General features: G+C 37.8%; 11 protein-coding genes across 17 annotated transcripts; 9 read left to right on the forward strand and 2 right to left on the reverse strand.

Annotated features, from left to right (window-relative positions):
• The first annotated feature begins 6,264 nt into the window (after window positions 1-6,264).
• Window positions 6,265-6,789, forward strand: LOC112193512 (60S ribosomal protein L37a). The gene has a single exon (XM_024333686.2). The coding sequence runs from the start codon at window positions 6,338-6,340 to the stop codon at window positions 6,614-6,616; it is 279 nt and encodes a 92-aa protein (XP_024189454.1). The 5' UTR covers window positions 6,265-6,337; the 3' UTR covers window positions 6,617-6,789.
• A 12,863-nt stretch (window positions 6,790-19,652) lies between these two features.
• On the forward strand, window positions 19,653-21,121 carry LOC112191643. The gene is made up of 4 exons (XM_040516903.1): window positions 19,653-20,320; window positions 20,433-20,574; window positions 20,675-20,791; window positions 20,897-21,121. The coding sequence occupies exons 1-4, from the start codon at window positions 20,188-20,190 to the stop codon at window positions 20,940-20,942; spliced, it is 438 nt and encodes a 145-aa protein (XP_040372837.1). The 5' UTR covers window positions 19,653-20,187; the 3' UTR covers window positions 20,943-21,121.
• Window positions 21,122-24,585: 3,464 nt separating this feature from the next.
• On the forward strand, window positions 24,586-34,154 carry LOC112191904 (protein NRT1/ PTR FAMILY 8.3). Of its 2 annotated transcripts, XM_024331385.2 has the most exons (4): window positions 24,586-24,947; window positions 25,126-25,286; window positions 25,457-25,677; window positions 32,632-34,154. In XM_024331385.2, exons 2-4 carry the CDS (start codon window positions 25,208-25,210, stop codon window positions 33,913-33,915), a joined length of 1,584 nt encoding a protein of 527 aa, XP_024187153.1. In that variant the 5' UTR covers window positions 24,586-24,947; window positions 25,126-25,207; the 3' UTR covers window positions 33,916-34,154. The 2 variants fall into 2 exon arrangements, with proteins under 2 accessions (XP_024187153.1, XP_040371959.1); XM_040516025.1 differs by lacking the exon at window positions 24,586-24,947 and having other exon boundaries at window positions 24,954-25,286.
• A 7,655-nt stretch (window positions 34,155-41,809) lies between these two features.
• LOC112193151 (fra a 1-associated protein) lies at window positions 41,810-44,127 on the forward strand. The gene is made up of 2 exons (XM_024333202.2): window positions 41,810-42,124; window positions 43,533-44,127. The coding sequence occupies exons 1-2, from the start codon at window positions 41,922-41,924 to the stop codon at window positions 43,909-43,911; spliced, it is 582 nt and encodes a 193-aa protein (XP_024188970.1). The 5' UTR covers window positions 41,810-41,921; the 3' UTR covers window positions 43,912-44,127.
• Window positions 44,128-46,599: 2,472 nt separating this feature from the next.
• On the forward strand, window positions 46,600-51,908 carry LOC112194309 (probably inactive leucine-rich repeat receptor-like protein kinase At5g06940). 5 transcript variants are annotated; one of them, XR_005808009.1, is made up of 12 exons: window positions 46,601-47,181; window positions 47,408-47,486; window positions 47,579-47,658; window positions 47,749-47,834; window positions 48,327-48,398; window positions 49,317-49,398; window positions 49,476-49,529; window positions 49,660-49,872; window positions 49,954-50,024; window positions 50,124-50,575; window positions 50,664-50,907; window positions 51,364-51,908. XR_005808009.1 is itself a non-coding variant. In XM_024334560.2 (2 exons), exons 1-2 carry the CDS (start codon window positions 50,868-50,870, stop codon window positions 51,729-51,731), a joined length of 408 nt encoding a protein of 135 aa, XP_024190328.2. In that variant the 5' UTR covers window positions 50,032-50,867; the 3' UTR covers window positions 51,732-51,908. The 5 variants fall into 5 exon arrangements, 1 of the variants encoding a protein (XP_024190328.2); XR_005808008.1 differs by having other exon boundaries at window positions 50,124-50,907; XR_005808010.1 differs by having other exon boundaries at window positions 49,490-49,529; window positions 50,124-50,907.
• A 13,002-nt stretch (window positions 51,909-64,910) lies between these two features.
• On the forward strand, window positions 64,911-92,109 carry LOC112194745 (protein NRT1/ PTR FAMILY 5.13). Its single transcript, XM_024334967.2, has 4 exons — window positions 64,911-64,997; window positions 65,176-65,328; window positions 65,483-65,703; window positions 90,630-92,109. Exons 2-4 carry the CDS (start codon window positions 65,250-65,252, stop codon window positions 91,905-91,907), a joined length of 1,578 nt encoding a protein of 525 aa, XP_024190735.2. The 5' UTR covers window positions 64,911-64,997; window positions 65,176-65,249; the 3' UTR covers window positions 91,908-92,109.
• A 210-nt stretch (window positions 92,110-92,319) lies between these two features.
• LOC112194310 lies at window positions 92,320-92,706 on the reverse strand. The gene has a single exon (XM_024334561.1). It carries the CDS (start codon window positions 92,704-92,706, stop codon window positions 92,320-92,322), a length of 387 nt encoding a protein of 128 aa, XP_024190329.1.
• A 5,962-nt stretch (window positions 92,707-98,668) lies between these two features.
• On the forward strand, window positions 98,669-101,029 carry LOC112192480 (fra a 1-associated protein). Its single transcript, XM_024332234.2, has 2 exons — window positions 98,669-98,969; window positions 100,390-101,029. The coding sequence occupies exons 1-2, from the start codon at window positions 98,782-98,784 to the stop codon at window positions 100,751-100,753; spliced, it is 552 nt and encodes a 183-aa protein (XP_024188002.1). The 5' UTR covers window positions 98,669-98,781; the 3' UTR covers window positions 100,754-101,029.
• Window positions 101,030-103,714: 2,685 nt separating this feature from the next.
• Window positions 103,715-107,849, forward strand: LOC112192479 (calcium-dependent protein kinase 26). Its single transcript, XM_024332233.2, has 7 exons — window positions 103,715-105,392; window positions 105,699-105,842; window positions 105,969-106,121; window positions 106,424-106,539; window positions 106,670-106,837; window positions 107,143-107,367; window positions 107,457-107,849. Exons 1-7 carry the CDS (start codon window positions 104,411-104,413, stop codon window positions 107,580-107,582), a joined length of 1,914 nt encoding a protein of 637 aa, XP_024188001.1. The 5' UTR covers window positions 103,715-104,410; the 3' UTR covers window positions 107,583-107,849.
• A 7,279-nt stretch (window positions 107,850-115,128) lies between these two features.
• LOC112194867 (protein WVD2-like 4) lies at window positions 115,129-118,911 on the forward strand. Of its 2 annotated transcripts, none has more exons than XM_040517128.1 (9): window positions 115,129-115,476; window positions 116,357-116,606; window positions 116,702-117,067; window positions 117,158-117,213; window positions 117,385-117,462; window positions 117,558-117,639; window positions 117,722-117,793; window positions 117,902-118,000; window positions 118,195-118,911. In XM_040517128.1, exons 2-9 carry the CDS (start codon window positions 116,367-116,369, stop codon window positions 118,702-118,704), a joined length of 1,503 nt encoding a protein of 500 aa, XP_040373062.1. In that variant the 5' UTR covers window positions 115,129-115,476; window positions 116,357-116,366; the 3' UTR covers window positions 118,705-118,911. The 2 variants fall into 2 exon arrangements, with proteins under 2 accessions (XP_040373062.1, XP_024190880.1); XM_024335112.2 differs by having other exon boundaries at window positions 115,131-115,476; window positions 117,893-118,000.
• An 8,635-nt stretch (window positions 118,912-127,546) lies between these two features.
• On the reverse strand, window positions 127,547-130,909 carry LOC112192161 (fasciclin-like arabinogalactan protein 15). Its single transcript, XM_024331744.2, has 2 exons — window positions 129,392-130,909; window positions 127,547-128,031 (listed from the first exon to the last, which is right to left on the reverse strand). The coding sequence occupies exons 1-2, from the start codon at window positions 130,713-130,715 to the stop codon at window positions 127,967-127,969; spliced, it is 1,389 nt and encodes a 462-aa protein (XP_024187512.1). The 5' UTR covers window positions 130,716-130,909; the 3' UTR covers window positions 127,547-127,966.
• Window positions 130,910-143,665: the final 12,756 nt, after the last annotated feature.

Below are 143,665 nucleotides of genomic sequence, written 5' to 3' on the forward strand. Positions count from 1 at the left end.
CCACGATAGAAAAACAATTCAACTAAGACCAGAAAAAGAACCCACCTTTTGATCCAATCTCTTGGCGTTGATCCTTATCCTGAATTGCAATCTTAATACAACACTTTCATAATTGACCCACTTCCAAAATCTCCAGATCTGACTCATTTATTTTGCAGTATACCAAACCTTAGATCACAAGTTGGAGTTCAAATCTGGGGAGTGAAAAACGGTAGTTGAACATGAGGCTCTTCAACATTTATGTGCGTTTTTCTTAGAAAAACCAAACCAGATATGAAGAACAAAAATTCTATTTTAATTCTATTTTCTATTTCAAATTTTTCATCAGAATTGGACTGAGATTTAGGGTGTTTTCTGAAACAAAAGAAAAACAAACAAATCCTGGGTGCCAGCACTCCCCTAACAATATAATCCTACCTAACCCTATGATATTGAATATAACCTATGCATGATGATTCGGTAGGTGCACAAAATATCATTTTCCATTTTTTTGTGTAACAAAAGGAAACTTCCACCAGTTCACTCTGGGTATTACACTTCAATATTGGTAGGACACGATAGATACATTAGATGTCTTCCAGCAAGTCCTGGGTTTGAAATAGAGTATTTGGCTTGTACTGGCCTATAGGACCCAGTAAATTGTCTAACTTGATTTCATTCCACAGTTCAACTCCTTTCATTAAATAATCTGCACCAGTTGGTAATATATCTACGGTAAATGAACCATGTTTTTCATATTCATGCTTCCAAAATTTCAGGGTTGTCATCTTCTCCTTATAGGTACTGGGCCAAATCTTAACGAGTGCACGTTGATCTGCTCCACAAAGCTAATAAGAAGAAAACGTAGAAGATAATTGGATATAATTTATTAGACATGGAGTAGGTAAAATTGAATGAAATTGCATTTTGAATGCAATTCCCTCAAAAAAGAAACACAACATAAAAACAAGAAAGTAAATGAGTTCCATCTCTATCTTTATATCAAAAGGAGATTGAAAAAGAACAAGTACATTGCTGGTTGGCTAGCTAATGCATGCATTTATACAATAACCTGACTGTGTAGTTCACTCCTGAATCGCATGATCAACCTTTCTCTTCCAATTTTGGTGAGCCTTGCCTTCGGCGTGGAAACTTTCCATCTCAACTCAACTTATCTAAATCTGCTGAGTGCTGACAGTGCCATCCATGGATCCTCACACATGGAAAAATCTCTGAACTGCCAAATATGAACTCAATGGACTAGTGTTGTTCATCAGTGTTTTCAAAGGCGACGCCAAGGTGAGCCTGATGCGCACTCCGGTGTGAGGCGGCATGAAATCGCCTCGCCGATCTGAAATGACATACGCTGTTGGAAAAGCGCTGCCCTGGTGTTGGGGTCACTTGTTTGGGCGGAGGCAGCGCTCTAATGCATCTAGAGCGAGAGGAATAAGATGACCTGCGAGTTTTTTTTTTCTTTTTTTTTTTGCTTTTTCTTTCATCAAAACGACGTCGTTTTGATTAATTCATTTTCTCAAAACGGTGTCGTTTCAGCAGTAACATATGACATATGTTCCTTTAGTTGTACTAATACGGCGCCATTTGATCTATTTTTCCTTAAACGCTGTGTTTTTTCAGCCTAGGTCCTGTTTAATTGATACCCAATCCCAATTTGATAGAAACATAGAAGAACTAAGCTCTCAAGTAAATATCTAGTGATTAAATGTAATGACCTGAATTTCCAAGTTAATTTCGTGTATTTTACGGGAAATTAATAAAAATTTCATTTGTTACAATGACGTTTCGTTGACGTGTTTTATGATTAATAGAGAAATAGGTATTACTTTTGGATGGATTGTTATTCAAAACACAACATTTTAAGGGGGTCACAAATGTTGACTTTTTATACGTTGAGATTCTGCAAAAACTTCCCTCACAAAAGTCGTAGAGCGCTTTGATACGAGTTCGCGCATATGCTGAACGCAAAAATCAGAGTTTGTATGAAGAAGTTATGACTTTCGGAAAAAGTTTTTATTTTAGTATAAAGGACTGATTTTTCTGGAATTTGCAAAGAATGACAGAATTTCTAAAAATAGAAACCGAGCCCTCCTTCTCTCTCCCTGACCGGAAATCGCCTCAAACATTTCCCCGTCCATATCTTCGCCGCCCGGCCTCCATTGGACGTGCCACCACTTGCAGTCGATTCGTCTCTTCCTCCTCCACCGTTCTGTGGTGGGTTTGTAGCCTATCTCGGCGTGTACATGGCGTAGAAAGGAGGAGCCGATCCTAACCAGTTTTAGGTCAACGCCGATATCTTCGTCGTCTGACCACCATAGGTCGAGCCACGGTCATTTTTGGATCCCTCTGAAGATGCTGATCATGCTCACCAAGTGGAATTAGCATAATAGAAGCGTGGAAGGAGAACCAAGGCAAATCAGAAAACTGGGCAAATTTTCCGATCTAACCATTGTTGAGGTAATTTCCGGCTATTCCACTTTGATTTAGACTTGGTGCTAGTTGTGAAAGTTGTTGTACATGTTGAGAGCAAGATTTTGGCATAGGTTCCGTCGCCCAACTCGAAGGTTGACGGCGGCGATGCTACTGTCTGTGGCAGCGCTTGGGGACGACTTACAGCCATGCTAGGGATAGTTTCTATATCTGAATACGATATACTCGTCGATACGAGCATTTTAATATACAACATGTAATTTTTGGAGATTGTATGATTATGTTAGGATTTTTACGTTTCGATCGTCTCGGTTTTTAATCCGTGAGGATCAGGTCGTCCGATCCATTTGTAGTTTTGTTGTATTGATCGTAGAAGTGTTCCGATGACTTTGTCTGGTCTCATATGAGGATTCGACCATTGGATCTTCATATAATTGTGAAAACACTACTCAAAAGGCGATCCGTGAGGATCCGACTGCTGGATTGTCGTAATTTTGAGAGGATGATCCTAAGGGCGATCAGTGAGGATCCAACCGTTGGATCGCCGTATAATTTTGAGAGACTGATCGTGAAGGCGTTTCGTGAGGATCTAACCGTTGGATCGTCGTATAAATTGGTAAAGATAATCCTCAAGGTGATCCGTGAGGATCCGACCGTTGGTTCATTGTATAATTGTGTTTTGTGAATTGTGTTCTAAGTTGATGCCATATGTGATTAGGTGCTTGACGAAATTGTATTGAGCGAACATTTTGTGATTGTGTGATCTTGGCTGTTAGAGAAGACGTAGCTGGAATTAGAGATGAGTAAATCTCACATGGTTCGTTTATGAACATAAATTTATTATTGTCGGTTTAATCGTTGATTTGTGAAATTATTTCTTAAAAGAATATTTGTTTTAAAATCATATAGACTTGATCGACTACTGTCCATAGGTAAGTAAAAACAGGATTTTAATTATTAAAATGAATTCCTTGGTTTTTGGTGCATGTGAACTATAGTTGGTATTAGTAGGCATTCCTGAGTAGATGACTACATGTGTGTGTGTGTATTTACATGAAATATATATCTGGATGGTGAGGTATTGTGATATGTAGATTTTTGGTGATTTTATTCAGATTATTGAATTGAACATTTACTTATGTCAAAAATATATTTCATGATTTATACTATTGAAAGAGTATTTGGAGTTGTGGTGTGACATTTGTGAGTCATGTGGCATTTCTTTAAATATCTTGTTCTGAGGGCCGAAAGGTCCAATGTTCGAAGGTTACAGTGATAACTTGAGTGCAAATAAATCGGGACACCAAGCCTTTGGCCGGGTGAATGGTGACCATTCAATTAGAGCTCTAGTCTGTTGCAAAAGTACCGTCATAGTGGTGACCGCGTGTTAGTGCATCATGAGTACATAGTTTTCGGAGAATGTCTCTAGTATCCCTTCTTTTGGTTTCCATGAGGGATTGGGATTTTTTAATTAATAGTGGTATTGTTGTGGATGCTTTGATTTAACCTTGAGTTGAAAAATTATTAATCATATGGTTTGTGTCAATTGATTTAGGTTTACTCATACGAGCATGCAAAAGCTTACCGAATTTGTTGTTTCAAGCCGATGCACTATTTCATGATGTAGGGGTTATTGTGGAGGTTAGAATATCGAGTGATAGTCGTTGAAGCGAAGGTATACGTTTGGTAACGCGGACGTCAGGGGGTATACTCTTAATTTTAATCTTCCACTGTGTAGTGAGAGTGGTGCATGGGTGTGTTCACTGATTAAATTGTTGTTCAGTTTGATTTGTAAACTCTTTGTAATGTAATATGTGACTCTAAAGAACGAGTCGGTATTGACATTAGTGAGCTTGGGTTCTTTTATTGCTTAGTTTAAATGAAAAATTTTCTAAGTGTTTTCTTGTACTTATTATGTTATCGCTTTTCGGATTTGAATTTCTTTATTCGAAATTCGGGGCGTGACATTAAATTATGCTATTTAGTTGTTTACTATATATATATATATATATATATATATATATATATATATTTAATGCCAAATTTAATGTCTAGGTAAGGTAAGATATCCAAGAAGAAAAATGAGAAAACTAGCTGCATTACTTACGGATGAAGACGATGACATAGAAGACCTTACTTTGCCTCCCTGCACTAATGCATTTAACATTGATGATTGTGACGATATTCATGTGGGTGTGGGTGGATATGAGGATGATGATTTGGAAGAATGAAGTGTAATGTATTATTATAATATTTACAGGAAAAACGGTCGCCTCAACGCCTTGATGCACTCACCTCGAGAGGCACTAACAAGTCGCCTTCGCCTTCACTTTCGCCTTTGAAAATATTGTTGTTCATAACAACTGGGCTCGTGTGTGTGTGTGTGTAAATGCTGCACTTATCTCTTGTCCAAAATATGTTGTTTTGTTTGCTGATCTAACAATATCTCTTGTTCGATCATTATATTATGAAGAATTCATGACGTAATTTGCAGGTTATACATGTTATCAGCGTTGTCATAAACAAATATAATACATATAGCTCTAATCTGTATTGGTTGGCTAAGTTTGTAACTACCAACTGAAAACTATTCACACTTGAAATATTTCAACAATTTAGGCATAGTTCAGCTTTAGCTTATTCAACTTCAATGCCTTGCCCCCTAGAAGACACCACAAAGTTTTTTGCAAGCGCCGCTTCCTGTAATTGAAACAGGAGTCAATCTTCGAGCCAAAAATTGAATCGCCCATAACAAGAGAAAGCTAGGTTTTTGCTTTTCTCCGAATATTTGAAAGAACACCAGATATAGACAGGGAGCAAGAGAGCTAAGAGGCAACAATTCAAAGTATCTTTAAACGAAATTAATAGTATAGTAAAACTCTATTGCAGCAGTCAATGTTGGAGGGCCGAAGGGGAAGGACAGAAACTGACAGATTAGGCACACCGCTTGCCCCATTATATACGAGGGTAACTTTTTATCTGACCACTCAAGAACATGTCCAGAAAGAACTCACCTGCTTTGGCCAGGAAGAAAATAACGAGTTGTGCAGCTCCATACGTTTGGTAGCTAAGCCCTTTAAACCCTCTTTCAACTTCACTTCGTGAGGCTTCTTTTCTTCCAATGAACTCACTAGCCTGTCTAGAAATCTGAATTAAGGTTGAAGAAAGTTCAAGTATTCCACTTCATGACAAGAAACAAATACAAAAATGAATAGTAATGTAAATCATTTAGTTAAAGGATAGAACTAGGTTTACTTAAATATACATGAGCACGCTATACAGCTTGAATAGAGTCAATAGACACAAATTTAACATAACCTATTCATTGAACTGCAGTTCTATCAGCCCTGCACAGTCCATTCACCAATTAAAGTCTCAAAATACTCGGGGAGAAGCATAGTACCTCTTTATTCTTGAGGTCACGAATATATTCCAAAGCTTCTCTGATTTTGCCAGAGATGCAGAAAGACTTCAGGACACACCCATAAACCACGTGTTCAGGAATCTGTGAGACTCTCATCATGTCATCTAAAACCGAGCCCACAGCAGCAGTATCTCCATAGCTAGCTATGCCGTTCAATAACAGCTTATACATATTGATATCAAGTCCAATGTCCTTCTGTACCATTTCCTTGTCAAATTCCATTGCCACATCGGCTTTTCCAGCAGCACAAAGTGCACATATCATCATTCTGAAACGTGTTTTACAGCAACCTCCGGTTTTCCTTATTCAAAAGCCTGTTTTAGCTTCTAAGCACTGTTTCATGATGGCAATGATCAACCCAAACATTAAACATGAAATATGCTATTTGTGGGAAATCAAGAAAACTCTGATGTCCTCCTATTGCTCAGAGAAGTCAGTAGCAGCCGCTTCTCCACTTTCAGAGCCAGCGACCTTCTCCTATCCCCAACCATGACTAAGAGAACGAAGAAGGCTGGAATCGTTGGGAAATATGGTACCCGTTATGGTGCCAGTCTGCGTAAGCAGATTAAGAAGATGGAAGTCAGTCAGCACAGCAAGTATTTCTGTGAATTCTGCGGCAAGTACGCTGTGAAGAGGAAGGCTGTTGGCATTTGGGGATGCAAGGACTGTGGCAAAGTGAAGGCTGGTGGTGCCTATACTTTGAACACTGCTGCAGCCGTTACAGTTAGAAGCACCATCAGGAGGCTGAGGGAGCAAACTGAGAGTTAAGCTGCTGTTGGTGTACTCTTCTGTGTGTCGGGCAATTTCAGCTTTTTGTAGGCTTTCAAACAGTTTTGAGAAATTCTTCTCATATTACTTGCTATTTTATTTTCAAGAACTATGGATGTCATTGTTGACTTGTGGTAGCATCTTTAATCAGAGATTATTATTATTTCGCTGTCGTGGAAGTTATTCGGTTGCTAGTGCAATGGAATTATTAATCAATGACTCAATTTCTGTTTTACTGCCTTTGAAAGAAAAAAAAAAAAAAAACTCTGATGCAATTTGGTCAAAACACTTTCTAAAGAGAATCCAGCTTCTTTCTTTCTTTCTTTCTTTTTGCAAGCAAACAAAATTGAAGAACTCTAAGATGAGTTTTATGTCCTCAATATATATGTAAATTGGTATGTTCATGTGATTTGCAGTCTGGTGAAGAATGAATAGCAAGTTATTTTTAGGTTCGCTAGATTTCCCTTGAATGACACCTCCTAAGACTTCTTGTTTGATTACTCTGCATTGAGTTAGTATGAGGCTTTTGATATCTTAAATTAGATGAACATGCCCAAAGGTACTTTTATGGTGATGTAAAATAGGTTGTTGCTGCCCTTGTTGGAACCAATGTAACCAAACTATCAATATAATTGAACATCAGTTTCTGCAAGTTGTGATGCAATTCATTTCTGGATAACTGATTCTTGTGGTTTAAAATGGCTCATTTGTAGTTTAAACGGCATCCTAAACCCATTTTATGGCTGATTAATGGTAGGATGAAAAAGTGTTCGACTATACATACCAATCTTTTTTTCCTCTCTCCCCTTGTCGAGCATGGTTGGTGTTGGTTCATACTGGCTTGTTTACTAAACAATCTGTTCTGCACTTTACTTCTTATCAGGCCCGTTCAAGTGGTACAATACAACAAAGAGTACACCGAGACCAGGTGATGAAAGGGTCTAGCTGTGTCCTTTGGGTCATCAGAAAATGGAGCATTAAAATGAGCAGTGACACACATAACTCAAAAATCTTGACCAAATAATTGAATGGGGAGGATCGATAAGAAAGACCAAGTTAATGAGCAAATAAGAGAGCTTCTGCTGACCACCCGAGGTGGGTATCCAACTGGGGGATTATCAGCGCGTGCATAGCACGTGGCGTTTGTCTAACGCTTGACTCAAAAAAGTCAGCTCCAGTAAAACTCCTTTTACTGCAGCTGCAGGCTGTAGCACATGCCAAGCACGAGGGATGTTTAGAAGACCCAAACGTCGACCTGATCTTGAATCTTCATCTATTTTTTCTTTTTTGCTTCGCCGCTTGAGCGCGGATCATCTGAATCCATTTTGGAGTTCTGACTCTTGGGTTTTGAAGATTGTTGATTATCGAAATGCTCTGTAGAGGTTTTAGGGACGTGTGGGTTTTGTTTACTTGGAGAATATGATGCTGCATTTTCGAGACCCAGCAAACCTGAAGACCAAGAATGTGGTTTCTGGGGTGCCTTTTATAATTTGATGGCTTTTTGTACTCATTAAGCTTCTTTGGTCTTCTTGGTTTTTTTATTTCATGAAATTACTGTATACACTAAATCAAAATCTCTATTCTTTTGCATAGACCCAGTTGGGTTTGCTTTATTTTCTTGTAGTGTTCATCACCATGCTCTTCACCGTCAGTATAACCAATTAACCATTATCTCTCCATTCTTCCATACTCATTTTCACCGTCAGCTGCAGAATTGAGCCCGGATTTGACCGACTCGATCACTCTGATCTTGAATTTTCACACCAAATTCAATTTCCTATTCAATATTTGACCCGCAATCGAATTTGAAACACGTAAAGAGAAAGAGATACAGAAGGGAGGGGGAGAGAGAGAGAGAGAGAGAGAGAAACATTGATCGATGCTCGGCAAAACCTCAGATTGTACTTTTGGAGGTCAATGAAGATTCAAAGAAGCCAGAACACCAAAAACACGATTAATCAACACTTGATCGAATTCAAAAACTAAATACACAAACGTGCAGATGATTGATTTTCATACAACATGCAGGTCAATCTGTCGCCGGAACCGCCAGAATTTACCCAGAAACCGTCGGAGCAGCAGGAGTTTCCAGCCTTCTATTATCTCTCTGCAGTCGACGAATGATTAAAAAAGGAACAGTGGCGTGATGGCGACGGCAAGACGAAGAAAATGGAACCAATGTGACGTCGTGCGGTGGCCGGACGGCGAATATAAGGGCCGAGTCATGTTCTCGTCTCAGGTTGGAAGCCTGGAAACTTCTAGGCTCGACAGATCCGCCCTTGGCCTTTTATAACCAAAATTTTAAGTGTAATCCAACGGTCAAGATCAAGCCGTGTAGAATTTAAACTGCCCAGATTGCACCGCTTCCCTTTTCTTTTTCCATTAAATAATTTTCAAAATTCAAAACTTCAGAAAATCATCATAAATAGCTCCAGCGTCTAAAAAATTCTCAAAAATTCTTACAAACTTGTTGTGTCGTGTACTTTATTATCAAACCCTTCAAATTAAAGATTCTACCTTGTAAAAAATTTCAAAAAATAATTCCTAGGACCATTTAATTACCGAGATCGTAATATAACGTCCAAATGATCTCACATTGGTTCGATATAATTTCTAGGGCTCATAACTCGAGTGTCCAAAAAAATCTCTGAAAAATTCCACGAACTTGTCCTATAGCATACTTTATTACACAATATTATAAACCCCAAACTCCAATTTTTTTTACACAATATTTATTAATACACTACAAATACATGGGTTGTCTCAGTCTTTTCGATTTCCAATTTCGATTATATTAATTGCACATAATTTTTTATTCATATTAATGTGATCTAACTTGTTTATTGATTATATCGAAAAATGTATCTTCCATGAGCAAAAAAGTGGGGAAAATAAAATTTATTAAAATTGACCGTTGGATGTTTTCATGATAAGAAGAAATAGTTATGGTCAAAATTTCAACCATTTTTCTTGTCATTTGGTTCTAGGTCAACCCTAAACCCTAAGTACCACATAAAACTAATATGCTCATAACCGGTCATTTGCATCTTCCTTTTTCGATCTGTCACATCTACATTCTCATGATTATGATCTATATCAACCAATGCAAAAATTTCGGGAAGTTTATCTCCTAGTGATTGAGCTCTCCATAAGAAAGTATAAGTGTATAAAGGGTTGAACGCTTTTTTTTATGTCAAAGTGGCGGCGGACCAAGTTGATTTTTTAACACTGTACCTATTAATATGCTACATATAGATAGGTAATGTCAAATTTATCGATTTTCAATTTTAATTTTTTGAATCACATAAAATCCTTATATGCCTACTAATATGGATTAACTTATTTATTAGTTATATGAAAGTATACCTTTCATGAGCACCAAGGTGGAGGAAATAGAATTTATCAAGATCGACCGTTGGCTGTTATCATGATAAGAAGAAATGGTTATGGTCAAAATTTCAACCATTTTTCTCGACGTTTGGGTCTTGATCTACTAGGTCAACCCTAAACCCTAAGTACTACATAAAACTAATATGCTCATAACCGATCATTCGCATCTTCCTTTTTCAATCTGTTAGTTCTACATTCTCATGAGTATGAGCTATATCAACTAGTGTAAAAATTTTGGGAAGTTTATCTCCTAGTGATTGAGCTCTCCTTAGGAAAGTATAAGTGTACAAAGGGTTGAACGTTTTTTTTATGTCAAAGTGGTGGCGGATGGAGTTAATTTTTTCACACTGTACCTATTAACATGTTACATATAGATAGGTAATGTCAAATTTATCGATTTTCAATTTTAATTTTTTGAATCGCATAAAATCTTTATATGCCTACTAATATGGACTAACTTTTTTATTAGTTATATGAAAAGGTATACCTTCCACGAGCACCAAGGTGAAGGAAGTAAAATTTATCAAAATTGACCGTTTGATGTTATCATGATAAAAAGAAATGTTTATAGTCAAAATTTCAACCATTTTCCTCATCGTTTGGGTCTTGATCTACTAGGTCAACCATAAACCCTAAGTACCACATAAAACTAATATACTCATAACCGATCATTCTCATCTTCTTTTTTCAATTCGTTAGTTCTACACTCTCGTGAGTATGAGCTATATCAACTAGTGTAAAAATTTTGGGAAGTTTATCTCCTAGTGATTGAACTCCCCTTAGGAAACTACAAATGTACAAAGGGTTGACCTCCTTTTTTTTTATGTCAAAATGACGGCGAATCGGGTTAATTTTTTTTACACTGTACCTATTAACATGCTACATATAGATAGGTAATGTCAAATTTATCGATTTTCAATTTTAATTTTTTGAATCGTATAAATTCCTTATATGACTACTAATATGGTCTAACTTGTTTATTAGTTATATGAAAAAGTATACCTTCCACGAGCATCAAGGTGGAGGAAATATAATTTATCAAAATCGACCGTTGGATGTTATCATGATAAGAAGAAATGGTAATGGTCAAAATTTCAACCATTTTCCTCGTCGTTTGGGTCTTGATCTATTAGGTCAACCCTAAACCCTAAGTACCACATAAAACTAATATGCTCATAACCGATCATTCGCATCTTCTTTTTTCAATTTGTTAGTTCTACACTCTCGTGAGTATAAGCTATATCAACCAGTGTAAAAATTTATCGATTCCCAATTTCGATTGTTTAGATCGAAGGAAATCCTTATATGCTATTAATGCTGTTTAACTTGTTTATTAGTTGTATTGAAAAATATACATTCCATGAGGAACAATGTGGAGGAAATAGAGTTTATCAAAATCGACCGTTGGATGTCATCATGATAACGAGATATAATTATGGTCAAAATTTCAGCTATTTTCGAAGTTGTTTGGGTCTTGATCTACTAGGTCAATCATAAACCCTAAATACCATATAAGACTAATATGCTCATAACCGCTCACTCGCAACTTCTTTTTTCGATATGTCAGCTCTCACACTCTCGTGGCTATGACCTATATCAACTAATATACAAATTTCAGAAAGTTTATATACTCGTGGTTAAGCTCCCCTTAGGGAGTTATAAGTGCATAAGTGGTTGACCGCTTTATTTGACATCTAAATGATGGTGGATCAGGTTAATTTTTTTACACAATACCTACTAATACGCTATAAATAGATGGTTAATGTCAAATTTATCGATTTTCAGTTTCGATTGTTTAGATCGCACGAAATCCTTATATGCCTACTAATGTTGTTTAACTTATTTGTTAGTTATATTGAAAAATATACCTTCCATAAGCAACAAGGTGGAGGAAATAAAATTTATCAAAATTGACTGTTGGATGTTATCATGATAAAAATAAATGATTATGGTAAAAAATTCAGCTATTTTCGTCATCGTTTAGGTCTCGATCTATTTAGTCAACCCTAAACCCTAAATACCACAAAAAACTAATATGCTCATAACCGCTCATTCACAACTTATTTTTTCGATATGTTAGCTCTCACACTCCCGTGGGTATGAGCTATATCAACTAATGTAAAAATTTCGAGAAGTTTATGTTCTCGTGGTTCAGCTCCCCTTAGGGAAGTAGAAGCTTTTAAAGAGCTGACCGGTTTATTTCATGTCGAAATAACGGCGGATCAAGTTAATTTTTTTTATACAATACTGCAATTTATTTATAATAAATTTTCAGAAAAAAAAGAAAGAAAAAGAATGCAATGTTCAGGTTCGTACTTAAATTTTATTTATAATGAACACTAGATTTGTAATTTTCTTAGGGGAAAAATCAGGAATGGTCACTGAGTTATGACATATTCGACTCTTAACTCACTGTGTTTTCAACAATATCACTTAACTCACTCAATTTTGAAACCGTCTGTCACATAACTCACTACCGTGTAACGATGTTTATTATGCCGTTAAATATTTGAACTGGAAGGGTCATTTTCGTCCAATTGAAGGTGCAAATATCATTTAGTTGAGTTTGAGTTAAACCTCGACTTTCTGTGATTGAAATCACAAACAAAAAGGGGAAGAACTAGAGAGAGACGAGAGTAGGAGTGAGAGGAAGAGAAGACAATCTGAAAACTTTGATCGAGCAACTATGTCAGATTCGCCAAAAATGTCGAGATATTTTAGACTGGATGGGGAGCCACCAACAAGGCATGGTAAGTGAATCATCTGGAGTTAGGGTTTTAAAATTATTGAAATTGAAATTGGGATCGGGGTTAGTGTCTTAAGAGGATGGAATTTGGGATTGGGGTTAGGGGTTCCTCTCTAGGTGAGGTCGTCAACACCTCTGTGAGGTTCTTTTGTGATTACTGTTGCTGCACCAGTAAAAAGTAAAAACAGAGAATCAATTGTCTTTACTTTATTCTTTTCTCTGTCTCTATCTTTGTTGGAAAAGCAGAGTTATCTGAATATCTGATTGCTTTATTGCTTAAGAGTCAAAGAAACAAGAGGACAAAGGTGAGAAAGGAGTCGGTGGAAGAAAGAAAAAGGGAAAGAAGGAGAAGATTTAGTCTTCTTATGAACTACTTTATTGATTTCTTTAAGATTCAGTTTTGTAGTTTTGTTTTTGTCCCTTAATCCAACTCTGCCTTCTCTCTACAAAACCCAACCGACTAGTTTTCCTTCTCCTCCCCCCTCTCTTGCCAGATCTAGATCGTTTTCCGATCTGGATCTCTGGTTTGAGAGTTGGGGGAGTGACTAATCTTCTAGAGGGTTTTTGTATCTCTTTTTCGGTTTGTTTTTTTTCCGTTTTCTTTCCGTCTACCGTCTTGGGTAGTTTTGCTAGGATCTCGTCTCCGTTTCTTGGCAGATTTGGTTCGATGTGGTGAAGGTGATGTTTGCATTAACCTCTGGAAATCTGATGGTTGGAAAATCGAATTAGATATGGGTCCTTCCTTTGCACTTTCAATTTTGTCGGATTTGGTTGATCGGCTACTCTGCAGTGGTGCGGAGGTCTCATTCTTCTTGTCGGCTATTGCAAATCATACTGTTCTCAAGTTGTTTTGCTTTGTTTGTTTGGTGCTTTTTAGTCCTTCTTGTTGGTTTTCTTGGCGAAAAAAAAAAAAAAAAAAGATGATGAACATCGATTTTCAAAGTCACAGTGAGTGGGAAATCATGACCACAAACACATATTCCAGTATTAGTCATTGATTTTATTTGGTAGAACTCAATTTAGTGCTTGCTTATGCAAATCAACCAACTGGCTTTTAATTATATCTGTAGTTTCTTTTTGGTATTTTATTGCCTGATTAGTTTATTGCTGGGATTTCATTTAGGTTTGAGTGATGTCAATCAATTTTTAGGTGTGGTTTTCTTAACAAATAGCAATCTGGTTAGTCTCTATTTCTTTGAGATCGTGTATCTTAACAAAAGTTTTGTTATTTCTTTGCAGATCCAGATTGGTTCTCAATGAAGATTCATCATGGAGGCAGGTTCTATAGGTTGGGTAGTGGTAGTAGGCAGTACAAGGGAGGTGAGGTAGTGTATGTTGATAGATTAGATCCTGATAAGATTTCCTGGCCAAATTTGAATATCTATGCTGAAGACTTGGGTTATGGAGAACCCCAATTATGTATTGGTTTTTGTTACCTGGAAGTATTCAGGGAGAAGGTTGGTTACCAATATGTGAAGACAAAGATGTGTTAGATATGTTGAAGTTTATGCCAAGTAATCGGATATTGCAGATTTACATTGTTGGGGGAGGTGTAAGAAAAAAAAAGGAAGTTGAGTTAGAGGATGAGGGTGGGGGTTCTCCTAAAGAAGTTGATCACCAAAAGTATATTGGCAATGTGGTAGAAGACTTGGAAGAAGTGATTGATGGTGATCTTGCTGTGACAACTTTACATGGGGCAAAGGTTTCAAGTAAGGCAAGTGGAAAGAGAAACAAGGGAGGTAGGCCAAAGAATAAGAAGGATGTGGTTACTCACTTGACAGACTAGTTTATAAATGTCAAGGCTAGTGAGACAATTGCAGGTGATAATCTAGTGGCTGAAAATAGAAAGAGACTTTTTTTTTTAAACTAGCAAGGATTAGGTGATATTAGCTCCTCTGAAGCAGTCTGAAAGGGGAGACTAGCACCCACACAACCCCGAAGGAGACCGCAACAACCGGGAGCCCACCGCCCGTCCCTTGCCAGAAATTTATTAAAATGAAAAAAGATACAAACATGGGAGGGGGACTAGACCAAAACCTCCCTGGATGGATAGACAGACCCCACGCAGTGCAAAATAAGAACATAACAATTAAGAAACCAAGACCTAATAGTGTAACAGAACAAATAAATAAGAACAAGCCTGCACTAAGAGAAGCGAAAAGTAACTCTAGAAGCCAAGTCTCTAGCATTCTCTAAGAGAAAGGATGTAGGGAGTTGCCTCCACCAAACTGCCCCCATATTCAAAGCACCATAGCGAGCAAATTTATCTGCCAATGCATTTCCTTCTCTGAATATATGCGATATCCGAAAGGTAAAATGGCTGATCTTGTATAAACAGTTCATCCAAGGGATACGCCATCTCCAAGGAATCAGATCAGGTTTATTGAAGTAACGCACCACCAAAGCAAAATCAGTTTCCAACCAAACATGAGTCCAACGTCTAACCATTGCCACCTCAACTGCTTCAATAACTGCCAGAACCTCAACATCAATAGCACTTGGGACAGCAACATTATAAGAAAATCCTCCCAGGAAGAGACCATCTGAATCCCTAAATACTCCGCCAAAGCCAGCTCTAGCAGGATCTGAAAAAGACCCATCTGTGTTCGCCTTGATCCAACCCGGAGGCGGAGACTCCCAAACCACAGGGGTAAACTTTGGGGCCCGCGCTCTAAGTGGAGAAACTCCCAGCAAAGAATAAACCGGGGCTACAGTACCAATACGACCACAAGGAGCAAAGTAGCACATCGCCGATTCCTTAAAAGAACTAATGAAGAACTGTTTAAATCTCCGGAATTCAAAAACCCTGCCATCAAACCTTATTTTGTTCCGTTCAGTCCAAATGCACCAAAATATATTGCAAACTGCTAGCCTCCATAATAATTTAGAAGCCACCGGTAATTGGTTCATCATATTCGAATCAAAAATTTCCCTGTAAGGTAGAATGAAGCAAAAAGTATGCAAGATGAAGAAGAAATCCAGACCATATGAAACCAGATTTATGGGGGGAAAAAGTTTTGCTTAAGCAGAAGGCATTCAAGAAGAACCTGAAACATCTGATAGTGATGATCCGAATTTTGAAGATTTAGTAGATAGTGACTACGACCTTGATGATAATGATGATGAGTTTCTGTTTAAGGCCAATGTCGATGGTGACCCTGATGCTAGTCATGAGTTCAATGAAATTGGATTTGCGGGTGACATTTCGGATGGAGAAGGTGAAGATTCTGAGAAGTTTGATAGTGGAACTGATTCAACAGCAACTGAGGATGAAGAAGAAAGAATTCAAAGTGGGCAAAGGAAAAAGAAGAAAAGGTGGTCCAAATGGAGAGAGAGTTCCAAAAAGAAGACATGAAGAATCCTCAATTTGAGCTTGGCATGTCATTTCCAAATTCAGATGTGTTCAAGGATGTTGTTAGGGTGTTCTCAGTACAGACAAAAAAATTGCTCACATTTAAAACCAATGATAGGAAAAGGGTGGAGGTGGTGTGCATAACAAGTGAAGGCTGTCCATTTAGGATTTGGGCTTCTGTTAATGGTAAAGTTTCACCTACATTCTACATAAAGACAATAAACATGGAGCACAAATGCAGTGAGTTGACCGGAAAGAACTATCATTGCAATGCTCCATTTATTGCTAAAGGTTACATCTATTCTTTCATGGTAGATAAGAATTGGTCAAGGGAGGGCATACAAGCTGCTGTGCAAAGAGATTATGGTATGACACCCGGTTACTAGATGTGTTACAGGGCTAAAAAAAGGGCAGCAAGAATTGCAGAAGGTACAGTTGAGGATCAATACAATCTGTTAGAGTCCTATGCAGCAGTTCTAAAGAAGACAAACCCTAACACTTCAGTGTGGATTGAAGGAGATGTAGAGGGTGAAAATGTTAGAAGGTTCAAAAGAATATACATATGCTTTGGTGCTATGAAGAAGGGATGGACAGAAGGCTGCAGACCAATAATTGGTATTGATGGATGCCATTTGAAGACCGTGCACAAAGGGCAATTACTGACAGCTGTTGGCATAGACGGGAACAATGGCATGTACCCTATAGCATGGGCTGTCGTTAAGAAAGAAACAAGGGAAGCATGGACATGGTTCTTCAAGTTTCTCAAAGATGATTTGTGCCTCGTAAATGACTACTCCTATGTGTTTATGAGTGACAAGCAAAAAGGGATATTGGAGGCTGTGAATGTCACACCCCGAATTTTCAAACCCGGAACATGACTAATAACAATACAAATAACGTTCTGAATTTTTCTCTCAGAAACAACCACTCCATACACCTCTTAATATTACATAAACCAAATCCTCAAGCTACTTATTACAACACACTCTCACCAAATCAAATTGTAAAACTCAAATGAGTATAATTCTCCTCACAAAACAAATGCTATAAATCCAATACTAATACTCTAAACCGCACGATCACTGCCCTGATTCTCCTGACCTGTGAGATTACCCGCTACACAATTTGAATAGTGTACCGGGAATTGCAACAACACAAAACCCGGTAAGCTTTTGACAGCTCGTGAGTAAACAAGAAAGAACTGTTGATTTATTATGTTACAATTCTTATAACTCAAGTAAACAATCAACAAATATTGCAGCATTAATATGTGAAATAACATTTGAGCAACACATGCTTGATCACAACCAACAAATATTGCAACATTAATATGTGAAATAACATTAAAGCAACACATGCTTGATTTTCTTTTCACAAACACCTTCACATATTCAAAATATATCATAGATAGATATTTGATCAAAATAACACAAGTACACTTCTCTTTTTAGTGAATTTTCAGATTAACTGGTAATAAATCATAAATCCACGTGTTAGGGTCCATAATACCAAAACACGGGAAAACCAGGTTGACTAGTATCAAATCATAAATCCACGTGCTAGGGTCCATAATACCAAAGCACGGGAAAACCACGAAGCACAACCACGAAGCATAACCACGAAGCACAACCACGAAGCATCACGAAGCACCAAAACACATTTACCAGTAATTCACTTAAGCACGGGGTTGTTGTAATCACCCGGCTTCACAATTTTACTTTTCAGACATAATCAAATCCACAGCATACAATCCTTATAAATTATAGATCGTAATATATGTATGTGTACACACACATATAGATACATATACTTGGGAATAATCTCATATGAAACATGTATAATATCATTGTATATCACAAATAAATAAATTCACTAGCAAACAACATAATTAAAAAGAAGTTTGTACATAATTGAAATCAAGTAAAATAGGTAATAATAAAGCACAAGCATTAAATAAGTAACTATAAACAATTTAACAAAATTAAATTATAGTTAGTATAAACATTAAAAAGAAGCTTATACATAATTGAAATCAAGTAAAATAGGTAATAATAAAGCACAAGCATTAAATAAGTAACTATAAACAATTTAACAAAATTATATTATAGTTAGTATTTCAGTCCTTATGTCCAAATCCATTGAAGTTCATCAACCATGTTCATGTTTCTCCGATTAGAGTCACCAAACTTCAAGATGTGTTATATTGTCCATCACAAGTCCGAATTAGTCAATTGAGTACACTATTTCAAAGAGTTTTTCACAAGGAATCCAATGGAATAAGTCATGTAGTCCAGATCAGAGTGATATGGTCCAGAAATGGTGAAGAACCATAACAGTGCAGAAACCGATATTTTTGATACTGTCCTTTGATGTCTAAGTAATTACGTACTGTATATTTTACCATTACTTCTCAAACTCTCCAGATCAGAAGTAGAGGTCCTAACCTTCAAATTGATATAAAGTTTGTAGAAAATGGATAAGAAATGAGGGAGATATGAATTTTTGAAGTTGTGATGGCTGTATGAGATTTCCAGCAAGTTTAAAAGTTGAAAACTTTGATTAGCCATAACTTCTTCATTTCTTAACCTTTTTTAGTGATTCAAAAGCCTAAATTGAAGAACTTTTGATGAGGAATTTAATACTGTAATTAGTTTTGACAAAAAAGATTTTGTTATATACGAAAATACTGGTTTGCAGTAAAGCAGATCCTTTTCCATCTTATCATTGATTATGTAGTTTGATAAATCTTAAAGACAAAAGAACATAAAAATGTATTCATGTACTTACTTAAGAAACTCAGGGGTGAGGTGAAGATTTTGGTCTTGAATTCAAGCTTGGACTTCTTTAAGAAAAACAAAGGGAGCTTCTAAAGAGAAAAAGGATGAAGGATTTGTGTGGGAATCTTGAGTTTTCTCTACAACTAAGGAGGCTTCAAATCAGTTTTGCACTTGATTTTTAAGCTTGTAGGAAATATGATAGAGATCATGTGTTTATATAGGCTAGAATTAAGCATAAAATAAGTAAGTGACTAATTACTATTTAAGTTAAATGATTAAAATAATAAGATAAAATTAAAAAAAGTAATAAAAGAAAGAAAGCATAAATCCACTTGCTAAATATATATATATATACATATATTTATATGTGTGTGTGTGTATATATATATATATGTATGTATGTAACACACACATATCCATATGCACATTTACCCAAAGTAATAAGTAAAGAACTTTAGTGCTTTCTTAAGGTAAAAAAAATTACAATAATTAATACTAAAATGACATGCATAATAAAAAATATAACATAGATGAGAGTCTTGAGCTCAATAACAAAGATTTTTCGAATATAGTTAATAATATAGTGTTCTATAGTTGACACTAATTTTCGGGTTATTACAGTGAAGGAGTTGTTCCCTAATGCTAGTCACAGACATTGTGCGAGGCATTTATATAATAACTTTAAAGGAGATGGAAATGTTGGTTAGGAGCTTAAGGACTTGTTTTGGTCGCCTGCAAGATCAACCACAAAGAACCATTGGATTAAGAATCTTGATTCCATTCATTCGAAGTGCACAAAAGCCTGGAATTTCTTGAAAGACAAGCCCGCTGAGCATTGGAGCAGATCACACTTCAAGGTTGAGCCCAAGTGCGATATTCTACTTAACAACCATTATGAGAGCTATAACTCTAAGATTCTCCCAGCTAGGAAGATGCCAATTTTGGGATTGTTGGAGGATATGAGAATAAACTCAATGATAAGACATGCAAATCGGAGGTGTGCAGGTCCTAGATGGAAGAGTAAAGTTGGGCCTAGAATTGAAAAAAATCTGAAAAAAATGCAGATAGAAGCCATGAGTACACCCCACTAGAGTCTTTGCATTTGAGGTTTCAAGTTCAAGGAAAAGGGGTGGCTTGCCAATCAGGAGTTAATAGTTTGCATGATGTTGATCTCCAAGCAAGGTCATGTACCTGCAGGAGGTGGGAACTCAGTGGACTTCTATGTCCACATGCAATCGCTGCAATATTCTCCAAGGGTTATAGACTAGATGACTTTGCGGATGAGTCTTTTTCGCTAAAGAACTACATGCTTGCATATGAACCTGCAATAAACCCAATCCTTGGTGTTGATGAATGGGAGGTTGTTGAGAGGCCCATTTTACCTCCAAGGTACACTAGAGGACCTGGAAGGCCTAAGCTATCAAGAAACAAGGAACCAGGTAATGCATCTAATTCTAGTGCTTTATTTTTCAAGTGTTTTAGTCAGTTTATATTTAATTTTAGGCATTTGTTTTAATTAAATTCTATTTTCATTTGTACACATATAATTAGGTGAGCAAGCACCAACTCCTGGAACAACCAAGTTGTCAAGAAGTTACCATCAGTCCTTACTTGTTAAGTTTGTAAAAAAGATGGCCATAATAAGAGGACTTGTTCAAGGAGACAGCAACAAGGCAATGATTCCCAAGCTGGGGTAAGACTTTTATGTTAACGTTGATGATAGAGGCTGCAATTTATATTTTATTTGTAATAGGGCATCTTATTAATGTCAATTAGGGCATCAAACAATTTAGGTTCAACCATCAGAAACTGATGATCAGAGTGTCCATGTGGAGCAAGCTGAAAATGTTCAAAGTGATGTGCAAGTTGAAAGTGATATGCATTATGGATCATTGCAGCAAACTGCAAATGTTAATAATCAATTAACTTATGTATGATGTTCAATATCCAAAGTTTTATCTCAGATAATTAATGTTGCTAATTTCTACTTAATAATGGTGGTATGGTATGTGTAGGTACCAACACCCTCAATTGTTGCAAGTGCTTCATCTCAACCGATGATCTCATCACCACCTCTACCTCAGTCTTCTTTGCAGCCCACTGTTATCGGATCATCTCATACGTTTAGGACGTTTGTATGTCCTAAGACAGGGATGCCATTCAAGACCAAGTCAATAGCACATAAGCCTAAGCCTAAACTTGTGATAGGAACAAGCACTAAAGCAAGAGCCCAACAAGGACCAAAGAGGGTTCCAACAAGAAAATTTGGAAGCCGTGAACTTAATTTCTATTTTGGACTTGTCTTGTAGTTTTGTTGTCAGTTGAAGCTGGTCTTACCAACAATGCAGCTAGAATTATGATTTTGTAACCCAGACTGTTAGCATGTACTGAATGTCATTTTGATACAGCTTCAAAAATTAGACTGAAATTGCCAAGTTCAATCCATGTTAGTTTTAATAGTGCAGCTGCAATTTGATTTTGTTTTTACTTTTATGGTTCAAGGATAAACAGGTCAGGGCCTATAGATCGGGTTTCTTTTGATTTTTATGATTTTAGGAGAAACATGTGAGAAACTATAGTTTGAGGGGAAAAGAAAGAAAGATTGGAGGGAAGGAGGAATAAAATTTGGAGGGAAGATTATTCCTTTTTACATGAAATTTGGAGGGATTCAGCAAAATGGTGGGAATAGCTTCATTGGATGAAATTATCCCTCAATATATTGCACTTGATCAATTATTTAATGATTAAATAGACGGTAGTGAGTTATGTGACAGATGGTTTCAAAATTGAGTGAGTTAAGTGATATTGTTTAAAACACAGTGAGTTAAGTGTCGAATATGTCATAACTCAGTGACCATTCCTGATTTTTTCCCATTTTCTTATGGTAAGAAAAAATAAATATGTATATTAATTACAATAGTGAGAAAATTAGTCCCGTTTGTCGCGCTATACGCTATAAATACATGGGATGTTCATTTTATCGATTCCAATTTCGATTATATGAATTCTTATATGCATACTAATGTGGTATAACTTGTTTATTAGTTATATGTAAAAATATACGTTCCATGACCAACAAAAAGGAGGAAATATAATTTATCAAATTTGACCGTTGGATGTCATCATGACAACAAGAAATGGTTAGGATAAAAATTTCAACTATTTTTGTCGTCATTTGTGTCTCGATCTACATGATTAACCCTAAACCCTAAAACTAATATGCACATAACCACTCATTTGCAACTTCTATTTTTTAGCTGTCAACTCTCACACTCTAGTGGGTATGTGCTTTATCAACTAATATAAAAATTTTAGGAATTTTATTTTCTCATGGTTCGGTTCCCCTTGGGGAAGTACAAGTATATCAAGGGTTGACCTCTTTATTCGATGTCGAAATGATGGCAAATCGGGTTGTGTTTTTTTACACAATACCTATTAATATGATATAAACACATGGGTAGTCTCAAATTTATCTATTTTCAATTTTGATTATATGGATTACACCAAATCCTTATATGTCTACTGATGTGATATAACTTGTTTATTGGTTATGAGGAAAAATATACCTTCCATAACCAACAAGGTAGAGGAAATAGAATCTATCAAATTCGACCGTTGGATGTCATCATGACAACAAGAAATGGTTATGGTCAAAATTTCAACTATTTTCGTCGTCATGTGGGTATCGATGTACGTGGTCAACGCTAAACCCTAAAACTAATATATGCACATAACTACTCATTCACAACTTCTATTTTCGAGCTGTCAACTCTCACACTCTCGTGGGTATGTGATATATCAACTAATATAAAAATTTCGGAAAGTTTATCTCCTCATGGTTTAGCTCCGCTTAGGGAAGTAGAAGAGTTTAAAGGGTTGACCGGTTTATTTAATGTCGAAATGATGGTGGATCGGGTTAATTTTTTTACACAATATCTATTAATACACTATAAATAGATGGGTAATGTCAAATTTATCGATTTTCAGTTTCGATTGTTTAGATCGAACGAAATCCTTATATGTCTACTAATGTTTAGCTTGTTTATTAGTTGTATTGAAAAATATACTTTTCATAAGCAACAAGGTGGACGAAATAGAATTTATAAAAATTGACCGTTGGATGTTATCATGATAAAAAGAAATGACTATGGTTAAAATTTCAGCTATTTTCGTCCTCATTTTGGTCTTGATCAACTTGGTCTACTCTATCCCTCCTAAATACCGTTGTATAAAAAATATATCAAATAAAAGAATTACATTATTTTAGGCTTCCAGTCCAAAATTGATAAAGTCTACGTTTCGACCCCGATCCCCTAGATCAACCGAATAAAATAGCAGAAATGCAAAAATAATTCTTATTTTTTTCAATTAACTTTTGTGGTAACAAATGAAATTTATTAAAAATTGGGAACTCCAACCCAGAACAGGCCCATCTACTATATCCAAGCCCAAGAGGCCCAGGCCGCAAGGGGCTCGTATCCCTCCCTCTCAGCCCAAAGGCCGCATCTGCATCCACACCGACGCCCAACCACCATTTCCGCCGCCCCACTCTCGTCGTCGTTCCGCCACCACCAACGCGCCTCCTTAGGAGTCAAACCAGCGACCGATCGTCCCTTTCCCCACCTCACACCAACTGGTAGATCTGCATCAGGATTCGATGCAGTCGTCCCCCAGCACCGCTGACAACCGTCCATTGAATCCGGTCCACCAATAGCCACGACGACGCCACGACTCTGATCCCAGCCTAATCCAACTCCGAACCCAACCCACAGCCACGGTGCAGTCACTCCATGCAGCCAAGAAGGGCGAACAAATATCCCCCAAACCCAGCCTATATCGGATCCTGATACGATTTTTACCTCTAAGGGGGACCCTCTCTCTCTCTTTTTTTTTTTTCCCAGTCAGCACAAGAAACTGACGTTAACGATGTTTTGCAGGGTAACAGAAAATGGACGGCTTGATATGCTCCACATCTTCAAAGCCACAGATGAACGGTAATCAGGGCCACGTGGATAACCACCTCAGGTGGTTTCCAGAATTTTCCAGCAAATAATATCTCAGAAGTCCTAGCAGGGTGATTGATTGAGTCATTGAGTGATTCAGACCAAAAGGAGAGTATTGAGGGAGGAAGACTATCAAAATAGAATAGAGGAGAGAGGGTAGGGTTAAAAATTTGAATAGGTATTATTCTAAAATCAGAAACACAAAGAATATGGACCATTGGATGGTTACGTCAGGAGAGGATCTGGGGCTACAAAGTACAAACAACTTTCAAATAATAATTATGCATAGAAAGCCCATATAATAATGATACACTATTCTATAATAAAAAAGGCTCAAGTGCTTGCCTATATCACGGAAGATCTGAAAATGTAGACCACAGATCTTTGTGATATATCATTTTTTCCATTTTCCAACGTGAAAGCTCCAGAAAGTCCTTCATTTCCCACAATTATAATCCCCCAAAAACGTCGATTGATAGGTGACCGGTCCTTTGTCGGCCATTCTGTTTTTGAACCGGGGGCTGCGATGAGTCACCACCCACCAGACATGCATGACATGATCAGAAGAAGAGGACGACTTAGAAAGTCTCCTCTCGAGTCAATATTCAATAACCAAGGTCAGTTTTAATATTTTAGAGAAGTGGTGCAAAAATTTGAATGAAACTTTTCGAGTTAACTTTCCATTAACACTAACAAAAAGCTGGTCCCTTCTTGGCCTGGTGGCCTTTGCTTTATTTGTGAAGACTACTAGGTCCAAGGATCGACTGGCATCACCAAACAACAAGAACCAAAAAAAAAGCATGATGTTGTACCAAAAAAAAATTCATATACTCGGGCAAGATTGATAGAACCCCGGGCCGCCCCTGTCAATAGCAGTAACAAAACCAAATTCTCTGTCGTACGTCTTAGTCCCACTACCCAGACACCTACTTTCCTCTCTACTTTGTTTTAATTTGTAAAGATCCAATAATGCATGTCCGGCCAGCTCTCCTTCACGGCTTCCCCTCTCTATTTAGCCAGCCTCTGCCATATGTTCTTGCCTCGCTCTTTTATATTTTGGGAGGTAGGCATCAAGGCATGCACACAGTCTTTTCGAAATTTCTTATATAGTCTTTGTATATTTGTTTAATTGCAACAAAATATACTTCCTTTTCATGTGCTTCATACTTATATTACTATGATATTCAAGGTTTTCTGGCTATTCATTTTGGTATGTAACTGACCAATATGATATATTGCAGGTTCGTGCTTCGAAAAGCAGGCTCGATTGGGCGCTTCACTGGGCGCTTCACTTCCCCTACATCCGTTCGAGACTTTCACACAATGCCCAGAATACTTGCAATAGTGAGAGACTGGTTTCAAAATTACCGCTACTTTTCCAAGGCTACAATATGCATCCAGGGTATTAACTAATCTGATGATTTGTTATTCCTTCCTTTTTCATATAATAATATTGTTCAGAAAAGCAATTTTGAATTATTACTTTACTTCCCTGAAGCATTTTTGGTGTTCAAAATTTCCAGTAGCTTCTGTAATTTCTTCTGTTTCCTTGTGATGCCCTAAAACGTACAGGTTTGGTTTTCAGCCATAGCTTCGCAACCCATGCCATAGTATCTATATTGATAACGTACCTTACGACTATGTGGAAGTATCCACATGCTCAGACAGCTGTTGTAGTGATGAATATGCAAGATGGGGTATTAGACATTATGGTCATTATCCTCGCGCATATTCCTCGCACGTACATCGGTTTGTTTAGGGTAATTGCCACCACCAATGCTTCATATATTATTGTAAGTATCTTTTGGCTCATATCACACGCACGTACAGGCCTTTTTTATTCTAATTTCTTTGAATTTTTGTTTTTGCTTTGGTCATTCCTTTTTGCTATTCTGTTTTAAAGACTGCTTTCCTTGAGCGGGAAATAAGCAACCCGCCCACTCATACTAATGATAACACTTTCTTTTAAAGGAAAAGAACATTTATTCAACCAACTTGAAAGTTACAATTGTTGGGATGAAAGAAATTAGTATCAACATATCTAGACCCATTCATGCAAAATTAACCTCGTTTCTTTCTATTTTCCAGCTAACCCACAAAAATATGATAAGGAGTAAACTCCGAATCTTTAGACAAAGACTTCATAGCTACTTCAAAAGAATTCACAAAAGAAGTGAACGTATCGGATGCCAACTTCGGGTAAAATGACGCCCTCTCTAAGTCTCTAACATCACAACACAATTAACACACTACCATGCTGCATGCAAAGGCGTTTCAATGGAACTATGGCATCAAAAACAATATTCATCGTCTTCAATAATTCTCCTCTTACTCAGAGCCCTGCACGGCATAAACCCCTCAGTAAAATGTACCATTTTTGACAGTACGTACCTTGTGCTTCCATAGATGCCTAAACAAAGCTGTCACCCTCAGGCCAGCCAATATCCACTCTTGACTGTGTGCTGACGACCATTCTAATTAAAATTGCCAAACAACAACATCAGGTGTAGGCAGTGGCGAATCCAGGATATGAAAGTCGTCTAGGCTAATTAGAAGTTCATTTTTTTTTTCCACCCAGTAGGAGACTCATCCTCAGACCTTTATTATTTTCAATCAAAACATACAATGGAGGGGACATAAAATCAAACTCCGTAAATTATAACTACAAGCATACGTACATTTATTGTAAAACAATAATAAACTAACTAAATCGTACCCTCTGAGGCCCACTCACTTCAAACCCAGCAATCACATAATCATTATTAATGCTATCAGCATGCCTGCAATTGCCAGCAAGTCAGCCACTGACCTCCATCGAAATGCACAAATCGGAATTTAGAATAGATTCATGAGATTTTCCCAAATCGAAACTTAGAGTAGGTTCATGGGATTTTTCCAAATCAGCACACCAAGTCAGGATCTTCTAAAATACTAACCGATTCATCTCCCTCCAACTTATACTAACTGCCCTGAAGCATAGGAGTAGTTTTGAAATCTAAAACGCGCAGGGACAGGGGAGAGGGCTACTGTGGCAATCAGCAATTGGTGGATAAAATTCTGATGTTAGTCCCCACTTCCCATTGATATTAATATATATATATATATATATATATATATATATCCATCACTCCATCTTACAATTTTCTAAGACAAACTGCTACTCGCCCACTCCTACTCCTGCTGCTTCTGCTATAGCTCTTTCTTCCTCGTCCTCTTCTATCTCAGAAATTGCTTCTCCCCCACTTTCTTCTTTTAGCTAGGTTTTTCTCCTCCTCCACTACTACTATCACTACTATATAATATACTCTAGCAATTTCATAAGCTTTGACAAAAGCTAGATTGGTACTGAGCTAATATATACAGCAAGAATAGATATTTTGATCGGTCATGTCTAGCAGAAGGTCAAGGCAGTCATCGGGGAGTCCATCGATCAAAGATGACCAGATCATCGAGCTCATCTCCAACTAGTGCCACACTACCGTCAAGGAGACGAGGACCCGAGGACTCGAGGGCTCGAGTTAGTCGAGTAGCTGCATATAATTTTTCTTCTTGGGGGCTAGTATGGATTGAAGGGAAATATACATATACTTAGAGTTTTTTGACCAAAATTATGTCTAGGCTGCAGCCTAGACAGCCTACCATGTGGTTCCGCCCCTGGGTGTAGGTGATCTTACCAATGGGATTTTCAAGATAGCCTCCCTCTGGCCACTCTGGCAAAGTATTGTTCCAAAAGTCGATCATCACGCTCCTGATGCAGTGATAAGTGCTTCAATCTTCATCTCCAGCTCATGCTTGCCCGAGGCAGACAGGCAGTAGCTTGAATTAGTCCAATTCTGGAACCCACGGGTCCTCAACAACCCTAACTTTGCTACCATTACTGACTCTCCACCTTACTCCTTTCAACAAGAGTTCGTTCCCCCCACATGAACGACCACCACAAGGATGGGTTCTTCCCCGGCCCATTTTCACCTGCAAAAGCTCACACCGAGGGGCGAGGTTGATATTTAGCTTAAACATCATAGCAACCAAAGACCTTGGATTAGTGATTAATCTCCACCCTTTTCGCAACCAAGGGTTTGTTGAATCTCGTCAACTCCTTAACGCCCAATAACCCTCCACTCTTTGGATAACAAAGCTTCTCCCACTTCCTATAGTGAATCCGGTCACCGGCTAGAGGTTGCTAAAGAGGTTGTCGGAGACTTTTATTAAAAATTTATTGGGGCGCAATAAATTTTACTGGGGGGCAATAAAATGTTTATTAGGTATTATTTGGGGGGGGGGGGGAATAAAACAGAACCCTGGAATTCTGTCACCAATTCAGAGGTTGCCGAAAGTTCACAAAGAGGTCATCGTAGACTTTTACCATCTTCCAATAATTTTTTTATTGGGGGACAATAAAGTTTATTGGGGGCAATAAAAAGTTTATTAGGTATTATTGGGGAGCAATAAAACAGGACGCCGGACTCAGGTGGTCGGATTCCAGGGCCGGTAACGGGAGTCCCGTGAAGTCTCTCTCTCTAAGTGACAAAAGGAGAGAGGGCAAAATTATTCTTAAAATAAACAAAAAACAATAAAAAAAAATAACTTGATTGGGTATTAGGGCAAAAAATATGTAATTTATTGGGTAAGTGAGAAATCCTATAAGATGTTTGGATAAATGAGGTTAATGTAGCTCAAATTTGGGTAAAATGACATTTTCCCTGTTTATTTCGTGTAAGTACAACTTTAAAGTCATGCAATCCACTACTGTCTGTTGCACCACAAAATAAAAAGCTATAGTCAGCAAAGAAAAGACGTGAAATAGATAGAGCACCCTTTGCAATAGAAATTCCATGAATCCACTAATCTCGTTTCGCTTGCCGAAATAAAGAAGAAACCTTTGGTGACAAACAAAAATAAATATGGAGAGATGAGATCCCTCTACCTTAATCTTAATCCATCTCAAGGTATAATTCTGTCAAAAGGCCTCCCTAGCTTGAATAAGAAATGAACAAGTTACGATATGCACATAATTTAAAAGGAAAAAAGATAAATCTGCCGAAAAAATCAATCACCTCCATCATTTTTTTTTTTCAAAAAAAATAACAAATTACATATAAGTTATTGACAAAAGATGACTTAACAAATGTATCATTTAAAGATTGAATTAAACATATAAGGACTAAATCTTACAAATAAGGATAATTCGCTATCCGCTTGCCACATTTCATGAGTTAATTTACTTTTTTACCCTTAACTACTTCTTTTGACTTCTATTAAATCTGACAAACAAAGACAATCTGCTCTCAACTTGCCACATATCATGAGTTAATTTACTTTTTTACCCTTAACTACTTCTTTTAATTTCTAATCCTTTTATTTTCTTTAATCCAAGGTCTTTTTTGTTCAAATCCTGCTACTGCACTTACTGCACTCATACTCGTCCAGTTCTGCTTCTGCACTCATCATCATCTAATCCTGCTACTGTACTCGCTGCACTCATACTCGTCTAGTTCTGCTACTGCACTTGTCATCGCCTAATACTCCTACTGCACTCGTCCAATTGTGCTACTGTACATGCTGCACTCATACTCGTCTAGTTCTACTATTTGTGTTCTTTCTCACTTCAGTCTTTTCTTTTTAATTTCTTTTATTCTTTTTTTTTCCCTTCCTACCTTCTTCTTCTTCACACCCTTAACCCCCATAACTACCACCGAGCTCTCTCTCTCTCCAAGCTCAACCATCAATTCAATCCACTCTGGCCACGGGTAGACCACCTCCACCTCCTTGACCACAGCGGACTGCTCCAATTCCATATTGCCGATGGTGGGATAAATCAAATCAATCCTTCATTTTCACTCATTGACCCGTACCACTCACTCATATCTTTCAGGCGACCGTTCATCCTCTGCAAATACTAACAATCACCTAATTCATATACGTAGAAAAATAAAAGAAAAAAGCTTAAAATTTCATCAACCTGAGAACCTGAAATAGGCATTTTCACAAACACATAGAGTACATAAAAATCAAACCTTGGAATTGGGAGTATAAGTGTTAATTTCGACAGACATCTCGCTGGGCCAGAGAGGGGTTGAGATCGGAGACGGAGCGGCGAAGGGTTGGAGGGTCCGCGGCTACAACAATCTCAAGCACAACATTGAGCAAGAAAAGCTCGAATTTTCTGTCCTCTCTATCTGGCTATTCTCACAGTGACAATCACCACACTCCATCACTGCAACACTCGATCTTCCTGTCCTCCGCAGGTGGTGGTGGTTTGATAAAGTAGCCTTTGGTCTTCAACCCGTCGACGAAGGCCACCCACTCTAGCCATGGGTGGTGCACAGGGGCTTCGGTGCTACTGGCGATGACGGTGTCGATGGAGGAGACTACAGCGGCGGTAGAAGAGGAGAGACTGTAAGGCAACGAAGAGTTTGAGAGAGAGGAAGGAAGGAGGAGGAGGAAGTAAGGAGAGAGTTAGTCTGGGGAAATGGAAGAGTGCGATGCCGAAGCGAATGAACTTGGAAGTAGAGGACATGGTGCAGTGTGGGGTGTGGATAATGGAGTGTTTTGGGGTGTTTGTATTGGGTCAGTGGCATATACATAAATATTTCATCAAATTGAGCATTTTAGTCAAAGTTTTTTTAAAATTGAGAGTCAAGTTTGCATTATTTGGCTTTTGGGCCTGGACTCATGTCCTTATTTGCATAAATATTTTTTAAAGTGGGTTTTCTGTGTTTACATCTTTAGTCATGTGCTACTATGTAATTTTCTAATAAAAAAAACTCCACCACCCAATCATACACTTCAGCCATATCCAACTTTATTACCACCCTTTGTCTACTCTTTCAACCTCTTCGCTTAAGACAATGAATCGTCTCAAAAGCTACAATAATTCGTAAGTAAATTAGTAATAAGTGGCTCCTGATGTATTATTGAAATTGTTCTAACTTAACCACCTATGAGGTGTTAAGTTTTATTCGAAAGATTTCATACAATTGGAAATGATTTACTCACTTATAAATTATATTTTCTTTTGTCTATTTCCTAACGTAGAATTTTCTCCATTCTCCAACAATAACATTGTCATGCATTAACCTCCAGGGAAGAAACGAACTTTGAATTTCTGACACCACATCCGGCAGAACTCTTTCAACCAATTAGATAAAACTTTTGGAATCAGTTTATATTCATTGTTACAAAGGCTAATTGGCCTGTACTCCATCGCCGTCTTCAGACTTGTGATGAATGAGGGAAATAATATAATGATAAATTGATGCCCCCATACCATTACCATTTAGAACGTCACAGCACAATATAACATTGTAGAAAAATTCTTGCGTGGGGGCTGCCACGTGGTGGGGCCGTGCGGCCCTCTTATCAAAAATCTCAAACTTTTCCCTCTTTTTCGAAATTGCCCCTGATTTTTAATATGCAATATCCAAAATACTCCTGCTTAGGCATTGATTGACCCGCCCCACTGCCACGTGATGCGGGTGCCGTACATAAGACTCCCTCTAATATTATAACCACATCACTCTCCAAAATCTCTAATAAAATAATGTTGACTTACAATCTGGCCCAAGTGATCTCGTTTCCTTCATAAGTTTTGCCGCAACCTCCACCTCCCCTCAAGTGAAATCATTACACAAAAAATCTGCTGGTTGTGAGATACATGAGATTTACTACACCAAAAACTTCAGCCCACAACTCCCCTCCTCCTGTTCAAAATAAATTGCGAAAATTATATGTGAACTCAAGGGCGTAGGCACATTAGGGCCAGAAGGGTCAAATGACCCTTCTCAGCTTTTGGAAATAGTTTCTGATTGGTTGAAATTTTATATGTTTCCATGTAAATATTATATTTTAATATGTGATTTGACCCTTCTGACAGCCAAAAAAATTTACTTTAACAGTTTTAACCCATCACCAAGTAGTACCCAAGTGCAACTTGGACTTGCAAGACTCCAACATTCTTTTAAATTTCTACTATATTTTATTAATTGATCAATTAATCAATGATTACCCCATATTTATTTAGTTTTTTTTTTTTTAATTTCCTTTCTCCTAGTCATATTTCTATGCTGTTAACTATATTTCCCAAAGAATTCGTCTTTTGTCTTTCTCAATTTTCTCTCCCACGAACGGCAAGACATGAAATCAACTAGAGGGTAAGATTTGTTACCTTGTTAATAAATCACTTCAATTAAAGAAATTTCTTTAAATCATTACAAAGTTTAAATTTTTTTAGAGATTAGTTAATTTAATTTATGCTACCATGAAGATCATAAATAGTGATTTCTGAAACCAAATGGAAGATATGTGGATGAGTGGCAGTATCATTACATACATTGGGAAAGATATATTTGCTTGTATTGATGATGAAACCACCATGTATAGAGTTCAAAATAATTAAGAGCAATCATCACAAACAATTATATTTGGTTTGAAGATATCTGTTATGTTTGAGTATATTAGTCTATGATTTTCTTTTATCAAAAGAATGATATATAAACTAGTATATTTAAATTATTTTTTTTAACAATAAACATATGCGATTTTATGTTATTTCATAAAATTATATTTTTGTTTAATATAATCATTATGATTTGAAAAATGACCCTCCTAATTCATATTTCTGGCTACGCCATTGCGTGAACTCCATTACAATCTATTCCGGAATAAGACGTCATTGTCCCTGTCTCTATATTTAGCAAATTGATGGAAATATCGGGTATGTTTTTTGTGATAAGTTATTCTTGTTGCAGGGGCTTCTTCTGTTATGGCTTTCTGCTGGGTATATGAGTGACGGTACTGCATCTAGGGTATTCTATGGAGCTATGGTACTCGTAACATTAGGCGAAGCTGGGCGGTGGGCTGCTTTGCGAGAATTTCTGGATGAACAATATTCAAGAGAACAAAATCATGCGGAACGCACATATGATGAAAATAAGGATAAGAAAGAAGCTTTGTGGATGCTTCCTTGGTTTTTAGGTGCAGTGATTCCTCTTTTCCTTTTAAAAACAACTTGGCCACAAAGATTCATGATATCAACAATTGCAATGACGGTTTCTTATTTAGGATTCTTGTTGGGCTTTCCCTATTATTTCACTTACAATATGACTAATACTGAACAAGGCCAAGATGCTCGCCCAGAAGAAGTCAATTATCTAGAACAAGCACCAAGAGTCCCTGAACCAACAAGGTCAGGAAATGTACGGAGACTGATCAATATATTAAGGAAAGATGAACGTTTTCTCATAGAGGCATTAGCTATATGGTTAGCCTTCCTCCTTGCATACAGTGTTGTAAAGGCAGCAGGAAGCACGTTCTTTTTTCAACGAATGGATTACTTGGATAACCCTTTCGATAACTATGATCCTGCAGTCTATCTCAATGTGTTTGCCTCATTTTCAAAGTGGTTGATCTCATTTCTATGGAACTTAATTCCAAGGAATTGGAAACCATCGCGGCTGAGGATTTCGTACGGAATGGCTTGTATTGTGCTTTGTTGTCTTGTTGCTTGGCAAGTTGAGAGCTACAGGTTAAACACTACAAATATGAGCATCTTTTGGTTGGTTCCTCAGTTCTTCTATTTAGGAGTCATGGAAGGCCTAGCCATGTTTGGAATGATCGATTTTCTTGTTGATCGAGTGTCTGCAGGTGATAAAGTAATGGTCGCATATTATGGATCCCACACCACTGTGTTGATCATAGGTATTGGAAAAATACTTGTTGGTCTTAGTGTTTTGGCGCTCAGAGGAAGCTGGTTTGATGACAACAGCTTAGATGCCAGTCATCTTCATAAATATTACAGAGCATTAACAACCTTAACTTCTGTTGTCTTCTTCTTCCACTGTTGTATCGCCTTTTACTATTACACTAGGGAAGAATTACAAGATGAGACGCCTTCATCGGTGACAATTGAGATGGTGAATCAGAATCAGCCACAGATAGACCCGTCGCCACATAACCCTGATAATGCATTTACTGAGACGCTTGATGACAGAGTTGGGTTATCTTATTTATTGGGACAGTTTGTGGGTCAATGATTTAGCATTAAGAGAATTAGATTAATATTCGCTGAGTTTGGTATTCATCTTGGGTTGTGGTCGGAATTGTTTTCATTCTGCTGCGAGAATATGTAGTAAATTGTAGAACCATTTACATTAATGAATCATGCTTGTATAGGGAAAAGGAGTTTTGTTGTATGTAGTTAAAACTTCTTCACACATATAATCCGATCTATATGTTTAATAAAAAGAGTTTCTATTAAGACCTCTAAATTTTCTATCAAGACAGCTCCCATGCTATTTACACCTCTTCTTTTCTTTTTTTATACACCAAATTTTCTCATTAAACCTCCCATTAAATTACTAACATAGCCTTATTCATATATTTTATATACAATATATGGAAACTTTGTAATATATGGAAAATAGATGTTGCCATTATATTTCTTCTTCTCTTTTCTTGGCCGATCCTCCATTTTTGTTGAACCTCCATGACTTTTGATTTTTGATGCAAAAATATTAATTGCCTGCATACCCAGTTCAAGGTGTTCCTAGCTAATGCAAAATTCTTGAGATGGATTTTTGTTTTTGACACACGCAAACTTCTTCATAGAGGTTTTTTTTTCTTTTCTTATGTGCCTAGAGCGTTCATGCAAATAAATTTTAGTAACTTAGTACAGTTTTGCTTGGGTTGATTGCATCCCTAACTAATCATTGTTCTATATTAAGAACGGTGAAGTTGAGTATTCTCTTCAATAAATACTACTTTTTCTATATTATTTTTATAAATAAACTTTCAAATATTTATGTCTGTCACATGTTTAGCATCTTGAATTTAAAAGATGATTGTCGCATTAATTAGATGAAGATTTTTTTGTTTTTTTGTTTTGGTCCTTAACCCAAAAACACTAAAATTGACTAAAACTATCTCACTTACGCTATAAAAATATCCCACTAACCAAATTTAAACAGAAATGACAACTTTGCCCATAACCTAATTAAGAAATTGCATCAAGCCCCTCCCTCACCTCCCTCTGTTAAGAATATCTTGTAATTAATGTTGTATATTACTTGTGTATCTAGGAGATTCTCTGTATCTTACGTATACCCCTAGTTTGTTTAGAATTTGCTTGTTGTACAAGTACCAATCTGTATATAATCCGATTCTATCAATGAGAATATTATTCAGTCCAAAACTTCTTTTTACATGGTATCAGAGCAGGCTTGAAAACCTAGCTCTTGTCCTTTTACGCCGCACTGCTGCAGTGTTATCATCTTTTGGTTTTACCATCTTTCCATGGCTGGTGAAGACAAAGTCATCTCCTCTGTTTCCGGTGGAAACAGCTCATCTACTGATGAATCTGCCAATCCCTTGTTCCTCCACCATTCAGATCATCCTGGTCTGCTCCTTGTCTCAAAGAAATTGACTGGTGACAATTACAACTCTTGGTGTCGTGCTATGAGAATCTCCTTAAGCGCCAAAAATAAGACCGGTTTTATCACCGAAAAAATCGTGGAACCCTCTGCAACTTTGAAGCCAGATGAGCATGCCCTTTGGCAACGTTGTAATGATATGGTCCTCTCTTGGATTCTCAATTCACTTGAACCGGATCTTGCCGATTCGGTTCTTTCATGCACCACTCCTCATGCCGTTTGGGAAGATCTTCGGGAAAGATTTACCTTAGGTAACGCTCCACGCATATTTCAAGTTCAGAGAGATATATATAGGATTGAGCAAGGGCAGATGTCTATCGCTGCCTATTACACAAAGCTGAAGGCTCTTTGGGACGAACTTGCTTCCTACAATACTTCAGTGACTTGCACTTGTGGAGCTCAGAATGATCGCACCAAACTCATGCAATTTCTCATGGGGTTGAATGAATCCTATGCAGGTACGCGTGGTCAAATTTTATTAATGAACCCATTGCCTTCTGTATGACAGGCTTATGCTTCTGTCAGTCAAGAGGAAAAGCAGCGTGAGCTTGGATCCTCTGTCCTTGCATCATCCGACACAGCAGCAATGGCTGTGCGCAACAACAATACTTTCAGGCCACAACAACAGAACCAAGATACTCAAGGCAACAACTACCGCAATCGGGTTCTAGTTAAGCAATGCACTTATTGTGGTTTGAACTATCACACAGAAGACACATGTCACAAGAAACATGGTTATCCACCTGGTCACCGACTTTACAAGCCCCGCAATCAACGTCCAGGAAATTCTGCCATGTCACGCAACAATATTTCTGCAAATCATGTTGACTCAACCCCATCTTTTAAAGAGCTTCAAGCCACACTTCCCAACCTTACTGAAGACCAATATGCTCAAGTCATTGCTACTCTAAATCCCAAGCCAACATCTCCTCAAGCAAATGCCGCTTCTGCATCTGAGTTCGCCTCAGGTTTGTCACCGGTTGATCCCTATCGATGGATTATCGATAGTGGAGCAACCAACCATATCATTAATTCACCACAATTATTTACAAGTTGTTGCAAGAAGTCTTCATTGCCACCAGTTTCTTTGCCTAGTGGTGCCAAGGCTAATATATCCATGAAGGGATCCATTAAAATCAATAATGCTATTTTGCGAGATGTTTTATGTGTGCCCTCATTTGATGTGAATCTTTTATCTGTTGGACGAACTACGGATGATTTACATTGTTCGGTAACATTCTTTCCATCTTGGTGTATTTTGCAGGACTTGGCTTCGAGGACGATGATTGGTGTGGGTAAGCGACGAGGAGACCTATACTACCTTGTGGCGTTGGCTTCTATCACTCCTTCAAAACACCCTTTTGCCTGTCATCTTACCATCTCTTCTGACCTTTGGCATCGCCGCTTGGGACATCCCTCTTCTGCTCGTTTGCAATATCTAGCGAATAAATCGCTTCTTTTTTCTTTTGATTCTAGTCATAAGTGTGAGATTTGTCCTTTGGCCAAACAAACTCGCCAACCTTTTTCTTCTAGTTCAATATCCACTTCTCGATGTTTTTCTCTTATACATTGTGACATTTGGGGACCACACAAGTCTCCCTCGCTTAATGGAAGTCATTATTTTTTAACTATTGTGGATGATTTTTCTCGTTTTACATGGCTATTTTTGATGCGTCACAAAAGTCAAACACAACCTTTGCTTCGAAATTTTTTTGCCTATGTCAAAACTCAATTTCAGACTCATGTTCAACAAATTCGATCTGACAATGGAGCCAAATTTCTTTCTTTAAATGATTTTTTTCTTGAACACGGCATACTTTTTCAACACTCTTGCGTGTACACACCACAACAAAATGGTGTTGTTGAACGCAAACATAGGCATCTCCTTGAAACTGCTCACGCTCTCCGTTTTCAATCCAACTTGCCCATCCATTTTTGGGGTGAATGTGTTCTTACTGCTGCATACACAATTAATCGACTCCCTACGCCACTCTTATAAAACAAAACCCCATTTGACATCCTTTACCATAAATCTCCTGACTATTCTCACATGCGTGTTTTTGGGTGCCTCGCTTTTGCAACCTCTGTTCATCCATCCTCAAAATTTGCTCCCCGGGCTCACAAATGCATCTTTATTGGATATCCAGTTGGTCAAAAAGCTTATAAGCTTTATAATCTGGAAACAAAAAAATCTTCACTAACCGAGACGTTATTTTTCTCGAATACACCTTTTATTTTTCTTCTTCCTCCTCTCGGCCCACCTCTCTTCCCGTGCTGCCCAACCCAGACGCACTTACGTCCGTCTCCGACTCCATTGCTTCGGTCTCAGAGACGTTCGCGTCCCCTCCCACCGAGCAGGCGTTCGCCCCAGCCGCGTCCCTTGAGGTCGCACCCGCGTCCGCCCCAGCCGCGTCCCTTGAGGTCGCACCCGCGTCCGCTTCAGACGCTCTCCCGTCTGCTCTTGACGCGTCGCCTTCTTCTGTCTCTCCACCAGCCCACGACGCCCACAGTACAGTTCCCCTTCCCAACCCCACCGTTCTGTTCCCCAGCCCGGACCCCATCCCTCCCCCAGCCCCTGTCGACCCGGACCACTCCATTCTTCTGCCCTCCTCAGAGCAACCTGTCCCCGACCCTCAACCTACTCCACTTCCCATCCCTGACCCCATCCTTCACCGGTCTCAACGCTCTCGTGAGCCCAATGTTCGTCTCCGTGATTACGTCTGCTCGCAGGTGATTCTGCCACCACACCATCTATCATCTCCTCCATCAAGTCCTCCACCAGGTACGCGTTACCCGCTTTGTAAATTTATTTCTTATCAGCGGTACTCACCGTCCCATCTTTCCTATGTTGCTTCCATCAGCAGGGCTGAGGAGCCATCCTCTTATGCCGATGCGGCTTCTGATCCTCACTGGCAACAGGCAATGGCCGATGAACTTGCTGCTCTCACTGCCAACAACACCTGGACCCTCGTCCCCCTCCCCTTGGCAAGCGTCCTATTGCTTGCAAATGGGTCTATCGCATCAAATATAACGCTGATGGGTCCATTGAGCGCCATAAAGCTCGCCTTATCGCCAAGGGCTTCACTCAAACTGCTGGGATTGATTACCATGATACTTTCTCTCCCACAGCTAAGATGATTACTGTTCGTTGCCTCCTTGCCATTGCTGCCTGTCAAGGGTGGTCTCTTCACCAACTTGACGTTAATAATGCTTTCCTTAATGGAGATTTGAATGAAGAATTATATATGTCTCCTCCTCCAGGTCTTCGGCGACAGGGGGAGAATTATGTGTGTCGCCTTAACAAATCCTTATATGGTTTGAAGCAAGCTTCTGGTCAATGGTTTGCCAAGTTTACGGAAGCCATTCTTGTTGCCGGATTCACTCAATCCAAGGCTGATTATTCTCTCTTTGTTCAAAAGGTTGGTAATTCTCTCACCATATTATTAATTTATGTTGATGACATCCTCATCACTGGGAACAACTTGGACTCCATCAATGCTCTCAAACAATTCCTTCATAATCGTTTTCGTATCAAAGATTTGGGTGACCTTAAATACTTCCTTGGAATTGAGATTGCTGGTTCAAAGAAGGGCATTTATATATCCCAACGCAAATATGCTCTAGAGATTGTCAAAGGCACTGGTTTCCTAGGTGCAAAGCCAGTTGATTTTCCCATGGAAGAAACCAAGTTGTCAAATAAAGGCGAACTGCTTAAGGATCCGGCTCCATATAGACGTTTGGTTGGACGGCTTATATATCTTACAATTACCAGGCCTGACATCACCTATTCTGTACATGTTCTTAGTAGATTCATGCATGAACCACGTCAACCTCATATGGCCGCTGCACTTCGAGTTGTCAGATACTTGAAATCCTCTCCTGGTCAAGGTTTGCTTTTACGTTCCAACAATAATTTAAATTTGAGAGCATTTTGTGACTCTGATTGGGCGGGTTGTCCCATTACTTGCCGTTCTACCACTGGTTATTGTGTCTTTTTAGGAGATTCTTTGATCTCATGGCGTACCAAAAGACAAAAGACAATATCATTATCTAGCTCTGAGGCTGAGTATAGAGCTATGGCTGGCACTTGCTGTGAACTCACTTATATTTGTTTGCTGATTTACATATACCTGTATCTAGACCTGCTGTTTTGCACTGTGATAATCAAGCAGCTCTACACATAGCTGCAAACCCAGTCTTTCATGAGAGAACACGTCACATTGAAATGGATTGTCATTTTATTCGAGATAAGATATTGGATGGCTCAGTTAGCACTCGATATGTTGGTTCTTTGCAGCAATTAGCAGATATATTCACGAAGGCATTAGGCAAAGACAAATTCAAGGCCTTGTTATGCAAGTTGGGAATGCTTGACATTCACTCTCCAACTTGAGGGGGAGTGTTAAGAATATCTTGTAATTAATGCTGTATATTACTTGTGTATCTAGGAGATTCTCTGTATCTTACGTATACCCCTAGTTTGTTTAGAATTTGCTTGTTGTACAAGTACCAATCTGAATATAATCCGATTCTATCAATGAGAATATTATTCAGTCCAAAACTTCTTTTTACACCCTCCTCCCTTAGAGTGTTCTCTCTCTCTCTCTCTCTCTCTCTCTCTCTCTCTCTCTCTCTCTCTCTCTCTCTCTCTCTCTCTCTCTCTCTCTCTCTCTCTCTCTCTCTCTCTCTCTCTCTCCCCCCCCCCCCCCGAATGTAGTCTCTCTCTTTCTCTCTCTCTTCTTTGTAATTCTTATCAAATCAGTCACACCGATCAGACTGTGAGGCCAATATTTGGTCTGAATTGAGGTCCGCCGATGCTGGAGGGTACCAGACTGTAGCAACGATTTTCGCCTTCGGTCTCGGCTTTGTTGATGACACTAAGTCTTCGTTGCTGCTCTGGGAGAGAGGTCACTTCAGTCCGACTCGCTACTTCGTCAAGGAGGTCATCATCAGCTTCGATAAGACCAATCTCCGCCGCTCGACCCGAGGACCCGATCCGATAAGGACCTCAGCCCCCCAGCGCTCGACCTAAGCCGGTGGCAGAGGAGAACAATGATCCTGTGAGTCGACTTCAGGTCGGGTAGAGCACTGGTTCTTGCTGGAGTTCATTCTTTTGCATTTCTCTGAATTTAAGCGACTCCAGTCTATAGTTTTCTCAAGACACCAAGCCATACAAATATTTATTTGACATGATAATTGAAAGTGTAGTTTTGGACGCCACTTCTTTCAAGAAGACGAAGGCAATTGTGCCTTTGATTTAAAAGTTTTTTATTTATTATTATTATTTTTTAATTTGGATGGAGTTTCTTCGTTGCAAATCAAAATGGTGCTACTTTTGTTTTGCAACAGAATGCTCGAAAGAAAGAAAGGAAAAAAAAAGTTTTATTAGAGGGCAATAGACGTTTTTAAATTGATATAATCTTTTCATTTTTTTCTTTAAACAAAGTTTTATTGTCTAAATTTTGGGAGATTAGTTTATATTCTGGCAACCGAAAATTCTATTGGAGGATAATAGACGTCTATTGCCCCCCAATAGACGTCTATTAGAGAGTAATAAACTATTGGGGTAATAGACGTCTATTGAGAGACAATAGATGTTTAGTGGAGGGCAATAGAGGTCTATTGCCCCCCAATAGTCTATTGCCCCTCTATTGAGGGGCAATATATGTCTATTAGGGTAGTAAACCTTTCCGGTGAGGTTTTCTGAAAAGTTAGGTGGGCGGTGGCCCGTGATAGGAATCTGGCGATCGGTGACCGGATTCTGGTGAAAGTTGGTCGGTGCTCCGGCGAAGTCTCCTATTATTTCTCTCTCTCTCTCTCTCTCAGTAATAAAGGGGTGAGGGTAAAATGGTATTAAAAAAAAATAAAAAACAAATCTTAATGAAGTAATAGGGAAGATCTCCTTAGAGTGTTTTGGGTGAGACAGAATTAAAATAACTTAATGGGGTAAGTGGGAAAAGAATCTCTAAAAATGGGGTGAATGGACAAAAACTTTTTTTTTTCTTTTAACAAAAGAAAACCCTTAACCCATTCCACCATTACATCTACTAGTGAGAATCGAATCCATGACCTTTACAATGTTGGAATTGTAACTTACCAACATGTCATAGTTCACCGACAATTAGATGAAGATATGAAAATAGGGTTTGTCATTTATATATTAAAAGGTGTAGAGAAATAATTTTTGCATATGATTTGTTGTCCATATAGTAATTTTATATTAAAATAAATAAGTAATTTGATAACTAAAAACAAAGTGAGGTTACATGAGTGTCTTCAATTTACAGAAAAGTGTACGGAAAAAGAAAAAAAAACAAAAACAAAAACAAAACAAAACAAAAAAGCAAAGCTAAACGCACGCTCTCAACAAAGATGACTGTCCTTAGGCTCGATTAGATTTAGCGAGCCCAACATCCATTGGAGGCCAGCCCAGAAAGGGCCCAATTGTAGTCCAAACGTGTCGCCCAAGTAAATTCTCATTTCTTAAACCCAAACACCGAGTTCCAAAACTCGCAGAGAGAGAAAGAGAGAGAGAGAGAGTTCCCGAATATACAGGAAGCCATAAAACAGAGAAGAAAGCCAAGTTCAATCCAAGCGAACCAAACCAAGAAATGGGTTGGGTATGGAGGGACGACGACGACCAAGCAGGCGACGTTAATCCGTCTGCGGCTGACATCATCCCCCGATCGGACGGCGACCGATGCTCCACGAGAAAGATGGTGAGGACGCAGTGCAAGACGGAGGAGGTGGAGCCTGGAAAGTTCATCAGAAAGTGCGAGAAGACCGAGGAGCTTCTCCGCGACTGCGTTGGCCGGTAACTTCATCTCTCTCTCTCTCTCTCTCTCTATTTCTCCATTTTCCTTAAATTCGATAGATATCAGAGCTGTCACCGTGAATTGTTTGAAATTTCTCAGCGTGAGGATTTTAATTTTGTAAAATTGGCTTCTTTTGTGGCTTATTTTATGATTCTGTGATAGTTGATGCTTTAATTCTTAGCAGTACTGATATTTGAAGTTGGGGTTTTAGTATACAAACAAAGGAATACTAAGATTTGAAGGTTATAATTTGCGAAAGGTATTGATAATGCTATCTTGGATTAGGCACTGAATTTATGGTGTAGACTTATTTGGGTTCGAATGGGCCAAGGCTTGATTAGTAAAGTTGATTGTTTGTAATGCTGTAGGACTGTTTAACCTTTTTAGAAAAGACTGAAATTGTGTTGTTGGGACGTCTTTCCGTAGTTAAGATCAGGAAAGGGTTAGAAAACGGAATTCTGACAATACAGTTCTTAAAGAGAATCGAACGACTCTTTTCTTTCTTTTTGCAAGAAAACAAAGTTGAAGACATGTAAGGTGAATCTTGATGCCTTCAATATGCAAATTTTTTAAGTGTGTTTGATGGACAGTCTTGTGAAGAAGGCTAGCGTGTTGTTTATAGGATTTCTGGTCTTCCTTGTTCAAATAGGATTACAACTCATAAGCTTGTTTTAGCTTCTGAGCGCTGTTTCATGATGGCAATGATCAATGCAAACATTAAACATGAAATATGCTATTTGTGGGAAATCAAGAAAGAAAATATTGGTTCCGCTGTAATTTGGTCAAAACACTTTCTAAAGTGAATCAAGATTCTTTCTTTCTTTCTTTCGATTTGCAAGCAAACAAAATTGAAGAACTCTAAGATGAGTTTTATGTCCTCAATATGCAACTTGGTATGTTCATATGATTTGCATTTTAGTGAAGAATGAATAGCATGTTATTTTTAGGTTTGCTAAATCTCCCTTGGATGACAACTCCTAAGACTTCTTGTATGATTACTCCGCATAGAGGTAGTATTAGGCTTTTGATTATCGTAAATTAGATGAACAAGCTCATAAGTACTTTTATGGTGATGTAAAATAGGTTGTTGCTGCCCTTATTAGAACCAATGTAACCAAAGTATCAATATGATTGAACATCAGTTCTGCAAGTTTTGATGCAATTCATTTCTGGATAACTGATTCTTGTGGTTTTAAATGGCTCATTTGTAGTTTAAAGGGCATCCTAAACTCATTTTATGGCTGATTAATGGTAGGATGAGCTATCTTTGCAGCAAAAACTGTTCAACTAAACATACCAATCTTTTTTCTCTCTTTCCTCTTGTTGAGCATTGTTGGTTCCTATTGGCTTGTTTACTATAACATTGACCAACGTATAAAATCTGTTCTGCACTTTACTTTTTATTAGGCCCGTTGAAGTGGTACAATCCAACAAAGAGTACACCGAAGATGATGTCACGGACCAGGTGATGAAAGGGTCTGTGCCCTTTGGATCATCAGACAATGGAGCATTTAACTTCCCTGGACTACAGAGTGATATTGATGAAATTGAACGCAACTTCTTAGGTGGGCTCAGCCGATTCTTTGAAGCTGCTGAGGATATGAAGAATGGATTCTTCAGTTCATTTGGCATTCCACACATCTTCGATGAGGGACCCTCTACTACACTACCATCTCTGAGGAGAGAGATACCTATTGACAGCCATCGTCAGCAGGAAGCTTTTCCCAAACAAAATGGCACAAAATCTGGGGAGGTTGATCTTTCTGGGTTGGCAAGAGATGTTTGAAAAAGCCTCGTCTAGATCACTTTGAAGTTGCCAGGTGGTTTGTTGAGAGAATGACTATGTTCAGTTCTGCTGTTCTCATCCTACCTTTCCTTTCTACTTAGTATAGGGTACATGTTTATAGGAGTGGACACTCTATGAGTGCTTGACTACAAGCCCATTGCAGTAATATTGTCACACGTTTAAGCAATTTCATGGTTTTGGTTTTAGCATGAATCATTTCATTGCCTTAATATGTGAATGTGGATATTCAAAGAGTACAGAATTGCTTGGTTTGAATGGACTGCAATTGATCAGGGGAATTATTAGTTCAGATAAAAGAAAGGCATTCTCACTAGAGGATATAATTAAGGGTGGTTGTATCTGAAATTCCGAAGTTGCTCAGTGGTCGTTATACTTTTGTTAATATAATCTTCTGCCATGTTTCGTTTCATCATTTTCTGAACTATACTGAGAGACGGTCTTGACGATGGCAGCATGAAGATCGATTCGATCCTGGGACCAAATCCTGTTTGAGAGACATATCTTATACTTTCGGGAAGGGATTAGGAAATTCCTTTTTTTTTTTAATCAAATATGTCAAATTTGATTAATAATTCCGACAAGCAATACAAAATTGATTCACCTCTAAAGGATCATCAGAAAGTGCTTATTCTCAGAGTACAAAAACCTATTTTAAAGAATAAACTCTCAATACCCCTAAAATAAGGGTTTGAAACTTTAAATGGTATGAGTCCTCCGTCATGTCATTCCAAAATTAAAGGAGCAATCTCATAATTCTCAGTGTTTAGGTGCGTCACTTTATTTTTTCATTGTAGTCGAACTTAAACATGTGTTTAAGAGATAACCATATACTAACAAGAGGTATACATATTCTCAAGAAGAAAGGAGCTGTATGCGTGGTGGTTCAGGTTAGATCCCATGAGCGAACAAAAATTAGATCTGTATTGGATATCACTTGAATTACCTCATCTATAAATCCTCCGGTTTCCCTGTTTGGACAGCAGGAGTACTCCATGGTAATATGCCTTGGATGATCCACATCTAAAGATCAGGCTCGAATGAGCACTCTAAATCTAAAATTTTGCGGTGTTCGAATCCTCACGAGTTACGAATTGGTGTATATGACATTTCCCTAAATTAAAAGTGACCAAGTAAAAAAATTGAGGTTTAAAGTTGATCCTCATGTGATCCTAGCCCCTAATTTTTTTATATCATGCCTTTCTTGCATTGGAACATCACATGTTTCTCGTACATTGACCGAATCCTCAAAGTATCTTGAAGAATCCGTCAAGAGTTAGTGGAGCACCTCAAAGTCTTGCTGGAAATTTTGGTCAGCATTCTCTATATTATCACGAAGTTTCCAAAACAAGCACCCACCAATCGAATGCAGATAATGCTACACAACTACAATGCCATTGTTGACCAAACAAAGAAGCCAACCTCGTGGAGAGTCTGCAACTTTCTACGACCTTAATTATCTCCACTGTAATCCGTGTTAGTATCATCATAATCTTGATTAGCTGTGACTGCTACATTTCACCGACATATCCAGTGTAATGTGTGCTTGCCATGTCGATCACATTGTCAAATATCGGAAATTCTGATCTGAAACGAGGGGTAGACAAACTCTTTAGTCTCTTCATTACTTCTGGGTTCCTGTGCAGCAAACTTATTGCAGCTAGTATCTTGACTCCTGCATGCATCAACCCACAGCGAATCACACAAAAGGGACAAAATAATGAAAAATGTGGATTCATAACTTTTGAACTAGAATACTAGATATAAATATAAGAGTTAATTAGTTTTAAGTCCAAAAATCATGACCTATTTTGAATGTAATCCAGGCAAATTTTTTTGTTAATTGCGGTCCAGTGACTAAGCATCCACATCAGCTTACTTTCCTATATTAGCATGATGAGTCAACTTCTACTTTTTCACATACCGAATTTACCCATAACAATATTACTCAAAACAATCAATAATTTATGAGTCAATTAATTGAGAGTTAATGTTGTTTTTCAATTAATTTGGTATTCATAAAAACCATACCAATTATATTATGTCATCAGCCAACAAAGCCCTTAATTGATGCATCGTCATTAAAAAAAAATTATGACTTAAATAAAATGATCATATCTTACCATCATTTTTCTGCACCCTATATATATCTTGTCATTTGAAAATGAGATTTCTGATTTACACTTGGAGGATTATTGTTTCTCTAATAAAATAAGACTATTCCATACGCAAAACAGTGAAAATTTATATGAAATTTAAACAAACAGCACAGCAGTTGTGCACATTCTAGAGAGCGCAACCCACATGATAAAAGTAAAAAATTCGATGGTGTCACCTCAAGAATACACTTCCTATACCAGTTACCATACTACAGTTCAACGGTCCTCAAAATGATAGGCATGAAAGAACAATAGTAGTTCAAAATTCAAACCTTGATCTTTATACTTTTCATATAGTTGATTCAGCTCCGTGTAGTTTGAGTTTGTTAGTCCACTGCAGCAAATCTGGGGAAAAAGAAGTGAAAAGATCGATAATAACTTTTTCCATTTGGAGGCAACTTTGACAATGAGCAGAACTTTTCCCTTGTAAACGTTATGATCCACATCATTCTCCTTAGCATCCTGCACTAACATTCAAATGAATATATATCCCAGAACTACAAAATTGAGATAAAAGAACATTAGTTTCTCGACTCAACCTAATTAACTTCCTACATAGATTCAACAGAAACCAAACGTTCTTTCACATTCTTATCCCGATTCTCTGAATATTTCCAATTTCAGGAACTCAATGGATCAAACACAGTTGTCTATCATCTAATTGTTTCCACATCCACTCCTAATCACCATCTGAGTTCTTAGGCATCCAACAGTAAAATTGAGCAACAAGCTTCAATCTTGTGCATAATTGATTGGTTACAATATTTGCAGAATCTAAAAATTGATGAGAAATTACCTTGGTTCGTAGAGAATAGAGAAAGTTTGAGGTCAGTCCGTCTCCTTGGTTCGTAGAGCATTGGTTCACTGTTTATTTTAAATTATTTTGCAACTCTGTCATTCACTGTCTCTCTTTCTTCCTTTTGCCTACCTCTGCCTTTTCGTTTCTCTCTTCCTCTCTCTCTCCTTGGAGCGAAACAGCGGCAGCAGCCTCTGTTTTGTTCCGTTTCTTCTCTTCCACCGACCACCACCGCTTCTGAAGAATAAATATGATCCCCTCAGAGAAGATATATCCGCTGGATACGACAATGTCAAGGTTGGTTTTTGATAGCTTAACTTTTCGGTTTGAGCAGTCTTTCTATGTGTTTGATTTCGAAATGACATTGGGTTTTAGGTGATTGACTTGAACTTTTGTCCTTGAATTGCACTCTTGTGCTTTCTCATGCATCAAATGGTGCTTTCCTCGATGCCGTTCGTGCCGCTTCGCTTGATAGTGTTTATGCCTTGATGGATTAATGTTTGGTGTCGACTTTGTTGGACAGGATCTTCGCCATCTTGAGGATTGGAAAATCTCTGGAGTTGACTATGGCAAGTTTTAAGCTTTGGAATGAGTTAGATAAGGTAATGAGTTTCTCCTCTGAACCGTTGATTTCCGATTCATTGTAATTTGATGGTGTAGAGGTTTCTCACAAAGGAATGGCCTTCTCTTTTAGTGTTTCCCTCGGGTGCATTTGTCTGTTGTTGATGAAATGAAATCGTCCAGTAAAGGCATATGTTAATCGTGGAGAATGAGGTACTAGAGGTTTTTCTGGTTCATTTCTGCCATATGTGTTTAGCTGACTCATGTGCTGTCCTAATTGGTTCCAATCTTTGTTCTTGTTAGGCTTGTCGCCATTTGTTTTCAGCTTTGAAAGTACTAGTAGCGAGAGGGAAGCTGCTAATAACCCTGGGGGATCAGTTGACTCCGCTGTAAGTTAGATTCGATTTGGACCTGTACTTTATCTTATTTTGAAGTTCATGGACCTGTAGTTTGCTCTCTATAGCATTCTCTATTTCTTCGCAAATCTTTGTACTCACGGGTACTCATATGTATGTGCAGAATTTGCTTGGCTTGTTTACTTTGATGATAACTCTTCCATCTGTATTTTGTTAAACATCTGTACTTTGTTAAGTAGTTTGAAACTGTCTTTTTGAAAAGCCTTTTTGCTTATGGAATAATTCATATTCAGTTATGGTTGCAAATGTATACCACGTTTTCTCATTAGTGAGCATCTGGCATTAGTATCAATGTAATCCAAAAAGTGATTCGGTTTAAAATTAATTTTTGGCATTAGATTAATCGGTTTGCTTAATTTTTTTTTCCTATCTGTTTTCATTGGGAGCTCTAATATCTTATAATTGATTCTGGTAGCTTACCTATTGCCATTCCACCTTCATTGAAGTGTCTCTTGCCAACTGCAGGGTTTCCAACGTTTGATAGAAGACCTTGCTGATGCAACTGCTGAACCAAACTTCCAGGCCTCAGAAACAAAGGTTAGTTCAATTGCACTGGGCTTGATCTTTTAGTTAGGAGAGATAGCATAGGTATAGGGGAAGAGAAGAGAAGATAAGGGCAGGGAAATTTTGAAGTTACCTATCTCTTGTTTGGATTGTTAAATTGAAAGAGCAGGTATTTAATTGCAGACACTTTTGGAATAATAAACAGTCAAACACCGAGATATCAATATCTTGTTCTGTCCACATATTTCTATTTTGGAAGAAAATAAAAGTGGGCAAGAAGAGAAAATAAGGCTCTCACTTCTCTTTTCTCTATTTCTCCTTACATAGTAATCCAAACAAGACAATTTTAATATTTTCTCCTGTGTTCCATGTTTGTCAACCCAAGCTGCTGTTAGTTTCTATATGCTTTGTTTATCACAAACTATTTTGAAACTAAATTATTTGGAAACTAGTTTATGGATTGCCATGACATGATTATTTTGGGTTGTACCGGCATTTTTGCATAAAGTTGCAAATGGATCTGCTCCCAATGATAGGATAATTGTAGAATATCGTTGTAGGTAGAAGTAGTAATAGAAATGATCTACTTCTATTTTCCAAAAGTAGGATAATGTTGTAGGCAGAAATAAACCTTGTTGTAGCGAAACTAATTACAGTGATACAATTAAATGTACTTTTACCAATAAATGAATCCTGTCTCTGCATTATGTTGTAGACAAAAATATCAGTCAATGATTTAATCAGGTTCAATTCATGCCAGCACTTTAAATGTAGTTATGGTCTGAACATTTCTTTCATAACTCTGATTTTTCTATATGTTATTGTCCTTTCAAAGGAGCATGTGCGACGGTTGAAGGTTTGTTAGGTTTATTCACTGCAAAAGATTTCCATTCACTGTCTAAGAAAAGTTTCCTCATCCTTTTTGTCTTTCTTGACCTTGTTTCATTACAGTCCTTAGAGAATATGTTGCTGTTTCAATACCTAGTTAACTCTCTTGAAGTAGGTTTTCAACCTCGCAACTGTATCTATGCAGGTAAATTCATTTTAAATTTTATCTTTTAATTATGTCTAGATTTGTTGAAGGGTTAAGTTGCTCATTATTGGATGCAGAAACTGCAAACTAGGTCCTTCTGAGAGAGTCTTTGCTCAACATGCATGCTTTTGGTATGTATTTCTCTCTTGACCCATGAATACCGATGAATAATGAAGAATCTGTATTCTATCATTGATACAGTAGTTGTTAATAGAATATTTATAACATGATGCTTACTCAAACTTAAATTATCTTTTGAAGGTATCAAGAAAGATAAACTACAAAAACTTGATGAAGGATTGCTTGGCCATTATGTGTAAGCTGTATCAAACCAATGCTGGATTCACTGATGATCTGATAAGTTCAGAGAAGTCTATGGCACAACCAGCTGAAAATTTTGATACCGCTGCTACAATTGCTTTTCTTGAGATAGGAAAGAATACCTGTATAGCCATGCAGAAGTTTCTGATAATGGTAAGCTCCTCAGCAATGTCTTGATGGATAGCTCATAGTTGTGAATCCGTTTCACTGTCCGCACTAATTTGGGATGTTCAGATTATGGAGCTTGACTTGTCGAAGAAGACAGCAGAAATGCAAGGGTCTACTACAAGAGCAGATGGTGTCAGGTACTTGTTTCTTTTTCTTGATATAATGAATTTTTCTGTTGCATTTCTATGATTGTCATTCATTTGTTGAAAACCAATGCGCTATTGGGTTTGGTGCAGAACTCCTCTGCTGGAGATAGTTCTGGACGAGCTAACTTACGATAAGGATATTCTTGACTCATTTCTTCAAGTTCAAATCTCTTTCCATTTTCCATTCATGGTTCGTTCTGTTTCTGTATTTGTATATAGTCTGAAGCATATGTTACAGTCAGTGTGTTTGACTACAAACGGAACATGTTTGATATCTCCCTTAAACTTTAATGGTGAGAATTACAGATTTTATCACCTTAAATTTTGACTATTTATGATAAGTTGGACACGATATCTCCGGTTCTGAGGGAGGTGGCGAGCTCGTCAGCGACAGTCAAACAAGAGGAGACCCGGCCGTTGAGAGTCAACCAGACCATCTCGGCCATCCAGAGAGTCATGTTCCATGGCATTGCCATCTCTCTCTCTCTCTCTCTCTGCTCTTTGGTCTCGAGATTTCCTTTCCTCTCTAAAGTCCAATTTGCGTGAGTTCTTGTTGGGTTACGCATCCTAATTTATTGAATAGAAACAAATAAAATACCAACCAAGTTTGGATTTTTTTGGCTCTTGAAGCAAGGAAGCTCGTGGCCTAGTGGATAAGGTGTCTTGCTTCTAATCACGCGATTGTGGGTTCGAATCCCCTCCCGGCGTGCTTTATTATTCCTGTTTGGTTTTTAATATCATGAGTCAGAAATTTGGATTTGCTTCAAGAAGCTTTCAACACCAATAAAATGGCCTAAATTAGCAATTCTGGGAGATGCTGCCTTTCAGTCAACAATGGCTTCAGAATCTGCTTCCTCCTGTTACAATGCACCAGGTATGAGAAGTAGGAACTTGGTAAATCTAATTTCACAGAAATGTTGTTCCTAAATATACTCATAGCGATATTCTTTGTTGGCATTATTACAATTCGTGTGCATCTGATATAGTTCAAAGCAATCACTGCATTCATTCGGTTTGTTATATCAACTTAACCCATGAGCCTTCAATATTGAACTTTGGAATATTTCTCATTCGAGGATTATCAAAGGACAACTTAAGTGCAGAGCTAAATTGCACATTACATTGCCTTTTTACTTGAACTTATTAGCTGTGCAGCTGGTTTATTTTGCTAGACCTTAGTGCTCTGCCTTGTATTGGAATCTTGACCAAACCTTCCCCAACAGTCTCTTGTTGCTGATATGCTGCCTTTCCTTAAAAATATATTGCGTATTGATAGATTTGTTAACTCAATTCTCTTATGAGTCGTGACATTTATTTATGTTGATTGCAGAAACCAAGTACAGTAAGAAAGCAACTGAACAGATGGATGTGTACAGCTTTGGTGTGGTACTATTGGAGCTAGTGAGGGGTCGGCAAGCGGAGCAAGCATTACAATCTGAGTCTCTCGATATAGTGAAGTGGGTACGACGAAAGGTCAACATTACAAATGGAGCGGTCCAAGTTCTTCATCCCAAGATAACAAGTTCAGCCCAGCAAGAGATGCTAATAGCTCTAGAAATTACTCTGCATTGCACTTCTGTGATGCCGGAAAAGAGACCATCAATGTCTGAAGTTGTGAAATCACTTCAGTCCCTCGACTCGATGACTCACACTGCTGTTGTAGACTTTTCTGCCTTTGAGGAGCATTCGGTTGTCTGAGCAATGAGTTACAAGTAACTGGGATTTTATTTGCATTCCATATAAATTGAACTTCATTCTATGTAGCGACTCTTGATGAGTAAAAGAAGACGGTTGGGAATGGTTTTTTCGTCTGTTGTTTCAGAGAATCAAGAGATTTGGTTAACTACAATGTAATGCCATTATGTATTCAAGCTTTTTCACACGTATCTACTTGTTCTTAGTCCTTGTCTATTCTGTTCAGCCTTTGTGTAGATAGAAATTGGATCTGATCTCATGGAAGCTCATTTATATGCATTCAAGAGGTTTTACCCTTTTTCTTTTTCTCAACAGAAGGTATATGGAATTTCCTGATAAGATCAACTAGTTGGGTGGATCCCAAAGGATTAAAGACCTTTCTTTCGAGAGGAAGAAAGATAACAAGTCTATGCCAGATGGTAAGAATCACGAGTATTGACTGAAAGAGAGAACAAGTATCAAGGCAATGACCTTTCATTATTCCCATATTCTTCGGGAAGGAAATACGGTGGCTGATAGAATGACAAACATGGGCTTACTTTCTCCATCCTTGGTTTGGCATGTTTCTCCTCCGCCTAATATATCTTCTTATCTTCGTATGGATGATCTGGGATTCCCTTACCTTCGCCATGTTTAACTCTCTTTCTTGCATGCGTTGGTGTTGGGCTTGTTTTAACAGTTGGCAGTTGGGAAAATTTGAGGTTCTGCTTCAATTTTTTCACTTCCTTTTGTCTTTCTTTCTAGCTTTTGGGGTAAGGTTTATGTCCCCCCCCTTCATTAGGTTGTATTTTCTTTTTATGTTATTAATAAAATAAAAATAGGGGGACGGGCGGTGGGTTCCCAGAGTGTGGCAAACCCCTCTCCTTCGGGATAGAGGGTGGGACTTGTTCCCTACATCGTTTGCCTCCGAGGAGCTAATATCGCCTAATCCCTTATTCAAAACTAAAAAAAAAAAAAATGTTAAGAATCAAATGCAGTAGTATTCAAAAGAGAGGAGCACATATCCTGGGTTCGAAATTGAGTATTTGGCTCATACTGGCTTATAGGACCCAGCAAATTGTGTAACTTGATTTCATTCCACAATTCAACTCCTTTTATTAAATAACTGTAGAACTTGGTAATATGTACCGCAGATATATTACCAACGTCTACAGATTATTTAATGAACTGAGTGTTTTAGAGAAACAGAAATTGAGAGAAAATCGTTGTGTATTCTCATTGATAATAGGGGCCTCTTTATATAGAGGATTACAATGCATAGAATCTGAATCATACAAGGAAAGGTAATCATACATTGAATAGGAATCTCTATATTCTTCTAATTAAACCCTATTATCACTAGGTTAAGTAACCTAGAGTTTGGGCCAGACACATATTCTGGATTTACTTGAACACTGAGTTTATTATATTGATATTTCCAAAAATGCAGGGTTGACATCTTCTTATCGTTGTCCAGAAAGGAACTTCGCTACCATAGATAGCAGAATTTTGTAAGACTAACAGCTGACCCTCATAGTCTTTCATTTGACCCCCTACAGTTGAGGGGATAGAAAAAATAAGAGAAAGGAATAATTTCCACCTCTTTGTATTTGTTCTAAAGAAGATTGAAAAAGAACAGGTATGTTGCTGGTTAGCTAGCTAATGCATTTATATAATAACCTCGTTGTGTAGTTCACTCCTGAATCGCATGATCAACTTGTCTCTTCCAATTTTGGTGAGGCATGCCTTCGACGTGGAAGCTTTCCATCTCAACCAACTCAACTCATCTAAATCTGCTCTTCCATCTCAACCAACTCAACTCATCTAAATATGCTGAGTGCTGACAGTGCTACCCATGCTGGCGATATTACCCCTATTTTTAATTATTTTACAACTCAGCAGCCATTCACTCTTTTGCCTCCCAGATTCTTCCTCCTTGGAGCGAAAGAGCGGCAGCCTCTGTTTTGTTCCGCTTCTTCTCATCCACCGACTACCACCGCTTCAGTTTGCCCTACATGCAGAGAAAGAAGAAGAGGGGAATTCACATCGAGAGAGAGAGTGATCAGATTCCCTGAAGAATAAATTTGATCCCCTCAGAGAGAGAGAGAGAGAGAGAGAGAGAGAGAGCGAAGGGAAGATATATCCGCTGGATACGACAATGTCAAGGTTGGTTTTTGATAGCTTAACTTTTCGGTTTGAGTCTTTCTATGTGTTGATTTCGAAATGACATTGTTTAAGCCGCTTCCTGTAATTGAAACAGGAGTCAGTCTTTGTGCCAAAAATAAAATCCCCCATATCAAGAGAAAGCTAGTTTTTTCCTTTTCTCCGAATATTTGAATTTGAAACACAAAGAACACCAAATATAGACAGGGAGCAAGAGAGATAAGAGCCAACAATTCAAAGTTTCTTTAAACAAAATTAATAGTATAGTAAAGCTCTATTGCAGCAGTCAATGTTGGAGGGTCGGAGGGGGAAAGACAGAAACTGACATATTAGGCAACACCGCTTGCCCCATTTATACGAGGGTAACTTTTTATCTGACCACTCAAGAACATATCCAGAAAGAACTCACCTGCTTTGGCCAGGAAGAAGATAAGGAGTTGTGCAGCTTCATGCGTTTGGTAGCTAAGCCCTTCAAACCCTCTTTCAACTTCACTTTGTGATGCTTCTTTTCTTCCAATGAACTCACTAGCTTGTCTAGAAATCTGAATTAAAGTTGAAGTAAGTTCAAGTATTCCACTTCATGACAAGAAAAAAAATACAAAAATGAATAGTACTAATGCAAATCATTTAGTTCAAGGATAGAACTAAGTTTACTTAAATATACATGAGCACGCTATACAGCTTGAATAGACACAAATTTAACATAACCTATTCATTGAACTGCAGTTCTATCAGGCCTGCACAGTCCTTTCACCAATCAAAGTCTATAAACAATACTCGGGGAGAAGCATAACCTCTTTATTCCTGAGCTCACAAATATATTCCAAAGCTTCTCTGATTTTGGCATGTTAGAATCATTATGGACTTGTCACACATTAACATATAGTAAATTGATAATTAGCTTAATGTCAAAACTAGTTTAACATGGACATAAGCTATAAACCAATACTTGTAGCTTAATGAAAGGGTGTATCAATTCATTAAGGTTAGTGATCCAATTCTTAGTTTGCAAGAAAGACTATAATGAAATGTTACAGTAAGAATCTAACTAGGAGACCTAATCCGATATGAACTGCTTTGATGGAAAGCTTCTTGAGGTTTAAGTCACCTATATAAATAGATGAACTTGGTCCCTGTTACCACCACGTTTTTACATTAGTTCTGTCCATTGAGAAGCAAGGTTGGTAAGTAACAGAAGGCCATATTCAGTGATCGTGTTTGCAGCTGCAAAAGATGAAATCCATGCTGGTAATTGCTGAAGGTAAGCCTTGATCCTTGTATGAGTGTTGTAGAGTTTATGTGCATATGATTGTAAGCATGGTTGTATGGTTTTACAATTGGTATCAGAGCATAGGCTCACAAATATGATTTTAGTTTTGCTTGACATGAAAATCGTTTTAAGGTTTTATCAAAAAAATAATAATTCTTTTGCTTTACGGGTTAACAGGCTATCAGCCTGTTAACAGCTTTAGGCCTAGTCACAGCAAGTGGATGCTCCAGGCCCAAACTTGACCAAAACCTCAAGAACAGGTGACCGTTGTATCACAATGGTTAGTTTTGATCAAGAACAAGGTTTAGGACTGGATGCGGAAACGCGCGAGATGTTTTCATCTCGAGAAGGGATTCAAAACCCTAATTGCTGTGAATCAAGAAGCCGATAGAGTTAGTTGCTGCATCTAAATATCAAATTCATGCTTCTGCTGAGATTTTTAGTAGAAAATTGGAGAAAAAGAAAAATCAGGTTTTTCTGTGAAATTGGTTTCGATTCATAGCAGGATTATTAAGTTTTTTGATTGTGCTCAAGAACCCTAATTGTATTCCCGGCGTACGTTAGGCTAGAGTAGATAGTGACCGGTTGAAACTTACAATTTCTTGATTGTTCTGTGGTTTTTTGGAATCGAAACAATTTGCCTGTGCTTCAATATGCATGATGAATTGATTGCTTATATGGTATTGGATCTGTGTTCTTGTGACAATGTATTAAGAATTAGAATCTCACAAAAGTTTTACACATTGTTGAAATTGATAGATGCAAGAGCTTATTTTCTTATAAAGATAATTTGATCCGGATAGAATATAAAGTTAAAAGCTCATGAGTTTTGTGATTTTCTGTTGGCATTAGTGAACATGGTGCATAAAGCATCCTTCATTGATGTTGGCAGAAATCATACAATATAACAAAACTAAAATTGTGTCTTGTGTTTTAAAACTATGCTTTTGTTTATCTTCCAAAGAAGTGGTCAAGTGTAGTTCTAGAATGCAAGACAGCAATATGCATGCTTAATGGAAATATATTTGGATACTTAGAAATTTTTCTTCTGTCTAAAGATGTGGATAAATTTCTTTGGATGACTTATTTTTGTTAAACATGGCATATTGATCAAGAACTCCAGAATATTATGCTTCTGCTCAAAAGTGATGCTTAATATTGTTTTATGTGTGGACTGACATGAATGCAAGTATGGATTGATTAAGTTTTCTGTATGATTTTTGTTCTTGGACTGTTCTTGTTTTGGTTGCTTAAGTTCATAAAGACACAGAAAACTTAAAGTAATTTCTTTACAAATTGAGAACTCACTCGGGTTTTTTATTTTGCTCCTTAGGTAACTCCTACATGAATTTGAATAGTATCTTGATGCTAACTGGAACCAACTATAGAGCTTGGCTAGACTCTATAGAAAACTATATGGGAATGCATGAGAATATAGACTATTGCTTTACTGAGGATAAGTCTGCAGAGTTGACTGATAAGAGCACCAAGAAAGAAACTGATCTTCACAAGACGTGGCATAGATCCAATAGAATGGCTAAGAACCTCATCTGTACCTCTATGTCTAAGACTGTCAAGGGAAGCATAGAAGGGCCTGAGCTAGCATCATATTTTTTGGAACTTATAGCTGCTAAATTTAAAGAAAGTGAGAAAGCAGAAGCAGCTAGGCTAACTAAAGAATTTCATGATTTAAAGTACACGAGTTCAGGGGGAGTTAGAGAGCATATCATGAAGATGATCAACATAAATAGCAGGCTCAAAGAGCTATTGATGGGGGTTAGGGACGAGCAGGTAGTGCATTATGCACTGCATTCCGTGCCTAACAGTTTTAGCCACCTTAGAACCAGTTATAATACTCAAAAGGGAAACTGGACTCTAGATGAGCTAATATCCATTTGTGTGGATGAGGAAGACAGGATCAATAAAAAGAAAGAGCCTGCCACAACCATTAATCTCATTGAGAAGCCCAAGAAGAAAAATCCCCATAACAAGCTGAAGCTTACCAAAGCCATAACTAAGGGTTCAACAATTGCAGTGGCTAAAGAAAATAGGCCATTTAGGTTTGAGTGCTACTTTTGTAAAAAAGTAGGTCACATGAAAAAGGACTGCACTGGCTACAAGAATTGGTTAGCCAAAAAAGGTAAGATATTTTCTAATTTAGTAGAAAAAATCTTATAAATATTGAACCACAGTCTTAGTGGATAGATTCAGCCTCACCTATTCATATTACTAATTCTTTGCAGGGATTCATAAGGAGGAGAATCCCAAAAAGTGATGAAGTGAACCTGTGTGTGGGCAATGGCATGAGAGTGGTAGTCAAGGCTATTGGCACTTTAAAGCTTGATCTAGGATCAGGAAAATTGTTAGTTTTGGACAATGTTTTTTATGTACCTTCCATGAGAAGGAATTTGATTTCAGTTTCTCTTTTAGTCAAATCCAGTTGTAGACTTGTTATTGATAGTAATGGAATTCTTATTTCTAAAAATTCTGTCCAAATTGGTTCTGGTGTTATTATGAATGATTATTTATAGCTCAATTATTCAATGGCTAAACAAGAAGTTTTACTCGTTGAAAATAATACAAACAATACTAGCACTTTAACAGGTGTTAAAAGAACCAAACTAAATGAAAAGTCTGCATTTTTATGGCATAGGAGACTTGGCCATGTATCAAAAGAGAGACTGAAAATTTTGGTGAAAAACAAAATCCTAAATGAACTTGATTTTTTTAATCTAACAGACTGTGTGGAATGCTTTAAGGGAAAAATAACCAATACAAGAAAGAAGACTGCATATAGAAGCCAAAATTTACTAGAACTCATACATACTGATATATGTGGGCCATTTAGGCATCAAACTATATGTGGGAATGTGTATTTTATCACATTCATTAATGACTTTTCTAGATACATTTATGTTTATCTACTTTCAGAAAAGGCACAAGCATTGAAAGCCTTTCAAATCTTTAAGTCTGAGGTAGAAAATCAACTAGAAAAGAAAATCAAAACAGTGAGATCAGATAGAGGTGGTGAGTTCTATGGCAAGTACACTGAATCCGGCAAATAAAAGGGTCCATTTGCCTTGTTTTTGCAAGACAATGGAACTAAAGCTCAATACACAACACCCTATAATCTACAACAAAATGGTGTTGCAAAGAGAAAGAATAGGACCCTTTTGAACAAGGTTAGATGCATGATGTGTACAACTGGTTTGCCAAAATTTATGTGGGGTAAGGCTTTAAAAACTGTAAATTATATTTGCAACAGGACACTTAGTAAGGCCATAGAAAAGACTGCTTTTGAGCTTTGGTGTGGCAAGAAACCTAGTCTTCATCACTGCCAAGTTTGGGGATGTCATGTAGACCCTAGGGTTTATAATCCAAGCTTGAATAAACTTGATCCCAAAACTGTTAGTTGCTATTTTATAGGTTATCCAAATAAATCTAAAGGCTATAAGTTATATTCTGCTCACCTTTCACCTAGAATTTTTTTAACTCATCAAGTAAAATTTCTAAGTGAAAAAGTTCACAATACAAACTTTAAGGACTTAACCTCAGATTTTGAGGAAATTGTGTCAGATGAGAATATAAGTGTAGCATTGCCTTTAGAAAAAGAACCATTAGCAACTGAAACTGTTACAGAAAATCAAGATGCACAAGATCAAGTGAGTGATCAGGAAATTCATCTTGGTGATCATCAAGCTAAACTTGAAATTTTACCTGAACCAATCCCTGATGCAGAACCTCAAAATCCTCAAGTACCTCAACCTAATCCTGAAAATCCTCAGCCTAGAAGATCACAGAGAGCGAGAAAACCAACTTATGGTGGGGGGAAGAAAGTGATTACATTGTTTATCTGCAAGAAGCAAAAATTAAAATGGACTGTGCAAAAAACAATGATCCAACTACATTTAATCAAGCCATTGAAAGTAGTGAATCACATCAATGGAAGCAGAAAGTGATTCCATGAGCCAAAATGCAGTTTGGGAATTAGTTGATCCTGACCCCAAACAGAAGCCTATAGGTTGTAAATGGGTTTTCAAAACCAAAAGAGATGCAAATGGCAATGTAGAGAGACATAAGGCAAGGTTAGTTGCCAAAGGATTCACACAGAAAGAGGGTATTGACTTTACTGAGACTTTTTCTCCAGTTTCTACAAAAGACTCGTTTAGAATAATCATGGCTTTAGTGGCTCATTTTGATATGGAGTTGCACCAAATGGATGTTAAAACAGTCTTCTTGAATGGTGAACTAGATGAAGTGATTTATATGAGGCAGCCAGAAGGTTTTGTACCAGCTGGAAGTGAAAACTTAGTGTGCAAGTTAAGAAAATCAATTTATGGCCTAAAACAAGCTTCTAGACAGTGGTACAAGAAATTTGATTTTGTGATTTCTACTTTTGGATTTACAGAAAATCTTTTGGATGAATGTGTTTATTTGAAGACAGTTGGGAACAATTTTATTTTCCTAGTTCTCTATGTGGATGATATACTTTTGGCTAGCAGTAACCTAAAACTGCTTAAAAATACTAAGAGCTTTCTGTCAAAGAATTTTGACATGAAAGACTAGGAGAAGCATCCTATGTACTAGGCATTGAGATTAAAAGAGATAGGGCACAGAGACTACTTGATTTGTCTCAACAGAATTATATTACCAAAATTTTGAAGAGATTTGGTATGGAAAAGTGTGCAGCTAGAGAAGTTCTCATGTCCAAAGGAGATAAGTTAACCAAGAAGCAGAGTCCCAAAAGTGATGTTGAGAAAGAGAATATGGAGTCAAAGCCTTATGCCAGACTTGTAGGAAGTCTCATGTATGCACAAGTCTGCACTAGGCCATACTTGTCTTTTGTAGTAGGGATTTTATGAAGGTTTCAATCCAATCCAGGCCATTAGCATTGGGTAGCTGGGAAGAAACTGTTGAGGTACCTGCAGAAAACTAAATGTCACATGCTTGTATATAGGCAAGTGGAGGATCTGAAACTCGTTGGATTTTCATATTCTGATTTTGTAGGGAATTATCCAAACTCCAAGAAGTCAACTTGTGGATATATATTCATGCTTGCAAGAGGTGCAATTGCTTGGAAGACCATGAAGCAAACACTTGTTTCAACTTCCACTATGCAAGGCAAATTTATTGCAGTATATGAAACTGTATGTGAAGGACTTTGGATCAAGAATTTTTTGATACAGACCAAAGTATTGGGTCACATTATGGCTGGCACACTTGTGATTTATTGTGATAATGAGGCAACTATTTTCTTTGGCAAGAACAGTAAAAGATCAAACAATTCCAAGCATATTGATTTAAAGTATTACAGTGTAAGAGAGGGTAAAGCATGGTGAGATAGTTGTTTTGAGTATTGACACAAATTCACAGCTAGCATGCAGATCCTTTCACCAAGGCCTTGTCAATGGCTGCATTCCAGAAGCATACAACAAGCATTGGAGTTTTAGCTAATCGATCTAGATGCTTAGATTCAGTAGGAATTAGTCCAGTTAGAGCAATTTAAAATTTTAAGTTTCTAAGTTCTTGTATTTCTTTAAGTTGTGGTTTTCCAGTTTATTATTATCAATAAAATTTTGAGGTATTTTCAGTTATAGTTTTGCTGCAGCTTTGTTGTTTTATTCTTGAAAATTATCATTTTGTTTTGAATGTCATACTTGCTGTCAGATGACTTAAAATCATGTATAGCATGATGTTACAATTCAAGCAATGAATAATAAGCCATCAGTGTAAAGAAATTGCTTTCTGGTTTTAGAAATATACAGTAGGACATGATATATGTCTACTTGTTGATACACATCAACATATATCGTATCACTTCTAGTTATGGCATATGTGGATTGCAGGAGCTTATGCTGTGGTTTTGAAACTCTGTAATTTTGTTAGAGTGTATGTTGTTTCTTGCTCTGCATTAGTAACTGTACGTGATTTGACCATGTTGGAATGGATTTCTAGTTTGAATTTTGTTGTCTGGCGCGCACTTTAGTAAGTTAAATAGTTTTTGACATTTTTTGGTGCAAATTATCAAGCTTAATATGTGTCAATCCAAGGGGGAGATTGTTAGAATCATTATGGACTTGTCACACATTAACATAAAGTAAATTGATAATTAGCTTAATGTCAAAACTAGTTTTACATGGACACAAACTATAAACCAATACTTGTAGCTTAATGAAAGAGTGTATCAATTCATTAAGGTTAGTAATCCAATTCTTAGTCTGCAAGAAAGACTACAATGAAGTGTTACATTAAGAATCTAAGTAGGAGACCTAATCCGATATGAACTGCTTTGATGGAAAGCTTCTTGAGGTTTAAGTCACCTATATAAATAGATGAACTTGGTCCATGTTACCACCATGTTTTTGCATTAGTTCTGTCCATTTAGAAGCAAGGTTGGTAAGTAACAGAAGGCCATATTCAGTGATCGTGTTTGCAGCTGCAGAAGATGGAATCCATGCCGGTAATTGCTGAAGGTAAGCCTTGATCCTTGTATGAGTGTTGTCGAGTTTATGTGCATATGATTGTGAGCATGGTTGTATGGTTTTACATGCCAGAGATGCAGATCGAAAGACTTCAGGACACAAACATAAACCACGTGTTCAGGAATCTGTGAGACTCATCATGTCATCTAAAACCAAGCCCACAGCAGCAGTATCTCCGTAGCTAGCTATGCCGTTCAATAACAGCTTATACATATTGATATCCAATGTCCAATGTCCTTCTGTACCATTTCCTTGTAAAATTCCATTACCACATCGGCTTTTCCAGCAGCACAAAGTGCACGTATCATCATTCTGAAACATGTTTTACAGCAACCTCCGGTTTTCCTTATTCAAATAGGATTACAACTCATAAGCCTGTTTTATCTTCTAAGCACTGTTTCATGATGGCAATGATCAACCCAAACATTAAACATGAAATATGCTATTTGTGGGAAATCAAGAAAGCAAATATTGGTTCTGATGTAATTTGGTCAAAACACTTTCTAAAGAGAATCCAGCTTCTTTCTTTCTTTATTTTTGCAAGCAAACAAAATTGAAGAACTCTAAGATGAGTTTTATGTCCTCAATATATATGTAAATTGGTATGTTCATGTGATTTGCAGTCTGGTGAAGAATGAATAGCATGTTATTTTTAGGTTTGCTAAATTAATCTCCCTTGAATGACACCTCCTAAGACTTCTTGTTTGATTACTCTGCATAGAGTTAGTATGAGGCTTTTGATATCTTAAATTAGATGAACATGGTCGAAGGTACTTTTATGGTGATGTAAAATAGGTTGCTGCTGCCCTTGTTGGAACCAATGTAATCAAACTATCAATATAATTAAACATCAGTTTCTGCAAGTTTTGATGCAATTCATTTCTGGATAACTGATTCTTGTGGTTTAAAATGGCTCATTTGTAGTTTAAACGGCATCCTAAACCCATTTTATTATGGCTGATTAACGGTAGGATGAAAAAGTATTCGACTAAACAGACCAATCCTTTTTTACTCTCTCCTCTTGTTGAGAATGGTTGGTTCATACTGGCTTGTTTACTATAACATTGACCAACCAATATAATCTGTTCTGCACTCTACTTTTTATCAGGCCTGTTCAAGTGGTACAATCAACAAAGCGTACACCGAAAATGATGTCACGGACCAGGTGATGAACAAGGTTTCAAATTTCAGTTTTAGTTTCGATTTCGGTACTTCAAATTTAAGGAAATTTCGAAGAAAATTTCGATTTCGGTTAAAAATAAAGAAATCATATTAATTGCATTTATAAAATGATATTTTTGAATGAAACTTTTACATAGACTAAACTAACCTATAATAAACCTATTTACAATATAACCTCTCTAAAATTATACATTTATAATAGAATTGTAATATTTAATATGTACGAGTAATTAACAAGTACGTACTGTAGTAGGTTGCTAAAGTAGTACGTGTTTTATCTATATGTAATCTCTTATAATTGTACTGTATATTGATAATGTGAATGTGATTTACTTTTTTTCTTTTTTTATGGCTGGAACCCAGTTGAATTGTCATTGTTCCATAATATATAGATCACTTAACCTTGACTAACTTAACCTTGACTAAATGGAGTACAAGTTGAATTGTCATTGTTCCACACTAAATGGCGTACAAGTTAAATTCGAACAATGCATATAAAAGCACTGTTTGAGTAATAATAGTCTTACCCAAGGTTTCAAATTTCGGTTTCAGTTTCGATTTCGGTACTTCAAATTTAAGAAAATTTCGGAGAAAGTTTTGATTTTGGTTAAAAATAAAGAAATCATATTAATTGCATTTATAAAATGTTATTTTTGAATGAAACTTTTACATATATAGACTAAACTAACCTATAATAAACCTATTAAGAATAAGTGTGTTACTACAATGTGGTTTGATCCCTATGGTTGAACTGCTTCCATTTAGTATCATATAATACTGCTCCCAAGTACATGAATTTTGAAAATGATTTTGGTAGTAGAGAAAAGCAAAAAGGTTTTTTTTGTTGTATTCAACTTGATTGGAAAAAAAAAATCAAAATTTCATATTTTCTCAAGAAAATATGAGTAAAAAATTCATTGTCGGTGGCATACAAATTTCACAGAAGTTTTGGAGAAATTTCGGACAAATTTTTGGTGTGAATTTTTAAATATATTTTGTGTGTAGATATTTCGAAAATTAAAAATTTCGCAGAAATGTACTAAAATTTTTGAAAAATTTCGGGATACTCCTGACAGAAATGATATAGCATATGAATTTCGGTTCGGTACTTCCAAATTACGGAAATTTCAATTGAAATTTCGATAGTTTCGGAGAAATTTGAAAGCTTGGTGATGAAAGGGTCTGTGTCCTTTGGGTCATCAGACAATGGAGCATTAAACTAAGTTAATGAGCAGTGACACACATAACTCAAAAATCTTGACCTAATAATTGAATGGGGATGATAGATAAGAAAGACTAACTTAATGAGCAAATAATAACTCAGAGCAGAAGCCGTAGCAGGGTGATTGATTGAGTGATTCAGACCAAAAAGACAGTATTGAGGAAGACTATCAAAATAGAATAGAAGAGAGAGAGCAGGGTTAAAAATTTGAATAGGTATTATTCTAAAATCAGTAACACAAAGAATATGGACCATTGGATGATTAGGTCAGGAGAGGATCTGGGGCTACAAACAACTTTCAAATAATAATTATGCATAGAAAGCCCATATAATAATGATACAGTATTCAATAATAAAAAAGGCTCAAGTGTTTGCCTATATCACCGAAGATCTGAAAATGTAGACCACGTAAGATATATCATTTTTCCATTTTCCAACGTGAAAGCTCCAGAAAGTCCTTCATTTCCCACAATTATAATCCCCCAAAAACGTCGATTGATTGGTGACCGGTTCTTTGTAGGCCATTTTGTTTTTGGCCCGGGGCTGTGATGAGTCACCACCACCCGCCAGACGTGCATGAGATGATCAGAAGAAGAGGACGACTTAGAAAGTCTCCTCTCGAGTCAGTTTTAAGATTTGAGAGAAGTGGTGCAAAAATTTGAATGAGACTTTTCGAGTTAACTTTCCATTAATACTAACAAAAAGCATGATGTTGTACAAAAAAAAAAACAATATACTCGGCCAAGATTGATAAAACCCCGGCCCGCCCCTGTCAATAGCAGTAACAAAACCAAAACTTCTCTGTCGTACGTCCTAGTCCCACTACCCAGACACATACTTTCCTCTCTACTTTATTTTAATTTGTAAAGATCCAATAATGCATCTCCGGCCAGCTCTCCTTCACGGCTTCCCCTCTCTATTTAGCCAGCCTCTGCCATATGTTCTTGCCTCGCTCTTTTATATTTTGGGAGGTAGGCATCAAGGCATGCATACAGTATTTTCGAAATTGCTTATATAGTCTTCGTATATTAGTTTAATTGCAACAAAATATACTTCCTTTTCATGTGCTTCATACTTATATTACTATGATTTTCAAGGTTTTCTGGCTATTCATTTTGGTATATAGCTGACCAATATGATATAGTGCAGGTTGGTGCTTCGAAAAGCAGGTTCGATTGGTTGCTTCACTTCCCCTACATCCGGCCGTTCGAGACTTTCACACAATGTCCAGAATACTTGCAATAGTGAGAGACTGGTTTCAAAATTATCTATACTTTTCCAGGGCTACAATATGCATCCAGGGTATTAACTAATCTGACCTTTTTCAGATAATATTGAAGTTCAGAAAAGCAATTTTGAATTATTACTTTACTTCCCTGAAGCATTTTTGGTGTTCAAAATTTCCAGTAGCTTCTGTAATTTCTTCTGTTTCCTTGTGATGCCCTAAAATGTACAGGTTTGGTTTTCAGCCATAGCTTCGCAACCCATGCCATAGTATCTATATTGATAACGTACCTTACGACTATATGGAAGCATCCACATGGTCAGATAGCTATTGTGGTGATGAATGTGCAAGATGGGGTATTAGACATTATGGTGATTATCCTCGCGCATATTCCTCGCACGTACATCGGTTTGTTTACAGTAATTGCAACCACCAATGCTTTATATATTATTGTAAGTATCTTTTGGCTCTTTATTTGGCTCATATCACACGCACGTACAGGCCTTCTTTATTCTAATTTCTTTGAATTTTTGTTTTTGCTTTGGTTATTCCTTTTTGCTATTCTGTTTTAAAGACTTCTTTCCTTGAGCGGGAAATAAGCAACCCACCCACTCATACTAATGATAACACTTTCTTTTAAAGGAAAAGAACTGTTGGTGCCGATTTCGGCATCAACGAGTCAACGGAAGTTCCGTTGAAATCCAAGTGTAAAGTGGTGGGCTTGCTTTCTTGAAGTGCGCCTATCTCTTCCTTCGATTAGTTTGATTATATGTGTGGCCTTGGTCGTCCACCTCTTGTGACTGAAGGTGTGGTCTCGGGCTTCCTTCACCTGGTATTGGGCGTCCAAGCTCCTTTGTTGGGTGAAACTGATAGTTTCGCCTCGGGCTTCCTTCACCTGATATTGGGCTTCCAAGCTCCTTTGTTGGGTGAAATTGCTAGTCTCAACTTGGACTTCCTTCGGCTAATGTTGGGCCTCCACGCTCCTCTGTTGGGTGAAACAGATAGTCTTGCCTCGGACTTCCTTAACCTGATGTTGGGCGTCCTGGCTCCTTGTTGGGTGAAACTGATAATCTCGTGTCGGACTTCCTCCACCTGATATTGGGCCTCCAAGCTCCTTTGTTAGGTGAAACTGATAGTCTCATCTTGGACTTCCTTCACCTGATGTTGGGCCTCCAAGCAGCCTTGTTGGGTGAAACTGATAGTCTCATCTCGGACTTCCTTCACCTGATGCTGGGCCTCTACGCAGCCTTGTTGGGTGAAACTGATAGTCTCTTCTCGGACTTCCTTCACCTTATGCTAGGCCTTCAAGCAGCCTTGTTGGGTGAAACTGATAGTCTCACCTGGGACTTCCTTCACCTGATGCTGGGCCTCCAAGCAGCCTTGTTGGGTGAAACTGATAGTCTCGTCTCGGACTTCCTTCACCTGATGCTGGGCCTTCAAGCAGCCTTGTTGGGTGAAACTGATAGTCTTGCCTCGAACTTCCTTCACCTGGCATTGGGCATCCAAGCTCCTTGGTTGGGTGAAACTGGTAGCCTTGCCTCAGATTTCCTCTACCTGGCGTTGGGCATCCACGCTCCTTTGTTGGGCGTCCACAACCTCTAGTTGGAAGAGCCTCATAGCATAGATATTTTAGCATAGTGTTGGGAGAAAAGAGAGAGCTGAAGTCCCCCTCAGCCTTGTGAAGGCTGCGTATTTATAGGAGAAGAGGGTTGAGGTGGAAAGGGAAAGGCATGGGCTCAATCCCATAAAATCGGGGTGTCAGCCCCCACTCTCTGCTTACTGACGCTCCAAGATGGATTTGACAGAGTTGGTGACAGGTGTCGCCACGTAAACCACCCTTTGTCCTCGAATCACTGTTGACATGACAAGGGAGCCATACTGGGTGTCAGAGCTTGACACGTGGAAAAGTTGGTGAGAGTTGGTCCTTGATGTGTACTACCATGTCTCCTTGACTACGTCCAAGTGTGAGCCTGAAGGTCGAGACTTTAAGCTTGGAAGTCGTGGTCATGATCCTTAGAGGTTGAGGCTTCTAAGCCTTGGGAGTCGAATTCTTGGCCTTGGGGGTTGAGGCTCCTGATTCCTTCGGACTATGCTATTCTAATAGTCAGGTCACGATATGCTTTGACCTCGCCGTCCAAGGTGACAAGTCAATAACATGGTGACTGTCCAAGACCTAAGAGGTGGAGGTCCAAGGTTAAAGACTTGGCATACCATGGTTAGGCATCTTACTAGTCATGGTTATTTTCATCTTAGCATTATCTTTTCTTTCTCGATGAAGGGTTTAAGTGCGTTGAAATGTCAGGGTCTTACGTGGACTTTTTGACATTTCAACGCGTCCTACGTGGAATGGGTTGAAAAGTCAAAAGTCTTTGTCGAACCAAATTATGACATCAACAAGAACATTTATTCAACCAACTTGAAAGTTACAACTATTGGAATGAACGAAATTAGTATCAACATATCTAGACCCATTCATGCAAATCCTCGTTCCTTTCTTCCTAGCTAACCCACAAAAATATTATAAGGAGTTAAACTCCATATCTTTAGACAAAGACTTAATAGCTACTTCAAAAGAATTCACAAAAGAAGGGAACGTACCGGATGCCAACTTCGGGTAAAATGACGCCCTCTCTAAGTCTCTAACATCACAACACAATTAACACACTACCATGCTGCATGCAAAGGCATTTCAATGGAACTATGGCATCTAAAACAATATTCATCGTCTTCAATAATTATCCTCTTACTCAGAGCCTTGCACGGCATATACCCCTCAGTAAAATGTACCATTTTTGAAGTACGTACCTTGTGCTTCCATAGATGCCTAAAAAAAGCTGTCACCCTCAGGTCAGCCAATATCCACTCTTGACTGTGTACTGACGACCATTCTAATTAAAATGCCAAACAACAACATCAGGTGTAGGTGATCTTACCAATGGGATTTTCAAGATAGCCTCCCTCTGGCCACTCTAGCAAAGTATTGTTCCAAAAGTCAATAATCATGCACGCTCCTGATGCAGTGATAAGTGCTTCAACCTTCATCTCCAGGCTCATGCTTGCCCGAGGCAAACAGGCAGTAGCTTGAATTAGTCCAATTCTAGAACCCACGGGTCCTCAACATTTAGGCCTGGCAATAGTGCAGTCACGGGCGGGCTTAATGGGCTTAACCCGTTTTAACCCATTAAGATAACGAGTTGAGCCCAACGGGTTCGCGGGTTACCTGTTGGAACCTATTAAGACCGCTAAGGTTTTTTTTTTTTTTTTTCATTTTTAAATTCTTTTCTAATCAATTACCCATTTTTTTAAAATCCTTTTCCAACCCATTACCCATTGAAACTCTTTTTCATTATTGCTTTGAAAATCAACAAACTCAAAGAAAATCATTAAATCAAACTATCAAAACTTAAATACATATTAGACTCACAATTCTCATAATAGGTGAAATTCAATGTTACTTGAAACTAAAATATTACAAATTCAAAGCAAATCATTAGATGAAACTAAAAAAGTCTTTAGTTGGTGTGGCCTTGTCCGTCCAATGTCAAATCCAACACATCTTCAGTAAGTTGCTCCAAATCAGTTCAGTCTTGGTCTAAATTACACAAAAAGAAAGAGAGGCAAATTAAAATAAATATTCACATGATGAAAAGATAAGAAGCTAACACAATAACCAAGTGATATAGAATTTACCTTTTTTTACCAAAAATCCAATCTCGAGTACATAGCAATGCTTGAACAGTATTAGGCAATAATGAGCTACGGTATTGATCTAGTACTCTACCAGCAGTACTAAACGCAGATTCAGATGCAACCGTAGAAATAGGAATCGTTAGCACATCACAAGCCATATGGAAAAGTATAGGATACCGAAATTGTTCCATTTTCCACCAAGAAAGAACATCCAACTCTTTCTTTCTTTCCAACCTTTCTGCATCAAGATACTTGTGAAATTCATTCTTCATACTTGAAGTTGAACCATTCTTGTAGTTAGCATCAAATTCCTAGACAAAAATAAACCAAACATGCACTTAAATCACAATGAAGCAAGCTACCTACTACAATACAAAGAAGCAAGCTAGGTCATGTTGTCCAAATATCAAACAGTAAGCTACTCACATTCAGTTTGATAATATATAATTCATAGGCATAATTTAATAAAAACAATTTGATGTCTAATAATGAAAAGTAGATGACTAATAATGGTGTTTACCTCCAAAATGGTGTCTTCACCTTCAGTTTGAGAACAACTCTCACTCATGAAACCACTTGAATTATCGGGATTAGACCACTTCTCCACATATACATCAAATAGAGAAAACAAAGTATCAGTGAATTGCTTCAACTGCTCAGAGTTCACAACATAGAGCTTGTTATAGGCCCACTCTACAAATTCCATTTTGTACCGAGGATCCATCACAATTGCAATTCCAAGGATCAAGCTGTAATCCGACCAATATTTTTCAAACTTCATATTCATCTCTAATCCCATTTGTCTCATGAAGCCATCTTGGTGTCTCATGGCTTGTTGAATGTTGTGCTGGATAACAAATACCTTGGGAAAAAATAAATTTGAAGTAGGATACTTGGTTCCAAAAAATAAGAGAGTGACCTCATAGAAATATCCAAGAAATTTAGAAATCTTCTCTATTTTGTTCCATTCATCAAGAGATGGACAACACTTAAAATCAATGTCACTTAATGCAAAGTTAATCAATGCACGACGATAGTAAATTGCAGTATCGAGCATAAGATAGGTGGAGTTCCACCTAGTGGGCACATCTTGTCTCAAGCCTCTTTTACTACCTCTCATTCCCACTTGTACAATACACTCCAAAAATCTTTGCTTCCTTGCCATAGAACCTTTAACGTACTTGATGCAATCACGTACCTTTATAACTGAATGATCAATTGATTTCAATCCATCTTGAACTATTAAATTCAAGATGTAAGCACAATATCGAACATGGAAAAATTTTCCATTTAACAAAAGAAGCCCTCTAAAGTTCAATTGAGTTCTCAATTTCTCAACAAATGAATCATTAGCAGATGCATTATCCAATGTAATCGAAAACAATCTCTTATCAATCTCCCACTCACATATCAATGAATTGATCTTTTCAGCTAGGGCAATACCATTATGTGGTGGAGGCATATGACAAAAACTAAGTATCCTCTTATGCAATTTCCATTCCGAATCAATGAAACGTGTTGTGAGTGTTAAATAACTATCAGTTGCTTGAGAACTCCACAAATCAGAAGTTAAACAAATTCTCCCTTTAACTAAACTTAACAGATTCTAAAGTTTCAACTTTTCACTATCAAATAGCTTCAAAACATGGGCTTTAACGGTATTTCTCCAAGGCAACTTAAGTGAAGGAGAAATATATTGAAAGACAGCTCTGATTCCCTCGTACTCCACAAAACTAAATGGCAAGTCATGCTGAACAATGGCCTCGATTAACAATTCAGAAAACTTTTCATACCGAAATTTTGAAGAACGTGTAGAAGACTGAGGTGACACTACGTTACTCGAACTATAACAAGTATCATGATGACGTAAAATGCTACATGTTCCCGTAATAGAATCACACTTATACACAGCTCTGCACTTTATGCATTCTGCACTCTCTATTTGATCCTCAGTCACAGGCAACTCTTTAAATGATATCCAACAGTGAGAAGTCTTCTTTCGCTTCCTAACCGGAACACCTCTAGCGTGAAGTCTTCTAATCATTCCATGTCCACTTTCTGCCACAGCTTCTCCTCTTTCTCCCATTGTATTAATTGTCTCATCATTCATACTTGTCTGAACACAATCAAGAAAACAATCAATAACATAAATCAAAGCCCAATTGGGCAATATCACAATCCAGTTCACAAAATCACAAGAGAAATTGCATATATCAGACACCCCAATCCTAAACAACAAACAAGATTGAAACTTTGAACACCCATAGGAGGCGATACCTCTAAAGTAAATTTGGCAAACCAAATACAGAGAAGTTACTATTTCTTCCCACCACTAGAATGATTCTAATAATCTCTACTTGAAAACATGCACATTAGAACTCACACTAGCAGTGGCGGATCCAGGAATGAAACTTCGGGCGGGCTTGCGTTTCTTAATAGAAAAAAAAAATTACGGAGAATCTCGACGGTTGAAACCATGTAGTAATGAATTTTGACCGCTTCAATTTTGGCTTAACCTATAAATTAAGAAACTAACTTTCAAAAACCAAAATAAAGGCCACAATCTTACATGCACTGCAGTAAGAAAAAAGAAAAAGAAAGAGAATACCTTGAAAGCAGTAGCTTTGCTCAATTACCAAGTTGATTTCAGCCTTTAAACAATGCTCTCCAAATAGGCTTCGACGGCATCATCAAGATCGCTATAGCTCTTTGCATCTCTGACCAAAAAAAAAAAAAAAAGAAGTAAAATCTAAATAACTATAGCTCTCTGCCCATGAGATCATCATAGATTCATAGTGTAAGCTATTTGCAAAATTAACAGCAAAGATCCATTCCTTCCAACCAAAACTAACAAGAATATTAAAGACTTGCAACGACAAGTCAACAACCTCAAAAAGTCGAAATAGATGCAGCATATCAGTGATATCACCATTACAATAACAACTATCACTCATTTACTTTATTAAGATTAGAAATAAGCCTTCTTCTAAACCATTGTTCCTCACACTGAATTGGAAGGAAGAAGCCATACCACTTTCTTCATTTCGTAAGCAAGTTCCAGTGTTCCACACTTCCACAGAAAAGCACATAAAAAAAATCTTCAATCCACTGCTAAATGACTAAAGCAAAACCCACAAAATTGAAATTGACATCAATTCTTAACCCTAAAAATTGCCCCAAATTGAATTGAATAAATAGAACAAAATTGAATCCTACTTACATTCAATTGATTGATTGCTCAAATTGAAGAAGAAGAGTAGAAGAGAAACTGACTTCGATCTCTGAGAGAAGAAGAGAAGGTGACACTGTCTGACTGTGAGAAACTGAGAAGGACCTTGGAATGAAGCTGCGAAGTAACGAAAGGAATGCAATAGAGAGACGATCATGGTCGGGACTCAGGAGTACTTGGATGGGCTTCACTATGGACTACCCTCAATCAAAAAATCAAAAAAGAAGCATACATCTAATTTTTTTTTTAAACCCAAAAATCTCGGACGGGCTTGAGCCCGCCCAACCCTCTACCTAGATCCGCCGGTGCACACTAGTACGTAGATTCAATAGCAAAAGATAAAAACCAAATCTCTTTTAAGGAATCCAAGGAGGCCGGGAAACCCAACAAGCCCTAATCTGAGCGCATATCTTGGATCAAATTCCAAAAGGGGCTACCGTTCAAAACAGTACATGCATGTCCAATAAAAAAGGCTTAGATTCCCACATAAACAAACCATGGTAGAGTCATTGAGATGAACTCCATGATATAAAGACTTGATTAAAACACCGCAACTGTGCTAGTGCGCTCTCCTCTCTCTCTCTCTCTCTGAAACACTCCAAGGCAAGCCCAGAAATCGATGAGAGGTAACCAGTTTTGCTTCTCTTTCTCTCCTGCTGAATTTTTATGCATGTTGAATCTGCTGCTTCTTATGTTTGAATCTTTCCAACTAATGTTTTAGTTTTCTGACCAAACACCCCCTTGATTACTGTGTTTTCTAGATCTCGTTATCTGTTGAGTTTCTGTTCAGTTTTGGTTCCTGTGTTCAAATTATGTATCTGTTTGAATAATTCGTAGCTTAGTAGTGTGCAATCTTTTCATGTAGAGAAACATGTGGGAATTTATGTGTCTGTGATTATATAGTTGAGAATTGAGATTTAGATAACCATCCAGGATGTTTAAGATAGAAGAAATGGGCTTTTTGGGTTTATTGGGAAAGTGAAGAAACTTAAGAGTTTGTGTTGGTTTGGAGAAAATTGAAGGTTTTGTAATTATGGAATCTCTTAATGGTATTGATAAGTCAAGGGTTTTGGATGTTAAACCTCTGCGTACTCTGATTCGACCTCCAAACTCCAAAGCTAGATTGCAATTTGCAAAACATTAAAACTTTTTATATATATAAGGTCAAATACACATAACCCAGTGCGCAAATCCCAGAAAATACAAACACAATCGTAGGATGAGATTCGAACAATACAGAAAATGCCTTCCTTTCATTATCATCAATTAAGATCACATACGCAAACACCAATATATACCAACCAAGTTCCTCATTTTTCACAACTCAAACCATGAAAGAAAGCTAAGAAAACATAAATGAAACAGAACAAGCATGACTCACCATGGAGCCACCCCAAAGCTGAAGATGAAGAGTTGCAAGAAGTGAAAGAAGCCAAGCTCGTCGGCGAATTCTTTGGCAGCGCTGGCTAAGAGTGGCAGTGTAGAGATGGGTAGAGGGTTCGAGCGGCTAAAGTGGAGAAGAGGAGAGTGAGCTGCGACTGCGAGAGAAGCGAGGGTTAGACACTTAGACTGCTTTTTTCTTCTAACTGGGCTCGATGGGTTCCGTCGTGCAGCCCGTTTCCGCCCGTTAACTAACTGGTTGTTAACGGGTTGGCAGCCTATTAACACGTTAAGTTATTGGTGGAAATAAATAGGTTTTTAGCGGGCGGTTAACGGGTCATTGGCCGAATTGCTAGGCCTACTTAATAACCCTAATTTTGCTACCATTACTGACTCTCCACCTTACTCCTTTCAACAGGAATTCCTTCACCCACATGAACGATCACCACAAGGATGGGTTCTTCCCCGCCCCATTTTCGCCTGCAAAAGCTCACACCGGGGGGCAAGGGTAATATTTAGCTTTAAACATCATAGCAACCAAAGACCTTGGATTAGTGATTAATCTCCACCCTTTTCGCAACCAAGGGTTCGTTGAATCTCGTCAAATCCTTAACACCCAATAACCCTCCACTCTTTGGATAACAAAGCTTCTCCCACTTCCTCTAGTGAATCCGGTCACCGGCCAGAGGTTGCCAAAGAGGTTGTCAAAGACTTTTATTACCCCGAATAAATTTTTATTGGGTATTATTGGGGGGGGGGGGGGGGGGAATAAAACAGAACGCCGGATTTCGATCACCGGTTTGAAGGTTGTCAGAAGTTAGCAAAGAGGTCGTCGAAGACTTTTACTACCCCCCAATAAATTTTTATTAGGGGGCAATAAAAAGAGGCAATAAAGTTTATTGTGGGGGATTAAAAAGTTTATTAGGTATTATTAGGGGGCAATAAAATAGGACACCGGACTCTGATGGTCAGATTCCAACGGCCAGTCACTAGAGTCCCACGAAGTCTCTCTCAGTGACAAAGGAAGAGAGAGCAAAATTGTCCCAAAAATAAATAATAAATAATATTAAAAAATAACTTAATTGGGTATTAGGGCAGAAAATATGTAATTTACTGGATAAGTAGGAAATCTTATAAGATGTTAGGGTAAATGAGGTTAGTGTAGCTTAAATTTGGGTAAATGGACATTTCCCTATTTATTTCGTATAAGTACAACTTGAAAGTCGTGCAATCCACAATTGTCTGTCGCACAGCAAAATAAAAAAGCTATAAGCAGCAAAGAAAAGATGTGAAATAGATAGAGCACCCCTAGCAATAAAAAATTCCATGAATCCACTAATCTCGTTTCACTCGCCGAAATAAAGAAGAGAAACCATTGGTGACAAATAAAAATAAATATGGAGAGATGAGATCCCTCTGCCTTAATCTTAATCCCTGTCATGGTATAATTCTATCAAAAGGCCTCCCTAGCTTGAATAAGAAATGAATAAGTTACGATCCCCACATAATTTAAAATGAAAAAAGACAAATCTGTAAAAGTGAATTGGAATTGGTCTACTCATTTCATTTCATAGTCCATTTATATATGGATAGAATTACAATGGAAATATCAATTACAATAATGATACTAAATGTTGATTGAGTTGTGATTGTAATTCTTTGATTCCTTATTCGTCAGTTACTTTGACGAAGGCACATAATGTGTTTTTTCTTTAATACTCCCCCTTGTGCCAAGTCAAAGATGAAATGGTGCATGAATTGTTGCCTCACTAAAAACCTTGCCAAGTAACAATAAAAACCCTGTGGGACAAAAAATACACCTTGATCAAAGGAAAAGAGCACAACGCACCTTTTATATTTGAGAATGACATGTGTGTGTTAGACTCCCCCTAACGTCTACACCTCCCCCTGATCCTTACATTAATCAAGGGAGTTTGAAAAGTCTTTGCATTCCTATGTTTTTCACATGTTTCTCAAATGTGACCTTAGGCAATGATTTGGTGAACAAATCTCCCACATTCTCCTCAGACCTTCCTTGATTCACTTGAATCTTGAGGAGAGCCTGTTGTTGCTGATTGTAGAAAAACTTTGGCGATATGTGTTTTGTATTATCACCCTTGATATAACCTAGCTTCAACTGTTCGATGCAAGCTGCATTATCTTCATAAATGCAAGTAGGCTCTTCAGTGGTAGAACTCAAACCACTAGTCCCTCGAATATGTGTAATGATAGCTCTTAATCATATACACTCACAAACGGCCTCTTATAGAGCAATGATCTCTGAGTGGTTCGAGGAGGTAGCCACAAGGGTCTGCTTGGTTGATCTCCAAGATATCATCGTGCTCCCAATGGTAAATACATAACCAGTTTGAGAATGACCTTTATGTGGGTCAGAGAGGTACCCAACATCAGCAAACCAACCAAAACATCATTTGGGGTTTCGGTGTAGTGAGTGGCAATTTCGCCATCAACATTTTCTTCAGGGATTGCAGTTCCATCTACGGTCCCTCTTGTCTCTCTGTAAGGAAAGAAAAAGTCTCAAGTCAATGGTTCATTTTAGGTATCGAAAGATGTTCTTGATACCATTCCAGTGACGCTGCGCTGGCGCTGAGCTAAATCTAGCTAACAAGTTCCCTGAGAATGCAATGTCTGGTCGAGTACATTGGGCTAAGTACAATAATGCGTCTATTGCACTTAAATAGGGAATTTCAACTCCCAACACCTCTTTGTCATCTTCCTTTGGACGAAATGGATCTTTTTTAGCATCCAAACTTCGACCAATCATAGGAGTGCTAGCAGGATGCGCTTTGTCCATGTTAAATCGCCTGAGCAACTTTTGGAGATACACAAACTGGTGGATTAATATTCCACAAACTAGGTGTTCTAGTTCACGTCCTAGACAGAATCGAGTTTTCCCAACATCCTTCATCTCAAATTCGGATTTCAAGTAGCTCGCGGTTTCTCTTATTTCATCAAGAGTACCTATTATGTTTATATCATCGACATATACAGCTACAATTGCAAATTTGGAACTTGTTTTCTTTAATACGCAGGGGCATAATTCATCGTTCTTATATCCCTTCACAATCAAGTAGTCACTTAAACGAGTATACCACATCCACCCGGATTGTTTCAATCTGTAAAATGATAGTTTCAACCTAATTGCAAACGCACTCCGTAGTTTAGAGTCACTTGATTTAGTTAATTTAAGGCCATTAGGCACTTTCATATATATCTTTGAATCTAGATCCCCATAGAGATATGCAGTAACCACATCCATGAGCTGCATTTCCAGTCCTTCGGAAACTACCAAGCTAACTAAGTAGCGGAACGTTATAACGTCCATTATGGGAGAATATGTCTCCTTATAGTCAATTCCAGGGCGTTGTGAGAAACCTTGCGCCATAAGGTGAGCCTTGTACCTCAAGATTTCATTCTTCTCATTACGCTTTCTGACAAAGACCCATTTATGGCCTACAGGCTTTACACTTGGTGGGGTTAGCACTACCGGACCAAATACTTGTCTCTTTGCCAGAGAATCTAGTTCTGCCTAGATTGCTTTTTTCCATTTAGGCCAATCTGCTCTTTGTTGACATTCTGCAATAGAGTATGCATCGTGCTCTATGATTTCTTGAGCAACAGTGTATGCAAATACATCATCAATGTGTATGGAAGATCTTTCCATCAACTCATACGCACTCTCATAATCCATTGAGATTTCTTTGTTCTCTGGAATCATTTCAAACATCGGAGCATTTTCCAGTATTGATTCATGGACATAACTATAATCAGAGGCAATCTCATGAGAGAGATTCTCTACATTGATGATTAATGGATCGATTTGTGTCTTACTCGCCCTCTTCATCCTTGGGAGAGTGTCAATCGAACCAAGTGACCTCCCCCTCTTCCTTTGGGGAGCCAAGGCCTCAACCACACCTCCACTAAGTACACAGCCTCTTGTTGGGGACTTCTAACCTTGCAGGCACATTTGCAGCTGGTATATGTGATCTCGTCACTTTTGCGATATCAGTAAACACATCAAGCATCAAATCTGCTACTTCTGAATATAGATTATTCTTTTCACTTCACTTTCACATTGTGAAGTGCGAGGATCAAAATGAGACAGAGTGGGGACAAACCACAACAATTCCTGTCGTTCCTTTGGAAAATCCTTTTTCTTATCTCCCCCTAACGACGGGAAGATTGTCTCATCAAAGTGACAATCCGCAAATTTAGCAGTAAAGAGATTGCCTATCAAGGGTTCCAAGTAGCGGATAATTGTTAGAGATTCATATCCAACATAAATACTTAATCGTCTCTGAGGACCCATTTTGGTGCTCTGTGGGGGCGCAATAGGCACATATATTGCGCAGAAAATGGTTGGCTAGCAATGGGTCTGAAACGAATAAGTAAAGCTGCGTGCAATATTTCAACCCCAGGAAGATATAGGCAAGTTGGTGCGCATAACCAGTGCCCTACCCACTATCTGTAGCCTTTTGATAGTGGCTTCTGCGAGATCATTTTGTGTATGCACATGGGGTACAGGATGCTCTATATCGATCCCAATAGACATGCAATAATCATCAAATATTTTGGATGTAAACTCTCCAGCGTTATCAACCCTTATAGAATTGATAGGGTGATCAGGGTGGTGAACCCTTAAACGTATAATCTGTGCTAGGAGTTTTGCAAATGCACCATTTCTTGTGGACAATAAAGCGATATGTGACCAGTGTGTCGAAGCATCCACCAAAACCATAAAGTACTTGAATGGTCCACATTTTGGATGGATAGGTCCACAAGTATCTCCTTGTATCCTTTGTAAGAATGAAATGTTTTGTTTTGTGTCTTTAGCATAGGAAGGTCTCGATCCTGTTTTTGCTAAAGAGCAGGCTTTGCAAAACGAGTGATGTGCCTTTGAAATAGTAAATGAGGCATAATGGGTGGGAGGTAGTGCTTCTGGTACTTCAGAAGGCAATGGCTGCAATTGAGCAGTACTAGGACCGACACCTCGCAGTGTGGCGAATTTTTATACCATTTTATTTTTCACTCGAAATAAGGGATGTCCATGTGAGTTCTTTAAAATACAGATCATCATGTCACGACCAGGGTGCCCTAGGCAGTCATGCCAAAACCTGTATGAGTCAGTGTCCCATATTTCATTGTTGGTGACAGCATAGGATTCAATGATCCGAATAGTAGCGAGGTACAGTCCACTAGATTGACTCATTAGTTTCTCTAAAATGCGTTTCCTTCCACATTCATTAGAGGTAATATAAAGGTATTCAGTTTCATTCTCACAGTGTGTTTCTACATGATAATCATTGGCACGAATATCTTTAAAACTTAACAAGGTTCGATTAGCTCTTGGTGCATACAGAGCGTCTGTGACATTAAACATTGTGCTGTTAGGCAACAAAAATTTGGCAGTTTCTTACCCTTTTATTACTTGTGAGGATCCAATCATCGTAGTCACAGAGGAATTATATGCTATTAATTCAATGAATAATTGTCTATTCCTTAATATGGTGTGGGTAGTCCCACTATCCACTAAGCACTCAAGTTCTCCTCGATTCATTCCTACAAGTAAATAGGAGGTATTATTAATTAATTTGAAAAATATATCTCATATTCTTTAGAGTATTTCTATTTAGAATGATAATCTTTTCATTCTAATAAATTTTTTCTTTTCTAGATATATTGCTTTACATCTAAGGCTGGCCTGAGTCGGTTCTACGGTTTTAAATCCAGAACCGAAATAGAACTGAAATCGGTTCGGGTATGTTGATTTTTGTATCAAGAACCGAAATAGAACAGAACCGACCATTCTCGAGTCGGTTCCTCGGTATTTCGGTTCCAAACTCAGTTCGGTTTCACACTCGGTTTTTCAGTTTTTCGGTTCCAAGATCGGTTCGGTTCCACTATCGGTTCCTCGGTTTTTCCATATAGACAGACTGTTTTTCAGCCTTTTCTAGTCTCCAGCTTCTAGTTTTCCTGATTTCCATACATACATTCAAATGATTCAATATTGCAAATACCATTCACTCATAAAACTCAACATTATCTACAATCTACATATTCAACAATCAACATCAACATAACAAATTAGAAATTCAAAGTCTCCTACTGAAACAAACCTAAAATTGAAATAGTTCAACATCAACATCAACATTCAACATCAACAATCAACATCAAATTGAGCAATTCAAAGTCTCAAACTGAAACAAACCAACTAAAATTGAAATAGTTCATGAATGATTCAATATTTCATTGAAGTGCATTACTGCAAACAATCAAACATTTCTAGCATGGCTTCCTCAGTTCCTCTTCATCAATGCAACAAGGCTTCCAGCCTTCCATCAATAGATTCAATACCAAATCTGCATACAAAATAACAAATCTGCATTCAATGATATTAGGATAATTTAAAAAAAAAAATTTGAACTTCAAATGAAGCAAAAATGTTCAGACCTTTATGCATCCTTGATTGTTGATGAATTGCATCATTTTTTATGCCTTTTCTTCTTGGTTGTAGGGGGAGAAGCCGAAGCCTCAGAACTCTTGGTTGTTTTGCCACTTGGGGCAGATGCAGATGCAGCATCAATAGCGTTCTTGGCCTTCTTAGCTTTCTCTCTATCCTCTTTTTCATGGTCTGCACGATGTCAAAACTCAAAACAGTCAATCTCATATAAATTGCCCAAAGTTGTTGTACCAGTTTCAAAAATAGTAAACTAAAAACATCAAAAATACATACTAGCTTCAATTTGTTCGTATGACTCTATTTCCTCCATAGTTGGAATGTACTCCAATCCCATAATAGCATCAGCCTTCAACCAATTTTGTAGACATATCAATTTTTCAACTGTTTTTGGGTTTAAAGAGCTTTTGTATGGATATATTACCCTTCTCCCAGTGCTGAAACTTGACTCACTCGCAACTGTTGACACTTGTATGGCTAATATATCTCTAGCCAATGATTGCAAGTTGGGATATTTACCTCCATTCAGCTTCCACCAATCCAAAATCTTCCAATCATCATTTTCAGCAGGTTTTTCTATAGGGTCCAGCAAATATCTATCAACTTCATGTCCCACCACAACATCATTATTCTGTTCAAGCTGCCTATTCCAGTCTTCTTGCATAACAGCCCTCTTCCCACTAAGAATCCTTGCTTTGCTTCTAGTCTTACTAGTACCTGTTGCACTAGTACTTGGATCTTTACCTTTGGTCTTGGTCTGTCCACTATGTGAACCATTAGACTGCCCATACAAGTCACACAACTCTACCACAAGTTGCTTGACTTCATCACATTTCTTCTTGATCTCCCAATCACACAAATTCAACATTGTATCACACAACCAACTAATGTTCCTCAATTTATACCTAGGATCTAAGACCAAAGCAACTAGGAAGAGTTGGTTCAAGTGATCTAAGTTCCCAAAATACTTGGAATATTTGGCCTTCATCTTAACTGCCATGTTGTACAAGACGTTGTCTGCTTCACTTGAATCAGGCCCTACCCCAATAGAACTGAGATCTTCAAGCTCTGCTTCAATAGTAACAATATCATGGAATGCCTTGTGTGCAGTGGGGGTAAGTGAAGCACTAACATTAAGGGTCACATCGTAGAAGACTTTCAAGAACTTCACAAAAACTGCTGCATTGTCCCAATCTGCATCACTTGGTGGCCCTACCCTTTTTACAGGCACTTTCTTCTTACTCTGATTTTCAGTTTCATCATCATCTTCATCTTCCTCATTTTCATCAAAGTACCTTTTGTACCTTGAATCCTCCTCATCCTTCCATTTTTCAAATGCTTTTTTTAACTCCAAAGCTGTGTCCAACATAAGAAAGGTGGAATTCCACCTTGTTGGAACATCTAAGATGCAAATGTTATTGCATTCAACTTTCTCCTGCTCTACACAGCTTTTAAATTCATCCAACCTTGCACCCGAACTTCTAACGTATCTCACAGCATTCCTTATGCTAGCCACTGACCTCTCCATCATATTCAGTCCATTCCTCACAATTAGGTTTACAATGTGAGCCAAACATCTCACATGCATAAACTTACCTCCACAAATCAATTTTGTGTCCCAATTGCACATTTTCTTCCTAAGGTAATCAATGGCATGCTTATTGGCAGAGGCATTGTCAACAGAAATTGTTAAAACCTTATCTATTGACCAATCAATCAAACACTTCTCCAAGATTTTTCCTATGGCTACACCAAGGTGGTTTGGAACCACACAAAAAGCAAGCACTCTTTTGTGCATCTGCCATCCCCGATCAATAAAATGGGCAGTAATTACCACACAATGAGACTTCAATTCCCTCCTCAACTCCTCCTTCTTGGCATCATACATGCCTAGGAAGGTTTTGACTATGACTTTCCTACATGGAACTTTAAACAAGGGCACATCAACACTGCAAAAATACCTAAAACCCGGTTTTTCAATGAAACTAAATGCAAGTTCATCGACAACTATCATATGAGTTGTAGCTTCCACACAATTATCTTGTGACTAATTCACACTAACCAAAGTACTCCCACCTCTTCTACCATCACTAGTCAAAACCTGTTGGCCGGATTCTACATTAACTCTACCAGGGTATCCCTTACACACTATCTCAATGTGTTTCCTAAGAGAAGATGTACCATTTTCATATGAATTACATGCCTAATGAGTCGGACAATACTTACATTGAGCTCTCTTAGTATGGCCAACCACTTTCTCCACTCCATCGATAGTCTCAATTAAAGGATGATCCTCCTTCGTGAAGTGATCCCATACGTTCGATCTCTGCTTGCCTTTCTTCTTCTCTCCTCTTTTTCTCTTGTCAACAGAGCTCCGAGCAGTAGAAGCTTTGGTTGCTTTGGTCGGTTTTGGAGCAGCTGCTACTTGTTCTGCAGCGGGGTTCTTGCTTACAAGCACAATGTCATTGCAAGCGGATGGTTCGTCACTGGAAGCAGATGGGTTAGAGGAGCTAGCAGATGTTGCGGACATGGAAGTAGATCTCAAAGGCAGCAAGCTGCAAGCATATGTACAACCTCAATATTTCCTGGCCTGAAATGAAGACGACAAGCAATTTTGTTTAGCAATATTTCCTAGCCTCAAAACAGATGCAAATATCTTTTTTTCATTAACAGTTAACAAAGCACAAAACTGAGCAAAACAGAGCAACAGAGCACTAGCAGTAGTAGCAGTCATATAGTAGCAATAGGTTCTTCTATAATCTATACCGCAACAAAGCACTCAAAAGAAAACCCATTTACCAGTTCACCTCAAATGCATAGTAAATACAAAAATGCCTTGTTCGCAATTCTCAAACCATCAATCCCACACAGTCCAATCAATCCCACAGAAAATGAATATCAAATTCTATACAATTTGAGAAGACCAGAAATGGATAGAGAGAAAACTACCTTTAAAAACTGGGTTTACTGCTCTAGGTACATGCTTCTTCTTGTTGAAGCCATGGCGGAAGAATGAAAGTCAAGTGTCTCAGAGTTTTGGCTGCACAGAATCTAAAAAAAAAAAAGCAGATTAGGTTCTTCTATATCCACATGTCAGGTAGCAACCATAAGTGGGTGTTTGAATACATCTGATGCATAACATATAAGTTCATAATTCTATTTACATAAAAAGTAATTGATACTCCTCAAAGTGGTTTTTGATTTGATTTGATGCAAGCTAACTGGGGCTTTTTATGGGCACCCAAAAAAAAAAGTGGTCCTGAGGTTGATAAGGTCTTGCAAAGAATACAAACTATATAAGCAACATATACAGTTAAAAGGACATAGAATTAATAAAGATAAATAATCAAGTACTGTGAACCTGATATGGATCTCACAGATATTTACTTATATGAATTTTAGGGCTTAGTGGTAGGTGAATCATGAAAAGGTGCATATATGGACTTTGATTCCTCATGATTCCCTCATGATTTCCAGCTCGTGATGCACATCCCCCAAATGCATATCATATTACATCCCTACCCACCACAATTTTTATATGATCTTTGTGAATTATCAAAGTACCAACCATGACCAAGTAATTGCCTAATCAAATCTAATAAATGGGTTGCCAAATTAACCACATAGGATTCCAAATTCAACCAAGTAAAACAAAACGCAGTAAGCAAAAACTATCAAAAATTGAAACTTTGAAACAAACAACAAAGTTTGAATTTTTATACCACAAATCTTGATGGGTGCTTCAAGCTCTAACAAATTGGGTTGTTGCAAGAAGATATCTTTTGAGGCAGAGCAGAGTTGTCGGATCTCGGACTCCGATAGCTGCACGCATGTATCTGCTTTCCGGGTCGGCATCGGACTTCAAGAAGATGGCTAAAGATGTCATCAATAACCGATTGGTCCATTAGTCAAACGCCTGAAGTCAACGGCTATGGAAAATAATTGAAAGACTAAAACTTGAAGAGAGAAGAAGAAGAAGAAGATGAAGGAGAAGAAGAAGAGAGGGAGTGAAAGAAAAGCATGAGACTGGGATCCAGACTTACATTGATGGAGGTCGAAGACGGGGTTGCATCAACCAAATCGCAGATGGCTAACAGCCCATCACAAATCGAAGACGCAATGGTCTTGCTCGTCGGGGCTGCATCCGATCTTTGAGGGCAATCGTCTTGCTCGTCTGGGTTAGAGAATGGAGAGTTGGACACACAGAGAGTGAGGCAGTGAGCGATAGAGACTAGAGAGAACTAGAGAAATTTTAGGGTTTTGAACTTTTGATCGAATGGATAGGAGTTAGTCAGATCAGATGTTGGCGCAGGATCAAATGAGAATGAGTCTATTTTACAGAAATAAGCTCGGCCCTAATATCCACTTATACACTGATATCTGTATTTCGGTTCCAAAGGGGTTTTAAAAACAAGAACCAGAACCGAACTGATAAGACTTCATCAGGAACTGAACCGAGAAAAATGTAAATACATATGCCCTAAAACCGAACATAACCGGGTTTTTCGGTATGGTTCGGTGCGGTTCCTTCGGTTTTACAGTTCGCCAGGCCAGCCCTATTTACATCTGTATAGTGCTATTTCGAACCATATAAATATGTGTAGTAAATAAATTCAAATAAACTCAATGCTTCAGAATAAAATCCAAAATTTATTAATAAGCCAATGATAATCAAATCAAGGTCTTGTTCAGAAATCTATTTCATCAAATCATTATTTAAAATAAAATTTAAGATCAAGCAATAGTCTAATTAATAAAAATAAGACATTATGCCTTCACAAATGTCTTTGGAAAATAAAATAAAGCAGATCAGTCAAAATCTGAAGCATTCATTGACTAAACAAGTTCCTTATTGCCACTGAAGTCTGCAATTGTGAGGTTGACATCTGGGTCATGGACTTCTTCTTCCATATAGTGAGCCTCTTGTTCTTTAGACTCCCTATACCTCTTGTAAGTGGCTGCAACTCTGTTGCTTGCTTGGCAGTTCTTGTACCAATGCCCAATGACTCCACACCTATAGCATGGTTCATTGCCAACTCTTTCATGTTTGACTGAAGAGTTCTTAGGTGCCTTTTGCATCTTGTTTCCATGACCACTAGACCCAGCACCACCATCTCTGCGCCATACATTGGGAGGGCCTCCACGGCCCATACCACGACCCCACGTCCCTTGCCACGTGGTGCATTGTTGCCACATGGGTAGAGATTAGCACGTCCAACCCCCTTTGCTTTGGGGTTCTTTCCACCTTTTTCTTTGCCATAATTAGCCTCGGGAATTTTCTTTGTCCCAACAGGCCTGGCATTGTTGTTCAAAAGAACCTCATTATGCCTCTCAGCCACTTGCAGTAGGTTGATCAACTTATTAAAGGTTGTGATTCTTTTGTTGTCATACTCCAACCTATACTGGTTTGCAAGTATAAGTGCTGAAGTAGGAAAAGTGGAAAGAGTCTTTTCGATCATGTCATTTTATGTGAGTTCCCTTCCACAGAAATTGAGACGTTCCTTGAGACGCAACATGTCCTTGTTGAGTCATTGACCCTTTTGTAGTCAAGTAAGCGGATTTCATTCCACTGAACGGTCCGTTCTGGGAGTAAAGTGTCATAAATGTTCCCAAAACGTCCCTTAAGGGCATCCCATAGTTCTTTAGGTGTCTTCAACTAAAGGTACTCTCAGCGTAGGCTAGGATCAATATGTCGCCTTAGAAACATTAAGGCATTTGCTTTCACCTTATTAGACGGTACATCGTCATTGGGGTCGGTAATGGTGGTTGTGTAGTCTTTTGCCACAAATGCAGTTTCCACATCTGAAACCCAACAATGGTACTCGAGTCCTTCAGAGTCCAAGATGTCAAATTCAGGTCGAGTTGGATCAGCCATCTACATAAACAAGAGAGAATATATAAATTACGCAATCATAACGACATACACGTTAATTATTTTCCAAAAATATGAATTAGATTTCAAGACCAAGATTCATAATGGTCACATTTTTTTTTTTTTGATGCTATGTGAAAATGCTTTATCACGGTAAGTATGTATTTATAATGCACATGAATTTTCATTATCATGGCAAAATGCAATCTATGTATAGCATTCTTAAATAAGAAATAGGGTGGTTCTAGTTGGATCTCCAAATTCGATATTTGGACCTCCAACTTTTTTCAATTATTAATAGACTTTGTCAAGTCATATGGAAAGACAAATAAGGACAAAGTGAGAAAAATGAATGAAAAAAAAAATTACTCTTACCTCCCCATATATAACATTCAATTAAATTATTTTTTTTTTCTTCAGAATTTCCTTATATTGCCATATAGTTTTATAATTTACCTAAACAATTAAGTAACAACAATAATTTCTATACATGGCCCATCATAGTAAATTCAAAACAATCTGATTTGGAATTTTCTTAAACTAAATTAATTGAATATTATGATATAGTTATTACTCAATCTTCCAACCCAAAACCCTTGAAATCCTTCTTTTAGCAAATTCAAAGTGATTCTAGCAACATATCAAGATCAAGAACCAATCCTCTGTTTAATTTTGGTGGAGGAGAGACACACTCATAAGAGAGCAATATCATGTGGTTTTGATTCATTCTTCTTTTCGTGGTTGAAGATAGAGATAAAAAGTAGAGTAACAGATTAATGTATCTCATGTTCAAGGGTGTTTTGGTAAAAATAAGGAGGTCTACTTAGCTTTTCAAGTATTATAAAAAGTAAATTAGAGGTGTACTAAGTATAGGAGGTCCAAATAGCAAATTTGGAGGTCCAACTAGAACCACCCTAAGAAATAACCATAGCACATAAGAAAGAATAAAACATAGCATATATAAAAATAAATTACATGGCATGCTCAAATTTCACAAATATACAACAATATATATGCTAGACATAATAATAGCAATAATATATCATGCGTAAAATAAAATATAAACAATAGCATAATATATATATATATATATAAAGGCATGCGTAGGAATAATTATATAAGCGTAGATAAAATAAAAACATGCTCAAAATTTCATAAATAATAAAAACATAAACAATAAAATATAAGGCATGCTTAAAAATAGTAAGTATAAATAAAATTCACATGCTTTAGATTCCACAAATATATATCACATATATAAGCAATAATATAGCATGCTCAAAAGTTCTAATGATAAACAATTAAATATACCGGAGTATGAAATTAAATAAATAAAAAGAGAACATACTTGGTTTCGAGAAAACAAAACAATCCTAGCGCACATGCGTATTGATGCAAGCATGCGTAGCGATGTTTTTGGGCTTGAGAAAAACTGGGCTGCTTCCTCTCTCTTTTCAGCAGTACGTGGGCCACGGGCCTTGTTCTTTTTTTTTCCTTTTTTTTTTTTCTGTCTGGGCCGCAAGACTTTCTTTTTTTTTTCTTTGGGTCGGGTCACCTCTTTTTGCTTTTTTTTTTTTTTTCCTTTTTTTCTCTCCCTTCTTTGCATCTTCTTTCCTCTCTTTTTCTCTCTTTCTGGTTTGCAGATAGGTTGGGTAGAAGGGAAAATTTCCAGTAGGGCTGCTGCGTCAGGGCGTTGCAGCAGGGGCTGGGCCGTGTGTGCTCTAGCATGTAGGGCGAGCGTCTGGGCGGGTGGGCGTGCTTGCGTGCAGGCAGGTGGGCGGCGCAGGGGCTAGGCAGAGCCGGACCTGACGTGAGGCCCATGAGTCGGCCATCTCAAGCCTAGTGTCTCGTCCGGCCTAATTTTTTTTCTAAGGGTATTTAAAAAAATTATTGAGTAAATAAAATATAAGTCTTTGTAAGTTGCATTCCTTTCTTTTAGGCCTAGGAAAGTTATATATTTATTTTTCTTTTCAATTGTTTTTATTTGTAGATATTCTTTTGGCTATTTTTTTTTTCTTTTCTATAATAAATGCAGACCCATTTTTATTTTTCGTCTCAAGCCTCAAAATTTCAAGTCTAGGCCTGGGGCTAGGTGAGGCTTTTGGTTGCAGCAGCAGTGTGTTGCAGCTGGGTTCACGGCCGGAAGAAAGATCCGGAGGGCAGGAGGCCGGAAAAATGTCGGACGAAGGATCTTGAGGGGCCGGGTGTGCTGGACAAGGAGCTGGGCTGGAGGCCAGTGGGACTGGCAGTCGGGCTGAGGTCGGTCTGGCCGGTGAAGTGGATGGGGAAGAAGAAAGAAAAAAAATTCTCTGGGGTTTTTTGTTTTTTTTTTCTCGACGGGAAGAAGAAAGAAACTAGAAAACTAGGATTTTTTTTTTTTGGCTATTGGCTCTGACCGTGCTGATAACGTGTAAAAGTGAACTGGACTTGGTCTACTCATTTCATTTCATAGTCCCTTAATAGGGCTGTCAATGGGTCGTGTCAGGTTGGGTTCGTGTCGGGTCAAGGTATTTATCGTGTTGCAGGAGACAAACCCAAACCCAACCCATTTAATAATCGTGTCAAAAATTTAAACTCAAACCCAACCTATTTATTAAACGGGTTATCCGTTTCCAACTCGCTTAACCCATTTAATAAATAGGTCGTGTCATGTTAAACAAAATGACTCATTTAAGGGTTAACAATGCAACCCATTTAACTACAAAAATGCATAAATTGATTAAATTCACTAAAAACTCCACAAGACGAAGAATGTAAATAATTATATATAATTCATAAATAATTAAATCCAATGATTATAAAGCAAAATATTTTAAATTGTCTAATTCTATGATCAAATACTCCCAACATCCAAAATTTCAAGATGAAGTATAGCATAATCGGGTTATACGGGTTCACTTCATGTTGGTGAGTTGACTCATGGTCAACTCATTTATTAAATGGGTCATAGTAGGTTGACCCACGACTGACCTGCTTTTTAATTGTGCGGGTTCAACCCGCTTTATTTCGTGTGGGTTTCGAGTCGTGTTATCAGGTCGTGTCGGAATTGACAGTCCTAGTCCCTTTATATAGGGATAGAATTACAACGGAAATATCAATCACAATAATGATACTAAATGTTGATTGAGCTGTGATTGTAATTCCTTAGTTCCCTTTTCATCAGTTACTTTGACGAAGACACATTATGTGTTTTTTCTTTAACAAAATCTGTCGGAAAAATCAATCACCTCCATCATTCCTTTTTTTTTTCTTAAAAAAAAAAAAAACCCCACCACCCAATCATACACTTCAGCCATATCCAACTTTATTACCACCCTTTGTCTACTCTTTCAACCTCTTCGCTTGAGACAATGAATCGTCTCAAAGCTACAATAATTCATAAGTAAATTAGTGACAAGTGGCTCCTGATGTACTATTGATATTGTCCTAATTTAACCGCCTATGAGGTGTTGAGTTTTATTCAAAAGATTTCAGTACAATTGGAAGTGATGATTCTCCCACTTATAAATTATATTTTCTTTTGTCAATTTCCTAACATAGAATTTTCTCCATTCTCCAACAATAACATTGTCATGGATTAAACCCCAGGGAAGAAACGAACTTCGAATTTCTGACACCACATCCAGCAGAACTCTTTCAACCAATTAGCTAAAACTTTTGGAATCAGTTTATATACAATGTTACAAAGGCTAATCGACCTGTACTCCGTCGCCGTCTTCGGACTTGTGACGAATGAGGAAAACAATATAATGATAAATTGATGCCCCCATACCATTACCATTTAGAACATCAAAGCACAATATAACATTATAACCACTGTTAACTTAAAGATAAAACCTGAAGATCATACAATTGCATATTAGATAAACACAACAGACATACAAAACAACGATAACACATCAATCATGATACAAGTGTATAAAGAAAACAATTTGTGGACGTCTTGCAAGCTGAAGACCAATACCAGCTTGTGATGAAAAGGAGGCCATTGCTGAAGAACAAGAATTTCTGAAATAACAAGAGCTTCTGTGATTCTCTCAATAACTCGCAACTATCTATAAGGCTAGATTACCTGAATGCTCGTAACAAGAGAGGTCACAGGGACCTTGTTTATAGAGTGAACAGATCAATTAGAGTCCTCCCCATAAGAGGCTAATGTATTCTATTCAAACTGCTACGTACACTATATGTTTATCTGATGATATTTACTTGGTTACCAAGTTATTTGGACTTCTTCTTATGTTTTTGAGATTCTTATCACAAACACAATTATACAAAGACGAGGAATCATAGTTCATCTCGGATAACTCATGCTGCAAGTTATAACACGTTGTCATATCCAAAGAGAATTGTATTCATGTTCAACTTTGTTCTTACGACCACATCATCACCCACCATTCTCCAAAATCTCTAATAAAATAATGTTGACTTACAATCTGGCCCAAGTGATCTCGTTTCCTCCACATGTTTTACCGCAACCTCCACCTCCCCTCAAGTGAAATCGTTACACAAAAAACCTGCTGGTTGTGAGATACATGAGAATTTACTACACCAAAAACTTCAGCCCACAACTCCCCTCCTCCAGTTCAAAATAAATTGCGAAAATTATATGTGAACTCCATTACAATCTACTCCGGAATAAGACGTCATTGTCCCTGTCTCTATATTTAGCAAACTGATGGAAATATCGGGTATGTTTTTTGTGATCAGTTATATATTCTTGTTGCAGGGGCTTCTTCTGTTATGGCTTTCTGCTGAGTATATGAGCGAGGGTACTGCAACTAGGGTATTCTATGGAGCTATGGTACTAATAACATTAGGCGAAGCTGGGCGGTGGGCTGCTTTGCAAGAATTTCTGGATGAACAATATTCAAGAGAACAAAATCATGCGGAACGCACATATGATGAAAACCTGGATAAGAAAGATGCTTTGTGGATGCTTCCTTGGTTTATAGGTGCAGTGATTCCTCTTTTCCTTTTAAAAACAACTTGGCCACAAATATTCATGATATCAACAATTGCAATGGCGGTTTCTTATTTAGGGTTCTTGTTGGGCTTTCGTTATTATTTCACATACAATATGACTAATACTGAACAAGGCCAAGATGCTCGCCCAGAAGAAGTCAATCATCTAGAACAAGCACCAAGAGTCCCTGAACAAACAAGGTCAGGAAATGTATGGAGACTGATAAATATATTAAGGAAAGATGAACGTTTTCTCATAGAAGCATTAGCTATATGGTTAGCCTTCCTCCTTGCATACGGTGTTGTAAATGCAGCAGGAAGCACGTTTTTTTTTCAACAAATGGATAACTTGGATAACCCTTTCGATAACTATGATCCTGCAGTCTATTTCAATGTGTTTGCCTCATTTTCAAAGTACTTGATCTCATTTCTCTGGAACTTAATTCCAAGGAAATGGAAACCATCGCGGCTGAGGATTTGGTGCGGAATGGCTTGTATTGTGCTTTGTTGTCTTGTTGCTTCGCAAGTTGAGAGCCACAGGTTAAACACTTCTTCAAATACGAGCATATTTTGGTTGGTTCCTCAGTTCTTCTTACTGGGAGTCATGGAAGGCCTAGCCATTTATGGAATGATCGATTTTCTTGTTGATCGAGTGTCTGAAGTTGATAAAGTGATGGTCGCATATTATGGATCCCACACCACTGACTTGATCATAGGTATTGGAAAAATACTTGTTGGTCTCAGTGTTTTGGCGTTCAGAGGAAGCTGGTTTGATGACAACAACTTAGATGCCAGTCATCTTGATAAATATTACAGAGCATTAACAATCTTAACTTCTGTTGTCTTCTTCTTCCACTGTTGTATCGCCTTTTACTATTACACTAAGGAAGAATTACAAGATGAGACGCCTTCATCGGTGACAGTTGAGATGGTAAATAATCAGTCACAACCAGAGCTCAACCTACCGCGGCATAATGTTGATAATGAATTTACCAAGATGCTTGATGAGACAGTTGGAGGACCATCTGATACATATGGGTAGTTTGAATAGTTTAGGGTTAAAAGAGAATTAATTTCGTATCAGCCGAGTTTAATAATCCTCCTATGTTGTGGTCAGGTCAGAACTGCTTTAAGTTCAGCTATAATATATAACTGAGTGTTTGGTAAATTGTTTTCTAGAAGTGTCATGTGTATGAAAAACAATTTCAAATTATCTGTTAAACTCTATGTAAGTAGTTTCTTAGTTGTGCGTTACCAAAATAGAGATATATACTTTTTTGTTTTTTTTGAAATGATAGAGATATATACTTAAATTGCATGCTTCTAATAATAGTAACTACTTACATACAACTAAGTATATATGTCTAGATGAATTCTCGAGACACATTGCCTAGATGAATTTGGCTTTTTTTTTTGGTAAGATGGGGGCCAAAAAAGACCCAAAACAAAGAACACTAACTTAAGGCATTACAAACTTTCCTAGATCTAGGAACTTCACTCAAATCATCAAGGAAGGCATTGATAACTTGAGGAGGAGGTTGCTCCATGTAGATAGTGCCTACGTCAGTGTCCAAACTACACTTAGATGGCACATCTGCAACCATGTTAACTTCTCGATACACATGAGCCACAATGCATTCTTCAAATCCAGCTTTCATTTGTAGGCAGCTATCAATAACACTCTTAAGAGGATGAAGGTTATCAACACCATTGTTCAACAACTGAACAATAAATTCTAAATCGCATTCAACTATAATTTTAGGGATATTCAATTGATAAGCCATCTGCAAACCAAGAAGCATCCCCCAAGCCTCAGCCTCAATGACTTTGCCATATCCCATGTATGAAGAAAAACCTTTTATCTAGGTTCCATTCTGATCTCTAAGCACACCCCCAGCACCAATGTTACCAGAATTGGATTTAATTAGCTCCATCAACATTGAGTTTTACCCATCCTATATCAGGTTTTGACCATTTAAAATCAATAACATACCTCACATTTGAATCAGGTGGCACTACTAGAATTTTTCTCATATACATTGGCCAAAAACCGATGTAAAAAAAAATTTGTACCCATGTGTTAGTGGGTGATGTAAAAGATCGCCAAAAAATAGACATCGGTTAAAAACCGATGTCCCATACAACAATAAACATCGGATTAGATTCCAAAATCGATGTTAAACTGCTATTATGATCACAAATTGGTGTTTTTAGATATTGTTAAACCTTCATATTTATGCATTTAATGCTTAACGAAATATAGGTCCAATAGCACTAGTATTCATCTTAACATCGTTACTCATTCTAGAAACGATGTGTAATATATTCTTAGACATCGGTATTTTTGAAATTTGCCTGCTGTTTATAAGCTTTACGGGTACTTGCCATATATCACACTATTTAAGATTGATTCTACATTCTTTTGTATTACTCGACCGATGTTCATTATTATGTTAAACATCGTTTCCTTTTACGAAGTGATGTCCAAGCTTATATTAAACATCAGTTTTTGAGGTTAACACTGATGTTCATACTTATACTAAACATCGTTTTTCATTTAATAAATCGATGTCCATTGCATTGTTTTACATCGTTTCTTACTTAATAAGTCGATATCCATTGCGTTGTTTTACATCGTTTCTTACTTAATAACTTGATGTGCACTTAATAAAGAGACATCGATTTCTGTTTCGAATCTGATGTATCATCTCTTTAATGACATCGTTTTTGTAGTTTAATACTAATTTGAAATAGGTGTATATACATCATGTCCTTTATATGAGCATGATGTCTACTAACTTTCTAATTGCTGCTACAAAATCAACCAAATCCACATTTGACAACATGAAATCCCAAATAATTTGAATATGGGGCATTGCATTAATTTGTATCCAACATCAAAGATGTTAATAGTTAAAAAAAAATAGGCAAAATGACCCCAACCTACTTCAATGCTAGCCTAAAACATACAATTGCAATAACTACATGTAGTTTAATTTGTTCGCAACTGCTGCAACAATACAACTACTCCAAAATGGTTCAAAAAAATCTAGCTAGCCTTACTCAAAATCACTTTGCTAGTCTCCATCTATAGCAAAGTCTACAAATAGTTAGCCACTTCAATGTGGTACCTCGTCAAGTTGTTTTTGGGTGTATCCTTTCGATTCTTTGCTGCCTGCTAAAAACATATAAAATAACATAAGTCATAATCATCAGGTAAAAGGGTTTGTGATTATAGACAAGCAATCGTCTCTAAGCTGGCCGCATAATACAAAATAAATTAAGGCTTTAGTTTGGTCTTCATAAAGATAAGAGTGGAAGGTTAGGGTCAGAGAAGTATAATATAATTGCACGTGTATAAAGCTTCAAGGTAGTATCCTTAAAATATTATTTGTTAGCTCAAAGGCAACTAGACTAAGCCTCCTTCAACTTTAAACTTTTAGAACATCTAATTTCTATACCATGAAATACTAAAGAGAGATATATATTGAAAGTAGTCCGTCACAATTTTTGTTACTTTCAATTGCAAATTCCTAAGAAGAGCTGTAAAGGATTGAACGGGACTATAGAGGAGACATATGTCTCAATAGGTAAAGGCAACTTTAAGAAGAACCATAAAGCACATCGAGGAGCATAACTTATTCCCTGATAACAAAATTCCCATTAGGAAAAAAAAAAGAATAATAATAAAAAAAAATACCAAGACTGCACAAGAAGGTACATGATAGAATTGATTGACATATATTATAGATGATCTTCAATTGAGAAAATCACTGATAGCCCAGCTCAAAGGTATTGAGTGCAAAGTGCATCTTAACACTAGCAACAAGGTCGGATCATCTCAAATATGGCACATATTAATAAAGACAAACATGTAACATATTTTACAACCAGTTGCTAATGGTATCTGTTAAGGAAAGATGACTACAATAAAAAAAGTGTAAAAGATAAGAAACCAAATTAAGTTGTAATATTTACTTGCTCGTCATTTTCCACAATGAAATCATGGTAGTGATGTAGATTAGTTATATAAAGTACCTCTTTGATGAGATCACTCAGTGCAGCAACACCAAGGACAACCAACAGCAGCGTACAACATATATGATTTCTACTCTCTCAAATTTCTACATATCTTCCCCACAAACCTGGCAAATGAAAAATCAAAAGAATGTTAGAGCTCCGAAATGCTGTCCAATACATGTAATCATTTTCATATTCGCAATATGGGGGCAGCACATAACTTGTCTATGTCATATATATTAGTCCATGGGCGGCCGCTGTTGTTTCCCCAACATGCCACAGAAATGCATGCTGTTTCATTGAATCGAAATCCTAAACCACAGACTAAAAGCTGAAATTGCACATATAGCTTAATGACATAGTCACGTAGGTTTCAAAAGCAAATTCACGCAACCGTGAAGATCCTTTTCGCAAAATTAGATCAAAGGGTATGGAAACAAATATTTTGTCAGATAGCGAATTACAATTCAGATTACATCAAACGGAAAGTAAATACGAGACTCAAAACCAAGAAAATATATGAGATTAATAAATTCATATTCCAATCCGAGTCATACATAATGCAAATCAATAGCCCAATTAAGAAGCAAGGTATAATAGTTAACCCTAAGAAGCAATCCCAGATTCACAAAACTTTCACCAAACCATCATAACCCAGAAGAACAAAGGCCTAAGACGACAAAATATCAGACTCTAATGTCCTTTCCATTCCCAAAATCTCTACTGCAAAGCGAGATATGTTAGCCTCTTTCAAAAGTTCATCTCCCAATTAATGAACACCATTGAAGGTGTTCAGATATATAGTACCTCGTGATAGTTGTCACCTCATGAAAGATGTTCAGATCTTTTGAAGACAAGAGACAAGTGACAAGTGATAAGATTAAGGCATGGTTCTTGCTTGCAAAGTTGAAGGATTGATAGATAATGTAATGCAAAAACAAACATAGCTATACAATCTTAGCAAATACATCCACAGATAACCAAAGTTGAAGGATTGACCAGATAACTTTGCATCCATTTAATGTGAATAACCAACAAGATCAATAAGAACTCAAGTACCTTCCCAAGTTGATCAAATCCATCTAATTGGTTAGGCAACTCCATGACTGTTCGTTGGATTTCACAGTCTACACTGGTCCCTTCGCTAAAATGCCATCCATCAATAGCATCAATCTCATCCATAAAAATGATACAGGGCTAGACATGAAGTCAAAAAACAAGGTATGCTTTTTAACAGTAATATGCAGAGAAAATGTCGAACAAATTTCAAGCCCAAACCTGGTGATCACAAGCATAACCAAACATTTCCCTTATCAATCTTGCACTTTCACCAATGTACATGAGCAAACAAAAATAATAAGCACATTGTAGTATGATAACATTAATAATAGAATGTTCAAGGGTAGACAGATACAAATTCAATTCATATAATTAATAATAGAATCGTAATTGCCTCTCTTGGAAGAGCCCTCATGATAGTCAGAGTAGCCATATCCAAAACATAATTACTTCCACATTTCTCAAACAATTATGTTCCACATTTCTCAAACACAAAGCAGCTCTAACAAAATTACATTCACTGAAAGTTTCCATTTTCTACTTAGAGGCCAATCAATCCCAACAAAATCATAATCACCAAGAGTTTCCAGGAACTATGTTTATGTTCTAAACAAAGAAAGGTCCAAACTTACCGGGCTGAAAACTGAGCTTCAATCTATTCAACAATTACCGTTTTCAATCTCTTCAACCTGTAGCACCACAAAACATTCAAACCCTCACATACTTCAGCATCCACCACAACATTCAAAACACCAATATTAACACAAAACTCGAAAACAACATATACAAAAAAAAAAAACAAAAACAAATGCACTTACTCTTTCCAACCAATGAATGGTTCACAAAGTTCAGATCTTTAGGCAGAAATGACATAATGTGAAGAAGATCTACACAACCTACAAACAAAAAAGCATATCAAAAACACAAAAATCATAAGCAACCCAGAAACAATGAACTGAAATCCAAGCAGTACCGTCTTGTTTGAGAAGTGGGTAGTCATCAACAATGAGACTGATGAACCAGTCCCAATTGGTTGACAACCGGAGCAGAATTGACACGCCGTGGAGCACAGCCACCACCACCTCCCTCTCCTCCTCTCTCCTCCCGCTATCTTCGCCTTTTACCTCTTCGCCTTTCACGTCTTCCTCACCCTCGCCTCCTCCTTCGCCTCCCTCACCTACGCCACACTCTCCCCACCTTCGTCCCCCTCCCCCCATATCCCACCCGACTCGTTTCTCTTCCCGACCCAGCAGAGCCACCGCGTCGTCTACCACGATAACAACTCCTCCGATCCGACCCCTCCTTCCTTGGCCCACCTCCTCTCCGGGTCTAAAGCCTACTTGGGTTGGATCCTACACCTCCTTGATGCCACCTACCACCCCAGAAACCAATACCTCCTCCAGCTCGATCACTTTGCTTCCCAGACAAACCGTGACCAACTGGCCCTCAAGGTCCAATCTGTCCCCCTCTTCAGAGCCGCCTAGAACGTCCATCTCATCGGTAAAGCTGACGTTGTGTACCGAAAAGGGTCGTCTTCTATCTCGTTCACTTAAAAGAGAGCCGGAGAGGAAGGAGGAAAGGGCTAGAGTTTCGGGGAAGAGCCAGAGAGGGGTCGCGTGCTAGTTCTTTCGGAGATGAAGTGAGTGAGGTGAAAATGGGCTGCCAAAGAGAGTGGGAAAACTAACCAAGTGTGTGGGAAACGAAAATTTTGTTCCCCCCGTGTCGAAATTTTTAACTTAGTTTTCTCCGCGTTTTTTTTTGAATTTTAGAATCAAATTATATACATCAGTCAACAGTAATAAAAGATGTTAATTATATAAATAGAAATCGAATTTTCAAAAACCGATGTTAGAATATTTTTTTACATCGCGTGAATTTCTCACCGATATAATTGTCATGATGTCTAACAGTAAAATTCTAGTAGTGTGGTTTGGCTTGGGCTAAAGACCATTCAGTAACAGCGTCAGTGATAATCTTCAAGGGAAGCATTGGAAGTTTTCCTCAAACACCCCTTTATTCCTCCACTCCCAAATATACCAACATGTAAAGAAGAAGACAATACACCATTGGTTATCACCATAGTATCTCTTGGAGCAATGGGTATTAGCAGCAAGCCAAGCACCCTAATCCAACACCATGGCCCTTTGCATACTGTGAAAACAAATGATCCTATTCCAAATATGACATACTTTAGGACAATCTCTAAACAAATGACTCAGGGATTCCTCATAGTTATGGCATCCAGGACAAGTAGCGTTACTGGAGAACTTTCTTTTGACCCTCTCAACATTAGTGAGAAGTTTTCCATGGATTAAAAGCCAAGCGAACACTTTCAATTTTGGAGGCATGCATAACTTCCAAATAAACTTCCAGGTAAAATTTGGTAGACCAGATTCTTTGAAATGGATCATATAGGCGGAGTTGACTATAAAATGCCTATTTGATGAATCCCAATCCTCTTCTACTGTTTTTTTAGCAGAAGCATACCAAATATTGGGATCCTGAAATTTATAAATGATATTTTGATGAGTCCAGGGTTTCTACTTTGTGGCGACTATTTTTCGTAAGTGTGGTTTTTGGGTATTGACTTTTTCTTTAATTAGTTTGATCTAAGTCCAAAACTCACACCTCATCTTAGATATTGGGCTCATTCCAGGCCAGCCCAGAAAGGGCCCAGTTTTTGTCCAAACGGTGCCTTCTTCTTGTCTCCCAAGTAAATTCCCGTATCTCAAACCCAAACACCGAGTTCCAATAGACACAGAGAGTTCCCGAATATACAGAAGCCACAAAACCAGAGAAGAAAGCCAAATTCCAATTCAAGCGAACCAAACCAAGAAATGGGTTGGGTATGGAGGGACGACGACGTTAATCCGTCTGCGGCTGACATCAGCCCCCGATCGGACGGCGACCGATGCTCCACGAGAAAGATGGTAAGGACGCAGTGCAAGACGGAGGAGGTGGAGCCTGGAAAGTTCATCAGAAAGTGCGAGAAGACCGAGGAGCTTCTCCGCGACTGCGTTGGCCGGTAACTTCATCTCTCTCTCTCTCTCTCTCTCTCTCTCTCTCTCTCTCTCTCTCTCTCTCTCTCTCTCTCCATTTTCCTTGAATTCCATAGATATCAGAGCTGTCACCGTGAATTGTTTTGGTGAATGGTTTGAAATTTCTCTGCGTGAGGATTTTAATTTTGTAAAATTGGCTTCTTTTGTGGCTTACTTTATGAGTCTGTGATAGTTATTTGAAGTTGGGGTTTTAGTAAACAAACAAAGGAATTCTAAGATTTGAAGGTTATAATTTGCGGAAGGTATTGATAATGCTATCTTGGATTAGGCACTGAATTTATGGTGTACACTTATTTGGGTTCGAATGGGCCAAGGCTTGATTAGTAAAGTTGATTGTTTGTAATGCTGTAGGACTGTTTAACCTTTTTAGAAAAGACTGAAATTGTGTTGTTGGGACGTCTTTCCAGAGTTAAGATCAGGAAAGGGTTAGAAAACGGAATTCTGACAATACAGTTCTTAAAAGAGAATCGAAAGACTTTTTTCTTTCTTTTTGCAAGAAAACAAAGTTGAAGACATGTAAGATGAATCTTGATGCCTTCATTATGCAAATTTTTAAGTGTGTTTGATGGACAGTCTTGTGAAGAAGGCTAGCGTGTTGTTTATAGGATTTCTGGTCTTCCTTGTTCAAATAGGATTACAACTCATAAGCTTGTTTTAGCTTCTGAGCACTGTTTCATGATGGCAATGATCAACCCAAACATTAAACATGAAATATGCTATTTGTGGGAAATCAAGAAAGAAAATATTGGTTCCGCTGTAATTTGGTCAAAACACTTTCTAAAGTGAATCAAGATTCTTTCTTTCTTTCTATTTGCAAGCAAACAAAATTGAAGAACTCTAAGATGAGTTTTATGTCCTCAATATGCAACTTGGTATGTTCATATGATTTGCATTTTAGTGAAGAATGAATAGCATGTTATTTTTAGGTTTGCTAAATCTCCCTTGAATGACAACTCCTAAGACTTCTTGTATGATTACTCCACATAGAGGTAGTATGTGGCTTTTGATTATCGTAAATTAGATGAACAAGCTCATACGTACTTTTATGGTGATGTAAAATAGGTTGTTGCTGCCCTTATTAGAACCAATGTAACCAAAGTATCAATATGATTGAACATCAGTTCTGCAAGTTTTGATGCAATTCATTTCTGGATAACTGATTCTTGTGGTTTTAAATGGCTCATTTGTAGTTTAAAGGGCATCCTAAACTCATTTTATGGCTGATTAATGGTAGGATGAGCTATCTTTGCAGCAAAAACTGTTCGACTAAACATACCAATCTTTTTTCTCTCTTTCCTCTTGTTGAGCATTGTTGGTTCCTATTGGCTTGTTTACTATAACATTGACCAACGTATAAAATCTGTTCTGCACTTTACTTTTTATTAGGCCCGTTGAAGTGGTACAATCCAACAAAGAGTACACCGAAGATGATGTCACGGACCAGGTGATGAAAGGGTCTGTGCCCTTTGGATCATCAGACAATGGAGCATTTAACTTCCCTGGACTACAGAGTGATATTGATGAAATTGAACGCAACTTCTTAGGTGGGCTCAGCCGATTCTTTGAAGCTGCTGAGGATATGAAGAATGGATTCTTCAGTTCATTTGGCATTCCACTCATCTTTGATGAGGGACCCTCTACTACACTACCATCTCCGAGGAGAGAGATACCTATTGACAGCCATCGTCAGCAGGAAGATGGCACAAAATCTGGGGAGGTTGATCTTTCTGGGTTGGCAAGAGATGTTTGAAAAAGCCTCGTCTAGATCACTTTGAAGTTGCCAGGTGGTTTGTTGAGAGAATGACTATGTTCACTTCTGCTGTTCTCATCCTACCTTTCTTTTCTACTTAGTGTAGGGTACATGTTTATAGGAGTGGACTTTCTATGAGTGCTTGACTACAAGCCCATTGCAGTAATATTGTCACACGTTTAAGCAATATCATGGTTTTGGTTTTAGCATGAATCATTTCATTGCCTTAATATGTGAATGTGGATATTCAAAGAGTACAGAATTGCTTGGTTTGAATGGACTGTAATTGATCAGAGGAATTATTAGTTCAGATAAAAGAAAGGCCTTCTCACTAGAGGATATAATTAAGGATTTAAGGGTGGTTGTATCTGAAATTCCGAAGTTGCTCAGTGGTCGTTATACTTTTGTTAATATAATCTTCTGCCACGTTTCGTTTCATCATTTACTGAACTATACTGAGAGACGGTCTTGACGATGGCAGCATGAAGATCGATTCGATCCTGGGACCAAATCCTGTTTGAGTGACATAACTCTTCCTTTCGGGAAGGGATTAGGAAAATCCTTTTTTTTTTTTAATCAAATATGTCAAATTTGATTAATAATTCCAACAAGCAATACAAAATTGATTCACGTCTAAAGGATCAAGAGTACAAAAACCTATTTTAAAGAATAAACTCTCAATACCCCCTAAAATAAGGGTTTGACTCCGTCATTCCAAAATAAAAGGAGCAATCTTATAATTCTCAGTGTTTAGGTGCGTCACTTTATTTTTTCATTGTAGTCGAACTTAAACATGTGTTTAAGAGATAACTAACCATATACTAATAAGAGGTTTACATATTCTCAAGAAGAAAGGAGATGTATGCGTGGTGGTTCAGGTTAGATCCCATGAGCGAACAAAAATTAGATCTGTATTGGATATCACTTGAATTACCTCATCTATATATCCTCCGGTTTCCCTGTTTGGACAGCAGGAGTACTCCATGATAATATGCCTTAGATGATCCACATCTAAAGATCAGGCTCGAATGAGCACTCTAAATCTAAAATTTTGCGGTGTTCGAATCCTCACGAATTACGAACTGGTGTATATGACATTTCCCTAAATTTTCACAAAGATTAAAAGTGACCAAGAAAAAAATTGAGGTTTAAAGTTGATCCTCATGTGATCCTAGCCCCTAATTTTTTTATATCATGCCTTTCTTGTATTGGAACATCACATGTTTCTCGTACATTGACCGAATTCTCAAAGTATCTTGAAGAATCCGTCAAGAGTTAGTGGAGCACCTCAAAGTCTTGCTGGAAATTTTGGTCAGCGTTCTCTATATTATCACGAAGTTTCCAAAACAAGCACCCACCAATCGAATGCAGTTAATGCTACACAACTACAATGCCATTGTTGACCAAACAAAGAAGCCAACCTCGTGGAGAGTCTGCAACTTTCTACGACCTTAATTATCTCCACTGTAATCCGTGTTAGTATCATCATAATCTTGATTAGCTGTGACTGCTACATTTCACCGACATATCCAGTGTAATGTGTGCTTGCCATGTCGACCATCAGCCTAGGAGCTTACAAGGAAACTTCTAAAGGTCCTAAATCCACGACGAACAATAAATTAAAGAGTAAGCAAATGCTTATAAGAGATATTCCATCTCTTACAACATATAATAGGATTATAGGATCCAGGACTAGTTTAAAGGGTATCTGTAGAAAAATTTCCAAAAATAAAAATAAAAAAAGGATCAAGAGCCATACATTACTCTACAAATGGAGAAGTTGCAATCTAAGATGTTGTCAACTCTTGCTTTGTTCTTTCTTTCATTTTGAGTTTTGTTAATGTTTTACGAAACGAGAATTTAATTAGACAACTTTCAGCAACTCAGTTTTGTAAATTGAAAAAATTTAGTGAAAAATATAAGAAAAGGCTCGAATGGCATGGTTGCATAACCAGGCCTCCTGCTGGGTATAATAAGGCCTATTTGGGATTGTTTTCTGGAGTCCTATAAGTGCTTTTGTATTAATAGAATAATTTAATTATAATTAAAAAAAAGTGGCTTGGATAATTGGATCAGTTGCGGAAGCACTTAACAACATTTGAAAGTGTCTTGCAGTCTAAAAGTATTTTAGGAGCGGTTATAGACTTTTGAAAAACAGTCTCAAACAGACCCCATAATCTTCGCCATATACAATCAGAAACAATATTTTGTTAGGAAAAAAATCAAGATAATTACGTAACTTATTCTTTAATCAAGGGCTTCAAGGCCCAATTACCTAATCATTATGATTGTGGAGCCGTAAATGTTATCTTCCCTCAAAATGTCTCAATTTCCTTAATTTACACTAGATTGGCTTTTATTTGTTTTTTTTTTTAACTGCAATTCTCCTAATTTTGGGGAAGTTTCTCTTTTTTTCATAAGAGGCATTGCAATATTTTCAAATATAATATAATTTATTGACTATTTTATCTTATATAGAAATAATTTATTTATTAATATTTATAGTATGTGAGGGTATATATAGTACTTCAAAAATTTAACAATTCCCTCAAAAATTGACTTAATTATATAAGATTTTAAAGATAAAGATGGTAATTGGTTAGCTTCTATAGTGGGTACCTAATCTATTTTCTTAACATTTTCTTAATATATAAATGTTGTTCAAAGTCTTTTTACAACCGAAAAGGAAAGTTCAAACCCGGCTCCGGCCGGCCACAGTTGTATTAGAACAGTGCCGGTCAAAACACAACAATCTAAAATCCCCCAAACCACAGAATCCCAGCCGTTCGTTCCTGCACCTAATTGAAATAAATATTTCATCCAATGGTCCAACCAATAAAACAAGGAGACAAATGCCATAGTAATAAACTAAACAAAAAAGTCGCAAGGGTCTATTCTGTCTTCATCAAAAAAAAAAAAAAAAAAGCATTTATATGTTTGACGCGTTTGAAGAATTCCAACAGAAAAACCTAACCCTCTCTCTTTCTCTGTTTCATTTTCTCTTTTCTCTGTTCCTTCTATTCGTATCCCTCCTTCATTTGTGTGAGGAATGCTGGTGATTTTATGATACTTTTGGAACAATTATGGTATAGAAACCGAAAACCCTAGTCTCAGATCCTCAAAAACCACACTCATTCGTCGTTTTTTCTTTTCTCCCTGTTCCTTACGTCCTACGCTTCCTCATATTCTGATATTTTAAGGTTGACGTGGAATTCGTCAATATCACCTTGGCCCCTCTATAATTGGGTTTTTGTTGAAGTTTCTGTTTAGGGTGCAATAGTCTTCTGGGGCGGGGTATTGCATTGGGAGGTTTGAATGGTTTTTTGAGGAATTTTTGTGCCTTGGGAATGTGTTTTTCTAACTTGTAAGAGACGTTAGAAAATTGGGTCTTGTGGGTTGGTTTGGTTGGGTTGAGTCTTGTGTTTAAATCTCTTCTTCCTGGGTTTTATGATTATTTGTTTGAAATCTAAATAAAAGGTCAATGGTGGGTAATTGGGATTGAGTTGGCATAATTTGGAGGGATAATGCTCCATTTTTGGCCCTTTCATTTTAATATCCCTTACCTTTTTGGGAGAAAATTAAGAAATGGGATTTGGGCCTTTATATGATCATATGTGTGATCTTTAGCTGCTTGATGAGATTAGAGATCAATATCAGATGGGAAACAACTGTGTTGGAAATTCCAAGGACGGGCTTTTCCATTCGGTCTCAAATTCACTCTGGTGGACTCGATCAACCGGGGGTTTGGTTACTCCTACAACTAGAGAAATTAAAAGTAGTGATGCACCACCCTCATTGAACAATCAGTCAGAAACTAATCCTCATGATGTTCAAAGCAATCCCCCAGAAGCAATCAAGATGACCACGGAGGGCTCTAAACCAGTGCAGCCCCCAATTCAACCGACGAAGGTTCATCCCGAAAAGCAAAAGGAAGAGGAGACTGAACCAGCAGCACAAGCAGCAATTCCGAAGGGAGAGACTAAACCTCAACAACCGGTAAATCATAGGGATCAAGAGACCAGACCAGCGCAACCCATAACACAAAATGGAGGGACTAATCAGCAAGCAGTGCCTGCGAGACCGAAGAAGCCCCATAATGTGAAGAGGGTATCGAGTGCAGGGCTTCAGGCAGAGTCTGTCTTGCAAACCAAGACAGGTCATTTGAAGGAGTACTACAATTTGGGCCAGAAGCTTGGACATGGACAATTTGGGACAACTTTCCTTTGTGTGGAGAAAGCAACGGGAAAGGAATACGCATGCAAATCCATTGCCAAAAGGAAATTGTTGGCAGCAGAAGATGTGGAGGATGTGAGGAGGGAGATTCAAATAATGCATCACTTGGCAGGGAATCCCAATGTCATATCGATTAAGGCGGCTTATGAGGATGCTGTTGCGGTTCATGTTGTGATGGAATTATGTGCAGGGGGTGAGCTCTTTGATAGGATTATCAAGAGGGGGCATTACTCTGAAAGAAAGGCAGCTCGGCTAGCAAGGACTATAGTTGGAGTTATAGAAGCTTGCCATTCTTTGGGTGTTATGCATCGCGATCTTAAACCCGAGAACTTTCTTTTTGTTGATGAGGAGGAGGATTCAGCCCTCAAAGCTATAGATTTTGGGCTGTCAATATTTTTCAAGCCAGGTTTGTCTTCATAACTGTCCTCCTTTTTTTTCCCTTCATAGTATTATGATTTTACTGCTAGTAGCATTTTGACAATCTGATGATCACTACATACTACAATGTATAACATTAATTTCTTCTACTTTCTGTAAACATATATGTAGTTATGTTATTATTGATCAACCCTTATGTTACATTGTGGACTGTTGTTTTGCATGCTTTCCTCTGCTTCTTGATCAACCATACAAGAATATAAGAATTTGGTGCTACATACAAATTTCCCGTGTCTTAGGACTCTTGTCTAACATTGACAACTTAATTTGGCAGGTGAAACTTTCAATGATGTGGTTGGAAGCCCATATTATGTTGCACCTGAAGTTCTGCGCAAGCGGTATGGTCCAGAAGCAGATGTTTGGAGTGTTGGTGTTATCATTTACATTCTTTTGAGTGGGGTGCCTCCATTCTGGGGTGGTAAGAGATTTAAGATGTCTAGTACTGTATGATATATTGTTTTTTTCCCGTCTCAAGTCTATGTATTTTCAAAAGCACTTGTCAATTTTCTCTTATCCTAATTGTTTTTTTACCATATCAAAACAGAAACTGAGCAAGAGATCTTTGAAGAGGTTTTGCATGGTGATCTTGACTTCTCAACAGATCCCTGGCCTAATATTTCAGAAAGTGCGAAAGATTTAGTCAAGAAGATGCTTGTCAGAAACCCCAAAAAGCGGCTAACTGCTCATCAAGTTCTATGTAAGTTCATATTCATATATTTCTATTTACTCAGAATTATTAAGAAAGTGACACAAGGACAATACCCTTTTCAATGGTAGGCTTTTGACATATGAAACTCATTTACATTTCAATCTTACATTTTGAGTTATGTAAGAGTATGATCATTTGGCAGTTTTGGTGTTGAATGTAAAATGAATTCCAATCTCATTCCTCAAAACCATCATTATATTGGTTCAAAACTTCAAATGAATTTAAATGTTGAGTCTCATCTGTTAGAGGATGCCATCAGCAATTGAAGCTGGTAATGTTTGTTCCGACAGGTCACCCTTGGGTTCAGGTTGATGGGGTGGCTCCAGACAAGCCTCTTGATTCTGCAGTCTTAAGTCGCTTGAAGCAGTTCTCTGCAATGAACAAAATTAAGAAAATGGCTCTTAGAGTAAGTCTTTGCAGTTGTATCTTATTTTGAAGTTCAGAAATTTTAGTGACCGTTAGCTTTAAATAGTTTTCAATACCAAAGTTCCTTCGAAGGTCACAAATGGTCCTCTAATTTACGTTATTGCCTGCAGGTCATTGCTGAAAACCTCTCTGAAGAAGAAATTGCCGGTTTAAAAGAAATGTTCAAGATGATAGATACTGACAATAGTGGTCAAATTAGTTTCGAAGAACTGAAAGATGGACTGAAAAGATTTGGAGCTACTCTAAATGAGTCTGAAATATACGACCTGATGCAAGCTGTAAGTAATTTTATCATAGTATTATTCTTCTAAATTCAATGATGCTACATTGCTACACGTATATTTACCTGCTTGGTTAAAAAAAAATGTTGAATTCTGGATATTCCCATCATCATAGTTGCTAGGCATAAGGATTGCGACCATCAACGTTCTTACTTTTTGAAATTCCATTGGCCAATTATCGTATTTGAAGTTTCGTTTTATGATTTTATCCATCACATACTTGTCCAAGCATAGGGAAAGAAAGTAATCGTGCTGTTTGACGATTATTCTAAATTTCTAATGCTACCTGTTGTGAAATGCAGGCTGATGTTGACAACAGTGGCACAATTGATTATGGGGAGTTCATAGCAGCAACATTGCATTTAAACAAAGTAGAGAGGGAAGATCATTTGTTTGCAGCTTTCTCATATTTTGACAAAGATGGCAGTGGCTATATAACTCAAGATGAACTTCAACAAGCGTGTGAGGAGTTTGGCATTCAGGATGTCCACTTGGAAGAGTTGATCCGAGAAGTCGATCAGGACAATGTAAGTACACATATTTCAAATTCATTCCAGTGATATTAGCTAATGTTCTCGTCTCTGATATTAAGCATCATTACTGTTTTATCTTTCAGGACGGTCGAATAGATTACAATGAGTTCGTTGCCATGATGCAGAAAGGCAATCCAGAGTTTGATAAGAAGGGTATTCAAACCAGTGCTCTTGGCATTGGATTTAGGGAGGCACTATCTGTTTGTTAATATTGGTAGTGACTAGTGAGGCAATTTTCTTTGGGTCAATTTTTCTTCGATCTTCCTGAATTGTATGCAACTTTTCAAGGTTTCACATATAATCAGGTCTTCCGTAAATAACTAATAGATGCTCTGCTTCTCTGCCGCTCCACATTTGAGTTTAATCAATTAGTTTTGGTTTGTTAATTTGTATCTGAACAGATTCGACGATAGACTACCTCCTCATGTAATATAGGAAAAAAATATATATATTGTACATAGAGATGTTTGATCTCATTTCTGGTTCTTTTGCCATATTCGTTTCCCAATGACATTTGTAGGTCCCTCACTCTCACAAGAACAAGGTAATAATGCCCCCTCCTATTTGTTTAGTACTTTAACTAATTTTTTTTTCAAGAGTAGTACTTTAACTAGTTATATGCTTTATTTGATCTAATATTATTTCAAGCTGTTTTTCACTCAAACTTATATAATTAGAATCTTTTTTTCTAAGATTATCATTAATTTAGTCAATCAAATCGAAGATTTTTCAGCATTGTACAGCTTAACCTCTAAAAAATTATATTTAATTCTTAATCCATGTAAAATGAAGAATATAAAAATGTAAAAGTAAAATCCTCTTGGCGGATGTTAGAAATTTGTGGTACTAAAACGACAAAAGAAATTTAAAAGGAAAAAGAAGTTGTATGGTCATGTTTATATTATTCTCCCTTCAATATTGTTGATTGAGATCTCAAAATCATGCACACTCCTAACTCATCGTTCCCTCATCATGCACTCACAATCGAATATCTTTGGAAACAATCATTTGTCTTTATGCCATATGCATAAAAATAAAAATAATTGAAGATTATTCAGTGTAGTTTGTTTTTATTTTTTATTTTTTCCAAGACAAATGATCAAACGTTCTAACTTTTAAGCTATATGATCAAAAAGAAAAATAAAAGGGACCATCTATTGTGATTTAGGGTACAACACTTTCATTGTTTTGTCTAATAACACGACGTTTGTAATCTTGTATTGATATCCCACAATCTCGTTTTCATGTTTCTTACTTTCATATAACTGATCTTGTCTTAGCTACAGTGGGAAAGGCAAATTAAAGTCTGTCTTTGTATAGGTTATCTGGACCATATATATTGTTGTAATAGTGTTGGGTCTGTTTTTCGATGACTGATCTGTCTTTGGATGGATCTGGATAGAGACAATTGTGTCAAAAAGGTCCACACTATTTGATTAGAGGAAAAAACTTTTCTTGAGAATCGGATTAAAGAACATTATTGAGCGATGGTGTTATGATGATCCCATCCTATCAGTGGGTTATTATTATTATTATTATTATTATTATTATTATTATATATATATATATATATATTTATGACTATCAGTGGGTTTGTTTCGTGAGATAAAAACTTAGAAGTCAAAGTGGGGATTAAATCATGCGTTTGAGTCTATCACGTTTTGGGTGTTAATCACTTAATCTGCTGCTCTTGGGAAAGATCTAAGAGCAACTCCAACAGCTTTCCTATAATTTTTGTATAATAGGGAAGCAAAAGTCAAAGGTTTAGCATCTTTTTTTTCTCCAACTCCAACAGATTCTCTATTTTACAGCAATCTCTAAAATCTCCATATTCTTCCTTAAATTTTAGATATTGCAGTAAATATAGGGAATTTGATTTTCTCTTTCATCACTTTCTCTAAAATAGGGATAATTATAGGAAATTTGTTGGAGCAAAAGAGACTTATTTTTCCCTAAAGTAGAGAAAAATCAAAATATGGGGAAGCTGTTGGAGTTGCTCTAAGTGTCTACTTACAGAAACTTGTTTTCTTCTTATTTTCTATTCATTTATATTAAAAAGAAGTTTGTAAGGAAGTCAAGTTTATTCGTACGTTTTACAGTATTAATTATGTGAAATAAACCAATATATTTGTATCGCATATTCATTCTTTCGGCTCCGAGAATAGAGGGATGAAAACTAGGGTTTTGGAAACGCACAGAAGCGGTTGTTGCCTGTCCAACGGCTCCGCAGCATCGACCATAGGTCCAAGCCTCATCGATGAGTGGCGGGTGTTGCCGGACGAGATTGTGGGGGCTTCGGGTTTCAGTTTTTGGTATCTGGTTCGACCTTCTTGGTCGTGTATGATTCTTCGTCCCTCTCAGGCGGCGGTGCAGGCGGACAGGATGGATGGTTGGCGATCAACGCAGGCTTGGAGCAGGTGGTCAGAGGCTCGATCGTGGCGGCGGTTTGCCATGGATCGTACGACGCTATCTCTCCGGGTTTGGTCGATAGGAGGAGAGTGCAAGGGTGTCAAACTTTCAGGCGGATGGACGAAGCCGGGCAACAAGGCACAGCGAGTTTCTCACTGATTCTTGGTGTGGGCTCATCGAGATCTGGCTTTATGCCTGGATCTGACCGACAAAAGTTGAGGTTGGTGTGGCTTGCTGCATGGATGGAGTCTTTCCGGCGGTGCGATTTCGACGGGACTGATTTATGGGGGTGGTCTGCAGGCGGGTCATCTGAAGAGGAGGAAGATGATTGCAGCGGCTAGTCTATGTCTTTGTTTAAAGTAGTTTTCTTGGTTAGGATTTCGATTAGGGTTTTGGTTAGGTTTTTCTGGTTTTTAGCATGTCCCTACTTTGTTGAGCTAGGGTTGGGTCAAATTGAGGTGTCATGGATGTGGTGTTTTTCCTGGGGACGAATTGGTTTATTGTTGGTTTTGTCTTATGGTCAATGTGCTGACGAGCGATCCTTGCACGTGGTCTGACATCTTTGGGACACGGTGTGGAAGAGGGTGTTGGTTGTTTTAGCGGTTGTCTATAAGGTGGTATCTATATTCTCGGGATTCTAGGTAGCCCGAGTCGTTGGGCGGTATTGGTGGTTAGGGGTTGGGCCCTTTTGGCTCATGAAAGTCATTTATGGTGACGGACCCGTAACTGGTTTAGATTTTAGGGAGGAGAGTGGGGAATTCTTATCCACCACCAGTCATTCCCATATTATGTAACTTCGTTTCATTTTAATAAAGGATCTTATTCTAAAAATAAAAAAAAATTATGTGGAATAAAAACATTAATGAAGAGATTGTAGAATTCCGAATCATATCACGTAATCATGAGCATGACCTAAGTGGCCGGCCATTAATCCAGTTTCACTTATACATGAGTGGCTCAATTCAAAGACTTGTTAAGATAAATATTAAATAAAAGATGAGTAGGGGAAGACTAACGAAGGTGCTTACCCTAGGCCTTAAGTTGCTTAGGATACCTCACATAATGTACGATATTGGGAAAACGATGCTTGGCATTGTTGGGACATAGACAATTGTGTAGTTGCCACTGGGACAATAACTAGTTTGTCTACGCTAATTGACAACTATTGAAGAAAAACTGCAGTTTGAAAATCGAACAACTCATGAGCTTCACACGATGGAGCAACCCAATTATGTAATCATTTTGGCCTAAATCTCTTGTTTTAAACAAGTTTTGGTCTTCTATATATGATTTTTTCTATTAAAACCTCCAAATTTACTCACTTGACCTCTATATTTTTTACACCTCTTATAAAATTTTCAAATACTATATTTACTCACTAAACCTCACTAAACGTCCTCAAATAACCTCACTCATATAATTTGCAAACAAATTATTATCTTTAAAATAAAAAATTTAGTCATTTCAATGATTTAATCACTCTATAAATCTTAACTAAATATACATTTCTTAATCAAACTTGAGTTTCAAAAATTAATGTCTAATCAATAAGAAAATGCCATGAACTATTTTTTTTTTTTAAAAAAATTATTTTAGCTGTGCAAAAAAAAAATGAAGAAATCATTTTTTTTATTCTCAAAAAAAAAATCATTCGTTTTTTAATGTTTATTTTTTTCTATATTTTTTGTACCACATGATTAATTATTTAATTATTATTATTTTTTTTTTTTGCAAATATAATGGATTGACTTAGATTTTAGGTCATAAATCATAAGATGATTTATTTTGTTTTCCCTCACTAATATGCGTTCAACATATATATCATACATTTTTATGTCATGAATTCCGTATTTTTGAAGTCAATCCTTGTTTCTGTATTTTTTCTTCAAGCAGTAGCAAAAGGTACAATCATACCTTCTCCATCTCCAGTAGCTTGATGCACGTTGATATCTTTATCACTAATACATATCATCTCGATATACAAGGAATAGCAGAATATGCAATCGATCTCAAATCCTACTTTAACCACTAGCAAAATTTTGTCATTTATTTTTCATCTCAAAGTAGTAGCAAAGCTAACCTTCATCTTACTCCATCTTGAAGCAGTAGCAACTAACTTCAATATTGTCTCAATCTTCAAGTAGTATCAAAACTTTGTCATTTCTTCTCCATTCTAAAGCAGTAGTAGAGTTAACATTTATCTCATCTCCATCTTAAAGCGATAACAGCCAACTTTCAATATTGTCTTGATTTTCAAGTAGTAGCAAAATTGAACTAGTACCACCAATTTTCATAAGGTAATTTTTCATGCATGTATGCTATTGTTATTTCACTGTAACGAAAGCAGAATATGTGTGTTATTTATGATGTGTACTACTGCTTGCGTGTGATTCAGTGTTAGTGTACAGTTGATTGACATATTAGAAAAGACAATATCCAGGCACCACAATGTCTAGGACATAGTCATCACTCATCAGAAGGACAGCCACCACCGAACTCCACCAACAATGCCTTCAATGGGAGGAAATTGACACTATACCCCGAGATAGACTTATTTAACACCAACATTTTGTGTTTCAGAGCCATCATGAAACTACCTTCCGGTAAGAGTGAAGGATAGAGACCCGACTCCGCTAGGGTTGAAAAGCTATTCAATGTATACTTGTATAACAAGAAAACAATTCTTGGCCTTTTTTGTGGAGTAATGAAATTTTTCCTATTTTATTTTGTTCGAAAGAAATCCTAGGTTTGGAATCTCGTCTACTTTTTTGAGGAAACTCTCTTTACATTATAGAAGTGTTTGGCCTAAAATTAAAATCCTTGTGTTCATATAGGAGAAATTTGTGTTGAAAGAAAAGAAAGAATTTTTGTTGGGCCATGAGGGCCATGAATGGAGGTGCCAAATCAGATTGAAGATGACAGTTGAGAAGCCAGCCTAGACGTTGAAGGCAACTCACCACCCGCAAAATCCCAACCCCAGAAACCCAAAACAATTCAAACGTCGCCGAAACGTGGTGCATGATTGAGGCCCCAATCGACGGCTGAGAGTGGCTGGTGAAACTGGAAGCCGCCGTAGATTGCGAAGATCCGTCCCACGCACGTTGTCTGAGCTCACGCGCGGTAGGTGGACGTGGTGGGGTGTCCAGGTTGGCCTAACGTGAGACCAATCATGTTGCTCGGTCGTTCCACGTCAGCACATCAAAACCTCCTCCCGGAATTTACGTTCTTGTGCCGTCCGGCCTGCTCTTCAATCATTCGTTCGTTGTTAAATGACCATTTTGCCCTTGCGGTTCATTCTGTTGGTTAGTGTTGTCTGACCATAATGCCCTGTTATTAACTTATTTTTAATGGCAGTACTGTACACCTAATCAGTGAATTTTTAACATAGTGAATGATAATCATATTGTTAAATTTTATTTATTTTCTCATTATTCTCCACCGTTAGATTTAGATTCAACGAAAATTAAGCATGATTGAGAAGAGAATTCATTTAAGTGTGAACATGACTATTGTTCATGATAGTATTAAAACTCAACTATCATTGATTTTGATCATCAAATTTCATTAAATTTCATTATTGTGATGTGTAATGGTGTACATTAATCGTTCTTTATTTTCCTTATAATGCTAGAACCTTCAAATTGATTAATCCATAAAAAAATATTTAATTAATTTTTCTATGTCTGATACTGATCCTTACATCTTCATCTGATCATTATCTATCACAACCACTACATGAAGGAGACTGACAATGAAATAAGAAAATCCTTAATTATCTTTCGAACCCCTAATAAAATATTTGAGTGAAACCTCGATTAGTTATACTCATTGTTAATAAGGATAATCAACATAACTAATTAAGCAATAAATATATTGTTGAATGGTAACACATGATTAAAGTGATGACCAAAATTGCAGTCTTAGAAGTAATACTTCCCTACCCAAATGTACCTTAGTTCTCATAACTTCAGTGCTAATCAAGGAAAGCTGTCCTTCTCGATCTACATTCAATTGGAACTACACTCCCCCTATATTCTTCCGTCGAGGCTTTTTAAATTTAGAAGTTGATAGTAAAAGGCTAGAGTACGTGTCATGGATCATTAGATCCTTGATAGTTATTATGATCATACTAGCTACTACATTAGGGAAGTTCAGATTAGTGTAAAAAAAGGTAGCTTTATGTATGGATTTGCATTGCATAAAACGATATAGCAATAGAATTTCTACTACAAAAATAAAATGACATAACACAAGAAATAAGATAAGTTACTGGTACGATCTCATCCAATGTACTATATTCCAAAGACTAATGATGAAGATGACCAAATTTCTTACATAGATATATGCATGCACTAAAATTTCTATTCGAAGTCAAGCACACCTACAATAAAAGTTGGACTCTAACCCTCCATAAAAAATAAAAGGTTTTCAAGTAATTGGGTCAAAACACAAATGAGCCATTATTGTTGACAATATTAGTTTCTTATTGTTTCAATATTCATTTTTCTTTGATAGGGTTCAATACTCTTTCAAGTGAAATGTAAATGGAAACGAACTCTGCAAATTTATTATTTAGGTTTGTCACTATTGGGACACATTACTTAAAAATTCTTAGTTATAATTCTCAAGCTTGTAGTTGAGACATAATTGACTTTCAACGGTCATTTTAGGAAAAATGAGACAATTATGATTTTCATAAGTATCTCTATTTGAAGGTGTTTAAACTGTTTTGATTGAAATAGAGATCTTAGTGAGATTTTTTTTTTTCCGGACAAAAAAACAAAAGATGAGACTGTTTTAACTATTAGTAAATCTTATATATTAGTGGATACGAGCATTGAAATTCAACTACTATATGACAAATCGATTTTGGAGTGGACGCCTACTGTATAAACACTCTCCGAATATAAAAAAAAAAAGTGTGCAAATATTCTAGCTATATTGAACCCCGAACCCCTTATGTATTTTTTGTTTGCCAGAATTATTGTACTTCATAAACTCCTATAGATATGATTAGAGCTGCAACGATTTTAGCGTAAAGCATTTATGTCTAATTTAACGGCCTTGAAATTCATTAGAAAATAACGGTCATTCCAAACTCATAAAATGGTAAAGAAAATTCCCCTCAGAATGCAGAGGCATGTAAAGTTATTTTCCATAACCTTCTTCTCTTTAGTCCATGAAGAAGACCCATGCAAGTTGCGACACCCTCCCCTAACTCCCTTTCCCTCCATTACCATTTAGAATTCAAAACCGCCATGTAACTTCCGTAGTGGCAGTTTAGTCATTGTCTTCTCTATTTACCAATCTCTATCCACTCCAACCAGAAAGTCCCTCGTTTTCTCATTTACTTTCCCCAACTCACTCTCGGACTCCTCGAACCAATCCAGAGCAGCGTGCCACCAACTCTCTCTCTCTCTATACTCTACAGCGTTCAAGTGCAACTATGAGAAGCACTTGACCATCAATCACCAAGTGCTTCTAATCCACACTGCTATCAATATACCCCCCAATACTCCCTCTGTTGTTTCTTTCTTCTGTTCCTCTCTTTCACTTTCTAGCATAATTCAGTCTTGGAAGTTTGTTCGCATTGTGCCTTTAGTCTTTTTATCAATCAGTCTTTTAGCGGTTACTTAAATCAGTTTGGCCCAAATTCAAGAACCCAAGTTTGAAAACCGCCCTACTCAACACTCTGTAAGTTCTATCTTTCCTTGATCTACAATGGTTTGTGTCTTGAATTCCCTGACTTCTGATTCCATCATTGTATTGGGTATCTGTCTTTTCGTTGTTACTATTGCTTTTCCTCATCTGGGTGTGCTTTTGAGTTCTGCATACATTGTTGATCCTTGGAAACCTTTGGTTACTTGGAAAAACAACACCATTTGGCCTCATGGGTTTTGACTTCATTCTTCCTTGAAGTAATTTTGTGAAAAGCTTGATGGGATTGGGTTTAGGTGTTGAGTGCGAGTCTGTAAAAGGGTCAACTTCCATTGATGTGGAGATGGTTATGATAGAGCAGCCAACTGTGCAGAACTGTTTGCATGTTAGAGAATTGTGGCTTGTGCTTTGAAATCTATCTACATAATCCATCCAGAAAGCTTCAGCATTTGACTGAAATGATGGGAACCCTTTCCCGAGGAAGGTCTCTTAGGATAATTTTGCAACGATCATTTTCAGTGTGTTTTTGTCAGGCCACAAATTTTGTTTTACAGTTTCTTCCGGATAATGAATTGATTATCTGGAGGTTAGCTGCTCATCTTGCTCTTTTGTTACATAGCTCTTGACCTCTTGAGGATCTCATTGGGTGATTCATGATTGTGGATGTCCTTTATATTTATATCTCCTGCAATCATTATGTCTTGCTGGTGTTTACTGTAGCTGCAATATTCATGTTGTTGAAATAACATAAGACATTATGTGTTTTGGTTTCTTTGTTTCCTCCAGATTTCTTTGAATGTTTCCTATGGTGTGTTCAATAGTTGTGATTCGCTTGATTGTCATTTTCCTTCCCGTCCCTTTAATGATTGGGGGAAATTGATTGATTCTGCTAACATTTGTTTTTGGTTTCTTGAAGTTTTGGCTAAATGGAGTCTGAAAATGGGATTGCTTTAGGGGATGAGAATTGTGCTGTTGTGGAAAAACATGTAGAAGAATCAGTACCGGATTTGAACATTGAAGGAAAGAATGTTGATGCTAATATAGAAGTTTCTACCACGAATGGAGTATCTGAACCTGTAAGCAAAGGTGAAGGCATTAACCCTTCAGGAGGTGCAGTTGAAGTTGCTGCAAGTGTTCCGCCTGGTAAAAATTCAAAAACAAAAAAGGTACTTGTGCCACAACTTTTTGTTGTTTCGAGCTCTTTCTCTTTTGAATTTTCATGACTGAAACATGTATAAATGTATTTTTGCCTCCTACTCAGGATCCTCATGCTCCAAACAATGGTGTTTCAAAGGGAAAGTTGGCCAAGGATAAACCCAGTGTGAAAGGTGCAGCTCCAGTTTCTCGTACACAAAGGGCAATACTTTCTCAGAGTCTTTCGTTCCCAGCCAGGGGAGCTCGTGTTGATGCTATGAAGAAGAGCATTGATGTTTATCCAGTGAAAACAGAAGTCAAACACACTCGAGGGAATGCAACCAAAGCTGAGGCCCCTTTTCCATCTTCTCGTTTGAATCATCAAAATAGGCGTGCATCCACAGGAATACACTCAAATGATGAGAACAAAGCTGCTGGAGCTTCAGTTAGGAGGACTACTTTAGCATCAATAACTAGCATTAGATCCTCTGCAGTAAGTCTTCTTGGTTTATTAGATCCTATATTATATACTCTTCATATTATTTCCTGTCATGTCACTAATATCCGTTCTTTGTTGTATCAGTCAATGAAGTCTGGCTCTGTGAGTAAACCTGCTAATAGTTCATATGATGTGACCCGGTATGCTACAACCTGCTATATTTTATTTAGTACAGAATTTTATTTAACCTTTATTATTGGTCAAGTATGTAAAATCGGTATGCGCTACTGGCCATTTTGCTTTTATAATGTGGAGGAAACACATTTGTCCACAAGAAACTTATTTCTGTAGAATGTTTAATGTAACTACAGATCAGTTGGGCAGATCTTAAGTGCTGTAAAAACAACCCTGCCAATCAAAGAGGATGATGATGCTCATTCCATTGCTTCGTATGACTCATTTCCCATGTTATTATGACTTATCTTATTACTCCATTGAAATCTACTGGTTCATTTTTGATACTTATACGATATTCTGTATTCAGAAGCACTACACCTGGTGGGCGGAGGAGCAGTGGTTCTGCATTTTCCTTCAGGTTGGATGAACGTGCTGAAAAAAGGAAGGAGGTTGTTAACACATACCTCTAGACTTGGTTGCTAGTGTTACTCCAATGTTTAACTCTAATCAACTTCATTCATTGTTCACCAGTTCTTTACAAAGCTAGAAGAGAAGATACAGGCTAAGGAAGCAGAAAAAAATAATTCGCAAGCAAAATCAAAGGTTCCATAAATCTTATATAGAAATTTTATTCTGCTTTCGTGTCTCATATATGTTCCTCTTTAGCAAATGCAGGATATCTTATGTATGCTTGTCTTGTAGGAAAACCAGGAAGCAGAGATCAAGCAACTGAGGAAGAGCCTGACATTTAGGGCAGCTCCCATGCCAACTTTCTATAAAGAGCCTCCTCCAAAAATTGAAATAAAGAAGGTAAGTTAACTATCTTATCAGATGCTAACTATGCTGGTACTTCCCTACCGTTCTTTCAATTAATCTAAAGTTTACCTCTTTTTCTATTTTTTTTCTCTCTTGAATTCCTGTACTACTCTCCTCTTCCCCTTCTGCTTTGCTTGCTTTTGTATAGAAAAATTGTGTATGACTTTCATTTATACCGATCAATCTAGATACCGACCACACGTCCCATATCTCCAAAGCTTGGAAGGCACAAGAACTCCATTTCTTCATTGAACAACCCCTCAGAAGGAGGCGGGACGTGTCTTAGCCCGCGTCTGAATCGAGAACAGAACAATTCAAACAAAGGGTTAAAGGCAACAGGTGAAAAAGATGTCACAGAATTAAAGAAGCCTATCAGGAAGTCCCAACATCGGCTTCATTCTCAGGAAAATGCGGCTGCTAAAGCTGAAGGAAGGCCCAGTAAGTCACAACTGAAAGTGGTCAGCAAAGAAGAAAAAGAAAGCCCGAAGGCATGCACTGGAGAGACAGAAGAAAGCTTCCAAGACCAATCTGAACATCTTTCTGAATGCAAAGATAAGATAGAGCCTGAAGTGAGTGTTGACCAGACCAAAGAACCAGTCGTCAATGCAGCTCCTGCTCCTGAGATCATGCCTCAAGAAGTTACCATTGCAGCTCCTGCCCCTGAGATCATGCCTCGAGGAGTTACCATTGGAGTTTAAACAACATATTTCTGATATATTACCTTGTGTTTATACCATTTTAAGTTCCGTGTTGTTGTGACTTGTGAATATAGCAATTCTGGGATCCTCATATAAAGTCATATGTGGATATATATATCTACAGGTTTATGTAGCTTATGTGTATTATCTTGAGTTAGTATATCACTGTGGAAATTTGATGTTAATGCTGTCTTCAGTAATATTATATGGACTATGATTTCATATATACAGTGGTTGACGATTGCCCTTTCATCCTACCATAAATAACTAAATGCATGACAAGTAAAACATGAAATCTGATGATTGCTATTTCTTCCTAGTAGTTTACCAGTAATGGCAATAGTAACGATGGTGGTGGAAATAGCAGTATCAGTGGTTCAACATGTATGGATGCTCTAAAGCCAGGTACACCTGGGCCTGAGGGGGCACCCAAAAATACACTATCTCATCCATCTTTAGGCCCTCAACAGCAACTCCCAAGGGAGAGCCTTGTTTCTACAGATACAGAAGGACCTGATAGTGAGATTGGACTTCAATTGGTTCTGTCTTGTCACAAATGTGGACAGCTGTTTACAAAATGGGAAGCTGCTGAAACAGAACTCTATCTAAACATGGTGGTATGAACCCTTGTTCAATTAGACTCTCATTTTGGGAAAATACTTCTCCTTTTTTCACATTGTAAATAGTTGCTAAAGCTTCTACAGTATCAGTTTTCCTTATCCTCTCGGGACTCAAGACCAACTGAGTACATGCCACAGGCAATTTTTTTTTCCCGGTTACAAAGAGGCCTAAAAGGGCCTTAAAGCAGAAAAGAAAAAGGCAACGTAGCCCCCAGGGCTTACACCAGCTCTCCTATATCTATATGACAACCAAGGTCTTCCAGAACAGCCTAGGAGGATCATCAAGAATATTAATCACATAACAAAGTCATGCTCAATACTTTTCTTAGCCATGGAGTCTGCAAGACTGCAACCATATTGCATTCTCGACAAATACGAATAAGAGACATAGAATTGAACCTTGTCATCAGCTCTTTGCAGCAAGAAAGCAGGGATCAAGACAATGAATAGAGAAACTGTCTCCTAACATAAGCTTGATCAAAATGGCTGAATCAGACTCCACTTCTAAATTATTAACATGACAGTCCAGAGATAATTCCAAACCAAGATATCGTCCCCAAGTTTCAGCATCCAAAACTTCACCTAAGCCAAGGTTAGAGTGAAATCCCTTTATCCATTGGCCATCAGAATTTCTAACCACACCGCAAGCTCCAATTTTTCCATCTTGACCAATCTTTGTGCCATCTATATTGAGCTTGGCAAAGCTACTGACAAATTTTATTGACAATTAATAGTTGAAAATGGTAAAAAGAGAAGTATAACAATAACTTCAAAAACGTCGTAATGTAGCTTACAAGTTGATGAACTGCATTTTTATAATTGACACATGTTAGTAGTTTGGTTAACTATATATAATACAGATGCTACATGCAGTTTATCACTGGAATCTTGATTTCTCCTTTAAAATTGTTGATGATATAACTTGATATAAATCAGTGACCAAGGAATAAGCTTTGCTTTGGCCCGGGCCAATCAAAAGCCATACAAGAATATTCCCTATTACCACCTAGCCTGCTCCATACAGCATGTCAGATTTTGAGAATAAAAATCTTCTGGATTTCGTTCGAAATTTCCAGGTGGTACTAGCAATGCTGTACTGTGGAATAATTATTTAGGCATGACTCTCTAAAAAGAAGAGCTAACCAGAATAAAAAATTTCACTGCAGTTAAAAAAATATAATAATAATAACAAAACCGAAAGTCAACAAAAATTTAAGAGAAGTCATTCCATTAACGCAAATGGTGAGAGAAAGTTGAGAACTGAGTTAGAATTAAACTAGATCAACATTTTGATTTCTCTCTAATGTATAAGGGAAGATTTTTTTTTAGGGGTCGTGATCACTTACCCAATTTTAGCCTAAAAATTGTCTACTTACTCCACTAAGAGTTTTTTATTCTCATTTACTCAATCTAACATCTATTGACAGTATTGCCCACATTAACTACTCCCCTCAGAGTCTCTCTCTCACGACTCCCTCAGACTCTCTCTCTCTCTGCCATGGCAGCTGCGGAACAAGAGTACGAAGCCCACCTCTCCTTCCTCCCCTTCTTGTCAAATCTCCCCCTCCTGTCTCTCTTTCTATCCCTCTGAAACTATTCGATCTACTCCTACCGGTATGACACAGACTTCGCTCATGGAGAAGATCTACTCCCACCGCCGCTTGTCGCCGTCTTCCGACGATACTCACTGCCGGCGAAGGAGTAGCGCTCATCAATATCAGTTTGGTAGTCTGGCTCAGATCTGGTGACGATTGGGTTGCCGGCGGTCAGTTCAGGTAGGACGAGCTCACTGAGCGAGGTAAGGAACTTGAATGAGGGTACCCATCGAGTGCATCGTAATCTATTTCCGGCATGAATTTCTGAGGTTCTTTCGGAGAAGAAGCTCATTGCAGTAGTGTCAAATTTGGAGCAGAAGAGGTCGATCAAGGAGTATGAGGTGAAGTTTCTGAGGTTCGCTACTGGAGCTGGGGAGTCGCCGAAGTGGAGCGATGAGGTTGATGACCATGAGGTAGAAGACTGGGGAATTTGGGTTTTCACGATCAATTTCCATTGTAAGTCTTTAGCTCAAGTCTGAAGATTTTTCTCAATGGAGGGACAAGCTGCTTGGCATATTCTGATTTGGTCCAAACTAAACTAAATTAAATTTTTTTTTTTGGCAAGATTCAGACTAAATTAATTTACCCGTTGATATAATGACCCAAAAAAATGTAAGTCTTTCGAAAGTCGTGCTTCAATTCCTTTATAGTTTACACCGCCCTTCATCTTTTAAAAATCAATTTACTAATGAAGATAGTGTAAACTTTTATTGGCTTTTATTGGGGTCTATTGGGGGGCAATGACATGATTATTGAAGGCAATAATATGATTATTGGAGGGCAATAATATGATTATTGGGAGGCAATAATATGAGTATTGGGAGGCAATAATATGATTATTAGGAGGCAATAATATGAGTATTGGGGGGCAATAATATGCATATAAATTGATCAATTGTGCCTATAGTGTATTCATTTTGGTTTTGGGAGTTTATGCAATTTAATGGAGGGCAATAATATGATTATTGGGAGGCAATAATATGATTATTGGATGCAATAATATGATTATTGGGAGACAATAATATGAGTATTGGGGGGCAATAATATGATTACTGGGGGGCAATAATATGGTTATTGGGTATTATTAGGGGGCAATAAATTCAGATGCCGGAATCCGGTCATCAGTCCGGTAGCCGGATTCCTGATTTTGGTGACCGGTCGCCCGATTCTGGTCATCAGTTGTCAGATTCTGGTCGCCGGATTCTTGTCGCCGGAGTCAAGCAAGGTCTCCAATGACTTCTTTCTCAAAGTGACAAAGAAGGAGAGAGCAAAATTGTCCAAAATAAAAAATAAAAATGAATTAAAAAATACTTAATTGGGTATTAGGAAAATAATCTCTTAGAGTGTTTGGGTAAGTGGGCAATTTTTAAGCTAAATTTGAGTAAATGATCATTTCCCCCTTTTTTTTATAGTCTCCTATCTTAATTTAGCACCAACATCAACTACAAAATTTACCAATGAATTTATTTAAAAAAAATTACCAATCGATAATATTCTTTTCTCTCTTTTTTTTGGACAAAGATTCGATAATATTCTGACAACGAAATCCTCCACGAAATGCAAGTCTTTGTGGAACATTGAGTAGAAAAATATGTCAGTTTGTCTAAAGTTAAAACCTGCCCCATTATTGAGGCTTTCACAAACTTCCTCAGATACGTATTATGAATGTTTTCTTCTTCTTTGACCTTATAGGGAACTTATTGGGATAGCAAAGCAATAAGTTAGTGTAATAATAGAGATTAGAGAGTGTGACTGGCGTTCCATTGACATGAAGTTTTCTTGTGCTAAATGTGTGACCACAAAAATGATTGTTGCATTTAGTGGGATCACAAGATTTCCACACGTACCCCATTGTACCTGCCCAGATGGGAAAAAGGAGGAGAGAAATGGAGGGGATGAGAAAGACCATATAACTCTTGGTTATTACCACCGACGGTTTTTTTTAATCTTAAACAAAGCAAATTATGACTATTAATGTATTAATACGTTAATGTATTGTAGACTTTTTTCTTAATTAAAAGGTCAAACATATAATCGAACCGAATGGTCAACGTACGCGCATCAGGTTTCCAATGCCAAAATATGACCATGTGTATAAGCCAACAATTTACACTCAATCTCTACTTGTATCTCATCCCACCAAACATAATTCATCAATGCACGTACATGACAGAAGACGTTGAGAATATGCATACATGCTAACTTTACAAATATATTTATGAGATTTTAATGGACTGGATATTTCTTTGGCATTGTGCTTTGAAGTTGTTCAAACCACAAGTATGGTCACATGTATTAAGTCTCAAGCCTTAAGAACCGTCACAATCTGCAAAATCGACACTTTGAACACGTAGCGGAGGCTGTGACATAAATGCTTTGTGTAGTGTTGTGTCCAGCCGAGCCTAGTTTGTTTTGTGCTCAATATATCTGTAAAATAATGTGTGTTTGACTGTTGCTAAAATGAGACATTATTTGTAGCAGCTGGCTGGCTGAGTCGGTGGCCGTCACGAAAGATGTTAAAAACGTTCAACTTTTGAAACAGGAAGAGATGAAGGTCATTAGTAAAAATTGGCTTATCTTCAGCATTAGGTATAGACTTTAGTTCGGGGTTGAACAGCATATAATTTTGCTTTCTGTTTACCTTTTACAATAACTAATATTGGTTAGTTTCTTTAGGGAGTGATATATATATATATATATATATATACACACACACGACAGCGTTCTGAAGAGGACGTTCGCACTTTCGTTAAAGTGCGGACGGCGCTGCTGCAGCTCGGCTCGGGGTGCGACGGAGCGGCGGAGCTTGCCGGACGGACGCCACGGGTCAGACGGACGGGTCTGCAGTCGGTGGAGTCGCCGGCGACGTGGTTGCAGCCTTGCCCAGAAACCTGCAGTTGCAGGTGAGCTCGCTGCCCAGAAACCTGCAACTCTGACCTCCTCCGACCTCGAACGCTGCCCAGAACCGTCCGCCAAGCCTCCGGCCTCCGTCCGCCAAGCCCCGAGCCGCCGGCCAAGCCTGGAAGGCCGCCGCTGCGTCGCCGTCCGCACTTTAGCCAAGTGCGGACGTCCGCTTCAGAACCCGCCCGTATATATATATTTATATATTTATATATAACCGTATCATTTTAATATTAGAGTATTACACATGTTAAATTCTGAAGCAATCTAATTACTAACGGAACCATATTTAATTTGAGGAAAAATTTCAGTTTAGTACTCTGAGGTTTGGGGGTAACAACATGTCAGTCCTTGCTCTTTCAATTTGATCAGCAACACTCCTGTGCTTTCAATTTCAATCAGCTGTGTCCAAATTTTATTGTGTCGTCTAAATCAGACGTTTAGTTTGACCACTTAAAGGGCTAAAAATGTCATTTCAAAAATATTTTCTTCTTTTCTCCTCCTCTCTCTCAGCTATGATGGTTTCTCTCTCTTTCTCTCCTCCCTTTCTGTCCTCTCCTCCTCCTGTCTTCTCCAATTGAGCTCGCTCCTCACCTCAGCCTCCATCGCATTCTTCTTTCTCTCCCTCCTGTACTCTGTGTAGTCGTTCGACCTGGCTAGATCGTACTCTTTTGGGATTTTTCGGTTTCGTTTTTCCGTTTTGGTCTCTCCCCCAAGGAATGGATCGGAGAATGGCCAAACTGATTGGAGGTGTTTGGCTTGGGATTATCGATCTCCATAGACGACATCGGCTTGGGATTGTCGATCTTCGATGTTTCTGCATTTTCCGGTGACTCCGACCACTGTTTGACTTGCATGTGGTATGAAAATTGATCCCCTCGTCATGCACTCCACTTTAGTCTACTTAGTTTTTCAATTCAATTGATTTTGACTGATTTTGATTTTGGGGTTGCTTCAGCCTCGTGGCTGTCTTTGACACCGGCAAGTTTTTACGACGCTTCTGGGCTCATTAATCATTAGTTCATCATCAACCTAGTTTCAGCAGTGAGTCAGGGGAGCTGAATTCGGTTGATCGAAGTCGATTTTCAAAGGTGTATCCCAAACTTTGAATCAAAGTGTGGAAGTTGAATGTATTGTGGTTGATTAAGTTCAGATCAAGTTCTCCCTGGTTATTGCTTTTATCAGATTACCGTAACTATACTAGTTATTTGAGTTGAGAAGGAAATTTGGATGAGTTAATGAATTTGTTATTGGTTTTTGGACTGGAATTGGTTGCTTGCATTGTATGCTGATTGTAAAGTGCAATAGAAATTGGTGATTTGAGTTTGTTTCAGATTTGGTGGTTAATTTGCAGGTGAATTGGGATATGTATCAATGCTAGGGCTTGAATTTTTGTGATGTAAGAGACAATCAGATTCGGTGTAGTGTGATCACCGCTCGTGGCATCGAGCGAGGAATCGAATTCAGGATTTGCCAGAAGTTGGCGGAGGCCACCCCAACATTCCCTTCATCTTCATCTGGATTTGCTGGGCGCTGGAGATAGTTGCGGGGAGAGCAGGATTAGAGGAAGAGAAGAATAAGAGTGTATTTTTTATTTTTTATTTTTAATGTGGAATTAAGTGAAATGTCAAATTTACCCCTCTATCTGGGCCCACTAGCTGAGTTTGTCGCTTCCACGTCAGCATTTAACGTTTGATTTGGACGGCACAGTAAAATTTGGACACAGCTAATTGAAATTGAAAGCACAAGGGTGTTGCTGATCAAATTAAAAGCGCAGGGACTGACATGATGTTACCTCCAAACCTGAGGGTACTAAACTGAAATTTTTCCTTAATTTAATCATAAGACAATCTCTAATGTATAATACTTATTTGATCAGGAATTGCACGTTATATTCAAAACGATTAAAAACTATAAACTGATATGTTATAGGGAAGATCACCGGAGATCAAAGTGAATGTGCCACTAATGTAGCGGTCGAAAATCGCCATAGAAAAGGCATAGAAACAGGACCAAATACCCTAAACCTAGGTCAACAAAAGAGATACTTTATTTGAACCAACCAAGAACCTAAAATTAAAATCCTAAGAAAACTACCTATGCTGCCACAACCTGCATCCAACCTCTAAGAATCTGACGACAACCTCCTAACGAGTCTTTCAAAGATGGCCAACACCACTATAAAAGGATGGAGACCACCTTTACGAACCAAAAACCTCGACGAAGCTTTTAAAGATATACAAGAAATAATACAAAAGAGAAGAAAATGCAAAGAAGTAGCCCATCTACCTAAGCAAAGAGACGCAGCTAACCATAACAAAGAGTAAAAAGGAGGCTGCAATTTTTCTTTTTTTCTTTTCTCTCTAGTGGTTGTTTTTGTTTCTCCTTTAAGGTAAGTTGCAATGAGTACACCATACCATAGGCTAAAAAGCTAGTGATCCATACAAAGGCCAAAAGAAACGTTGATTGATGTTATGGGAGCTTAATGTGTTACACGTGGAACTAATGGGTAATCAGTCTACTTCTTAAGGATCCTCTACAGTTCTGTTCAAGTTTGATAACTTTGATTAGGAAAAACAAAAAGAGACTTAACAAATATAATTAGCTGATATTAAAACTATACACAACAACCTAAAATTGACCACAATCTGTACTCTAGTATGTGACCACAATCTGCTTTGTTATACAGTGACAATGAATACCAACTAATACCGTGAAAGACTACCAACTGATTCCTTCTATTTAAATCATTCAACCACCACCACCTCAATATCACCACTCCCAATCAAAGAAACTTGGAAAATAGAGGTCTACATTCATATTTTCATATAGCCAACAAAAGACCATAATAGCATGACAAAATAATACATTTTGTTCCCACTTAAAAAAAAAAGGTAGCTTATTGACCCACTTCTTTTCTATTAGTGCATGCAAGAATATATGAGTACTTTGGTGTTTTAGCATTTTAAAGGATACTAATTTAGGAACCAAGGGGAATCCAATGGGATTCATCTCCCCCACTGCCATTATATAAAGGATGATGAAGAGGAAATGACAACCAATGATCTCACCAATCACTTGAGAAGTTTCCTTGGTGTGGAAGTTTTCACTGTTTTGATTACTCCATTTTAGCGACTCTATTACAATACTTTTATACTTTGTTTGGTTTCTGTTTTGTATATAATACCTTCAGATGATTTCTCATTTGTATATAATATCTTCATATTGATAATCAAATGCCTTTAAGTCCCAAAAGCATGCTAAAGAACATCACCTATAAACAGCTGGGTTGTTCCTTTCTTGTTAACCAATTATTCAGAGTAGAGGTAAGATTTTACTCCCCAATTCATTGACTTACTGTTTTATACCCTTTCTAATTCACTAAATTAAAACGAATTATAACCTATCCGCATAATTATTGAGTGATAAAATAATCAAGTTATTATACCCAAAACCAACTGACAATAAATGGAGACAACAGACCGTCGCAAACAATACGAGGCTTAGAGTTTCCAATACGAAAGTTTTTATTTATTTTTGGACAAATATTCCAATAAAAAGGGACAGAAGAAGTTTGCTTCTTTTCTACATAAGGCTTCAAAGAAAACATGTTGAAATTTGATTCACAAGTAATGGTGAAGGAGAAAAGGACAAAAGAACAGACAACTTTTATACCAGAGGTATACAGCCTGGCTGGTCTTTCAAAGTTTCAAGTATGCATACAAAGAGAGCAAGCAAACCCAACCAATAAAATAATTAAGAAAAGAAATCGTATGTAATTACAGATTTCATAGCAAAACAATGGATGAAATTTCTTTTTGGTTGGACCTTCCAAAAGAAATGATCCTGGAAAACCAAAAAGCTCCTCTGTTTTATACATCCATTAATTCACTGTATTATGCATCATCATCATCAACCCCATCATCCTACACTGCATTGTGTGACAAAAACTCTCTGTTTACCCAAAGTGGAATCATGTTTTTTCAAAAAACGAACAAATTACAATGAACATAGAAGGAGGAGAGAACCCATGTATTTACCATTTTATCATCAACTGTTTACATGAACATATATTTTTTTTTCCGTAATTTCTTTTCGGGGGGCTCAAGTAAGAGACTGACTGAGAGAGCATCCCATATATCTTCTTCATTGACATGTACTGAAGTGCCCAAGAGTTCCAAGCATACTACAAGCTACTTCCATCAACTTCCCTGCGATTAGGTCAAAAGAAGAGGGTAAGTCAACTGTTCAAAAACCACATCCTTATATAGAATAATACCAAAGTAAGAAACCAACTTGGGTTAGCCATAAGTTTAATTATTGGACATTGAAGCCTACCCAAACCCCACACCAAAATAAACAAACAAAGTGGTTAATTAAGTAATAGCATATAATGAAGGTCAGCTACTGAGCTGGCACCAAAAATCAGAGAAGTTGTAGTACAAAGATCTGGAAATTAAATTGGCAAATCATGCCAGCAGAATATTTGGGTGAGTAGCATGGACTTAATTAGGGACAGGCTGTAGTGTTGGGTATCAGCAGCATCAAATGGTTAAAAGGGAGGTGGTGGGGAAGAAGAAGCAGAATAATAACAGAGGCAACAGCTGGGCAACACGATATAGAAGCAAATTTAAGGGCCAGGCTTGTTTTGCTTGCTTGGCAAACAAGTGGACTCACATGGCGGTACAGAAGCATTAGGGGGTTAAAGAGAAAATGTCATTTCATATAATTTTTGGAATCATTTAATTTCATATAAGCAAAAGAAGGGACCCTTCTCCTGGCCCCAAAGGACCCGTGACACATCAATTTTAACTTTGCACCACCGACAGTGGCCATCGGACTGCTCCATTACCCAAGCTTCCTCTCCTCCCAAGATTATGACTACAAAACATAACATTCCAATTCTAATCCACTATTCTAATCTGCCTCATTCCAATTCTCTGCTTCCTTCTGTGCTGCTATTATGTCTCTGTCTAAAACCCTAGATCCAAAACTTTCCCAAAACTAAACAAAAGTTGAACTCAACTAATGCGTTCATATGCATAAGTAACTGAAAATCGTTGATTGAATTGATATAATCGCGCCATAATCAATGGTTTACACGCTAAGAAAGGCTTAACACTACGACTTCTAGGGCTGTTTTGCTGTCTTTCTCTTGGACGTGCATATGGCAACCCAGAATTTGGCGATGAATTTTATAAACCTCCATCAATCAATAACTAATCACATCATTGTAATCATTTTAGTGACATCTCGCCATGACATAATTGGCCTTAGTTTTCTAATGACCAAACGTTATCCCACCCCCATTTAATATTAATATTAAGCCGATTCTCCACTCTACAAACTACATTAGCATCAAATAGTAGTAGAACTCTGGCTTTAACCCGACCTTAAAAAACAAAATGCTTTTTTTTGTTTTTGGCAAGTAAAAACAAATGCTTTTTCATCACCACGATCAAGCTATCTTCTTTGATCATAATTTCATATCAAGACACAACGAACCCGAGATAGCAATTAATGGAAATTAAGATGAAAAAATGATTAGATAGTGAAGCAATTAGAACATACCTCTTCTGGGCTTAGCAGCAGCGGCCTTAACAACCGGGGTTGCTTTCTTCTCTTCTTCAACCGGAAACAGAACCTCATCAATACCTTGCACCGAAATCCGACCGTCCGTATAGATATCCGGGTCGAAAAGATACGCCGACACATCGCCCGACCCGAATTTCACCGACCCATCAGCCTCCTGGGCCACAACCCTGTGCGGCAGCCTCAGCGTATCGTATTGCACCTTCCCGAATCTCCTGACGGAATTGTACATACTCTCCTCCGTTTGGTATTCCGGTATGATATGATAGTAAACAATCTGCTCCGGCGCACCCGGTTCGCTCAATTGGTCCGTCGTCAGCTTCGCCATCGCCTCATCATTTGGCGCCAAAACCGTCAGAACGTAACCCTCTGAGACTAACCGGCCCATCTCCGTCGCCAGCGAGGTCAGGTTTACCAGAATATCGGCCATTTCGTTGTACCCGCCGTAATGCAAAAGTGTGTGGATGAAGTCCTTAACCTGGCTCATGCCGTCAAAGTGGTGGCGGGGGCCGCCGGGTCCGGGTGCAGGAGCCGGAGCTAGAGAAGGACCCGGCGCCAAAGCGTCGTAAATGGGCAGAACCGGCGGGGCTCCGGCGGGTACTGGCGGTGCGGGTTTCTTCAGTCGGTGGGTTCTCGGATCCACTTCCGGGGCACCCTCGGGTATAACGGCGGAAATCGACCGTAAACTTCTTCTCCGGTTGAAGTCTTCTTGCACTGAGCGAGGAATTAGGACTCTTTCGATTCCGTGGATCAGGCCGTCGGGTCGGATCACGTCGTCGGGTCGGACAACCTCCGCAGAGTCCACAGCCTTTTTGCCGCCGGAGTCTTTGCTGGAGAGGTGGAGATGCTCGTTTTTACAGAGGGTGCGGTGGCGACCCGACCCGGAATCCATGGGCCACTGAGTGGAGCCGATACGGGTGGGGATAATGTGGAACATGAGGAGGGTCTGGAGGGACTTCAAGTTACCGGGTTCGAGCAAGAAGCGCTTGAATTCGGGGTCCAATTGGCGCTCCAAGGCCTCATTTCTGGGCGCGAAGATGGTTATGTTGTGCTGGCCTACGGCTTCCTCGAGGGTCTGGAGAAGCAGGGCCTTCTCGACGAGCTCGGCGAGCTCGGTGTAATGCGAGTCGAGGAGGGCGACGAGGACGGAGTTGGAGTTTATCTGGGCGGAGGAGTTGGATTTGGGGGGCAAGGGTTTTGGGTTGCGAGGCAATGCGGCGGCGGAGGAGAGTGAGAAGAGAGTGAGGAAGACGACGAAGAAGAAGGAGGAGAGGGAGGAGCGACCATAGATGTGAGAGTCCATGGCGCTGTGGAGAGAGGAGTACGAGTCAAAAGTGAAATGGGGGTGGATGGGTTATGTGTTATGTAGTGGGGATTGTGGGTGTTTGGTGGAGAAAACTGGGAGAAGCTATTGGTATGGACACGCAGAGAAGAGAGAGAGAGAGAGAGAGAGAGAGTGAGTTAGAGAGAAGAAGGAGATGAAGGAGAAGAAGAGTCTGAAGAGAGAGAGAGGGGTTATGGTGGTGTGTTAAAGGGCGAAAAAAGGTGAAGTGATGACTTCATTGTTTGGACAGGCTGGAGGTGGGGGACCACACGGCGACTTCCTCTCTCTCCCTCTCTCGTTCTCGCTACCACCCGATTCGGCGGCTTCGGCTTTAGTGGTGTTGGGGCTTTCTTCTCTGGCTGGCTAACCTACCCTGGCTATTGGCTAAACTACAAGGCTTTGCCGCTTTAGAGCGCCACTTGCCATCATGTTTAATTGTTTTTTACTTTATTTTTTTTACGGTATGAAGCAAAAAAAAAAAAATTGTTATCACTTTGTATTTTTGTAATAATCTTTAGAAGTTTATACACTAGATAATTTTAACTTTTTTGTTTTTTTTTTTTGGAATAAAATCTAAATCAACCTGCCATTAATACTCAAGCTAAAATGACCATTACAAACTTTTTTGCTATTGTCCATGTAAATATTTTTTTATTTAAAAACAAAAATAATATGTATTACTATAACTATTAACTATTTGCCACAATTTGTGTTTAGAGAGCTTGTCACAATCTATTACCAACTAGAGGCAAACTGCTCACAAAAGGCTATTCAAGGTGATACTGTTTGTGTACTTTGCAATCATCAATGTGAAGATGTTAATCATGTCTTCTGTGAGTGTCTAGTTGCAAAAAACATACTTGCAACTGCATCTTTTAATGCACATGTATACATCTCTCCAGCTTTTTAATTCAAATAATGGATGTTGGAACATAGGCCTCATCAAAAAGCCCGCGGATCAAGTGGGCCGATGGAGGTCTGCTGGCCCACATGGCCAAAAGACTGGCCCGACCCATCAAAAAGCCTGCCTTGGTGGGCCAATGGAGGCTCGCCAAAAACTCCGCAAAAACCCCGCCCGGCCCGCTAGGCCAGGCCCATAAAAGCTGGTAAACTATTATATTATATTATATATATATATATATATATATGTTGATGTGCTCATATTTCCTTATATTTCTATGCCTCTTTGGCTCTTTCTCGTGGTATATATGTTTAGTTCTCCTTATTTATGGTTCATTTACTTTAGTTTAGTGTCTTTGTAGGTGTGTTTCAAAGAAAGAAGAAAAGAAGCTAAGCCGAGCTAACTAACACAGAAACTGTTGTGCAGAACACCTAACTTCGCTGAATTATTGGGAACTGCTCGGATGGAATTAGGAGCTGTACCTTATATGCACGGAAAACCCTATGTGTCTAGTTTATGAGGAAGTTTACGGTTTGCGAATTCATTTTTCACTTCATGGTTGCTTTAGAATGAACTTCAACAATTTAAATGCAATGTACAAGTTATACAACTTTAAAAGGAAAATTGTTATAGGCCAACGTATTTGTAATTAAAATTGAAATTTTTATCTTATGTCCACGCATATCCATTGACTGAATATTTACATACGTGATGTGAAAAAATAAGCATGTTTAGCGGTCGCCATGTCATCGGTCAACCAAGAAGACATACAAGTGACAACAGTTGACCAATTCGATTGGATTCGAAAATATGGTGAAATTGGCCAATTTTTTACCACACTCATAATTTATTGTAATAATCACATCCACCGGTCGGGTTTTTCATTTTATTTGAATTTATAGAGGTTGCTCTTTGGAGTGTATGATATATAAATATAGGTTTATAAGAGTAACTAAGTTTGACCTAGTTGATCGAATTCAAAACGAGAACTAAATTGGCTGGATTTTTTACAACCACCATAAAACATTACCCTATGAACTATGTTGCCCTCTGCACAAGTGGAGCTGATGGCATTCAGAGCTGGTGTAGAGCAAATCCAAAAACTTCAGTTACAAAATGTTGGCATTAAAAGTAACTGTCAACTTACAGTCCAAGCAATCTCTACTGATAGACTCAACCTTTCTGAACATGAGAGTCTAATTCATGACATTCAAATGAATATTGAGACTATCACTGGTCTGACTATGACACACACTCCTCGAGCTACAAACAGTGTAGCACATTGGCTTGCTAGCATAGCTTATGAGTCAAGTTTCAACTATGAGTGGTTGAATCAAGCACCAATTATTTTGTTGGATGCTCTTATCTTTAATTGTAGCAATATATCTACACTCTTTTATTCAAAAATTATTATAACTTTTTTCACAACAACGATTTATGTTTCAAAATTTAGAGGTTATAATAGTTCACATACTAAAAAAAATAGATCATATTGATTCTCATCATAAATTTTATACATTTCTAAGCGTCTAACATGAACTAGTTATTTTTTTTTCCTCTGAACCAACCACTCTCTGCTAGGATTTCTAAAGAGTCTCATTCTCGATACTTTTTAATCCTCACTCCCTTTCTAATAAATCGTTAAATAAAATTTATTTTTTGAGTAAATTATCTCTTCTCTTCTCATACTTTAAATATCGTGCTTGCGAAATTTACAACCGTCAATTTAATTAGGGGATGTAATCAGTTTAATTACCATACTACAAATTAGGTTGAAACAATAATTTTAAATCTTTTCAATATCTTTAGATACAAAAAATGAGTAAAAAGTAAAAACAATATTTTGAATGTTAACTTCTATTTTGGTACAAGAATAGTAAAAGTTTTTTGTACATATATGCATCATTACCTGGTTTTCTTTTGCATATTGTACCTTTTTTTAAACTCATGTGGTGTTTTGCCTTCTTTCCTTCCATATTAAATGAGCTTTCTTTTACTTTTTATGCAAAAAGAGTTGGGTGTCCTTGAAAAGAAAAAAGAAAAAAGAAAAAAAAAAAGAATAATGTGAGTAGGCGCGAAGGTAATTAGAGCCGGGGGGTGAAACGGCTGAGACAGCTTAAGCGGCTTGAAGGCGAGCTGTCGGTGTCCTTTAGAGAACAAAATCCCAAAAATTGCCCTTAGTTCTACGCTAAGCTACCAAATCCCCGACGTCACTCCGAACCGCGCGTGTAACGCGTGCCAGAAGCCTTTGCGATAATAAAAGCCGAGACGGCGACGTTTTGTCCACTGGCAGATTGCTTGTCAGCCTCAGCTGTCCAAAATTCCAATATCCCCAATACTATATTGTACACAAAACAATACAAGCATACAGGTTTCACACATGTGTCCAAAGTAAAACAAATATTTTAGGGTTTCGGTGTGCTAGTATGCAAGTCAATTTTTATTTATTTATTTGTTGTGGGATAATCTCTCGTGAGTTTTAGAAGGGATATTTGGTGAGCATAAAATAGTAATAAGGGAAAGATTATTTACTTTGGTAAAAACAAAAAAATTATGATGATTCTTGGGGTCTAATGAGGTTAAATGACCTTTGGATACACTTATGATTAACTTATTTTTGTATATTGAGAAAGATGTGCAATCATAATTTTGTTATTGGAATTTTAATGAAATGTTGATAAAATAAAAATTTAAATCGTATCGAGTGTATATCACATTAATTATACATATATTAAAATTGATCGCCTGCCTGCTATTGCTACCAAGCCGATAACAGTAGCGGCTCAAATCTCTTACGATAGTTGATTGGGCAACCAATACAAGTAGTGTTGAGTACTAAGTACAATGGTGCATGATTCATGGTTGTATTTGTTTGTTATTCATGAGAAGGAAAAGTTTCCTTAAGTAGTCAGTGAAGTTGACTCTAAACCTCTAATCAAATAAGTTAATGACCTCCTAATAAATTTAACAAATTATGAAGACACAATCTATGAAGACACAACCGAGATTATAAAATAATTGCACTATTATAAATTGTCTTATTTATTAAAGAAGTTCAGTGTAGTGCCATTTTGTAACACTTGATTCTTTTTGTACCTTATTTTCATATGAAATTGCAGTTTCTTAAAAGGGAAATTGAGATGAGAAAACAACATCCAACCTTTTGGAGCATGAAAGTTACAACACAATCTTTAAATTTTCAAAGACACTAACTATACGTGTAACTTGCTTGATGCATGCCAAACTTTCTCCTACTTTTCTAGGATATATGTCTTTTCTCTTTATCAATTATTGTGTGCATCATATACATAATTGGAAAACGATATGGCAACCTGTGATGTGTTTCCTATAGTTAATTAATCTATATGTAACTTTGAAAGTAAGGTTGGGCAAGCATTCTCTTTCTATCAAGGCTTAAAGGAGGTTAAGATGTTCAATTATACGAGGATAATAACTGAGTCTATCATAGTTGTAATAATAAAGTTTTTCTCAAAGTCCTGTTTTGATGATTTGGTTTTTCTCAAATTCATCAGGACACACCCTTCGCAAAGCCGACGAGGCCACCAGATCAACAGCACAGTTTGCCTTTCTACTGGTCCAGTGCCAGTTAACACGAAGAAACTGGCCAGCTTTAGTTCGAATTCGAGAAACCAATATAAGAAACACTTTGACAAATAAAAACTATATAGAAAAATAAGAATCAAAAGTGATTTGGCTGTGAAACACTTTATTACATAGATTTGTTCTTACAAGATAATGAAAGTAGGGTTATAATTTATTTCTCCTTCTCCTAAATCAAATCCAAATTTTCATAATTGTAATGCCGACCAATCTCGAAAGAGGATTTAAAAAAGCAGAGATCAAAACAAGAGTCTGATTCCAGTTGAAAAGAGGATCCACTACCAAGGATTGAACCATGGCGCGCTGCTGCAAAACATGGATAGCCTGCATCCTATATAGCTTTATAGTTTTCTCCAATATCCCACATTATAATTGATTGTAAATAATATATTCATAAATCATAACCAGGCTACAAGACATTTTACCATATCATCAGTGAAGATATTCTATAGGGAAAATATATACACAAATTTCAACTCATGTGTATGAAGTGATATGGTTTCATGTGCTGAAACCCCAATGTATATTCACCAATTTACACGACTTTGCACTAATGAAAGTTCTATATTCAGCAATTTACGTAAGATAATGCCGCCACTAGTAGTACCGTCTGGTGATGTGCCACAAAATCTGCTGCAATAGCCAATACCTACACCAAGCCACCATGCATTGCACCCGGCTAGGAAAGGCCGACCTTAAAAAAAAAAAACAAGGGAAAAACATCCCCAATTTCAAAACAACTTTTTACATGCCACCATGATACCTCTGCTCAGAGAGGAGAGCCCGAACACAATTGCCAGCAAAGGTCCAAAAAAATCCGATCATAGTGATGATACATGCAACTGATTCCAAAGAGGTAGCTTTGGAATCATTGCATGATCCACCAAATCACATCGGAGAATAGAGTAGCGGCATATTTCTAAATATTCCAAGTACTTCGACATAAGACTAGCTCGTTGGAGATACTCATACATGTCGGATTAGGGCACCCCTAAATGGATGACCACAAGATGTCGGAGGTATATTGCCTATAGGAAAGGAGGTAGGGATGGCAATAATCCCCATCGGGTATTCGACCATAACGGGGAGAAATTCAGGGGAAATCGGGTAACGGGGATGAGAATCCCCAATATTCAAATTCTAAAATCGGGTATGGGGCGGAGATGATATTTTGATCCCAAACCTAATAAGAATTATCTGAAATATATATTTAATCTTATTTATAAATAAATATTTATGTAAACTTCATCTTTTTGTCAATATTTAAATTCTGTCAATATATTTTTGATATTATTCACTTCACCTTGTTGGAGTGAATGGGCAAGTTGTTAGGTTACACTAAGGGGGGTGTATTGTATATGGAATTAGTGGAACTTTTAAAGAAATCTATGGAATTTAAAAGTCTAGGTGTATTCAATATAGACTTTTAATAGTCCATGAAAGTCTTGAGGTATTCAATTAGGATTTTTAAAGACTTCATGAATTCCACCAAAATCTAGGGGTATTCAATTAGGACTTTTAAAAATGAATAAAAGTACAGAGGTATTCAAAATATCATTCATACTTATGGAATTAGAAAATCATGGATAATCATGGACTTTGTAGTGTTAACTATATATACCAAACTCCAATAATTTTCCAGCCTCCAGACCAAAGATTTCAAAAAGTCTATCAAAATTTCCTCTTCAAAAAAAAAAAAATTTTATCAAAGTTCTTCTCTCTACGCACGAAAAAGTTTGTCTTTCATCATCTCTCTCTTAATTTTTTGTCTTTTGTCTAATCTTTTATGATATCAACCTTTTTTGATACCCAACATGTTCATTGTAGTTGTAGAATGCGATTTTTTTTTTTTTTCAATTGTGATACTTCGAACCCTAATAATAATAAAAATGATTTATGAAACCCTAAAACTCAAATATTGTGGTCTAACCCTAAGACCTTGAACCGTACTAAATTTTATTTAATTAATTAATTATTCTCATTAATTTGAATTTATATTATGGTTCAAAAAAAGGTTGAACAATTGAATTTAAATTGATTGATTATAGATCAAGACATTGACCAATATTGCTACAATATATATTAATCGGCGAAAACAAAATTGATGAGAATAATTAACCATAAACATCAAGTGATCTATATTGTATATTTATGTTGTTGGGAGATTAGGAATGAGAACAAACTCGCTAGACAGACTAACAATCATTTATTTGAGTAATTTCTATTAGAAGATACTGGAGCATTGAAGAGACAACAAGTTATTATTTTGTTTTGTGTTTGGGCTGCATTTGTTTTATTTTTTTATTTTTGTTTTTGTTTTTTTATATTTTGTACATCCTAGGAAATCTGTAGAAGTCATTCATAATAAAGTATATAGATTTTCATGAATCAATAAAAGTCTGTTGCTAAAATCAATGGTTTTAAGAAATCCATAACAGTTTATCAACTTTTTAAAGAGTCTGTGGACTTTTCAAAAAGTCTGTTATTTAAAAAAAGTCTGCACAAATCCAAATACAATACACCCCCCTAAGCAGTTGCTTGTGGAATTTTTTTGTCGAATGCAGACTTTTATTGTTCTTTTTTAAGCAAGACTTGTATTTATTTTTGTTTGATTGAAATTGTATTTGTTTTTGTTTGATTGAAATAAATAATTTATTTTATTTTTATGTTTGATTTTAACTTCATACTTTACAATCCATAATTATTTGTATGAATTTTTATATAATAAATTAGTAATATAGTTAACGGGGATTGGGGCGGGTACGGGGACCTAATCCCCAATGGGGACGGAGACGGGGCGGGTAAGGGGATGAGGAATGAAATCGGGTATGAGGATGGTAATTTAATCCCCTTACCCTACCCTCCCCATTACCATCCCTAAAAGGAGGTTTAACCACTAATTGTGGCAAGGAAGACGGAGAGAGAGTATTAAGATTATTATTATTATTATTATTTTATTATTACATTAACAACTAAGAATTACAATAATGTTTCAGGGAATCAGGAATTGAGAGAAATTTGCTGTGTATTCTCATTGATAATAGGGGCCTCTTTATATAGAGGATTACAATGCATAGAGATAGAATTATACAAGGAAAGAGAATCTCTAGATTCTTCTAATTGAACCCTATTACCATTAGGTCAAGTAACCTAGAGTTTGGATTAAACACAAATAGAGATATCCTCAAACACTCCCCCTTGTGTTGTCCAAACGCGGTGCTTCTCTCGTTGCCTCGTTAAAAACCTTGCCGAGTAACAAAAACTCAGTGGGACAAAAATAACCTCGGTCGAAGGGGAAAAAGAGCACAACACACCCTTCACGATTCGAGACGAACATGTAGACATCTCCCCCTGATGTCTGTGCCTCCCCCTGATGACTACGATCATGGGAGTTCAGATAAGTTCTGCAAGCCAATTCTTGCCACATGTTTCTCGAACGTGGATTTGAGCAATGACTTAGTAAACAAGTCTGCCGCATTGTCCTCAGATCTAATCTGGTTTACTTTGATCTTGAGGTACTTCTGTTGTTGCTGATTATGCTTGGTGTTGTCGCTTTTGATGTAGCCTAGCTTCATTTGTTCAAAACGAACAACATTATCCTAAATGCTCGTAGGCTCATCTTGTGGTACACTTCAAACCACAATTGTTCGAACATGCGTGATTATGGATCCAATCCATAAACATTCACAAACCACTTCGTGAAGAGCAATAATCTCTGCATGGTTCGAAGATATAGCGACGGTCTGTTCTGTAGACCTCCAAGATATCAAGGTCTTTTTCAATGGTGAACACTAAACCAGTTTGGGAGCGACCTTTGTGTGGGTCAGAGAGGTATCCAGCATCAGTAAAACCTTCCAAAACACTTATATCGTTTTGGGATGGGGATAGAGAACGCAGGCCAGCGTTGGCAGCGTTTCTGGTGTGTGATGGATCCGAATCCATCATCTCTCTGTAAGGATAGAACAAGCCCATATCAATCGTACATCTCAAGTACTGAAAGATATCTTTTACACTAATCAAAATGGCGTCGCGTTGGCGCAAAGCTATACCTTAGCTAACAAGTTCACTGCAAATGAGATGTCCGGTCTTGTGCATTGAGCTAAGTACAATAATGCGCCTATTGTACTCAAGTAAGGCACTTCTGCCTCTAGCACATCTTCGTCATCATCCTTTAGACGATGGGGATCATTTTCAGGATCAAGACTACGGACGATCATGGGGGTGCTTGAAGGTTTGACTTTGTCAAAATGCCTAAGCATCTATCAACACGATGCTCAAGTTCCAAACTGAGACATAATCGTGTTCTCCCATAATCCCTCATCTCAAAATCGGATTTCAAGTGTTCAGCGGTTTCCCTTAACTCTTTAAGGGCTTCTAATGAAGATCATGTCCAACATGAACCGCGATGGAATCCGAAACTTGTTATGGAAACGTGTGGGCATATCCCTTCCCAATCAAGTAGTCATTTTAGCGAGCGTTTCAACCTCTCTGTAAACGCGCTCCATGGTCTAGAGCCACTTGACTTGGGTAAATGAAGTTCACCATGAACCTTCATGTATATTCCGTATCTAGATCCCTATAGAGATACGTAGTGACCACATTTGTAAGTTGCATATTCAGTTATTCGGAAACTACCAAACTGATAGGGTAGTGGAGTGCAATGACATCCAATACGAGAGAATCTGTCTCATCGTAGTCGATTTCAGGGCGTTTTATGAGAAGCCTTGCGCCATAAGGCGAGATTACCATATCTTTTTCTCACTATGCTTTCTAACGAAGACCCATTAGTCAACAGGTTTTATGTTAGGAGGTGTTGGCATCTCTAGCTCGAAAACCTTCCTCTTCGTTAGAGAATCCATCTTAACCTGGATCGCATCTTTCCATTTAGCCAAAACTCTCTACATTGGTATTCATTCATCAACGGAGTGTGGTTCGATATCATCGGACTCAACAAACTCATGTGCAACGAAGTGCGTGACTACATCATCAATTATGATGGAGTTTCTATCTCACGTCTCATGTACACTAGTGTAAGTTTCATAGAGCTCTATATTCTCAGGAATAGGTTCTGACGTTGAGGCATCCCCCAACGATAACCATAACCCGAAAGATACTCATGAGACGGATTGTGAGTGCTGATGATCTAAGGATTGGTTTGTGCCAAGGTATCCTTCGAACCCACGGGCTTCCCACACATCCTAGCTGGGGCCATGGCCTATAACGCCAGAGTGTCACTCTCTTTGGCATTGGCGCCATGCCTACCTCCGTGTAGGGCGGTGCTACGTCCTTTCGTAGGAACGTCCTTCCTTGCAGGCATGTTTGCAGCATATTTGTGTGATCTCGTCACTTTAATAGGGATCAAGATAAGACATAGTGGGGACAGACCACGACAATTCCTGTCATTCCTGTTGAACATCTGTGTTCTTATCTCCCCCTAACGACGGGAAGACTGTTTCATCAAAGTAACAACCGGCAAAGCTAGCGGTAATGAGATCGCCTTGCAAGGGCATTAAGTGGCGGACGATTGTTGGAGTCTCAAATCCAACGTAGTTGCCCATTCGTCTGTAAGGACCTATTATAGTGCGCTGTGGCGGCGGAATGGGCACATAAATGGCTCACTCAAATGTGCATAAGTACAAAATACTTGTACCCAGTCATTAGCTGTAACGAAGGGGTACATTGAGTGGTGGTAGGTCGTAGACTAATTAGCATAGCTGCATGCGATATTGCATCACCTCAAGCGGATATAAGGAGAGTGGTGTGCATTACCAATGTCCAGACTATCATCGTAGTCGTTTCCGCGAGACCAATTGGGTGTGTACATGGGAATATGATGTCCAACATCAGTCCCAATGCAATAACCATTGAAAGTCTTCGATGTAAACTCTCCAACATAGTCAAATCCAATTGACTGAATATGATGATTTGAGGAGTGAGCCCGTTGTCATATGATATGTTCTAGGAGTGTAGCATAAGCAGCATTACAAGTGGAAAATGGCACGACACGTGACCAGCGTGTTTGCGTGTCAACCAACATCATGAGATATTTAAACGTCCGCAAGTTGGTTGAATCAGTCCATAGAATCCCCATGGATTCTATGTAAGAACATAATGAGTATTGTCATATCCTTTGCATAGGACGGTCTCAGTCCTAATTTCCCAAATGAACGGGCTTTGTAAAGATGTCTGTGTGAAGTCTTTGTAGATGGATCATCATATCATGACTAGGATGATCGATCCTGTCGTGACAAAGCCAATATGTGTCTAAATCCAAGAGATCTTCTCTCATAACTTTTATTGGATTAATAGCTCGAATAGTGACATAGAGTCCACTAGAGAGACACATAAACTTCTCTAAGATGCGTCTTTGTTCGCAATCATTAAAGGTATTGCAAAAGAACTCATTTCCATTCTCCACATGCATTTTCGCATGGAATTCGTTGGCTATTCCATGTCCTTGAGTTAATACTGATGGCCCAGCCATCGTAGTCACAGTCATATGCTCAAAATCAAAATTGAGTCATAATGAAAAGAACTCGAAATTTTATTCATAAGCCAACGGAGTACATCATTGTTTCTTTGATCAAAGAAAATCTAATCTAATAAACTAGTTAATGCAAAACAATGGTAGTCGTCTAACTCCTTTCGGTATTTCCAATGTAAATGTGACCAGGTGAGTAGAGAGATGTCAGTGGAGCAAAACTCGCTTAAGTACCACTTATCTCAAAACATTCCTGGACATCACACTTACATTGAGTACGCCTACTTTGAGGAAAGACTAATATCATTGGCATCTACTACAAAAGTAATATGGCAATTGCCTACATCTCTTGGAAAATAAAAAGACTTAATCAAAATCGCTAGTTTCTGGCTCTTGATCCTTGTAGTCTTCCACCCTTAGATCGAGATCGCCATCTTGATCTTCTTGTTCCATGTAATTGGCTTCCCTTGCTTCAGGATACGTCTTGTATGCGTTTGCAACATTCTGGGGTGCTGTACATGCTTTGGCCCAACGTTCAGTTGATCCACATCGAAAACAAACATCATTATGGTCAGGCTCCCTTAATCGAGGCACCATTGGGGCGCGATTTGGACAACCTATGCTCTTGGTGGCGTTACCACTGTGGTCGGAGGCTCCGCCTCTCTCTCTCTCTTCACACGTTTACCTCCACGGTTCCGTGCACGCCTCTCTTGGCGATTTCCTTCCTCTTTAGGGCGAACATATGGACCATAATGTCCAGAATTGTCCCTACTCTTAGGGTTTCGCTCCTTGCGTCCTCTCTTGGGGGCGCGACTATAGTTAGACTCCGGAATAGGCTTAGTTCCCACGGGTCTAGCATTATAGTTCTTCATAAGAATATTGTCGTGCTTTTCAGCTACGTTCATGGCGCCAATGAGCTTATAAAACCTTGTGATACGTCCTGCATTTACATCAATCCGATAATTCTTTGAAATCATCAGTGCAGAGACGGGGAAGGTAGAGAGAGTCTTCTCGATCAACATCGTATCAGTTATGGCTTGGCCACAAAACTCCATCAGAGACTTGATACGAAGAGCTTCTGAGTTATAATCAAGCACAGACTTGAAATCACAAAAGCGGAGGCTATGCCATCGCACTTCTAAATCAGGAAGCAGGGAGTCACGAACGTTGCCAAATCGCTGCTCAAGTTCTACCCATAGCTTTCTTGGGTCTTCCTCATTGAGGTATTCATTTTGGAGCGCGTCATTCATGTGCCTTGTCATGAGAATTATGGCTTTATCTTGTTTTGCTTCAAAAGCAGTAACTTGCTCAATGGAGAGCACGTTCTGACTAGGCTCTTGGATGGCTTCCAGAAGTCCATCAGCCTTAAGATGTTGGCGCACATCTCGGACCCACCTATGGTATCCTGCGCCAGTTGTCTCTAGTGGAACAAAGTTCAACTTGTTCAGGTAACTCATCCTGAAAAACAACACAAGATTGGGGTTAGTTTCGAAGTGAAAAAGGGCTACCACGAAAAGCCATTAAATTTCTGAGCGTAGTCACTTTCAAGAAATTAGGGATTTTTTTAGCGTAGTCGCTTCCAAGAAAATCCGATTCCAAGAGGGGTTTTGGATTAGATCAAAGCAACGATGTATGTGGTCGATCGTTTTCTTCTCAACAAACTCTAAGTTTGGAGGACTCTACAAGCTCCAAGCTTGGAGTGAGCACGAACCCCCACAGTTCGGCTTTTGGTCTCCCCTATAAAGAAGAAAGGGGGGTAGAAGAAGGGATGTTGGAAGTCCCTGAGAAAAGAAGAAGAAATTAAAAAAACGGGAACTTTTAGAAAAAATTACCTTAAAAATGGCCGGAAAACTTGACCAAAAAGTTGGCCGGAAAAGTCACCGGAAAAGTGTTGACAGTCGTTGACAGGAGGATTGACCGGCGTTG

The sequence above is a fragment of the Rosa chinensis genome, chromosome 3 (assembly GCF_002994745.2).
Source record: "Rosa chinensis cultivar Old Blush chromosome 3, RchiOBHm-V2, whole genome shotgun sequence".
Classification (NCBI taxonomy): Eukaryota; Viridiplantae; Streptophyta; class Magnoliopsida; order Rosales; family Rosaceae; genus Rosa; species Rosa chinensis.

What these genes read in the sequence shown, in the direction of transcription:
- LOC112191904 (XM_040516025.1), top strand. Translation starts at nt 25,112, where the DNA reads ATGATATATTGCAGGTTCGTGCTTCGAAAAGCAGGCTCGATTGGGCGC. An exon ending in GGCTACAATATGCATCCAGG is followed by an intron (nt 25,287 to 25,456) that starts GTATTAACTAAT and finishes TAAAACGTACAG; the next exon opens with GTTTGGTTTTCAGCCATAGC. An exon ending in CCAATGCTTCATATATTATT is followed by an intron (nt 25,678 to 32,631) that starts GTAAGTATCTTT and finishes TTCTTGTTGCAG; the next exon opens with GGGCTTCTTCTGTTATGGCT.
- LOC112191643 (XM_040516903.1), top strand. Translation starts at nt 20,188, where the DNA reads ATGCTTGCATATGAACCTGCAATAAACCCAATCCTTGGTGTTGATGAA. An exon ending in ATCAAGAAACAAGGAACCAG is followed by an intron (nt 20,321 to 20,432) that starts GTAATGCATCTA and finishes ACATATAATTAG; the next exon opens with GTGAGCAAGCACCAACTCCT. An exon ending in CATTGCAGCAAACTGCAAAT is followed by an intron (nt 20,792 to 20,896) that starts GTTAATAATCAA and finishes TGGTATGTGTAG; the next exon opens with GTACCAACACCCTCAATTGT.
- LOC112192479 (XM_024332233.2), top strand. Translation starts at nt 104,411, where the DNA reads ATGGGAAACAACTGTGTTGGAAATTCCAAGGACGGGCTTTTCCATTCG. An exon ending in AACTGCTCATCAAGTTCTAT is followed by an intron (nt 106,122 to 106,423) that starts GTAAGTTCATAT and finishes TTGTTCCGACAG; the next exon opens with GTCACCCTTGGGTTCAGGTT. An exon ending in TATACGACCTGATGCAAGCT is followed by an intron (nt 106,838 to 107,142) that starts GTAAGTAATTTT and finishes TGTGAAATGCAG; the next exon opens with GCTGATGTTGACAACAGTGG.
- LOC112192480 (XM_024332234.2), top strand. Translation starts at nt 98,782, where the DNA reads ATGGGTTGGGTATGGAGGGACGACGACGTTAATCCGTCTGCGGCTGAC. An exon ending in CTCCGCGACTGCGTTGGCCG is followed by an intron (nt 98,970 to 100,389) that starts GTAACTTCATCT and finishes ACTTTTTATTAG; the next exon opens with GCCCGTTGAAGTGGTACAAT.
- LOC112194310 (XM_024334561.1), bottom strand. Translation starts at nt 92,706, where the DNA reads ATGGGATATGGCAAAGTCATTGAGGCTGAGGCTTGGGGGATGCTTCTT.
- LOC112194867 (XM_024335112.2), top strand. Translation starts at nt 116,367, where the DNA reads ATGGAGTCTGAAAATGGGATTGCTTTAGGGGATGAGAATTGTGCTGTT. An exon ending in GATGCTCATTCCATTGCTTC is followed by an intron (nt 117,463 to 117,557) that starts GTATGACTCATT and finishes TTCTGTATTCAG; the next exon opens with AAGCACTACACCTGGTGGGC. An exon ending in ATTCGCAAGCAAAATCAAAG is followed by an intron (nt 117,794 to 117,892) that starts GTTCCATAAATC and finishes CTTGTCTTGTAG; the next exon opens with GAAAACCAGGAAGCAGAGAT.
- LOC112193151 (XM_024333202.2), top strand. Translation starts at nt 41,922, where the DNA reads ATGGGTTGGGTATGGAGGGACGACGACGACCAAGCAGGCGACGTTAAT. An exon ending in CTCCGCGACTGCGTTGGCCG is followed by an intron (nt 42,125 to 43,532) that starts GTAACTTCATCT and finishes ACTTTTTATTAG; the next exon opens with GCCCGTTGAAGTGGTACAAT.
- LOC112194745 (XM_024334967.2), top strand. Translation starts at nt 65,250, where the DNA reads ATGTCCAGAATACTTGCAATAGTGAGAGACTGGTTTCAAAATTATCTA. An exon ending in GGCTACAATATGCATCCAGG is followed by an intron (nt 65,329 to 65,482) that starts GTATTAACTAAT and finishes TAAAATGTACAG; the next exon opens with GTTTGGTTTTCAGCCATAGC. An exon ending in CCAATGCTTTATATATTATT is followed by an intron (nt 65,704 to 90,629) that starts GTAAGTATCTTT and finishes TTCTTGTTGCAG; the next exon opens with GGGCTTCTTCTGTTATGGCT.
- LOC112193512 (XM_024333686.2), top strand. Translation starts at nt 6,338, where the DNA reads ATGACTAAGAGAACGAAGAAGGCTGGAATCGTTGGGAAATATGGTACC.
- LOC112192161 (XM_024331744.2), bottom strand. Translation starts at nt 130,715, where the DNA reads ATGGACTCTCACATCTATGGTCGCTCCTCCCTCTCCTCCTTCTTCTTC. An exon ending in TGCTGCTAAGCCCAGAAGAG is followed by an intron (nt 128,032 to 129,391) that starts GTATGTTCTAAT and finishes ACCTAATCGCAG; the next exon opens with GGAAGTTGATGGAAGTAGCT.
- LOC112194309 (XM_024334560.2), top strand. Translation starts at nt 50,868, where the DNA reads ATGGCTTCAGAATCTGCTTCCTCCTGTTACAATGCACCAG. An exon ending in CTCCTGTTACAATGCACCAG is followed by an intron (nt 50,908 to 51,363) that starts GTATGAGAAGTA and finishes TGTTGATTGCAG; the next exon opens with AAACCAAGTACAGTAAGAAA.